Genomic DNA, 141,137 nt, shown 5'->3' with positions numbered 1-141,137 from the left:
CCAAAAGTAACATCTATTTTCGTAAAAACAAGTTCAAATTCGATGAACTACCACTGAAACAATGCAACAATTTCGGTGGTAACCCACTGAAAGTAACATCTATCTTCGTAAAACCAAGTTCAAACATACATCCACAAAGTTGAAATCAAAATTGAAATCAAACCTTGGCTTTTTGGAGGATTTTGAGGTCAGATGGGTTTTTGATGGGGGTGAGTTCGCCTGGCTACAATGGGGGTTTGCGATGGGGTGTGCGATGGCATTGTTTCTGTTTGTACCATATCTGACCCTCCACTCATTCAGTGACACATGGATTGATGAAACTCCCCAAGCGCCCAAGGCTCTGAACAATCGGTATCGGCTACCGATGATATTGCTTCAAAGCAGCGAACGGTCGATACCGCCTAGCAGAGTCCACAATTGGTACCCCCTACCGATTCTGCGGAATCAACCTCAAAGGGCTCGCCCGAAATATCTAAAGACTCATGTCAACCTCGTAGGGCCCTCCCACGAGTCCCACATCGAAATTAAGTACTAAGAGCATACCAAATGCCCTCTATAAAAAGGCCCCTTCACTACAATACAAGGGTAAGACTTTTCAGCTTGACTTTTATGCTAAATACATTGTCAGTAGCAAAAGCTCTTAGAAACAAACTTACTTGGGCATCGGAGGGTCTTAGGCTGGTTCCACACCGGTTCCATAGACCTCATGAGCCTCGACTTCCTTCTATTCAGGATCAGCATTTAAGGACAGGAAGAATCTGCGTCTAACACTCAATCGATCTCTAGATCGTCCATATCACTAGTAAGTTGCACTCATCTCTATCTATTCAGTTTTAGTGCCAATAGTTTCAAATGGGATATGGTGTGCGATTGGGGTTAGGGTTTGCGATGGAGTCTGTTGCAAATCGGATGGGGTGTGCGATGGGGTGTGTCTGCCAGAGGAGGTGGTTTGATATGGGATGAGATTTACATAGGTAAGTTAATGAATGGGGTTCATGAGGGCAATTTAGAAAGAAAATGGGGTGTAGTGAGTAATTTTAAATTTTACTAAAATTCAGTGGGTGCAAAGAGAATGTGGGATGCAAAGAGCAAATTTTGGGGTGCCAATAAAATCACAATTTATGGGAGCTTTAGTTTAACACACAATATAGTTTACTAATTAGGTAAATAGGAATTCAATTTCAGCTAATTGGATAAAGCCAAAAGCCAAATTGAACAAGCATTCACAATGACACAAAGTTTAGCATAAAATTCAGAAAAAGTTTCATTCTCATCCATCATGAGTATCTCAAATTGTAAGGTGTGCATTTGGAGCTTGGTGCCATTTACACTATTTGTTCCTTCATGAGTTACCTGCAAAATGTCCCAAGCTTCCTTAGAAGTATCACAACCAGAGATATATTCATATTGATCAGAAGAGACAGTAGTAAATAAAGCATTTAACCCCTTTCGGTTATTAGTATTGTGTGTGACTTCTACATTGATCCATTCCTCTCTATTTTTGAGGATTGTGCTTTCTTCGTCTCATTTTCCAATTTTCTTTGTAGGTTCAGAAAATCCATGAACCATTGTATCCTACTTTTACCATAATATGATTAAAGAACATCAAAATTACAAAATATGCCATTATTTTCAAATTTCAATATTTAATTTTAAACCAAAACTTACATATGTATATGGATCAGTAAAACGACATCACAACACCAGAAACTTAACGCGAAACGACATCTCCTCAAATTGAACGCTAAGCCATTCGCATGACCATTCGCTTTCACCTCGAGAACCGCATTTCCATAGTTTCTTTCACACTATTCCCAAAATACTCAGAGACGATCGTTCAACGCTAAACCATTTGCATCAACGACAACCACCAACGATCGAAGCTGATTCTCACTCTCTCGAAAAAAAAAATGTAAGAAACTCAACGCTCTAACACATTTGCCTTTGTTTTTAGGGATTAAGGATTTTAGAGATTTTAGCTACTGTTCATTCTGCATTTGGAAAAATGGATGACTCTTTGGATTAACAACTACTCTTGGTTTAGGTTTTGCCTTCGTTTATAGGGATTAAGAATTTTAAAGATTTTACCTACTGTTCATTCTTCATTTTCCAATGCAGTTTAGGTTTTGGGTTCAATTTTGGTTTCAAAACCTCTTAAAACCAAAAAATTACCAGAAAAAGAGAAAGAGCATCAAATATTTTGGTTTTCTGCAATGCAATGCAGTTTTCGTTAATGCGATGCAATTTCCCTTTTATCCAATGCAGTTGCTTTTCTGTTTTGAGTTTTGGTTTTAAATTTCTGTTGGGGTCTTTTTCTGTCGGAAGGCTCATCCGGGCTTGTTGATTCTCGGACCGCCATAAAGTGGTGGATCAAGTCTTCGTTGCCCCTTTTTCTGAGTTAGCGAGGACTAGGCCCAAAGCATCCCGAGGGAGAAGCAAGTCCCAGGGGAGTACTCTGTTCTTCTTCCAACAGCTGCGTGTTTGGTGCTGATGTTTCCGGCAGCTTGACGAAGAGTTGAAGATGACTTGCTGATGTTTCCGGTAGCTTGAAGAAGAGTTAAAGATGACTTGTTGATGTTTCCGGCAGCTTGACGAAGAGTTGAAGATGACTTGTTGATGTAGATATGAGATTATATAAGCTTGGCATGAGAGCTTGGAGTGTGGGAGCTAAAGATCCACAACTTTAGCAAATGAGAATGCATGTGCTTGGCTTGGTGTTGGATATGCTTGAGTTTGGGTGTTGATAATTTGTTGTTTGTGGCTATGGCTATGAGGATTTAAGAGTTTCAAAAGGAGGATGAGAGGAAAAGCTTGAGATTTAAAGGCTATGGTGTTTGTGGCTATGGCTATGAGGATTTAAGAGTTTCAAAAGCAGGATGAGAGGAAAAGCTTGAGATTTAAAGGCTATGGTGTTTATAGCTTGGAAGGAAGGAAAAGCTTGGAGTTATGCTTGGTGAGGCTTTATAGAGAAGATGATGGATTTCAAGGAGAGAAGGTTATGGCTGGGGTGCTTGCAAAAACTAGGAAGTAGGTGTGATGATTGAAGAAGGGGGGTTGATGGCTGCTGAGATGCTTGCAGCAGCCAAAGCAAGAAGTTGTTGTGCTACTCCCACAGTTAAAGGAAGGGCTGATGGTTGGAGAAGGGGGTTGATGGCTGATGGGATGCTTGCAGCAACCAAAGGAAGGTGAGTTCCCATGGTTGCTGGGAGGCTTGTAGCAACCAAGAGATGTTGATTTTGCTTGGGCAATGCCTCCCAATTTCTAGAAGGCGAAGACTTTCTTTGGTTTCCAATAGGTAAAAGGAAGTGTTGGAGCTAATCTATTTCCTATGGGTAAAAGGGAGCATTGAGACATTCTTATATCCAACGAGTAAAGCTAAGCATTGTAAAATGACTATTTCCAACGGGTAAAAGGAAGTGTCGGAATTGGCTTGTTTCCAATGGGTAATAGGGAGTGCTGGAAAAGGCTTATTTCCAACGGGTAAAGTTAGGCATTTGGAAAATGACTATTTCCTATGGATAAAAGGAAATGCTTGGAAAATATCTCATTTGCTTACCCATATTGGAGAACTCTAAGTAATGGGCTTGGACTTTGGTGCTCCTAAGTAGTTAGTCCAAAGTCTCCATTATCCAAGAGCTTCCATGGGCCTTATGGACCTCCGTAACCTTCCACACCACAATCCCTCGTGCAAACCCCGTAAACCACATGATTTGGGTTCATGTGAGCTTGATAGGTGATTGACATATGAAAAATGTATTATTGGCTTCGCATGGCATGGACACTATTATTTATCTAATGAATTAATACCCAAAATACAGCTTGGATTAACGAATGACTAACATTATATGTTATATTGGGCTTTAAATGTTTTTGGGCTTCTCGTGACTTTTTTGGGCCTTAACAATTTCATTATAATATCTTTATATTACAGCTTGCTCATTTTGAATACTTTTGATACTTCTTGTTTTGACTTTGCTGATCTTTCCATTTCATGTCAAGTTGATGTATATTTATGTTATGTTATGTGTTTCGGATTGCTCCTATTATATTTCTATTATGTTTTATGTTTTGTGTTTTGGATTGCTCCTTTTAAAAGAGAAAGAGCATCAAATATTTATGTTTTATGCATTGCAGAAAACGGAAACTGCAACGAAAATCAAACTTAACCTGTATTAAAAATTAATAAATTTATATTAGTACTTCAAATTATCATAATAAAAACTGAGATTCATTTAAATTATAATGTTACTAGCAAAGCCTCCCGCAGTTTTCTCTTGTCTGTCTCTGGAACTTTTTTCCATCCATCATGACATACTAGTGCATGACTCCTCACAATACAACCCACCTCAGTAGTGAACTTTCCAGATGAGTTCTTCTCTTTTGTGGTCAGTGGTGAGCAGCTTTAACACTATGCTTTCAATTTCAGAAAAAATAAGACATAGACAATATATATATACATAACTATGATATAATATCACAAAAAATTTCTTTTTAACCAAAAAGAAATGAACAAGTTATATGCAGCCAACAAATTAATAAAGCCGCATCAGTTTTAAAACTTCAAACCACATAAGATAGCATGTGGTTTCCAGATTTTGATAAACACAAAATTCAACCAATGAAATCAAGTTTTTTGAAAAATCCTAAACCATAGACAACAAATGAACAATACCAAATGCCCAACCTCAACAAATGAAGAATTTATAGTGAAACCCAACAAATTACATGTTTTAGCATACCAATGCTTCCAAAAAGACATAAACGTATAAAAAGAACAAGGCTTCTCAGTCATATTAATGATAAAAGTTTATCAAAATCAACCAATCAGTTATATTAAAACAAAAACAAAAGCTGAACAAGTTATATGCAGACAACATATTTAGTAAAGCCTTATAAACAAGGAGCATACCCATAATATTTGTAAATAAGTTAACCACATATTAGCGCAGTGACAAATATACCTTATTCAACAAATTCTTTGAAGAACCTGCAAAGAAGAAGAGACCAAAAAAAAAAAAAGGGAAATGAAACTCTGAAAAACAAAGTGAAACTAGAGAAAAAGAAAGGTTTTTTTACCCAAAGAAGTAGGAAAATTTGCAGATTAAATACCTTATCCAACAAAATTTTTTGAACGGCCTATAAATAAACAAAGACAAAAAAAAAAGGGGGCAAATGAAACCCATAAAAAAAACCAAGTGAAAACTAGGAAAAAAAGAACAATAGAGAAAAGAAAGCTTTTTTTAACCCAAAATGAGAGAGACAACGATTTAATGGTGTGGTTGGGATTACCAATTCTAGGTGATGGCCATGGTGCTGGAAAAACAGAGAATTAGTGGGTATTTGGTGTCTCTTCGTGCTACAAGAGAGAATGAGAAGTTAGGATTAGAAAAGAAATTCGAAATTAAAAATTAAACAAAAAACTGAGAAATCAAGACCATATCTTCCAGCTAACCTATGTGGGTGGAGTGGCCTTTGGTTTTTCTCTATGATTGAGAGAAAGGAAGAGGGTTAAATGGGGTTAGAAAGGAGATGAAGGAGGAGCTGGGATAAGCACAGAAGGTCTAAGTCAAGAGAAATGCTAGCAACCTTCTCTCTAACCTTCTCCTTTGGACCTTCTCCCTTTTTTGCTTGTCATGTGTCATTCTCCTTACACTTAAAAAAATGTCATTGTTTGTACCATATCTGACTCTACACTCATACCGTGACACGTGGAATGGTAAGCTCTCCCAACATTCGGCATCGGCTACCGATCAACATGTAAAAGCCTACAATCGGCATGCATCGGCGATTCTGCGGAACAAACCTCGAAGGCCCCCCCTAGATATCCACAGACTCGTGTCGACTTCAGAAGGCCCTCCCACGAGTCCCACATCGAAACTAAGCGCTAAGAGCATCCCAAATGCCCTCTATAAATAAGCCCCTTCATTATAGACAAGGGGTAAGACTTCCAGCTTGACTTTTATGATAAATACATTTTCAGTAGAGAAGCTCTTAGAAAGGAAACTTACTTCGGCATCGGAAGGTCTTAGGCTGGTAACACACCGGTGCCATAGACCTCACGAGCCTTGGCTTTTCTTGACTCAGGATCGGCATCCCAGAGACAAAGGAACCTGCGTCAAGCGCTCAATCAATCCTCAGGTTGTCCACACCACTTGTAAGTTGCACCTATCTCTATCTGTTTAGTTTTAGTGCCAACAGTCATTAATATATTATACAAGCTAACTTTTGCTTTCCAAGTTTACCCTTATTAAATGTATTCAATTTATCCAAAAAAATTTCACAACTTTCTTACCATCTTATTAATTTTTTTTAACGTCAATTATTTTTTTTAAAAGAAAATTTCTGCTTTTAAAAAAAAGAGGAAATGACTTTTTTTATTTTATTTATAAATTATATAAAAAAAATTTAACACAAAGGGTTTAGATAGAAAAAAAAAACGTCCTTAACATCCGTAAGCACCCCAATGGTAGTTAATATTGTCATATATGATTTATTTGTGTTTATTACTAATATATTTATATTAATTAAGGTGCATATCTACTATATGTAACAGGAACATTATAATTTGTGGACCTCAGACATGCATGAATATTTTGCTGGTCAAGCAACACAAGATGGTATTGTTATAAGAAGGACTTTTTTTTTTCTATCTAAACCCTTTGTGTTTTTTTTAAAAAAAAACTGACATTTCCTCTTTTTTTTTAAAAGCAGATATTTTCTTTAAAAAAAATTAATAAGATGGTAAGAAAGTTGTGAAATTTTTTTGGATAAATTGAATGCATTTAATAAGGGTAAACTTGGAAAGCAAAAGTTAGCTTGTATAATATATTAATGACATTATTTTAAGTGTAAGGTGAATGACACATGTCAAGGAAAAAAAGGAGGATGTCCAAAGGAGAAGGTTAGAGAGAAGGTTGCTAGTATTTCTCCTGAGTCAAAAAGGAGATTATAGAATTTTGAGATAGAGTTGAGTGCCTTGGAAATATCACATTTTTTTTTTTTCTCTTTAGGTTTTGTGTGTAAAAATGAATAGGCAACAATACCAATTGTTACTTATTTTAATTAGATTCCTTGGTTTTATTAAAACACAAGGAAACCAATTCCTTGCCTCATGTATGTGACATGTTGTTGCGCTTTCTCTCTAAGTCCTCTCCTAATAATTTAAGCAACGATAAACAATTGTTGCTCATAGCTATACGCAAGCACACATGTAGTCGTTGCCTATTACATTTTCATTATAGCGGCAAATTTCCCCCTCCATGAAATTGGCAACAAAATGAAATTAATAAGTGAGGATTTAGGTTTCCCGCGTTCACATATATTGGACTACGCAAGAACTTTCAAAAGTTGTTGCCTATTGTTGTTATAGGAAAGGAGATTTTAGTCGTTGTCTAATGTTTCGTTGTCGAATCCATGTTTTCTTGTAGTGTCCACTTCCTCGTTCCCCATAAGGAACAAGCCTTCATGATCAAATAATTCTAGGTCTACAAAAATCAAATGATGAAGATGAACTGCCAAAAAAGAAACAAAAAAGGCCAATTAAACAAGCACTAGGATGGGGAAAAAAGAAAGTGTGGCAGAAAATTCCAAAAGAGGACAGGGACAAAATTCAAGAATACTACTTAAGCACTCAACCTGGGTAATATCCCTAACCCAAAAGAAAAATTCTTTCATCTTTTAATTACAATTAAACTAAAACTAATCTTGTAAATTTCATGAATTCAAATCCACAGTAATAACTTTTGGGCAGGACTCTGTGATGAGAAAGTGACAAACCGTGATATCAAAGATATTGTATAGGACTTGGAACTGTCACAAAACATAAATCTAAACTACTAAAACACACACTACACTACAGTTCTTATTTGTGCCTCCTATATTAACCATTAACAATTTCATTTTTCTCCAATCAATGTGAAACAAGTTATTGAAGTCTATATACAACTCGTGACTGGACCCGACCCAAATTCCATTTTGGAATTTGAGCCGAACCCTATGCGTGTCCGACACCTGGCAGGTGCCGAACGCACTTGACCAAATTGCCCTTCTGAGTCTCAAAATTCTTTTCCAAGTTAGACTTCTGCCGGAAATTCGGCAGAGTCTCCCCTGTAAAATGCTCGTTTCCCAATAACTTTCCACTTGTAAATATACAATTAACATTGAACAACAAATCCCAATCGTTTAGCATGCAATAGACAAATAACCTGAATGGCCTCAGGCCTCCATAAATCAAATACACCATTCGCCCCTTTGAATAAGAACTCAACTCTTAGAACAATGTGAATCCTTTATCAACTTCCAATATAACCCAACTGAACAAACTTTCAGTACTTAATCTTGTGGCTGCACCTAGTAACTTTAGGTTGCCTACATATCCTTACAAAGGGATTAAGCCATATGTAGTTCTCTCTTACTTCACTCACCAAAAGCTTCAACTCTACTTAATCCTCTAAAATTGTACCAAAGATTTGATTTAAGAATAATCCTCCACCCCATCATATATGCACATTGATGGGTATAATTTATATTATATATTTAACCCTATTCTTAGTATATTTTGGTTAATATTTTGGAAGAATTTTGATACTTTGAATTATATTTCCAATATAGGACTTTTGACTTCTTCCGGAGCAAAACATAATCAAATGGACGAATTTTGGAATAATTCCAGTTGGAGGATGTTCGTGAGTCACTTAGCTTGATCGTATCAAAATTTAAGATCTTTCTACCAAAGATTTGATCTAAAATCGTACCAAAGATTTGATTTAGGACATCTATCTTTTGGCTTTTGAACGCAACTTTTGCTAGAGTTTTTGAAGAACTTCTACTTCAAAGTGTTTTTATTCTTATTCATTTGAATGATATTTTCTTTGATTTTAATTATGAACATGCGTAACTAACTTTCTTTTGCTAGGGTGAGGCCACAAGCCTTAGCAAGAATATGTAGTTTCTGTCTAATTTGCTTATGATTATATGCATGCAGGTTTTCGAATTATTCATCACTGGGTTAAACTATCTAAGTGTCTTGATGCTTGATCACCATTAGGATGTTTAGAAAAGTAATTTGATGCAATTTTGGTCGAAGGTCAGTCCCCAAAATTGACGAAGGCTTCTTGTGATTAATATGTGCAAGTTCACTTAGGATGAATACCACGTCTTAAGGGTTGCATGGTTTGTCAAAAGGTTTCACAGAACTTAATGAGTCATGTATGTTTAGATTTGATCTGAATATCACAGACGAATTGCATGTGTGATATACGCTCTATGTTGGGGGTCCAAGTAGGCATATATTAGGAATACCTAACCTTTGAAATATGCATGTATAGGTCATAGGTAATTGGGAGAACTATATAGAATTGTTAAGGTGACGGCGGATCCCTAGTGCTTTCTTAATTTGATTTCTAAAAATACAACTGTTTCTCTTGCTCTTAGCTTTAATTTTGCATATTGCCTTATTTTTATTAGTTAAATTTGTTTTAATTTAAGGTCTTCAAATCAAACATCTCAATTTTCTCTTTTACAATAATTAATTAGAATTTGGTTTGCTACCAGTTATTAAATAATCCCTACGGAGAACGACCTTGCGAGAATCATTTATACTGCAACAACCTTGTCATTCTTGCAAGTTTTATAGGAGTTTTAACCCTATTTGCGCAGGTACTAAAAAGCCTATCACACATAAACAACACCGATATGTATGAAAATGAGAAAGTTACTAAAATAACTTTTGATCACAAGAAATCTTAATATCACTGTCAACGGTTTGAATAAAACATGCTTCTACCTTCCACATATAATAACAGACTCCTCACTTAAGAGAATAAGTATAATTTGTAGAAAATCCTTAAAATTTGGAAACCTTCAATCCTTGCCTTAAAATCATAAAATAGGTATTAAACTTTTACTCCAAAAATATCAAGATAAAATCATCAATATTAGTTAAACATCTTAAAAACCCAAATGCTCTCCACTTAGGCGTACCCCCATTCATATTCCATCAATTCCGTTAGTATTCCGTCAATTCCAAGTACCCTGACTGTTACATCCTCGCAGGCCTTAGAGACACAAAGTCATCCTGAGCCGCAATCCTTGCAAGACTCAGGGGACACCTAGTCAACCTGAGCCGCATTCCTCACAGAACTCGGGGGACATGTGGTCAGCCAAAGAACGCACATCCTCGCACCACAAGGTTCAAGCGTCCTCGAAACTCGTGGGGCATTTTCATAAATGACAAAACTGTTTCAAAGGCAGCTGGGGGGTACTCCTGAGGTGGGTTTGTAAACCATATTCCAAATCTTTTCTCAACTTTCCAAAAATCAGTTCTCAACTACCTTTGAATTTACACCACATACTATTGAGAACTAGTGTCCATAATTCATCATTTTCAACTACTGAGTATATATATGGAATATAGACATGCATTTAGATATTTAATTAATTTATTAATCACGTCGAAATCCGATTAACAAACCATTCCATTCCGATACTATAATAATAATCTTAATAGTAATAGATGACTAAATAAATAAATAATAACCACTACCCCTAGAGATTTCATCACTACTAACAATGCATAATCTTCAAATATTGGAAATAACATTTAGAAATACCATAGAATACTATAATATAATCTCAATTATCAAAATAATAAAAATATTCACAATTAACGATATATATATATATATTCATTCCAAAATCATATAAATCCATAATAAATTGCATGGTAATTTAATCAATGAAAAGTAATAACCTTTAAAGAAAATCTCATAACGAATCAATTTCCAAACTAAACTCATTATGCAAGAAATTCCATAATATAAGAACTACGTACTCTTAAAAACAAATGCCCACTTATTTATTAATAATCATAGCCGAGCCCAAGGCTCGCTTCTACAACCCATCAATTCAATAGCCCAAGCTCGCCCATTCCATAACTTCAATTATCAATATAATATCCAAGAATTTCCATAAGATACTATAACACAATCTCCTAATCCCAACATAATCAGAATAACTCAGTTACCAGTCAAGACTCGTTTACATGGTCGTTCTAGTACTTCTCAAAGGGTAAAATTACTTCAGAAGACTCACGATCAACGAGGGGTCAAATTGTCCAAACTTGGTCAATCGGGCCCGTGGGGCCCACAACATCCGATTCCAGATCTGGAAGTTCCTATAGGTTCAACAAGATTTAGGATACATGTACTTCAAGTTTGGTCCGAATCGAACAGTCGGATCATTCTCGATCGCACGATCGGACGGTTATCGTTTAATGCAAACTTTAAGTTATTAAATCGGAATATCCGGGGCTTCGATTCACAATTTGCGAAATCCTATATGATCCTAGGAATACCTAGATTAACATATATTAAATTGGAGTCAATCCAATGGTCTGAACATATCAAACGGTAACCAAATTGAAATCCGAGCATACCGTCATGCTCGAGACGACATGAGGAGTATTTTAGGACCCTAAGACCGGCCAAAAAGTGGCCCACGCACTGGCAGCACGTGGGTGTCCAAATCAAATTCTGGCGATCGGAAAATCTCTAAACTGCTAGTCAAGTCTTATACCTACAAGATCACCACATAGAGTGGAGCAACTTTTGTTCTTGGACCTACCCAAAAAGTCTAGAAAATCAAAATAACAATCTCATCCAGAAAATACATACCTCAACAACAGAAAAATACAATTTCAAATCCAAAGATGAAACTGCACAACACGAAGAAGATACAAAATCACACGCCACAAAATTGAACGCTACAAAATCGCGCCACAAAACTAAGCTCGAAATAGTAGAACTAAGATTGAACCATAGCACAGAAATCGCACGCCAAAACTGACCTTGATTCTGCATGCAAAAGAAAAATTACAAAGAAAACATAAAAATCAATCTAAATAACACAAAACATAATTATAATAAAACAGAAAAATGAAGAAAATCGAGCGAAACCTGCTAGAAAATCAGAGCTCCAATGGTTGCTAAACGAACCAGAGCTCCAAAACGTCAAGTCGAACAAAAACGAAAGAGAACCAATTCAAATCGCGCGTACTTTAAACAGACAGGGGTAAAAAAGTCATTTACTTTGTAAGTTTTAAAGTTGGGCCAGACTTTTTAAGAAGAAGGGTAGCATTGTTTTTTCAGTTATTATTTTAAAATGGCCCAACGAATCTGGGCCTCCTCTTCGGCCTAATCCAAAATAACAATTCTTTCCTAGGTATTAAAACCCAAACAAAAATACTCTATGTCTCAAATACTAATTAATAAAGATAATTATATAGTAAATTAATATTTTTTTTCATATTTAAAACATAAAAATAAAATGGAACTCCTATTCCACCTAAAATATTTTACATAAAAATTCTTAATATCTATAAATTTAAATTTAAATTGTTATATAAAGGGCAATTGGCATGCTCAAGCGCATGTTAAGAAGGGAAATTATAAAATACTACAGTAGTAAAGAAAAATAAAATTTCATGCGTTCGGACATGCCAAGTGGCTAATTAAGAGGAAAATAAAGTGTCATGCATAAGATAAAGAAAACTTGCTTTAAAAGAAAATAATAACCAGCGTCAGACCCACGCAAATAGGAGCGATACGGTGAGCCGATCCGGTAAATCCCATGGCGATATCTTCCTCTAAATATCGGTTGAAACTTGAAAAATTACAATTAAAAAAAAAGTAAAAATAAATAAGAGAACATATATAAAAACCTAGTCACTCGATCGCCGACTGTCTCAGCTCTCCTCTCCGTGCCTACCGTTTCTTCTTTGTTTGCAGTAAAGTCCCCTCTCTGTTTCAGAGTCTTCTGAGTCTCTTTCGTGGGGGCGGTGATCAGGTGCGGCGGAGATGGATCCAGATTCGGTGGCCAAAGCATTCGTGGAGCATTACTATACGTTGTTCGACGCGAATCGCGGGGCCTTGGCGAATTTGTACCAGGAAGGTTCGATGTTGACCTTCGAAGGTCAGAAGATCCAAGGGTCACAAAACATCGTGGCCAAGCTCACAAGCCTCCCTTTCCAGCAGTGCCAGCACAGCATCACCACCGTCGATTGCCAGCCCTCTGGCCCTGCCGGCGGCATGCTCGTCTTCGTCAGCGGCAATCTCCAGCTCGCCGGTGAGCAGCATGCTCTCAAGTTCAGCCAGGTATATACTTGCTTTTCCGATTTCATGTCTTCTATTTATCAGCGGCGGTTTTAGGGTTTAAGTTGTGGCTGTTTGGCTGATCTGCTGCTAATCTGTTGTGCGATCGTTGGTTCTGCTGGCTAGAATTAGAATTATGAATATTTTAGGGTAAGATTGGAGGGGTTTTGGTCGAGGTTTTGGCCTCGATCTATTTAAAACTTTAGTGTGCATATACGATAGTGGAATTGCTATATTCGATTGACTGGTTTTGTAAGATTTATGAGGTGTTTTTCTGTATCGGATTTGATTTTTGTCGACCTTATGATTGGATCTATGTGTATTATTTCGCGCTTCTGTAAATTTTAGTTTCAGTCCGATTTGGCCGCGTGTGCTTATATGCAGGTTGTACTTACCGCGATACAGCATTTCTTATGCTGACAACTACCAAAGAAGGATACTTGTGTGGATTTGAATATTTCTTACTTTGTTTCTTTTAGATTTTGTTCGATTTCTGCTGCTGACATATGTCAATTGTGAATATTATGCTAATTTTCGATACTTCAATAGAAGATTGAATTGCTTTAATAATCCTGTTTGCGATTAGCGGATAATGTATGAATGTCTGCATAAAACTGCTGTTTTCTCTCTGTTGTGAAAGAATCCGCTATTGAAATCGTAGTTTTGACTAAATCATAGTTTCAATTTCCATGGGCCTAAATTATGGCAATAAGTCCACAAAATTCTGGATGTTCTAATTTCACGTTATAGAAACCTTCATTCTTGTTATATAATTTTGTTTCATTGATTGTTAATCATTGGTTGGATCGATTTATGCCCATCCGTTCTCTCTTGCCTTTAATTGATTTGTAGGTTGTATCAACGATCTTGTATTACCTTTTTCTTTATGGCCACCACCTTTTTACAGGGGTCCTTAGACATCATGTAGAAGATAACAATTCAAAACTGATTGATTTGCTATTCGTTTCAACAGTGTTTGTTGTAAATCAGCTCAAAACTTGGGATGGTTTTACTTTACCCAAGGATCCTACTCAGCTGGATTCCTTTTGTTTTCTGCTTCGGTCGTGATGTGTGATTGATTAGCTGTTCATGATTGTGTTGGTATATAAGGTTGTTTAAAGTTGAATTGGCATGTTAATTTTGGCTACTTTTACTTTCACTCATATCAGGACTGACACGCTGCAAGAGAATTCTAGCATTAAGCATCTCTCTCCAGAAAATTTCATTATTGTAAAAAAGAAAATAGCCTTCTTGCCTACGCTATTGAGGAAAAACCTTATTGCTAACCCGAAGTGAAGTGATTTAAAAAGATTCTTCGTCTTCTCTCTCTCTCCCTCCCTCCCTCCCTCCTCCTTTGGCAAATGTAGTGTGTGTATGCTTGTGCCCCAAAAGGACAAGAGCTCCATTCTTATTCTTCTTCTTGGCTTGCATGCCCTGTTTATAATTACAGCCATGGAGTTTCTATGAGTTCCATGTTTTACTAATTTAAGCTACCTGTCTCTTGAATTAACAATATAAGCTGTGCCGAGCGCATATCATTATTTCTTTGCCTCATCAGGAGCTCAACAGTTTTTCACTTTTAGAAATCAGTACATGGGTACTGGTGCATTTTTTCCAAATTTTAGCAGGCTGTATATATCTCAGATAACTAATTAAACATCCAATTACTCAAAATTGTTTTCAAATTTTTTTATGTTTAGGTGTATATAATCAACTCCTTCGTTAACTCATTCTAGATTCTGAGTGTTTACCTCTTCCTTTGTTGAATCAAATTTATTCATGATTTACCAATTATGTAGGCATTTGAGCATCATGATCTTTATTTTGTAATTTTTTGTTTCCATGTGCAGTTGCTTTTGCCTAATCATAGTTCTTTTTATGGTTTTCGTTTGCAGATGTTCCATTTGATGCCTACTCCACAGGGAAGCTTCTATGTGTTCAATGACATTTTCCGGTTGAACTATGCATGAAGACAAGATCATCACTCACATTCAACAAAGGGTGGGAATATGTGTGCTCTCTTCCCTGCCTATTACTGTTTAGTTGTAGGGATCTCAAATGGAAAGTGTGAACTTTCTTTTGGTTGGATGTTTAGTGTTCGTTGTGTTTTTTTCTGTCACCAGAATTTAGAGATTCTTATGATTGTTATTGGTTGAATTGGAAATTTACATTGCTCTGGGTAATTGTCTAAAATGAATACGGTATTGGAGGTTTGAAGATTGAAGAATGTTTCCTTGATCCAATTACTCTTTTGCCCCTTGTGTTCTGTGTGTGACGTGGCATTTAAACTAATCATATGATTTGTGTAGTGGTCGGGCTGGTAATTCCATCTGATGGAGATTTGGGATCAGAAATACATTCATAATGGATGAATCGATATGAATCGAATCGATTGGTTGTTGAGTGATAGTGGATGGAGTAAAACAATCTTTTGTGTTCGTTTCCAGAACTTTCAATCTTGCATTGAATCAAAAATCACAAGCACGGATATTCATCAGAAGAAGAGGCTTGTGCAAGTACGGCCACTCCTATTCTGCTTATTGACTATTTGCTGAATAAACTTTTAGCAAAAGTAGCAAAATTCACAGCTCTCCTCTCACGAATCCCAAGATTAAATCTGAGGGTTTCAAAAATGTCAACCCATAAAATCGAAAGTCTCTTCTTCACTCTCATTATTGAATCTTTGAACCAGAGCAGATGAAAAGCAAGCAATTTGCTCAATGCCGTTCACCAGTTAGACCCATATCTGGCAATTCCACGTGAGGGAGCTCAGGAATGTTGAGACAAGGGAGAGGAGGAACCTCTTTTTTGTGTTCTTCTGAGTCCTTGCCTGTCCCTTTCCCTGTGAGCATGTCTCCAATGCATTTAAACGGGTGGCTCAACCCATCTTTAAATTTCCAGAGAAGGGTCACCTCAGAGGCTTGCCAAGCAACAGTGAGCACAATCATGACGGAAAGAAGCCAGTGGGTGATGGTGTTCTGTCTCTTCACCTTGTTAAGTTCTTTGATTATCTCTTCTCTATCAATTTCATCGGAGCCACCGTCATCTCCATCTGCTTGGTCACCACCACTCTCGCTTTTCGGCTTCGATTGATCCCCATCTGCAGAGGAAGTTACCTCTCCCGATTTCGTTAAAGCTTCGGGTTTCTGAAGCCGCTCGTTGCCTTTTAACGACTCTACCTGTCAATAATAGCATCCAACCAGTGGGCAAAAATATTAACAAGATTCATGAATTTTATTGCCAACCCTGCACTGCAGTATATGTATATACTGCACAAGAAGTGAAGAAATATATCGAAACAAGGCAAATAGAGTAGGTCAGAGCCGATTGTAAAAGGTCCGTGTTCGAATCCCTCCTGCCTCTCTCGTTCATAAAAAGGAAAAAGAGAGAGAGAGAGAGAGAGAGAGAGAGAGTTGAGATGGGTGATTAACTAACCTGAGAGAGCAATCGGGCGAGGAGGCGGCGGTCGTCATCATCATCAGCTGAGGCATCTCTGTTTTTCCTCTCCTCTAAGAGCCTCTTGATGGCCTCGTTAATCAGCTCCACGTTTTCATCTTTCGAATTCATGGCTGAGTTGTTGTTGGGTCACTCTGAGATCTCATACAACACAAAGAGAGAATTCAAACTCAAAACAAAACTCCTCTCTCATTCCAGATTCTACTAACAAGCAAGCAAGCACCGAGTGCCAAGCTTGTCATTTCATCTTGGCATGACACGTAGCACTTGCGTCTGACGTGGCGTAAAAGTATTGGCCTTTTGGCTATATGAATGGCTAATAGTCAGTGATACGGACAGCTCTCTTTATTTTTTTATTTTATTTATCTACGATCAGAATCTGGTCGGTCGACTGTCTGTGATCAGAATCTGGTCGGTCTACTGACTGTCAGAATCTGCACGCTAAACGAGGCCAACTATAATTAAATATGGACGATTACGACAAAAATATTATTGTCGTAAGTTCATGGGTCGGCACTCGGGATGAGCCACCGCCGTCTATAATAATATCAGAGTGATATCCATGAGACCAATAGGCGATTGTAGTAGAACAAACGAAAAACGACATTGACAACAACAATAACAGGAAGCATTAACAGCAACGATATAATATATATGAAAACTCATCAATCAACATCTCTTTACATCATGAACCAAGATCATTATGTACAGACCGAAACCCATACTAACAACGTACATCTACTATGTGATTAGTGAAATTTAGGTAAACCAAAGAGCAACATAAGTTAAAAAAAATTAGATGTTTGCTTCTAGGGAAACTGATACATATCAATGTCTTCTATATTGAAGGTATCATCAAGGGAATTCGGTACGTCTGCTTCACCACTAGTGCCACCTAGTTCAGCCTGCAAGATTAAATTGAATAGACGTTTTACATGAGTTAAATCTAAGTCCATGGAATGCTGTTTCATCAAAATCTGTGACTTGCTTGCTTACCTTAGCTTGATGGTACCTCTCCAGCATGCGATGATACTGCTGGCGTGCCTCTGGAGACTCAACCATGGACAGCACCCGCGAGACAGCCTCGTCAATGGCTCCATCCACTTTCTGTTTGCGGAACACCTTGAGAATATCTTCATCTTCCCTTTCTTCACTGGACTGTGTTTCATGCCGAAAACCACGCAAACCAACTCCTTTCCTTCGCCATCTTAGAACAACTTTGTCCAGGATTCCAACAGCCCAGCAAATTACCTTGTAGTGCTTCCTGACCTGATACCCTCTCACATGCGCCTGTCAAGAAAGAAAAGTTTATAATCCATTTTAGTATATAGTATTTTACTAAGTAGAATAATTTCAACATCCTGGATTTATATCCACATGGTGCATTTGATTTAAAAAGAAAAGAAAAAAAATACAAAGATGAGGGTTCCTTTTGACTCTCAATTCATCCATTATGCAACTTGATTCAACAATCGAGTAAGCTCTGCATATGGTAAATGCTAAAGCACACAGCAAATCCTAACTTCAAAATATGTGGTGCAGGATGAATTATTCGTAAATCGATTCTGCAAAAAACTGAGGTACCTGTATCTTTACAACTTTCTGGCGCAAAGCCAGGAAATCCTTGCGACTTTTCCAGCCTCGATATTTCTTCTGAATAGATACTGCAGCTGAATTGTAATCACGTGGGTTACGAAAGGCTAGCTTTGACATCGCTGAAAGCCCTTGAATGTCATCGGAACTGATACCATAATCATCTATACTGATACCAGCTTCTTTCTGTTGTCGTTTTCTGAAAGAATGTGCTCGGAAAGCAGATTGTATGCGTGCCGCAGCCTGAGCTGCATTCCGGACAGCGGCCAAGGTGTTTTTAAGTGAGGCCTGATCCTCATTGCCCTGAAGGCTTCTATTTGAGATGCTGTTTACAGTTATTTCTGCTTCAACCTCAGCAGAGCCTTTAGAAAGCTCACTTTCTTCCAGTGTAAGGGATGACAGATGGCTAGTTAATGAGACCTCTGAAAGATAGCCTGCAAGTCCCTTATGCCCACTGATGGCTGCAATAGATGCCGGAGTTTTGCCAATTGGATCTTGGGAGTTGGGATCTGTCACTGCTCCAGCTGATGCACCGGAAGCTACAAGTACAGCAACCATCTTTTCCCTGTTAAAATAAGAAAATTTGAATGATGCACCACAAGAGCTAGCCTATATGAGATTTTTTTGTCTTGGCTATTTCCTTGCCTAATTTTGGATTGATGAAACAAGTATTGGAAATATGTAACCCTTTGTCCAAGTTTTGTTGAAATATTAACGTGTTATGCAAGTGAAATGAAACACATTCACTAAATATCCCAATAACCCATGTGTATCACTCCTTTGCTCTTTTGGACAAGGAATAACCCCAAAGAAAAAAAGGAAAGCTTTATTACCTTCCAAAACGAGCTGCCCAATGCAGAGCAGTCCATCCATTTATGTCACGGAAATTAATATTGACTCCACAACTTAGTATTGAGTTTAAGGCCCACTCAAAGCCCAAACCAGCAACCATGTGTATTATCCCTTGCTCTTTCTTGGACAAGGAACAACCTGTCTGGTCAAGTCCATGGGATCTGGAAGAAAGCCATTGCTGCAACTTGTCTTTCAAAAGCTCTTCCAAAAGCCAATATATGTTACTAGATGCACTTCCACTGCCGAGTAATAAAGCCTCAATGATACTACCCCATGAATCATCGTCGGCTTTCAATCTCCTCAGGGTCTCAGGTTCAACACCATCTCTGTTCTGCATTGATGAATCAGACAAGAGCGTTTGAACGAATCTGACAAGTAATAACAGCTCTTCAGCACTCTTGGTAGTTTCTGGTGGAGGCGAGTGATTAGTACCACTACTGCTCTTAACTCGATACTCAAACTCCCTGACTTCACTGCAGGACACCCGGTTGCTTGAAGTAATGCAGATAGTCACTTTCCCAAAAAGATGAGGAGGAGCTTCACAACGGAGTACACCGTCCTGAATGATCTGAGCAGGGACTTCAACGTCACCAAACATACAACTCCATGCAGATTCTGATGGATCACACAGAAAAGATCCAACAATGATGACCTGCATCGAGCAATGTGGGCTTTAAGTTTAATCTTAAACTACCAAAAACAAAAGCTCCACAAAGAAACAATTTCTTTTTTTGGGAAGAACAAATCCAAGGGAGAATCTATCGTATTAGGACTTTGTTATAAGGTGGACACTCAACAGTTCTCTGCATTGTCACATGTCCAAATTTTTAAATTTAAAAAAAAAAAGTAAATATCACATTAAAAAAGAAAAAGACTGCTTGGCCTAAAATGCACATAAGACAGTACCCATGAACATGACTGGTTTTAATTATTGTTTTTTATACTGATCAGATCATACGTTGATTGCAGCTTAAATCAAAATTACAGTATTAACTCATTATTTTCTTACAGACAATGTAAGATCAACATTCCAAGTTGATTTTTGTAGAGTTCATTTTGGTCTGAGGGACCAATAAAAAGTAAAGCATAGACAGGCTACCCTTACAAGACCAGGGTATTTGGTTTCTGAAACAGTTTAGATTAGACAGATTGTTGTTGCACTGGATTATTGGTAATTCTGATATCTGGTCATCGAGATCTGGACTAATAACTCAAACTTTTAGTAGCATAAGAAGCACCTGGTGGAAAATATTCGCTAGGGATAATCTGATAGTGACAAGGGCTTTATTCAGTCATTTAGTTCAGGTTAACATATCCAACTTTTCCTTGCTGGTTTGTAGTATAATGATCATATGAAAAAAGGTGAAGCAGAGAATGAACTGTTAGATAAGGACTCCATTAAGGAGCAGAGACATGAAGATTAATTCAGGAATGCTCCAGAAAATTATAAAACAAGCAAGGGGAACATTATGGGAGTACTACTTCCATTTTAGCCGAATGATTATTCTAAGGAGCACTATCAGACATAGTATGATGCAAAACATACCTTAGTAGCCTCAGTGGCATAACCCCATTCTGGAGATATTTCCCGAATTGTAAACTTTTGCTTTTGTGCAACAGTCAAACTGATATCTGAATCATGAGTTCCAGTCTGGCCTTGCTCAAACAACGATGTATAATAGTCTGAATGTGTTCCCATCGCAGAGGAATATGGAGAAAGCTTGAAACTGTCAACTTCTTCAGGCAGTGACAAAGAAACTGATAACAGTGAAACTTGTCAGAGTCTGAAAAATATTTAGTAGGTGCTAAAAGATGTGTTAAACCAATTTTCCTAATGAGAAAAGGAAATCATACAGTTTTTAACATTAGTTCCGTCTGAATTTAACCACTGACAATGCTCGTGACCTTCAGTTGGTCCACTCCTGAAAGAAGATGGCAACTTTTCCTGTTGCAATTAACATAGAGAGGTTAATGCCATCTCAGACACATGGGACCAAGCCATTCATAAAAGACATACAAAATTTAAGCAGCCAAAATCCATTAACAATCTCTAGGAATATATCTGGGTAAAAGTGTAATAAATGGAAACAAAAACAAAGAACAGTATGTAATTCTTGGTAACACTCACATTTGTGTCCAATCCGTATAAGCATTTCTCCTTGGGCTCTACAACTGATGAAGGCTTACATGAATCCAGAACCTCTTTCCAAGGTGCAGATTCTTTGTTTCTATCCGCAAATTCCTGACCAATAAATTGACTATGTTCACCACTATTGTTTGCATTACCTTGCATCTGAGCACGTCCACCATAGAACTGATCATGTACAACATATTCTGGTCCATGGAAGGCAGTAAACTGATCCTGATTGGTCATATCACTATGGTCTTCCAGGATATCCGAACCATTTGTATCATCCAAAAATTCATTGAACCTGTCCATGATATCTGAATTTGGATTATCATCGACAAATTCATCGAAGCTGTCCTCATTCAAACTTAACTGCTCCTCGAGCCGTCGCAAAGCTTGACTAACATCAAACTTAGCTGAACTATCTGACTCCCCAGTTCCATATAACTTATCTGGGTTCTCCCTTCCATTTTTCTTGATGGCTACATCTGAATTAACTTCTACAGAACCTGGACTTGATAAATTCTGATAAGGTTCACGTAAATCACTAATGATGGAGATAGAGCCCCTATTTTGAGTAGTCTTAGAGCTCGGACTATGGCTGAAGGAAGAAGAGGATACTGGTGATTGTGCAAAAGATCCAGTACTGGACTTTCCCTGAAATGCAGCATTGCAAGCAGGGATGTCAATTCAAAACTAAAGCGACAGATCACAGGCTGCTTGTGCATCTTTGCTTTAAAAAAATTCTACACACAGTGTGAGGTAGTGAGATATGCTTGTTTATAATCAGGTCCTAAAGACTCACCTCGCTAATTTCTCTATAATGCACAAGAACAATGTGCTCAGATGCCCTGCCAAAAGGATGTTAATAACTTGTCAAAAATATTTTCCATATATGTTATTCCTAACATATGCTAAAGCCTAACTGATACGAATATAAATGGAGGGAAACAGCATGGAGTCTGCGACATGTTATGACAAAAACATATTCCTACTTTTATCTCAATGGAAGTTAGATGTAAATTAAATACATGTGCATAATAATTATGTCAAAAGCATACATTTTACTAAAAACTTAATTATATAAGGAAATGAACTCGATGATAATTATAAAGGTACTCACGGATCTAGCATCCAGTAGCTACGTCTCTGAAAATTTGGGTTGTCCTCTCCATGTGCGTAATAACAATTTAAAGTTTCAGCATTTCCGACCTAATCATGCATAAGAAATGTCACTACTCAAACTGATAATAGGAATAAATTGACCTCAGTACTAACCCCTTTAGCTTAGTGCAAAAACATAAACAGAGCAAAATAAAGTAGGAACTTTTTCAGAATAGAAAAAAACTTCATCGAGCCACTGAACCATTCTAACAAATACCTTACTCATCTCATAACTACCCACAAAAAAAACAAATTACTGTTCAGTGTAATAAGGAAGGACCTTTTTCACAAAAGAAAGCATTTAGGATAACAGAATAGACTGCTTCGACAAACCTTAAGTCGTTCATGTGCTTCGCCAACGGTTCTTCCATCCTTCTTTTTACGCCAATGGTGCCCGTCTCTACGGAAGAACCGAAGGACCCTCTTGTTAAAAAGAAACAAAGATCCACCTGTTACAAAACCACAAAAAGGTAGGGCTTATGAATTTATACGCAGTGGATGTAACAACAAGGATAGGGATACCAATATGCCATCCTAATACAATACCAAAAGGAGACTTACTACTAGGCTGTTGAGGGGGCTCTGGGGTGAGCTTGAACTTTTCATGGTTCTGTAATATGGAGAGGACTTCCGCAGGCTTCAGCCAACGGGTTTGAGCTTCTTGAAACAAATCATCAATATTAAACCCTGAGATCATATGCGTAATAGTACACATGTCAGACAGTTTCCAATTGACAACTTATAATGGCCATGAACCATAGTTTACAAAGGCTGTGATTGCAATGTAGCACAGGCTTTGTATAATATCATAGAATCCGAGGAAAACAGAGCTATCAGACCTTAAGACTCAATTTAAAACAAAAATGAAATGATTTGCAGCAGGATAGACTTAAAACTGATGTTCCAAATTAGATTAACTACAAGATAAACCAAACACAGCCGAATCACATTTGAACTGTTACTTCATTTCATGCAGAGAGAAATTAACCAAGACAAAGTGCAAAGTTTGATGGTTGTAAACAATCTTTAATTAAAAAAAACCAGTCAACAGGCCCAAATGCCCTGATTATAAACATGAAAGGGGTCAGAAAATTTCCAAATCTATCTATATAAACAGTGCATTTTCAGACTCAAATTCAACCAAAAAACTAGTAAATTTGTAATTTTCTTTTCTTTTTGACCATAAGTGAACAAGCTGGCGATCCTACGTACCTGATTGCATCATATTCAGTGATTGTCGAAAAATCAAAACTTGACGACGAACTGCAGAGAAAGCGTTTGACTTGTGCTCATTTGCGTCGACGAGGACGACGCTTCACTCAAAGCTACAAGAAGCAAATTAAAGAATTGAGCTTCGGAAAGGGACGAAATCCGCGTCGGGCTGACGGTTAAATATACCTGAACCGGATCACAGGTGAGCCCGTTGTTGGCCGAGTGTAGGTCTGGAGCTTGGAGCTTCGGCTTCAAAAGGAAAATAATCGACAGAGACAAGCGCGACCAAGACCAAGTGTATTGTAAACGAAACGACCACCAGGAAGTCCGGTACAAAGGGGCGTAAGCAAAGAAGGGGCGAATTACTATCCTGTGCTACCTGCCTCCACGAAGCTTCGTGCTCCGATGACGTGGCAAAAACTAATTGGCCAGCTGAAAATCTTGCCATTGCTTCAAAGTTTGAGGCTTCGCGGTTCGCGTCATGAGTGCATATGTCTAGACCGCTGATGGTGTACTTACCTGGTATGATGGACAGACCAGAACAACAGCGGCATATACCGCGAAGCAGAGGAATAGATGGGTACCTACTGCGGAAGGGAGGGTTGTTTTCGTCATTTAACATAGTAGTACAAGGATAGGTGAAAGCAATTTCAGCTGCGTTAGATATTTTTTTATTTTTTTGGTCACGATATATTTTTTAATTGATAAAATAGAAAACGTGGAAAAGGTGCCGTGGTCGGATATTCCTCTCCTGAGTTTCGTTCGTTGAGTGAGTGCATAAAATATATCCCCCACATTTTTCAATTGTTTTGTGTGTGTGGTGGACTGAAATGTCACCCACGGCACATATTTTGACTGAGAATGAAAGAGCATAGAGAAAGCAAAGCAAGCAAGCAGCAGCTACATAATGCAGTCAAGAGACGGAGAAAGAGGTTATGGATATAAAGAGGATTGGGGTTGTAACATGTATGTTGTGGTTGGGATGAAATTGTGAGGCGGCTGCCTTGGATGGTTTTGGATATTGGTTGAGTTGGGAAAAGAGGATTGGGTCCTTGGCAAGTTGGCATACATACATTTCATTCCATTTGTTTTGTATCGATGGAGACTTGTTTTAGTGGTAGACTACTTACTTGACATGTTCGTCTTATTGATGTACAAAATATTAGCCATGTAGGTTAGAGCTCTTCCTAGTTGGAGGAAAGGGAAAAGGACTTCTTAGATCTAGGTTCAAAACAATTTGTTTACACTCAGAATAAACAGCCAATAAGGGCGAGACACGTGTAGGAAACTGGCTTGGTCAGAGGCGCCCTCGGCACTCTACCTACCGATCTCTCCATTAGGGCAACGCCCTCTCCTGGGACACGTGGCACGCTCCCAAGCGACGTCCACAGTCCCACATCGAAATTATCAACAAAATGCACACCTCCCAAGGCCTATAAAAGGAGGCCAACTATCCCAAAATGGAGGTAATCAGAACTAACGGCATACAAGCCTATTGATCTGTCAGTTAAACTTTCTATTCCCAAACTTACTTAAGCATCGGAGAGCCTTCGCCCGGTACCACACCGGTGCCCTAGGTCTTACTGTGCGTTTGCTCATATTGCAGATTGCACAGACTACCGAGGCATCAAGGATACCGAAGGCACAAAATTACTAAGTTGACCCTCAAAGTCAGAGAACCACTTTTTGGCGTCAACAGTTTAGCGCCGTCTGTGGGAAACGATTAAACAAATCGACCCTTTATCCCGAACATATGAGGACCACTGAAAAAACTACATTCGTACCGCGGGAGGGGATGCCGTTCGGCATGCCAAGCGGGGTTAGCCCTGCGCCAGCCCCCTACACACCGGCAACTAATCCCCCTGTAACCCAAGCCACCGAAAACGCGGAGCTTTTAGCCCAAGTCGTGTCCCTTCGGCAGGACATGGCTAGGATGAAAGAACACAATAATCTCATCTCGACCAGAGTGGAAGAAACACAACTGCTGCTGAACCAGCAGCAAACGCAAAACATTCAGACAGATCGATCGTCAGAAAGCCTACAGACCCCCCGCCGGCAGAAGAAAGGCAAGAGGGCAGCAAAGGCAACGCCTGCGCCTACGCCTGCGCCTACGCCTGCGCCTACGCCATCTAAACAATTGGTGGTCCCGGCCCCGAAAAATAGGCCCCATGTGCCGAAGAAGGTTTATTCCGATTGCCGCCATAGGTTGCTAGAACGGGAAGTCGAATGGCAGTTCGAACGGCAGGAATTGCGATTAGGATAAATGCCCGCCTGGACGATCCCCGACTGAGAAGCATGGGGAGGAAGTCTCCGATACGGAGGATACAAGTCCTGAAATCAACGGCAGAGTCTGACCGAGAATACGCTCCTTCCACCAACCGGTCATCGTCCTACCGTTCGGCAACCCCGACGAAGTTCTCTGAGGTCAATCCTGTTAAGTCCCAGCAGCGATCGGTACACCAGATTGCAGAGGAGATACCGAACAGGGACCCTGTCATTCGCCTTCTCCTTCAGAGGGTGCAGAAGATGGAGGACGATCGAACTCGCTCTCAGGAGCCGGACTGGGGAAGGCTTCGGCCAGGACCCTTTACCGAGCGCATAAGGCACTCACGGCAGGATAGGGACGTACAGCCCCTACGCATAACCCCTTATACAGGGGTGGAGGATCCACTGACGCACCTTCATTCTTTCCAATCGGCAGTGGAGTGCCGAGGGCTAAGCGACGAAGGCCTGTGCCTTCTGTTCCCTTCCTCGCTCACAGAGGCGGCTCTGAATTGGTTCTATCGTTTGGAACCGGGGACGGTCGATTCCTTCCACGAGCTGAAGCAAATCTTCCTGAACCACTTCATGATTCAGACGGACAGACTGTACTCTGCCGATGACCTGTATACCATCCGGCAGAGAGATGACGAACCATTGCGTGAGTATGCCGCACGATTCAGCTATGAATACTCGAGATGTCCGGATACCGATGACAGGGCAGCCTACGGCGCCTTCAAGAGTGGCCTACGGTCCTCACACTTTCGGTATCTTGTACACAGCAGCAACTGGCGTACGTATGACGAACTCATGAAGCAAGCGGCAATCCACGCCAAAGCCGAATACTTCAACTCGAGGGCCGAGCCCACGGCTCGGCAGAGCGAACCCATACAGTGTTCCTCCACGGCACAGGCATCGCCGTTCGCGCCAGCAGCACAAACTGCCGGGTACCTCGAAAGCCACAAGCGCAAAGATGCCGGAAGCTCCTAAAAGGGGCATTCCAAGAAAAACAAGAGCAGGTACGGCAGGGACAACTACCGAGCCCCACTACCTGCACATAACCAGGGGACAGAGGTGTTCACCCTGCTCAACACCTCCTACGAGGCGGTGCTGATGAACGAAAACGAGATAATCCCGAAGCCATCGTTCAGAAAGCCTAATCGGCAGGACGGCAGCGATACAGGGAAATTCTGCCGATACCATCAGCAGAATAGCCACAATACCGAGGACTGCATAAGTTTGCGAAAAATCGTTGAACGGTTAATTCGGGAAGGCAAACTGGATCAATACATAGCCAAGCCCCAACAGGCGCCAGTCCCGAACGCTAATCGGCAGATCAACATGATCAGCACGATCAGCGGAGGCCTAACCCTTGCCGGAGCATCTAACCGGTCGATAAAGCAGTATGTCAAGGCGGCACAGTACTCCCAGGTCCTCGGCATTGAAAGTAGCCGTCACACAAAGATGCCGAAGGTCAGGTGGGAACCCATCACCTTCTCCGAGGAAGAAGAGGAAGGGATCATCTACCCACATAACGACCCTATGATCATCCGAGCTGAGATTGCCGAGTTCGATGTTGGACGAATCCTAATCGACAATGGGAGTTCGGTAAACGTCATCTTCGCCGATGCATTCAAAGAACTCGGGATAGATGACAGCCAGGTCAATCGGCAACTCTCGCCTCTCCTAAGCTTTTCGGGAGACCTGGTCTAGCCAATCGGCAGTGTCAGTCTGCCAATCTCTTTCGGCACAGCCCCACGAAGGACCATGGTCTACGACCAGTTCCTTGTGGTGGACTGTTGATCGGTTCATAATTGTATATCATTTTGTACCCTTCTAGCTTATGATTTGGTTATGTTTTTGAGTTAAACTTGTGCTTTTAATCCTTTTTGTGTTTATCTTTCAGTTCATTGAGCTTTAGGTAATAATGAGGGCTTTGGATAGTAAATGATGCAATCCATGCATGTTAGGGCCTAATTTGGATGAATGGATGAAGAGCTTAAAGACAAACTCAATTTTGGCTACAGTCCCCTGCCAGCCCAGTTTCGTAGGTCATATTGCAAGCTTTGTTTCAGCAACCTACATAGCTCGGATGAGGCCACATTCTTCATGAAAGTTGTTCCAATGGGTGTATACTATAACATATCCGAAATTCAGCCTCATTGGATAATTGTGGAGTCTGTTACCTAGCAAACACAGAGCCATGCTCAGGATGGATTTTATCAGCGCGCAAAATGAGTTAGCAATTTGTTTTGGCCTTAACTTCCTCCTCCGACCTTGGATTGACCCAAATGATATATGGCTGGAAAGAAGACATTCTGAACTTCAAGTTTGAGTGCTTAAAGTCTTAATTTGCTTAAGGGAAGCCCAATTCGTAAGCCCTTGAAGTTGCTGGTCATGCTGACCTCAGGATGAGCTATTATTTCTGGTTGGAAGCTTGGTCATGGTGACATGAAGATGAGCTAGGGCTGCTGGTGGGATTTATTAGTGAAGTGCATCAACCATTTCAGATTTTATAATGGAAGTGTTGTATGCATTAGTGAAGTGCATCAACCATTTCAGATTTTATAAAACAAAGTGTTGTATGCATTAGCCATACTTAATTCAGATTTTCAGCTTCCTTAGGCCTATATATAGTGAGGTTTCCCAAGCTTGTAAACACACCCCAAGGGGGGGAGCTCTCAAACACTTCTCTAGAGCTCCATTCCCTTCTCTCCCTCAAATTCTCTTAGTTTCCTTTGTAGTTCTCAATTGTTGTAATAAGATCATTCTACTAAATTTTCTTCTCCAAATCTCTCAAACACTTCTCCCATCTCTAAAGTTCTCCAAACACTTCTCCTCCCTTCTCCAAATTTCCCAAACACATTTCCCTTCTCTTCCAAAAGTCTCCATGTCTCAAACACTTCACAAACACCTTTCTCTCCACTCCCTAAGTTCCCAAAGTCTCCAAGTTCACAAACATTCTCCATGTTCTCCAAACACTTTCTCAAACAACTCTCTACTTCTACTTTCTTCTCCAAAAAGCCTCCATGTCCTCAAACACTTTTCCCAAACACTTCTCCTTTCTTCCTCAAAGTTCTCTTAGTCTCTCTTTAATGTTTTCTTAGTTGTAATTTATTTTTCTTGTAATGTACATTCTTTCTTAAGTATTCAAGTTTGATAAGTTTCCAAGTTTCAATTATGGTTTTTGTTCTTATTCATTATGCTTATAAGTTAATATGCTAGTTTGAATGATTGATCACCATTTAGGCTTGCATGTTAGCTATCTTGGTTTGAATTAAGAGTAGACACCATGCTTTAATTCGAATTGAACTATGAATAGGAAGAGTATGTATGGACATTCGACAACAGGGATTAGATACATGCTTGGTTGTTTAAATTGTTCTTCTATGCTTAATGGGTTCCTAATGCTTAATTTTAGGTTAGACAACAAATGATCAAATTAGGGAATTAGGAACACAAGGTTATGACCACACACCATGGCTTAATCATACTTTAGCTAGAATCAATCCATTAATCTAATTGAACTTGGGAACTTATCTACTTGAGTTAGTTATTTTCTTTCTTCCTTGTTTTATTTATTTCCTTTTTTTTTTTCATTTCTGTTTTGTGTAGGGAAAATGAATTGGATCATTCAATCACCAATCCTCGTGGGATCGACCTCGCACTTACATATGCTATACTACCAAACGGCTCGTGCACTTGCGAGTATCACAAGTTGAGGATGCAACTGAATCCATTTTGGTGCAGCTGAAATCCACACAACAAGTTTTTGGCGCCGTTGCCGGGGATCGGTAACATTGTTTGATTCTATTTGGCTATCCTACTTTATTTTTTTTTCTTAACTGGACAATTTCTTGTTTTAAAGTTAATGACGTTAATGGACAAGTTGTGTTTGTAGTCCAACAGAAAAGGACAATTGCCCAACAAGCAAGAGAACTGGGTTTAAGTCCCAGCTTACACAACCCATTGGTGCTTGTTGCTTTGAAACATGGAATTGGATGTGTGTTGATTTTCCTTTTCATTTTAGTTTTTATTTCCTCATCCTTTTAATTCTATTTCAAGTTTTCTATGTTTGTTTTAGCAATTTTTTATAGCTCAATAATAAATGGAGAGAGATGGCAACCTCAATCATAAGAATGGGAAGTGTGGAGCAGTGGGAGAAGTCGCGACCTCCAAGTGCATCCATGCTCGACCTAATCGCTTCAAGGGGGAGCATTTCAATCCTTTCTCTTCTTTGAATTATGTTTATTTCCGTCATTGTTTTTACCTTTGGGTCCGCGTTGAGTTCTTTGTTTTTCTGTGCTGAATCCAACCATATAAAGAACGTGAAATTTGGACTTACGGTTGGAAAGTTATAGCCTAAAAACTGAACACAGGTCGAAGCTGAAAAACAGAGAAACGAATCTGTCCAAATGGTGATAAACGGGTGATAGAAAGTGCTGTTTGTTTTTTTTCTCTTTGGTTTCTTGGTTTGTTTCTTTTAGTACAACAATTTATGTTGTTTGTTTGAATTTGTTTAGAGTACTTAGTTCATTTTCGTTTATGGTTTGTTGTTCCATTTTATCTTAATTTGTTTTTGTTTCTTATCTTAAAAATTTTATAAAAAAAAAGATTTTTCATATGAGCCGACTTATGGTAACCCCAGTGAGCACTTCCGTTAATACAGTGTCTAGGAGTTCTTTAGGCGACACCTTCGGTGTCTAAGAAGTTTGGGTTTTAAGCGGGACCATTGTGACCCCTCCAACCTTCCCGGATCCCCTGGCTGTGTTTTCTGAGGCCCTTAACTGGTCATCTGTGAGTTGCTTGTATATTGTGTGTTTTTAAATTAAGTTTTTTTTATTTTCTTTGTTTTCTTTTCTGTTGAGTCTTTGTTTTTGTTTTGTTTCTGTTTTTGTGTTGTTATGTTAGTTTATTTATTTATTTACGTGGTATGGTTAGTTAGTTTATTTATGAGTGTTAAAACACATTTTTATTTCAAACATTGCATAAAAAACAACAAAAAAACAACAACAAAAAAAAAAAAAAAAAAAAAAAAAAAAAAAAAAAACAATTAAAAAAAAAAAAAAAAACATCATCATCATCATCTTCTTCATCTTCTTCATCTCCATCATCATCATGGCTTGCCTCTATTTTCTCGCACTTGTAGAATCTGCAGCAGCTCCACATGGTCCTCATTTTTTCTCTGCAGTGCTTCCACGTGCCGATTGGCACAGTAGAGCCGCTTCTGCAAGTCTGCCACCATAGCCTTCAAGGAAGCTATTTCCTCGCTCATCGCGGCACACTCCCTTGTCCTCGCCAGTAATCGCATGCCCAAATTGGTAGCGGAGACCGCGTGGAGCACAGTTAAATTGTGGGACTCCTCTACCGCTGCCTTATCAGACCTCTGTGCCACATGCAGATGATCTGTCGGTGTGAGCTTGCTGCCAATCATGCCTCCCAGCAGCGCTGCTCTGTTCGGCAGTGCCTCAGAAAAGTTCGGTATTGCCTCAGCAAAGTTTGAGGCCGTGCCGTGATGATATGAAGAGTTTGGAAAGACAGTGTTTGGAGGAGCCCTTGTTTGGGCATTCGGTGGTGCAAGTGAGAGCTCAAGGTTGAGATCATCAAGGTGAGTGCATGAGGATGCCATTTGTTTTGCTTCTGAATTTTTTGATGTTTTTCCTTGAGTTTGCAGGAAGAAATGCTGGGTATCATCCGCTTGCAGAGGTGTGGTTTAAATAGACATATGTTGATGAGAGAGAGCAAACACCATTTCGGATTTCCCGGGCATGCTCGACCTAATCGCTTCAAGGGGGAGCACCTTTACTTTACTTTACTTTTTTTTTTCCTCCGTGTTTTCTGGTGTTTAATGTTTTTGCCCGTTACTTTCATTTTCTAGAGCTTTGTGTTTTTGCTTTTCCCTTTCGGCTATCATCTTTATCTTATTTTAGTTAGGGAAATGTGTTTTCTTTTCCGTTTGTCGTCTTTGTTTTCTTTTTCTTTTTCTTTTTCTTTCTGCAACCTTACTCTTTTAATTCCGAAACAAAATAACGAAAATACAAAAACAACAAAATAAAATAAAAACAACAATAATGCAGTAGGAAATCATTTCTTCTCGGTGCTTGGTGTCTCGACCATTGGAGCTTTGAGTTTGGCCCTCTGGCTGTCCTCTTCCGGGGCTTCACGCACAGCTTCTTGGGGCTCATCACTTGAGCTCCCAAAGATCGCAATCTTAGCTTGAGCGTAACTACTCTCGCGATCTGCTTGTTTGCGTTTACCCGGTCGGTCTAGGTCCTCCAGCTGTTTTCGCATGTCGCGAGAGTACAACTCTACCATTTTTGATAGGTTTTTATTCTCGTCCCGCAATACTTCTAGCTGGTGTCGATTCACCTCCACTATCCTTGACCTCTCCCTTTTCAAGCTTTTTATAGCAGTCTGACACTCCTCAACCATACTTCGCTCCGCCGCCAACTGACCTTTCAGCACCTCTACCTCATGGGACTTCGCAAGTAGGCGATGACCCAAACTTGCGACTGTTGCCGTACTCTGCACGCTCAGTGCCAGGGCATCGCTCACGACCCGGTTGTCATCCCTTGTCCCCAGAACACGTATATCTTTAGGAGTCACTAAATTTCTAGCCACTCCAATGGCAACATCGTTGTCCAGGAGTATTGAGTCAGTTACTGTCACAGGCCCCCGTGCGGAAGCAAAGTAGGGCATCCATACTGGTGCCGCTGCTTGGCCTCGTGTCTGAGTCGGTGGAGCTAGGTTGAGATCCAACGAAAATGGGTAGTTAGAGGCCATTTGATTTCTCACTCTCTTTTCTTCTTTCTTTCTTTTCTCTTTTGTGTGTTTCTGAGTTTGTGTTTTTTTTACCCTTTCTTTTTACCTTTTATAGACTTAGTCTGCTAAACCCTAGCCGCTGCGGTTCTGAGTTCTGTGCGGCCCTTACCGCTTATCTCTATATGTCGCCGCACCCGTTTCCCAACCCCCTTAATTGCATTTTCACCTTTCACCACCTTCTAGTGAAAAAGTCGTCCCGCTTCACCCAAGAAGCCAATAATTCTGGCTTGGGGGATGTGACTGCTGCCTCTGCACGCCGACACGTCCCTCACCCCTTTCACCCGTGACTCCCCAGGAACCAAGGCATCAGGGACCACGCTCTTCCCTTTCAGAAATCACACTCTTTGCACTCCCAATGCACATTTTTTTTTTAAATTAAAAAAAATAAAAATAAAAAATAAAAAATAAACGTCTGGGCTTCGGATTTTATTGTGGGTCGGGTTTTCACCGTTGTTTAGGTTTCAAGGTGGGTTAACTTTCTTTTGGGTTGGGCTTTTAATTGTTTGGGTTTTGGTTTGCGTAAGACTGTCTGTTTAGGGCTTTTTGTTTCGACTGTTTTACTGTTTCATTTCTTTTTATTTGTTTGTTTGTTTTGTAATTTTTTATTTTGTAATTATTTTATTTTATTTTGTTTTTGTTTTTTGTTTTATTTATTTATTTATTTGCTTTAATACCTTCAATTGTTATGTTTGACATTGCTTGTGCCTAAATTTTAAACATTGAGGACAATGTTCATTTCTAGGTTTGGGGGTATTGGAGTTTAGCATGTAAATTTGGTTTTTCCTTAATTTATTTTTTTATTTTTTTATTTGCTTGTTTTTATTTTTATTTTATTTTGTTAAGTCTTGCTTTTATTTTGATTTTGATTTTGATTTTGATTTTATTCACTTTCCGAACACATTTGATGAGATTGTGATAAATGTTTGCATGACTTAAATGAAAATTGAATTTTATTTATTATTTATTTTGTTTTCCTTGTAAATTTTTATTGTAAAAAAAAAAATTAATTAATTAATTAATTTGGCATCGTTCTAGCATGACATGTTCGAAACCTTCTTTGCACTTGCCATTTGTTTCATAATTTTCCAATTAAAGGATTTGCATGACCCAAATAATTGTATCAAGCATAAATTAGACTTATATAACCATATAATGTGAGCTTTTGAGCCTTGTGCTTCATTTCATGAGTGTTATACACATACTCTTATTTTCTTGTCATCAAAGTTGTTGTTTGATCTCATTATTCATTGATTTGGTTGATCACTTAAAAGTCATTCATTCTTATGCAATTTGACTTCATGACATTTTAAGAAGTGATATTAAGGCCTTCTTTGGATCGTTTGTGCCTTTCAAGCTAACCTTATGCATGCTTAAGCATGATTTTCCATTGTTTACCATTTTGAGCCTATATGTAAACCTTTTCTTTCATTTTACCAATTATATTTCCTCACCTTAGCCCGAAAAACAAATATTTACCTTTCTAAGGAATTCATGAGCTCTAATTCGGATGTGTTTTTCAGGCTAAGTTTGGGAAGGGATATTACATCCAAAAAAAAAAAAAAAAAAAAAAATCACACAATTGGTGAAAGAAAAGAGAAAGTTGTGATTAAGTGGCGGTTGTTTGAAAATTCATTTTTGGGCCTTCAAAATAATTTGGTGTTTGGAAAGGAGTTTGAATCAATGTAAATGAAGGTATAAGGAGTTTTGATCATGTAAAAGAAAAAAAAATCTAATCGTGATGATTCGAAGTCTTGTAAACAATTGTTTTATGCTCTTACATTGCGAGTTCCTTGGACTTTGTATTATCCATACCTTTCATTTCTTACTCACCTTACACCCTTGGCCCCATTACAACCTATACTAAAGACCTAAATTGATCTTAAATGTCATGTGGTTGAATTGCATCCATTTTTCTACTTTTAAGTGTTTGGCATCCTTCTTGAGATCATATTAATGCAAGTTCTTCATTTTCCTATTTTGAGTTAAGTCCCTTATGATTTAACTCTAATCTCATGTTTATAATTGAGTGTTGCATTGTAGCCCTCTTCTGAGTGATTCATTTGTGAGAGGACAACTTCGGTGAGATTTGAAGTAGCATTTGTGCTTGGTATGATTTTTGAAATTGTGTGAAAACTAAGATTGGGGAATTTGTTGCATTTGGCTATCACACTAATACACTTTGAACATGTTATGTTTTGAACTTTGCCGCCTTGTAAATAATGTCTAAAATTGAGCTTTTAAACTTTTGAGTCATGTGCATGAGTCATTTATCTTCATAAAATGTTCGGAAAGATTGTTTTGAGTTTTTATTTATTTATTTTTATTTTTATTTTTGTTTTGTTTTTGTAATTATTTTTGTTTTTGTTTTTTATTTTGCTTACGGACTAACAATCTTTTAAGTTTTCTAATTACCTTGTTTTACAGAGTCAGTAAAACGTTTGTGGGTATCGTATCTGTTAAACCCTCAGGAGACACAACTCCTCCTACTAGGGATGCCTAGAGGTTTAAAGGCTTGTTGCATATGCTCAATGCAATCGAGTTACCTACGAAAGTGGTCTAGTTAACTTCTTGTTTGTTTTTATCTTTGTTTTCCTTTTGTTTTGCTCGAGGACTAGCAAAATCTAGGTTTGGGGGTATTTGATCGGTTCATAATTGTATATCATTTTGTACCCTTCTAGCTTATGATTTGGTTATGTTTTTGAGTTAAACTTGTGCTTTTAATCCTTTTTGTGTTTATCTTTCAGTTCATTGAGCTTTAGGTAATAATGAGGGCTTTGGATAGTAAATGATGCAATCCATGCATGTTAGGGCCTAATTTGGATGAATGGATGAAGAGCTTAAAGACAAACTCAATTTTGGCTACAGTCCCCTGCCAGCCCAGTTTCGTAGGTCATATTGCAAGCTTTGTTTCAGCAACCTACATAGCTCGGATGAGGCCACATTCTTCATGAAAGTTGTTCCAATGGGTGTATACTATAACATATCCGAAATTCAGCCTCATTGGATAATTGTGGAGTCTGTTACCTAGCAAACACAGAGCCATGCTCAGGATGGATTTTATCAGCGCGCAAAATGAGTTAGCAATTTGTTTTGGCCTTAACTTCCTCCTCCGACCTTGGATTGACCCAAATGATATATGGCTGGAAAGAAGACATTCTGAACTTCAAGTTTGAGTGCTTAAAGTCTTAATTTGCTTAAGGGAAGCCCAATTCGTAAGCCCTTGAAGTTGCTGGTCATGCTGACCTCAGGATGAGCTATTATTTCTGGTTGGAAGCTTGGTCATGGTGACATGAAGATGAGCTAGGGCTGCTGGTGGGATTTATTAGTGAAGTGCATCAACCATTTCAGATTTTATAATGGAAGTGTTGTATGCATTAGTGAAGTGCATCAACCATTTCAGATTTTATAAAACAAAGTGTTGTATGCATTAGCCATACTTAATTCAGATTTTCAGCTTCCTTAGGCCTATATATAGTGAGGTTTCCCAAGCTTGTAAACACACCCCAAGGGGGGGAGCTCTCAAACACTTCTCTAGAGCTCCATTCCCTTCTCTCCCTCAAATTCTCTTAGTTTCCTTTGTAGTTCTCAATTGTTGTAATAAGATCATTCTACTAAATTTTCTTCTCCAAATCTCTCAAACACTTCTCCCATCTCTAAAGTTCTCCAAACACTTCTCCTCCCTTCTCCAAATTTCCCAAACACATTTCCCTTCTCTTCCAAAAGTCTCCATGTCTCAAACACTTCACAAACACCTTTCTCTCCACTCCCTAAGTTCCCAAAGTCTCCAAGTTCACAAACATTCTCCATGTTCTCCAAACACTTTCTCAAACAACTCTCTACTTCTACTTTCTTCTCCAAAAAGCCTCCATGTCCTCAAACACTTTTCCCAAACACTTCTCCTTTCTTCCTCAAAGTTCTCTTAGTCTCTCTTTAATGTTTTCTTAGTTGTAATTTATTTTTCTTGTAATGTACATTCTTTCTTAAGTATTCAAGTTTGATAAGTTTCCAAGTTTCAATTATGGTTTTTGTTCTTATTCATTATGCTTATAAGTTAATATGCTAGTTTGAATGATTGATCACCATTTAGGCTTGCATGTTAGCTATCTTGGTTTGAATTAAGAGTAGACACCATGCTTTAATTCGAATTGAACTATGAATAGGAAGAGTATGTATGGACATTCGACAACAGGGATTAGATACATGCTTGGTTGTTTAAATTGTTCTTCTATGCTTAATGGGTTCCTAATGCTTAATTTTAGGTTAGACAACAAATGATCAAATTAGGGAATTAGGAACACAAGGTTATGACCACACACCATGGCTTAATCATACTTTAGCTAGAATCAATCCATTAATCTAATTGAACTTGGGAACTTATCTACTTGAGTTAGTTATTTTCTTTCTTCCTTGTTTTATTTATTTCCTTTTTTTTTTTCATTTCTGTTTTGTGTAGGGAAAATGAATTGGATCATTCAATCACCAATCCTCGTGGGATCGACCTCGCACTTACATATGCTATACTACCAAACGGCTCGTGCACTTGCGAGTATCACAAGTTGAGGATGCAACTGAATCCATTTTGGTGCAGCTGAAATCCACACAACAACTGTCCTACGGCATACAACGTTATTGTCGGCCGAACGGCGCTCACGGCAATAAAGGCCCACTTGTCCCCCCACATGCTACTCATGAAGTTCCCAACCTGCTACGGCACGGGGGCAATCAGGGGCGATCAATTGAGCGCTCGGAACTGCTACGCCACAGCGTTGAAATCGGCAGCTCCGCACAAGCAAAAGAAAACCTTCACGGTCGCAGACTTGCCGAACGGCAATGAACCAGTAGACGATCCAAGGGAGGAAATGCCCACCCCGGTGGCACAACTTGCCGAAGATCTCGAAACAGTGGCGCTGGACGAGCGTCAACCGGAATGGTGTGTAAGGATCGGTATCATGCTGAACGCCACCCTCCGTGCCGAATTCATCCAGTTCCTTCGGCAGAATTCGGAGGTCTTTGCCTGGTCCTACAACGACATGCCGGGCATATTGTTGTGTAGATACAGCTGCACCAAAATGGATTCAGCTGCATCCTCAACTTGTGATACTCGCAAGTGCACGAGCCGTTCGGTAGTATAGCGTATGTCAGTGCGAGGTCGATCCCACGAGGATTGGTGATTGAATGATTCAATTCATTTTCCCTACACAAAACAGAAATGAAAAAGAAGGGAAATAAATAAAACAAGGAAGAAAGAAAATAACTAACTCAAGCAGATAAGTTCCCAAGTTCAATTAGATTAACGGATTGATTCTAGCTAATGTATGATTAAGCCATGGTGTCTGGTCATAACCTTGTGTTCCTAATTCCCTAATTTGATCATTTGTTGTCTAACCTAAAATTAAGCATTAGGAACCCATTAAGCATAGAAGAACAATTTAAACAACCAAGCATGTATCTAATCCCTGTTGTCCAATGTCCATACATACTCTTCCTATTCATAGTTCAATTCGAATTAAAGTATGGTGTCTACTCTTAATTCAAACCAGGATAGCTAACATGCAAGCCTAAATGGTGATCAATCATTCAAACTAGCATATTAACTTATAAGCATAATGAATAAGAACAAAAACCATAATTGAAACTTGGAAACTAATTAAACTTGAATACTTAAGAAAGAATGTACATTACAAGAAAAATAAATTACAACTAAGAAAACATTAAAGAAAGCTAGAAATTGAGAACTAGAAAGCAAAACTAAGAGAATTTGAGGGAGAGAAGGGAAGGGAGCTCTAGAGAAGTGTTTGAGAGCTCCCCCCCTTGGGGTGTGTTTACAAGCTTAGAGAACCTCCCTATTTATAGGCCTAGGGGAAGTGAAAATCTGAATTATACAATTGAATTTTCTAAACACACTAACTTCACCTAACACACAACACTTAATTCATCAACTTAACCTAACACACAATTGCATTTGAAAACAATTCTTCTTGTCATTAAGCTTAGTGTTGCATCATCCACTTCAACATCTTTCAATTCATTTGGCTGCTGCAAAATTCCACTCAATTATAGGAATTGAATATGCTTCACCTAACTTCCCCACAATCAATAACACCTCATGCATATGTCAAGCATGACAATGCATTGCAGTCTTCTTTTGGGCTCGTTTTGGGCTTGTTTCTCCATCCATAAAATTCTGGAAAAATATGGATCTTGAAGATCTTTGAATTATCTTTCCAAGCATATGCAGCCCAACTCAAGGAAAAATCCGGAAGGCCTTCAAATGTGATTTTTGGCCCAGTAACGCAGATGCTGCCGAATTTGACCTTAAGTTGCCAAAACATGTATAACTTTCTCTAGAAGACTCGGAATCATGAACCGTAAAATTCTACAGAAAATAGACTTCCGTATCTTTCCAATGATGTATGGCTCATCATCTGGTTCTTCTTGAGCAAGTGCAGTCCAATCCGTGAAGTTGACTGATCTGCAGACACCGTTTTGAGCTAACTTGTCTCCAAAATGCAATTAGTGATTCTCAAGCTTATCACACTGAAATAAACACAAAACTTATTAAAAGCACAAATTTAACTCAAAAACATAACCAAATCATAAATTAGAAGGGTACAAAATGATATGTAAATATGTACCGATCAAATACCCCCAAACCTAGATTTTGCTAGTCCTCGAGCAAAACAAAAGGAAAACAAAGATAAAAACAAACAAGAAGTTAACTAGATCACTTTCGTAGGTAACTCGATTGCATTGAGCATATGCAACAAGCCTTTAAACCTCTAGGCATCCCTAGTAGGAGGAGTTGTGTCTCCTGAGGGTTTAACAGATACGATACCCACAAACGTTTTACTGACTCTGTAAAACAAGGTAATTAGAAAGCTTAAAAGATTGTTAGTCCTTAAGCAAAAAAAAAAACAAAAACAAAAAAAAAAAATTACATTAACAAAAACAAAACAAAAAAACAAAACAAAACAAAACAAAACAAAAAAAAATTACAAAAATAAAAAGAACTCAAAACAATCTTTCCGAACATTTTCTGAAGAGAAATGACTCATGCACATGACTCAAAAGTTTTAACAATAAAAGCTCAATTTTAAACATTATTCACAAAGCGGCAAAGTTCAAAACATAATATGCTCAAAGTGTGGTAGTGTGATAGCCAAATGCAACAAATTCCCCAATCTTAGTTTTCACACAATTTCAAAAATCATACAAAGCACAAGTTCAACTTCAAATCTCACCAAAGTTGTCCTCTCACAAATGAATCACTCGGAAGAGGGCTATAATGCAACACTCAGTTATAAACATGAGATTAGAGTTAAACCATAAAGACTTAACTCGAAATAGAAAGATGAAGAACTTGCATTAATATGATCTCAAGAAGGATGCCAAACACTTAAAAGTAGAAAAATGAATGCAATTCAACCACATGACATTTAAGATCAATTTAGGTCTTTAACATAGGTTGTAATGGGGCCAAGGGTGTAAGGTGAGTAAGAAATGAAAGGTATGGATAAAACAAAGTCCAAGGAACTCAAAATATAAGAGCATAAAACAATTGTTTACAAGACTTCGAATCATCACAATGAGAATTTATTTTTCTTTTACATGATCAAAACTCCTTATACCTTCATTTACATTGATTCACTCCTTTCCTAAACAACCACCAATTTATTTTGAAGGCCCAAAAATGAAACCCAAAAATGAAATTTCATTCAACCACCACTTAATCACAACTTTTCTCTTTTCTTTCACCAATTGTGTGATATATATATATTTTTTTTTTCTTTCGAAATGTAACACCCATTCCCTATGAGTTCCTTAGAAAGGTAAATATTTGTTTTTCGGGCTAAGGCGAGGAAATATAATTGGTAAATGAAAGAAAAGGTTTACATGTAGGCTCAAAATGGTTAACAATGGAAAATCATGCTTAAGCATGCATAAGGTTAGCTTGAAAGGCACAAACGATCCAAAGAGGGCCTTAATATCACTTCTTAAATGTCGTGAAGTCAAATTGCATAAGAATGAATGACTTTTAAGTGTTCAACCAAATCAATGAATAATGAGATCAAACAACAACTCATGAATTGAAGTGCAAGGCTCAAAAGCTCACTTTATATGGTTGGTTATATAAATCTAATTTATGCTTCATACAATTCTTTAGATCATGCAAATCCTTTAATTGGAAAATTATGAAACAAATGGCAAGTGTAAAGAAGGTTTCAAGCATATCATGCTAGAACAATGCCAATTTTTTTTTATTTTTTTATTTATTTATATGAAATCCAATTTTCATTTAAGTCATGCAAACATTTATCACAATCTCATCATATGTATTCGGAAAGTGACTAAAAAAAATAAAAATAAAATAAAAATAAAAATAAAAGCAAGACTTAATAAAAAAAAAATTAATTAAGGAAAAACCAAATTTACATGCTAAACTCCAATACCCCCAAACCTAGAAATGAACATTGTCCTCAATGTTTAAAAATTAGCCACAAACAATGTCATAACAAGAAATGAAAGGTACTAAAGTAAATATAAATCACAAAACACACTTGAATTAAAATACACAAATAAAATAAAATAAAATAAATAAAAATAAAAATTACAAAACAAACAAACAAACAAATAAATAAATAACGAAACAGTAAAACACTCAAAACAGTAAGCCCTAAACAGACAGTCTTACACAAACTAAAACCCAAACGTTTGAAAGCCCAACCCCAAAGAAAGTTAACTCACTTTGAAACCAAAACAATGGTGAAAACCCGACCCACAATGAAATCCAAAGCCCACACGTTTTAATTTTAATTTTTTCTTAAAAAGATAAAACGTGAATTATGAGCGCAAAGCGGGATTTCTAAAAAGAGGGAATGTGGTCCCTGATGTCGTCTCATGGATAGTCATGGGCAGACTGAGCGAGACACGTGTTGACAGATAGAAGCGCCGCAGATTTCACAAGCAGAAATTACGGGCTCATGGAAAGGCGCGAAGGCTTTACTAAACGCGTCCGTTCAGAAAAGACATGTCGTGATAAATGAGTTGGGTATGGTTGGAAAGCGAGAAGGTTGTGGGACTCGAGGAATGCTGGAGATTCAGAAATGCTTAGACGCTGCAATGGCTAGGGTTTGTCAAAGACTATGTATATAAGAAGGAAAAAGATGGGGATAAAAACAAAACCACAAACTCAGAAACACAAAAGAGAAAAGAAGAAAAAAAAATCAGAAATCAAATGGCCTCTTCCTACCCATTTTCGTTGGATCTCAACCTAGCTCCACCGACTCAGACATTGGGCCAAGCAGCGGCACCAGTATGGATGCCCTACTTTGGCTCATCCCGGGGGCCTGTGTCTGTCAATGACTCAATACTCCTAGACAACGATGTTGCTATTGGAGTTAGCAGAAATTTAGTGACTCCCAAAGATATACGTGTGTTCGGGACAAGGGATGACAACCGGGTCACGAGTGATGCCCTGGCACTGAGCGTGCAGAGTACAACATGTGTCGCAAGTTTGGGTCATCGCCTACTTGCGAAGTCCCATGAGGTGGAGGTGCTCAAAGCTCAGTTGGCGGCGGAGCGAAGTATGGTTGAAGATTGTCAGAGTGCTATAAAAAGCTTGAAAAGGGAAAGGTCAAGGATAGTGGAGGTGAATCGACACCAGCTAGAAGTATTGCGGGACGAGAATAAAAACCTATCAAAGATGGTAGAGTTGTATTCTCGCGATATGTGAAAGCAGCTGGAGGACCTAGACCGACCGGGTAAACGCAAGAAAGCAGATCACGAGAGTAGTTACGCTCAAGCTAAGATTGCGATATTTGGGAGCTCAAGTGATGAGCCCCAAGAGGCTGTGCGTGAAGACCCAGAAGTGGACATCCAGACGGCCAAACTAAAAGCTCCTATGGTCGAGACACCGAGCGCCAAGAAGAAATGATTTCAGTTTTTATTTATTTATTTATTTTTAAAGTTTTTTTTTTAATTTTTTTTTAAATTTATAAAAATGTTATGCTATCTCAAAGAGACGATTGACCCTAAATTTAAAGAATGACAATCAAACAAAAACACGAAAACCCAAACATGAAATTTTTATTAGTTAAGTAAACACACAAATAGCTGCTTCTTCTTTTAAGAGAAAAACTTAAGGATGACCAGTTAAGGGCCTCAGAAAACACAGCCAGGGGTTCCGGGAAGGTTGGAGGGGTCACAATGGTCCCGCTTAAAACCCGAACTTCTTAGATACCGAAGGTGCCGCCTAAAGAACTCCTAGACACTGTATAGACTGCAGTTGCTCACTGGAGTTACCAAAAATTTAGCTCCTTCAAAGAATATCCTATGAGTTTTAAATTATAAAACCTAATAAAAACAAAATAAATAAATAAATAAATAAAAACTGAAATAAACACGCAATTCAAACAAGAATTTAAAAGAAGAGATGGGATTCTTGCACCAGGTGTCCAAGACGCATCTTTAATTTTGTCTCTTCTTCCAACTAAATTCTTGAGAAACCTGACAAACAAGAAGAAAACAATTGAAAAAAAATAAAATAAAATAACAACTGAAAAAAAGCAAAAACACAAACATCAAAAAACAGGGAGGCAAAAGTAAGTGAAAGTGTAAGCATGCTCCCTTTTAAAAAAAAACGTGCTCGAAATTTGCTCCGGAAATGAAGGGATCCGAGAGAAAAGAGCACAGGATAGCACCCTCGAGATCCGAAGTGCTTTCGGCTCCCTCGTCTGTATAAGTCTATTTAAACTCATCTCGGTGAAGTAGAAGAGCACCCCGCATTTCTTCCTGCAAATTCAGAGAAAAACATCAAAAAATCCAAAAACAAAACAATGGCATCCTCATGCACTCACCTTGATGATCTTAACCTTGAATTGTCCCTTGCGCCACCGAATGCGCAGATAAGGGTTCCTCCAAACCATGTCTTCCCAAACTCCACATATCATCACGGTACGGCCTCAAACTTTGCTGAGATAATACCGAACTTTTCTGAGGCAATGCCGAACAGAGTAGCGCTGCTGGGAGGCATGATTGGTAACAAGCTCACACCGACAGATCATCTGCATGTGGCACAGAGGTCTGACAAGGCAGCGGTGGAGGAGTCCCACAATTTAACTGTACTCCACGCGGTCTCGGCTACCAATTTGGGCATGCGATTGCTGGCGAGAACACGGGAGTGTGCCGCGATGAGCGAGGAAATAGCTTCCTTGAAGGCTATGGTGGCGGACTTGCAGAAGCGGCTCTATTGTGCCAATCAGCACGTGGAAACACTGCAGAGAAAAAATGAGGACCATGTGGAGCTGCTGCAGATTCTGCAAGTAAGAGAAAACAGAGGCATGCCATGAAGATGAAGATGAAGATGAAGAAGTTGTTTTTATTTTTAATTTACTTGAATGTTTTTTTGTTTTTTTGTTTTAAACTTTTTATCTTTTTGAATGCAATGTTTGAATAAAAATGTGTTTTTAACACTCAGAAATAAACTAACTAACCACACCACGTAAATAAATAAACTAACCTAATAAAACAAAACAAAAAAAACATAAAAGAAAACCAAGAAGTTCCAAATTGAAATTTTTTTAATTTTTTTAATTTTTTTGGTTATTATTATTTACAACTAACTGACCACACAAAGAAAAAAAAACAACAAAGAAGTTCCAAATTGCAATTTACAAGGAAAAATAAAAACCCAAATTTCAATTTTCAATTTTTTTTTATTATAATTATTATTATTGTTTTTAAAACACACAAATATACAAGCAACTCACGGATGACCAGTTAAGGGCCTCAGAAAACACAGCCAGGGGATCCGGGAAGGTTGGAGGGGTCACAATGGTCCCGCTTAAAACCCAAACTTCTTAGACACCGAAGGTGTCGCCTAAAGAACTCCTAGACATTGTATTAACGGAAGTGCTCACTGGGGTTACCATAAGTCGGCTCATATGAAAAATCTTTTTTTTTTATTTTAAAATTTTTAAGATAAGAAATAAAAACAAATTAAGATAAAATGAAACAACAAACCATAAACAAAAATGAACTAAGTACTGTAAACAAATTCAAACAAACAACATAAATTGTTGTACTAAAAGAAACAAACCAAGAAACCAAAGAAAAAAAAAAGCACTTTCTATCACCCGTTTATCACCATTTGGACAGATTCGTTTCTATGTTTTTCAGCTTCGACCTCTGTTCAGTTTTTAGGCTATAACTTTCCAACCGTAAGTCCAAATTTTACGTTCTTTATATGGTTGGATTCAGCATAGAAAAACAAAGAACTCAACGCGGACCAAAAGGCAAAAACAACTACGAAAATAAACAGAATTCAAAGAAGAGAAAGGATTGAAATGCTCCCCCTTGAAGCGATTAGGTCGAGCATGGATGCACTTGGAGGTCGCGAATTCTCCCACTACTCCACACTTCCTATCTTTGAAGTTGCCATCTCTCTCCATTTTTATTGAGTTATTTACATTGCTAAAACAAACACATACAAAAACTTGAAACGGAATTAAAGGATTACGAAATATAAAAAAAAAACTAAAAATGAAAGGGAAAAATCAACACAAGTCCAATTCCATGCTTCAAAGCAACAAGCACCAATGGGTTGTGTAAGCTGGGACTTAAACCCAGTTCTCTTGCTTGTTGGGCAATTGTCATTTTCTGTTGGACTACAAACACAACTTGTCCATTAACGTCATTAACTTTAAAACTTGAAATTGTCTAGTTAAGAAAAAAAATTAAAGTAGGAAAGCCAAATAGAATCAAACAATGTTACCGATCCCCGGCAACGGCGCCAAAAACTTGTTGTGTAGATACAGCTGCACCAAAATGGATTCAGCTGCATCCTCAACTTGTGATACTCGCAAGTGCACGAGCCGTTCGGTAGTATAGCGTATGTCAGTGCGAGGTCGATCCCACGAGGATTGGTGATTGAATGATTCAATTCATTTTCCCTACACAAAACAGAAATGAAAAAGAAGGGAACAGTCATGCTGACGCCCTCGCTAGACTGGCTTCGGCAATCAACGACAAAGTGGGTCGAAAGATCCCGGTCGAGATACTGACCCTTCCGAGCACAGCCATTGCCGAGATCTGCGCCATAGAGTACAACAACACATGGATGTTGCCTATTCATGCTTACCTAACGAACGGCACCCTCCCTGCAGACAAGGCCAATGCCAGACAGCTGCGTTACCGATCGACAAGGTACATTGTCATCAACGACATTCTGTACAAACGTGGCTACTCGACCCCTACATGAAATGTATCACCGAAGAGCAGGACGAATATGTCCTTCGGGAGATCCACAGTGGTGTCTGCGGCGATCACTCCGGTTCTAAATTCCTGGCCCACAAGGCCTTCCGACAGGGATACTATTGGCCGTCAATGCATCGGGATGCAATAGCAATGGTGAAGAAGTGCGATAAATGCCAACGGTTCGGCAATATTCCCCACCTGCTTGCCGAACCCCTCACACCGATCGTAAGTCCATGGCCGTTCGCCCAATGGGGGCTCGACCTGATTGGTCCAATGCCACAGGGCAAGGGACAGGTTAAGTATGCAATTGTCGCCGTGGACTATTTCACGAAATGGATTGAGGCCAAAGTCCTAGCCACCATAACGGCGGCAAGAGTCGAAGAGTTTGTCTGGACCAATATCTATTGCCGCTTCGGCATCCCCTACGCCATCATCACTGATAACGGCAGACAGTTCGATTCGGAGCTCTTCAGGCAGTTCTGCACTCGCCTCAAAATCAACCTGTTCTTCGCCTCGCCAGCTCACCCACAATCGAACGGTTAGGTAGAAGCCATAAATAAAATCATTAAGAAACTCTTGAAACAGCAACTCAACAGTGCCAAGGGCGCCTGGCCAGAGAAGCTTCCCGAAGCTCTGTGGGCCATACGAACATCCTACCGAACCTCCACAGGGGAAACTCCCTTCAGCCTTGCATTCGGCTCAGAGGCCGTTGTCCCAGTTGAGATTGGTGAGTCTTCTTACCGAACGGAAAGCTTCGAGCCAAAGGCTAACGAGGCGGCACTCGCGTTGAGCCTGGATTTAATCGAGGAACACCGAACGGTAGCCAACCTTCGGACCGAAGCTTACAAACAGCGCGTCTCTCGGTACTACGACTCAAGGGTCAAACCGCGCTCCTTCAGAATCGGGGACTGGGTCATGCGCAAGGTTTCGCTTGCAACCAAAAACCCAACGGAAGGAACCCTCGGACCTTCCTGGGAAGGACCCTATGAAATCATCGGCATCCTTCGATCCGGCACCTACAGGCTCCGAGGCACAGATGGGAAGACCCTCGGACACCCATGGAATGTGGACCATCTCAAGAGTTATTTTAAATGAAGTCCCCTAGCCAACGGCAGGGAGGAATTTGTATTTTTGCCTACGGCACTTATATATAAAATGAGATTATTCATAGTTGCATATGTTTGAAACATTATAGCCTAAAACGGCACCTTTTTCAAAAAAAAATATTTCGGTAGGGCTCATTAGCTACGAGCCACAGCAACATTGCCTACGGCAATCAAAAGCTACGCTCTTTATTTTAACTACCGATTCAGAGATGCCTTGGCCATTTTTTACAATTTTTTGGCAACAAGCATTGGGTACGAGCCAACGGCAGTACCACGCTCTGGAATTGCCTACGGTATTCCCATCGAGCAAACTACAAAACTATTCGGTATCCTAGACTTGCCCACGGCATCTCCATGGACGAAAGGCTATTGGGACCTTGTTCCTACCGATGCGCGTGCTACTTGGGTTCTACCAAATAGGTATGAGCCAACGACAGTATCGCTACTTGGGTTTATCTACCGAAGGTTGGGACACTTCGCTAATCCAAGGCAAGTAAGCTCCTAAGTGGCCAACGGCCCAATCAGTTATTATCCTAAGCAGTTATTAGCCTACGGCAGTAACAAGCATTGAAAGAATTCAAACCAAACACAAGTGAAAACGCACTGTTTTGAAGAGAAAAATAACTTAAATTGAAAAGATGCCCTCGGCATCAATGTGTTCAGAAATTTTGCCAACGGCAATTAAAAATACATAACGAAACTACAAAAAACAAAAGTAGCTCAGGCCTCGGCAGTCCGATCTCCCTGGTTATCAGCAATCTCGACCACGGCGTCAACGGTGGCGTCAGGGGCACCCTCGGCATCAGGACCATCGGCATCTTCGGGGGCATCCTCCCCCTCATACTCCTCGATCATCTCTTCTGTAATACCTTCCGGTAGAGGAGGGGGATCGGCAGCAAAATTCAGGTTCAGCTTATGGCCTGGGTTAAACCGTTTGAAACGGTAGATGAGGTCCGCCATCTTGGCAGCCACTTCATTGTCCACCAAAGAAGTGAACTCAGTGGAGGAACGGTAGTTCCTAATCGCCTCACCAACGGCAGCCTCTATCTCCGCTGCCTTCGACCGCTCAGAAACCTCGAGTGCCGCCTGCACAGCCACCTTGGCACCCTCGGCATCCCTAACGGCCTGCTCCGCACCGTCCAGGGCCTCGCGCATCTCGGCAAGCTTCGCCTCGTGCGCCTGGATCTGCCGTTCGGCAGCATGCATATCCTCCACGAGATGGGCGTGGTCCTGGAGAGCCTTCGCAGCATCGGCAACCTTGGAGCGGCCGTCCTCATAGAGCCGTTTCGCGCGTTCGGCAGCTGTGATGGCCCTCTTCATGCACAGCCACATGTCCATCGACGCCTGAAAAAGGAAGCCACAAGTCAGTACCGAACGAAAGATAACAAAAACAAAAACACAATGGGAGTCAAAAGTTTACCGAGGCCTGGAGACGGAAGGCGCGCCCCGCCTCTTCCCGAAGAGCCCTCTTCGGCAGCTCATCGATCTCAGACAAATCCATCTGCGAACCCACGATCATATGGTTCGCAAACTGGACCGTCTTCGATGGGCAGGCAAGTGTGACCGCCTCGGTAGGCCCCTCATCGTCCTCAGCAGCGAAGACGGCCCTCGGCAGATCAGTAAGCTGCACTCTTTTGGGAGTTGAAGTAGCATCCAGGTCCACCGTCAACGGCCGCTTCCCAGAAGCTTTAGAGGTGGTCGCCTCGGCACCCCGCCTCGGACTGATTACCGGTTCTTCCACCGGCACCATTCTGCTAGCGGGCTCGGTATGGCACTGCCTGTGCCGTTCGGCAAGGGGCTGCTCCTCGGAGACTGCCTCTGAGACCCTCTCGGCAGAAGCCTCTGGCTGCCGTTTCTGCTTCTTCCCCTTCGCGAGCACCTGGAGGCGCCGCTTCGAGGTCTCTGACATTTTCTTAGCCTCGGCAGTCTTCCTGGCCTCTGACACTGCAAGAACGGAACGGTGGAGTTAGCCGAAGAAGTAAAAAATATATATATATATAAAAAAATCTCAAGTGAACTTACTCTCGGCAGGGTTCGTAAGACGGGCTCTGATGAGGTTCTCGGTGAGGAGGAACTGTGGGTATTCCCTGTCACCAGCAGGAACTTTCAGCCTCACCTTATCAATCTGCCGAAGATCTGACTGGGTTGCCGTTGGTTGCTTCAGTTTGCCTACAAAAAAACGAGACAGGTCAATCCATTGAACAAAAAAATCTTTTTTGACCTACCGATCGGCATGGTAACAACCTACCGGCAATCTGGAAAGTGGTTGGGATGTGGAAGCGAACGAGAACTCCCGAGGGCGACTCCCAATCGCCAGAAAGAAGAACCCGCCGATTCCTCCAGGACTTCTAGGAGGTTGGCACGGCCGCAAGAAAATGGCCCCTTTCGGAAGCCTTGAGACAGTTCGCCTGAACCCAGCCACCATGATCGGTACTCTTGGACTTGGTGATGCTGTACAGGTGGGAGAACTGCTCGTATGAAGGCCCCTCCTCATCGGCAAGTCCGAATGCCGTTACAACCCCCATCAGAACGGCCCAGAAGTTCGGATTGAACTGCCCTGGGGCATTGTAGGAAATTCAAAATATTTTTCCAAAGTTCATTTGAATATTAAACATGCATTTAAACAAATTAATCGCAGCGGAAGTCTATGGTGGTTGTTTAAATTCAAAAACAAAACTTCTTCCAAGTATCTTAAGCCATGAACATTGATATGTTTTTCATAAATGAAAATTCAAGAGAAAGGATAAGATCTAATTACCCTTGAAGCAATTATATGAACCAATTTGTGTTTGGTCTTCTCTTGATGATTTCCTCTTTGTTGATCTCCTCTTTGATCTCTTATCTTTGCTCCTTGATCTTTCTCCTCCATGTGAGCCACAAAAGTATATGGCCTCTAAGTCTCCACACCAATGGAACCTTGAGATGAGAATAAGTATCTTGAGAATACTTGGATGCTAGTGCAAGATTCTCAAGATTGGTTTCAATCTAAACCACTTTGAAAGATGAAAGTGTTTCACTCTTGAAAACTCTCTTTTTTCTCTCTTTGATCTCCCAAACCCATTTGGTTGATGTTGGATTGTGTTTGTGTGTTAATGAGCTTATGGAAACAATTCCCATACACATTCACTTAAGCATTTTCGGCCAAACCCCATTGGGCTTCCAAAATTGGGCCTTATGACACTTAAACCATAATATTTAGGTGTCTTAAGCCCTTGGGCTTGATACCCAACCATTTGGGCTTTCCGTTAACTATTACTTAGCCCAAATACGTTTTTACACGTAGTAAATCATCTACATCAAATCAATCAAATTGATTTCCTCATTCTCATTTGTATTACTCAAAGTTAACCATTTAAGGTGTGCGATCCATTAGGTTCTAATTAGCAAGGCAGTGGGAAAATATTAGAACTCTTTCTAACCAACTGGAATTAAAACCCCTTTTTAATTCTTCCTTTATTTGGATCGATCACAATCAATCCTAGGACTTCCACAAGCCAAGAGTGACATCTAGCAATATATCAAGGCTACCCAAGCTAACCAGAATAGATGAAGAACCTATTCAGTTGGAATTGCAATGCAATACGGTCCTTCTCTTATACAATGTTTCAAATCATATTATTAGGGTACGGATTGATTATGTCAAACCCCTAATATGATTTACAACCTCATGTGATTCGAAAGAACATGATTAAGAACAACTTTCTAAATCAAGCTCAAAATACTTTGGCCAAAGATTTACTGAATCACATCTTGAAACATTCTCCTTCTTTATCGAAAGTAGAGATTCCTTATTGTACATTCACATGCCCCTATGATGAATTAAGAGATCCCAACAACACTTAAGACAAATCTTTTACGGCTTGCCTTTAAGAGCTATCAAAGATCAATAACGCATCACATGACAACCATGATGCCTCAGGTCTAAGGACTAATTTGCATTATTGCAACTATGAGTTCTCGTTTGACATATAGATAAATACTCCATACGAGAACTACGGTTGATCGCGTTCAGTGTACTCATTTACTAATGAGCACCCACATACTTGTATTAGTATTAACTACACAAATGGTTTGAGACTAACCATCCTCCCAATTGAGCATACATAATATGCGCTAATCTTGACGGTTTATCAATGCCCATTTGATAACATATGATTAGGAACATTTTGGGATACTACAATTAGAGATTAAAGGTCTCATGAATCTAATCTTCTTTAGATTACTTTATCTCTTATTTAGCATACCTTGGACATTTGTTTCTTTACACGATGTAAAAGATAACAAAATAAATTTGCCCTTTATATATCATATACGAAATGTATTCTAAGGAGATCACATCAAATGTATTGGCTCTTAGGGCACATTTCTAACAATCTCCCACTTGCACTAGAGCCACATAGCCATGTATCTCATACCCATTATCTCTGTATGTCTATCCAGTTGTGACTGTGACATAGGCTTAGTGCGTGGATCTGTTACGTTGTTTGCAGATGCCCCATCTAATGGTAACATTTTTCTATGTGTTTGGATCTCTGATGAAACCTAGGTTCCTTGGCTTGAGCTATCGCCCCATTGTCATCACACAGTAAAGGTACTTGTGACATTATGGTTAGAACCACATTTAGTTCGGTAATGAACCTTTTATCCAAACAGATTTTATTGTAGCTTCTAAAGCGACAATGTAATCAACTTCAGTTGTTCTCTAACTAACTACGTATCCATTCAAAATGAAGACGTACCCTTAGGTGGATTTGCAATTGTTGATATTAGATACATTATCCAAATAAGTAAATGCTTCCACTTGCTACTCTGATGTTCCTCCCAAATGAGGAACATGTCCTTAGTCCTTCTTAAGTATTTAAGAACATACTTGACTGCTCCCAATTGATCTAATCATGGGCTTGATTTATATCTTCTAGTTATACTCGTATAACCAATATCATGTCTTGTACATGCTATGACATATATGAGAATCCCTATTGCATATGCATAAGAGATTTTACTCATCTGCTGTATCTCATAATGAGTTTTTGGACACATGCTCTTAGAAAAGTGAAGTCCATGTCGTACTGGAAGTAAACTTTTCTTAGACTGTTCCATATGAAATCTCCTTAGCATCTTATCAGCATACAAGGATTGAGATAATCCAATTATTCTCTTAGATTTATCAGGATAAATCTTTATCTCAAGTATGTAAGATGCTTCTTTAAAATCTTTCATTAAGAATGATTTTAATGAGTCACAGCTTCACTGAAGATATCATTCCTATATCGTTTCCGATAAGTAGTATGTCATATACATACATTACTAGGAATACTACCAAACTCCCACTGACCTTTTGTACACTCATTGGTCATCCAAGTTTTGTATGAAGTCAAACGATTTGACAACTTCATCAAATAAGATGTTTCAACTCCAAGAACCTTGCATCAACCCATAAATGGATCAATGTGGTTTGCATACCTTATGCTTATCAACTTCAGATATGAAGCCTTCAAGTTGATCTATAAATAGTTCTTCCTGAAGGTGGCCATTCAGAAAAGCCATCTTCACATCCATTTTGACAAATCTCATAATCATGGTATGCATCTATTGCAAGAAAAATCCGAATAAACTTTGTCATAGTGACAAGAGAAGGTTTCTTCATAGTCAATCCTTTCTCTCTGCTTGTAGCCCTTTGCTACTAGCCTTGCCTTGTAGGTTTCTAATTTCCCATCTAAGCCTATCTTCCTCTTAAAGATCCATTTATTCCCTATTGGTACAATACCAGGAGGAGGATCACTAGAGTCCAGACTTAGTTGGTATACATAGAATCCATTTCGGATTTCATGGCTCCAAGCCATTTCTATGAGTCAATGTCTGACATTGCCTCATTGTAGTTCGAAGGGTCTTCGATATCCTTACAATCACTTAGGAGATTCAACTTTCCTTTGTTGTCATGAAGGAAACTATAATACCTTTTAGGCATTCTCCTAACCCTACTTGAACTACGTGGAGTCTGTGTTACAACAGGTTGTGGATCTGGGACTGCATTTAGTTATCCGCATCTTGCCTTTTGACATATGCTGGACAACCCCAAATCTTAATCTAATCAAGACTTGGTTTCTTCCCAAATCACATTTCAAATGGAGTTTGGGGAACGGATTTTGGAAGGCACTCTATTTAGCAAATGAATTGCAGTTTCAAGTGCATATCCTTAAAAGGATATAGGTAAATCAGTACAGCTCATGAAACTCATTTTAGAAACTCCATTACGTTGTGGAATTCCTGGTGGAGTCCATCGTGATAAGATGCCATGTTCCTTAAGGTAATCAAGAAACTATGTGCTTAAGTATTCACATCCTCGATCGAATCTAAGGATTTTAATACTCTTGCCTGTTTGGTTTTCAACTTCATTTCTGAATTCCTGAAACTTTTCAAAATTCAGATTTATGCTTCATTAAGTATAAATACGCTAACCATGAATGATCATCGGTAAAGGTAATGAAGTATGAATAACCGCCCTCTGTGTTTGTATACAAAAAATCCACAAACATCTTAGTGAATTAATCCCAACAGTTCTGTAACTCTTTCTCCTTTACTAGTGAAAGGAGACTTGATCATTTTGCCATGTAGACAAAATTCACAAGTAGGCATAGGAACATGATCAAGTGATCCAAAAGGTTCCATCGTTTGCCATCCGGTGAATTCTATCTTGGCTAATGCCTCCAAGTTTAAGGTGTCACAATTTAGTTGATGTATCCACATCTCTAGGCCTCTCAGGTCTAGTTGCATCTTTATCCATATACAGTTAATGCTACCATTCATTTCTAAAATGAAAAGAGACCATCAATCAAAATTGCATAAGCAACGATTTGATTGATATGTGAAATAGAACAAAGCATTTTTTCAAACAAAACATCAAATCCATCTCTTAAATAATAGAGACGGATATTAAGTTCTTTACACATCCAGAAATGAAATAACAATTATTTCAAATTCAGGTCTTCTTCGGATGGTAGTTTGAGATGTTAGGTGCCTATTGCATTGGCAACTACATTAGTGCTATTTCCCACGGTTAGCACCATTTCTCATTTTCCAAGTCTTCTACTCCCACTAGTCCATGCACACAATTGCATATATGTTGACTAGCTCCTGAATCAACTATTCAGTTTAGAAGCTTTAACTGTAATAACTAATTTTAGAACAAGAGAGTGACCTTCTAAAGGTTTTTCTCTTGAGGCTTGCAAGACATCTCTTGCAATTTCTCTTCCAATGTCCATTCTTGCCACAGTGAAAAACAAATATCTTTCAGTTACTTGTCTTTCTTTTGTATTCTTTCTTCCTTGGGTTTTTGGAAAACCTTTCTTCTTCTTTCCTTTATCCTTACCTTTTGTTTGGATTTGGAAGAAGAAGAACCCTTCTAAAAATTGCAACTATCCTCTTAACCCTTTATCTTTTGAGATATTCATTTAAGCTACTATAGCTATGTTGAGTAGCTCATATAGGGTATCATTCATCTTTCCCATATTATAGTTCATAACATACTGGGATTAACTGATGATATGGATGAAAGAAAGAATCTTGTTGAACTTCAACATCAAAGAAAAATCCATATTTTCCAATATCTTATGTAATGATATTACATTGAGATCATGTTGATTAACCGGGAACCCACTTACCATTCTTGTCATAACAAGTTCACATATGGTAATGTAAGCTATGAGTAGCTTCACCTTTTCATGGATGCCAACATGTAACTTTTACCTCGGTTGTCATCCGACACATGCTTCTTATAAGCCTTTGTCTTCTCCTCAATGGCATATGGACCAAGAGGGGTATATGGTGGGGTTTTTCTTATACACAACTAATCTTATCCAATTATAGGACAACTTGGTGTTTGTGCATCAAACCGGATAGTTCGTGTCATCTTGGACGTTTGAGTCAAGTATCTTTGAGATCGGGTTTGTGATGGTTAATTTGAAATTCTGCAAAACGTAAATAGATTTTAATTTAGATTAATCTTCTACCAAGGACTTAGGGTCTTTAAGTCATGATGGTAGCTCCCACTATTTTTGGCAAATTTCATATCCCTCCTGAAATCCGAGAGTTTCCGTTGAAACTCTTAGTGGGGATGGGAGTCTCACTTTCACATAGTTTTCCTCAACCTAACAGTTTGTTGGATTGCTATGATACTAATGAGAGGATACTCTTATCCAATCACATCATTAATGTGAATACCCATCACTATGGCCTCTAGAGAACTAGACCTCAACCTAACAGTTTGTTGGTTTCGTTCGTCTTAGTTAAGTTATTCCCACCATGCTTGTGGGTATAGGGTTTCAAGTATAACCTCAACCTAACAGTTTGTTGGCCACACTCGTTATCTATCCGCACTACATCAAGTATGTGTAATAGGCTTCCCTTGGATGGTTACAAGTACTGGATGTTGCCTCACTGAGGTACAACAAGGTGTAAATGTGCCACCCAATAAGAGACTACCACGGTGGAAGGCCACAAAATAGCATTCAAAGTGCCATTTCGCTTATCAACTTAATATTGCTTTGAGGGTAGTTAAATTGGTCTCATTTTAATCCAATTTTAATCCTGTTAAAATTACCTATCTAATCTCATTAAATGGTTCCCATTGCAATATATTAGTAGCACATAATACTCACACTAAATGTTTTAGAAATCATTTGCTTGAGATAGTGGAAATACATGATACTACTAATTGATTAATTATCATCATTACCGAACATTCCAATTGCATTGGGCTTGTAGGATGATTATGGACTTTCTTGTTGATCCAACACGAGCCACCATGTTGGATCATGGTCTTGGATGGTGATTCATTTTAATTACGCGCGCATAAAAATAAATTAGGCATGAAAGCCATTTCATTATTACATAGCCAATCAAAATCGAATACATATCCAATAAGCGGCCAATCACATAGCTCAATTGTTTGGTCTAAGTCCATAACCATCCTTTAATTATTTAAACGCTTTAAACAATTAAACTAGCAATGTAAAAACATGCTCTTGGGTTGCATACATATATATGGGTTTAATTCAAGTGGTAACCATATTCAAATAAAATAAATTTACCATGGAGTGAAAACATTTTACTACAATAGTAAATGTAATTGTGGAAACCTTTTAGGCATAGTTACATTTATCATATATTGCAACTATGTCTAAAACTATTCAACAATTAATAATGGATCCAAAGTTGATCCACTAGGGTGTGGGGTTAAAGCATGCATTTGTAAAATACAAAGTGGTGATCATGATTTTTCCAACAAGTGAATAATCATGAATGTGACTAGGTAGGCCAACCACACTCACCAAAGTAATCAAAATTAATTTTAGTGTGATAGGTAAATAATTAGTGATAGGAATAATTTGATCAACTTTTGCATTTTATATCAAATCACCATCATTTACATCTAGATAGTCCCCACACACTCACCAAAGTAATCTTATTAATTTTAGTGTGGTGGGTAAATGTTTATTGAGTGGAAACATTTTTGAAAAACTTTTAATTTTATAATAAAACATCATCATCATCTTTTGACCTATTTTGGTGGAAAATTCCACTAAACACAATCATCAAAATTAGTCACATAACTTATGGATCAAAAAGATCCCATAACAAGAACATCAAGAACACCAAGAACATGCATATGAACTAATATGAATGTTCATGCTATTTCCGGAAAAATCCATATTCCATTTTAACCATCTCATGCTCTTAATATCATATATTTCATGAAGTTAAAATCATGGGGTTTTAATGCAACTATGCTCTAATATTCATACATACAATTATGAATACAAAGAGAGCATAAATCATCAAAACATAAATCCGGAAATTCAAAATCCCAAACAACCCATTTCACTCCATTTGATTTTTATTCAATCATATCAAAATAAATCAAGTATAACTATTATACTTTTAAATGAATTCACAACCCATATATGCATCTCTAAACCCCAAAAACATATCAAGTTCATGACCTATGGCTCTGATACCAATTGTAGAAAATTCAAAATATTTTTCCAAAGTTCATTTGAATATTAAACATGCATTTAAACAAATTAATCGCAGCGGAAGTCTATGGTGGTTGTTTAAATTCAAAAACAAAACTTCTTCCAAGTATCTTAAGCCATGAACATTGATATGTTTTTCATAAATGAAAATTCAAGAGAAAGGATAAGATCTAATTACCCTTGAAGCAATTATATGAACCAATTTGTGTTTGGTCTTCTCTTGATGATTTCCTCTTTGTTGATCTCCTCTTTGATCTCTTATCTTTGCTCCTTGATCTTTCTCCTCCATGTGAGCCACAAAAGTATATGGCCTCTAAGTCTCCACACCAATGGAACCTTGAGATGAGAATAAGTATCTTGAGAATACTTGGATGCTAGTGCAAGATTCTCAAGATTGGTTTCAATCTAAACCACTTTGAAAGATGAAAGTGTTTCACTCTTGAAAACTCTCTTTTTTCTCTCTTTGATCTCCCAAACCCATTTGGTTGATGTTGGATTGTGTTTGTGTGTTAATGAGCTTATGGAAACAATTCCCATACACATTCACTTAAGCATTTTCGGCCAAACCCCATTGGGCTTCCAAAATTGGGCCTTATGACACTTAAACCATAATATTTAGGTGTCTTAAGCCCTTGGGCTTGATACCCAACCATTTGGGCTTTCCGTTAACTATTACTTAGCCCAAATACGTTTTTACACGTAGTAAATCATCTACATCAAATCAATCAAATTGATTTCCTCATTCTCATTTGTATTACTCAAAGTTAACCATTTAAGGTGTGCGATCCATTAGGTTCTAATTAGCAAGGCAGTGGGAAAATATTAGAACTCTTTCTAACCAACTGGAATTAAAACCCCTTTTTAATTCTTCCTTTATTTGGATCGATCACAATCAATCCTAGGACTTCCACAAGCCAAGAGTGACATCTAGCAATATATCAAGGCTACCCAAGCTAACCAGAATAGATGAAGAACCTATTCAGTTGGAATTGCAATGCAATACGGTCCTTCTCTTATACAATGTTTCAAATCATATTATTAGGGTACGGATTGATTATGTCAAACCCCTAATATGATTTACAACCTCATGTGATTCGAAAGAACATGATTAAGAACAACTTTCTAAATCAAGCTCAAAATACTTTGGCCAAAGATTTACTGAATCACATCTTGAAACATTCTCCTTCTTTATCGAAAGTAGAGATTCCTTATTGTACATTCACATGCCCCTATGATGAATTAAGAGATCCCAACAACACTTAAGACAAATCTTTTACGGCTTGCCTTTAAGAGCTATCAAAGATCAATAACGCATCACATGACAACCATGATGCCTCAGGTCTAAGGACTAATTTGCATTATTGCAACTATGAGTTCTCGTTTGACATATAGATAAATACTCCATACGAGAACTACGGTTGATCGCGTTCAGTGTACTCATTTACTAATGAGCACCCACATACTTGTATTAGTGTCAACTACACAAATGGTTTGAGACTAACCATCCTCCCAATTGAGCATACATAATATGCGCTAATCTTGACGGTTTATCAATGCCCATTTGATAACATATGATTAGGAACATTTTGGGATACTACAATTAGAGATTAAAGGTCTCATGAATCTAATCTTCTTTAGATTACTTTATCTCTTATTTAGCATACCTTGGACATTTGTTTCTTTACACGATGTAAAAGATAACAAAATAAATTTGCCCTTTATATATCATATACGAAATGTATTCTAAGGAGATCACATCAAATGTATTGGCTCTTAGGGCACATTTCTAACAGGCATACCCAATCTAAGCCAGGATCCGTTGAACTGGAGGCTGCAACGGCAGCCTAACGCCCTGCTGAAGGACATCGGTGAAGAACGCAACCTCGCCGTCCTTAGGGCTGCTCAGGGATTCGGTAGGGCTCGGGATCCTCATCCCTACCGAATTGGGGATCATGTACTCTGCCCTAATCCTCGCCAACTCACGGTATGTCAGCTTATTGGGCGGTAGGTAATCTACATCGAAGAGCTGCTCCCTCGCTACCCCCATCGAAATCCTTTGATTCCCGATGTTCACTATTGTTACCCTCGGTAGGGTAACTGGCTCGGAAGACTCTTCACGGCCAGAGGTGGAAGCCTCCTCACAGTGACTAGAAAATGCCTCTGGCATCCGAGCGTCTTCCACCTGTGGTTCGGGATGCGGGCCCAACCCAGCTTGACGACCGTCGCTAAACACGACCGCCAACGGTAGGGGCTGCCCCTTACCGATCCCATGAGTGGGCGCAGGTCTGAACCTCTCGCCAACGACCTCAACCTCAGAGTCACTATCACTCTCGGTATCTTGGCCAATCTCCTCACTTTCGGTATCCCTTCGCCTATCTGGAGACTCCTCCTCAAATGCGTTGGGCTCACTCTCGAACCCCGACTCGCTATCAGACATCTACAAAAACAACGGAAGGAAACTAAGGGCCATACAAGGAGCTATCTTACCGATGCCTACGTCTCTACCTATGGCAACTAGACTACCGAACCACACCCCACTTGCATAAAGTTCTAAGTCTAGTTCAAACCATGGAATGACGTATGCACAATGAAAGAAAAAATAGCAAAGTTACCGAACGGTACCTTGTGTGAATTAGAATGTAAGGGCAAGAATCGCTCTGTCTTCCGTTTGCTTTCACCGGAAATCGTCTCTGGTACCGAATCAAGTCGCCGAAAATCGCCTCTGTTACCGTTTGCTCTAGCCGGAAATCGCCTGGACAGAGCTCTCGCCTCACTCACAAATGCAAAGTGAGTTTTGCCTCAGAGACTCCCTCTATTTATAGGGCAAAAGTTGCAACGGTACGCCTCGAGATACCAAACGGCGCATTAATGGCGCCGCTCCGCGTGATAAGACACACCACGTGTCGTGCGCTGAGTGGAACCTCTGACAGCACGCTGGGTGCAGAAGACGAAGCGTCATTCTGTCCCATCACTACCCCTCACTGTGCACGAAGTCGCATGAGAAAAGATCAAACTCGCCCAAGTTAACAAGAAATCGGCACCAAGATTGCCGAACGGTAACCCTCGAAGTGGCGACTCTTGGGTTTCCCGGCAAGTTTTTTGAACGAATCGGCACCAAGACAGAACCCCAGTGTGCCTCCTTGATAACCTACCGAACGGTAGGACAACTTAGCGGCTACCGAAGAACAAACAAGTCCCCGACCGAGAAATCTCGCTCGAGAACTTGGGGGACTCCTGTTTACACTCAGAATAAACAGCCAATAAGGGCGAGACACGTGGAGGAAACTGGGCTTGGTCAGAGGCGCCCTCGGCACTCTACCTACCGATCTCTCCATTAGGGCAACGCCCTCTCCTGGGACACGTGGCACGCTCCCAAGCGACGTCCACAGTCCCACATCGAAATTATCAACAAAATGCACACCTCCCAAGGCCTATAAAAGGAGGCCAACTATCCCAAAATGGAGGTAATCAGAACTAACGGCATACAAGCCTATTGATCTGTCAGTTAAACTTTCTATTCCCGAACTTACTTAAGCATCGGAGAGCCTTCGCCCGGTACCACACCGGTGCCCTAGGTCTTACTGTGCGTTTGCTCATATTGCAGATTGCACAGACTACCGAGGCATCAAGGATACCGAAGGCACAAAATTACTAAGTTGACCCTCAATATGAAATAGGACAATATGCTAAAATATGAAACTTAATATGAGAATATTTGTTTGGGGGAATTTTCTGCATATACTTCTCCTTGTAGGAGGTCATAATTATAATACAACATAGCCTTATTGCCCAAGTAAATAATAAATTTCTATTTCTATTTATAGTAAGAAATAAGGAATTAAAGTAAATCAAATATATTTATAATGGGAATCCTTGGTGTGTAAAGAAAGAAAGTTAATGGTCCACAAGTCACGCCAACACAATATACCTACAACATATGATAATATATCTACAAGAGTATATCATATACCTCTACCATAGGATGAAAAAAAATAAAAATTATTATTTTGTTGTATCTCCAAAATAATAAATTGTCCTAAAATTATGGGATTTATTAACCTATGTATATCCCTATATTAAAATAATAATAAAATCTCATAATAATGGTCCTATGAATTAATTTTCTACGTGGTTTAGTTTGCTGCGATTTTGACATTTGCAAAATGACTTATGTCACATACCGACAACAAAGTAGTGGTCCAATTGAATCATGCTACAAAACTTTTACCCAAAAGAAGAAGAAGAAAAAGAAAAGACATGATAACAAAATATTATTATAAGGTAGCATTATCATGGAGAGTCTTGAAACTCAGAAGAGGTCAATTTGTTGACTGGTCACAAATTGACTTTCTATGATTGTGGAAATGAAAACCGTTGACTTTGGGACTTGGTAGCATTCCCATAGTACTTATTAAAAGGAAGAAGAAAAAATAAAATAAAATCCCATAATTATGACCAAAATCTGGTGTCCACTCCGTACAGAAACTATTGGTACACCATAGTATATGATGTATTAGTTGGTGTTCAAAGTGGCTAGCTGGTAAACCTAGGAGCTTACCATTCTGGACCCCAGTTATTGAGAGGGTGGAACGAAGGCTAGAAGGATGGAGCAAGGCTTTGTTATCTAGAGGGGGAAAACTGACATTAATTCAAGCAGTGCTGAGCAGCTTACCAATCTATTATTTATCTTTATTCCGAATTCCTGTTAGTGTGGCAAAGAGTTTGGAGAAGATAATGAGGAATTTCCTATGGGAGGGTGTGGAGGAAGGTAAGAAAGATCATTTGGTGAAGTGGGAGGTAGTGTCCTTACCAAAGGAAAAAGGAGGTCTTGGGATAGGAAATCTAAGGAAACGTAATGAGGCCTTACTGGGGAAATGGCTTTGGAGATTTCAAACGGAAACCAACACCCTCTGGTACGATGTGATCAAGAGTAAATACGGTTTGCAGCTGAACGGTTGGGATGCTAAAATAAAATCAAACGGATCCAGCCGCTGCCCTTGGACAGAAATAATTAAAGGGTTGGGACCTTTTGCTGCGTGTTGCTGCATCAAATTGGGCAACGGTACGAGAGTAAGGTTTTGGGAAGATGTATGGCTGGGAGATACAGCTCTGGGGGAGAGGTTTCCACGCCTGTTTCGAATATCTCGCAAAAAGAATGCCAAAGTTGCAGACATCTGCACAGACACGATTTCCCGTCCGATGAATTGGGATTTTGGGTTTCGTAGGAATCTAAGGGATGAGGAAGATGAAGAATTGCCTGAGCTGCTATTAAGTTTGGATCCTGTTGTGCTGGACCCAAGCAGAAGTGATACCAGAACATGGAACCTGGATTCTTCAGGAGCATTCTCTTGCAAATCTTTCTTTAGACAATTGATGGTTAGACCCCAACCATCCTTCTTTTCTTCTGCCTCTGCAATTATTTGGAAGGCTAAAGTCCCCCCCAAGGTAAGAATACTAGTTTGGCTAATTGCTCATGGAAGAATTAATACCTGTGATTGGCTTCAAAGGAAAAGGCCCGGTTGGTATTTCTCCCCTAACTGGTGCGTGTTGTGCAAAAAAGACAGCGAAACTGTGGACCATCTGTTTGTGCGTTGTCCTTTTGCCTCATCCTTATGGGCTAAACTTTTTAAGGCAGCAGGACTAACGTGGGGCAGTTTCGCATCATGTAACGCAGTGCTCGAAGCTAGATCGATTTTTTTTGGTGGTAAGAGAAAGGGTTTAGTGTTGGGAAATTGTGCCATGATGGCAACCTTTTGGGTAATTTGGGGGGAAAGGAATAGGAGAATTTTTGAGGATGTGGTTGGAGACGAGATACAGCAGCTATGGGATCGTATACGATTATGGACCTCACTTTGGGCTTCTGTTTCAACTGAGTTTAGGGACATTAGTTTCCAGCTCATCCACCTAGATTGGAAAGCAGCAGTTCTGTAGTGTAGAGACTTAATTCTATGCTTTTGGTGGCCTACTCGGCCATCTCGTGTTTGTTTTATCTTTCTCTTTATGGAATATATTGTTTCTTTTCAAAAAAAAAAAAAAAAAAAAGTGGCTAGCTGCTAGCTAGCAATCTAATAATAAGCTCCTCTCTTTTTTTTTTGGCTTTTTGGTTAAGATAGAATTAAGAAGATTGATCAGATGGAATTCATCTATTTTTGTCTGCTCTTTCAATCTTTCCTGAAAAGTTCTTGTCACAAAGTGATTAAGTAAGTTAACTTGATTAACCAAACATTGTAAATTGTTTCAGCTTGTTCCTGAGTGTAACGAGGGGTTATAATGAGGGGGACTTTAATAGTCGTCAGATTAATTATAGAGCCATTGTTGAGAAACCAGATTGAACCCTTCAACACACTCCCTTGAACCCTTCTGCATTTCCTCAGTGTGAGCCCAACCCAATGAAAAAAGATAATAATAAACAAAAAATAGAAAGAAAAAAAACTGGAGAAGGAGGAGCCCTTGTATAATTGTATTAGTGATGGCCCAGCAGCATTAAATGGGAAAGAAGCCTAACAAGCAAGCAATACTTGACTCAGTGGCTCTTATTCCTCGTCACATGGCGAAAACAGAGAGACTAGAAAGAAACACACAAACACAAATGGGACGGCGGAGAGTGAATCCAAGTGACTTGTTTTCCCAAGCCTCCCCCCCACACACTCTCTTCTCTCTTTATCTCATTTCCAATTCACTTCCAGTCTGCCAGTCAATGTTTGTTTTCTTCCAATCAAAGTCTTCTTCTCTTCTCCATATATAACTTACAACCCCCAAATCCAAACCTACCATTTCTCATTGCAGCATTTTTGGTACCAACTTAACTTTCTTTGTTCCAGCAGAACACAGAGAGAGAGAGAGAGTTTTAAGGATGTCTGATTGGGGCCCGGTGTTCGTGGCAGTGATTCTGTTTGTGCTGTTGTCTCCAGGTCTGCTTTTCCAGTTGCCTGGGCGCCATGGCTGCGTGGAGTTTGGGAACTTTCAAACAAGTGGTGCAGCCATCATGGTTCACTCCCTCCTCTACTTTGCTCTCATTTGCGTCTTCTTGTTGGCCATCAAGGTCCATTTTTACCTTGGTTAACTATTTACCAGCTCCGCTGTTTTTGTGGTGAAAATGGGACACCAAGGAAACAAGAAGAAGATGTGACCAACTTTGTTTTGTACCAACAGAGTCCGGGGAATAATTAGTCTGTTGGTCTTCCATTGTAACTTATTAGTTACAGTTAATGTTGTGTCTGTGAACTAAATATTGTTTAGTAATAATATCTAAGTGAGGGGGCTTTGATTGATTGAAAATTGTGTGTTCTTTGTGCCATGTTTTCATTGGCTTGTGGTTACTGCTTAAGACCTATAAACTTGTTGACCACCAAGTTCTGTTCTTGCTGAATGAAATTAGTTTTACTTGTTTTGGGTTGTGAAATTAAACTAGTGGTAAAATCTTGGATGATTGTAGTTTCGATTTGGATCACTGGATATGCCTATTTCATTGCTGATTGGCTTAGCTCACTCACGGATAAAGCAGCAGCCTCCAATGACAGTGGAGGTGTGGTCCATGTATTATTGTAAACCTTAACATTTCCAAAAAACACACACACATATAATATATATATTATTGGATGAAGTTCATCTTACTTAGGGTAAAAGCAACACTGTGATAAAAGAGTAAATTACCAGTTTGAGCCTTCAAAGAGGGTAAATTACTTGCACCACAATCAATTGCAGACAATCTAGAAATGTTAACAATGATCCATAACCAACATATCTGTTGGAAGTTTGAATGAAATTCAAGAACTTTTATCCCACATTGGTAAAAGAAAGAAAAATGAGGTCTTTATAAGTGTGTTAGTCTCACACTTAATAAATGGAAGTTGAGCCAAGTGGAAGCTAATTGGGCTTTAAATTTGATTTGAGTTTTGAATATTATATAAAGTCCGAGAAGGGGTGAAATTACTTTATTTAGGATATTGCATTAAATTTGCAAGCCTCTATCTCGAATTCAAGTCAGTTTCACTTATTTATTGTTTATTGTATTACAAATTACATATTCTTACAAATACAATTTCGTTGGTACATATATATGTAGTTCATACAACTCATCAAATTTATTAGATTTATCGGAATTTGGCAACACTGTGTCTACATATATATGTAGTTACTCATACTGAGATTGATATTATTATGTTGGAGACATCAGATCAGACATGCAAATTCAGAAAAAAGTAGGGGTCAATGTTGTTTCAATAAAAACCAGAGGATCCAATTGCAACTCTGCAGGAATTTTGAGGGCTATAATTGGTTCTTTATTTGTTCAGTGAACACTGAAGAAGAAGAGCCTTTTGAGTGAAGAACAAGGAATTAATTAAAGTAAAGAATATGAATAACTTGTATATGATATTAGGGTGTCATAATCAAAAGGATTAAGGAGGAGGATCATTGAGCACACCTGTTAAAAGGGTTTTGTTCGTGACGTTGCTCCATTGCCATGTGTCTAATTAGCATCCTCCACAAGGCACCGACCTCAATCAATCTTTAAGAAATAAACAAAAGTTAGAAGAAAAAGTTGAGGTCTTATATTAAGCATTTTGGTTTACATATATATATATATATATATATAAGCTGGCAGAAGATTTCTTCTTCCACACTGATTCTCCTTCTTTTGAACATTCCTTTCTTCAGTTGCTCAATTACTCTTTGATTCTTTTCTTCCTTCCCTTTTAAAAGAAGGGCGCACAGAAAATCTTGGTGACAGTCAAAACACAAACAAAGAGAAGTAAACGAAAGAAGTAAGAAGAAGAAGATAACAATGGCGGATTGGGGGCCGGTGGTGATAGCAGTGGTGCTGTTCGTGCTGCTAAGTCCAGGGCTGTTGTTCCAGCTGCCTGGGAGGGGAAGAGTGGTGGAGTTCGGGAGCATGCATACAAGTGGGATTTCCATCCTCGTCCACACCATCATCTTCTTTGGCCTCCTCACCATCTTCCTCATCGCTGTTGGCGTTCACATCTACACTGGATGAGACCATATGCCTATTTATCTACCGATTTGGTTTTAGGATTTCCGGTTTTCATTTTTTAATGCTTGTTTGACAGGATTTTACTACTGCTTTGACTTATTCAGATTGTTGGTTTGTTTTCAACATTGTGTGGAATTCTAGTTTTTTAGAAGATGAAGCAATGAAACAAATAATGGTTAATCAATGGGATCATATTTTATGTTTATTAAAATAGAAATTGCCTTTTGTAATTTATTGCTAATTCGTAAATATTTATGTATTAGAAAGCACTTTTGTTCATAAGCGCCCGTGTATATATCTATTAAGCAAGGGGTTGAAAAACAAAACACTTGTTTGGACCAAAATTAGCACAACCCAATTTCTGCCATCAATCAATGGTTGATTTTGTGGTGAGTAGATTAAAGCCCAGTTGTCAAAACCAACAAAAAAAATGGCCAAAACTTAACAAATTCATGTCCAAAGGCCCAAAAGCCCATCGGATAGCGCTGGATGTTAAAGAAGCATTGACCAACGATTAGTCAACCAGAAAAGACAAGGATTCATCGGATGATAAAGTACGTCCAATGAAGATTATAGAAATCAATTAATGTTTATAAAGCCAAATTAAATGGCTGTTAAAAACAGATAATGGTTGAATCCCCCAAAATAACAAGTTTATTTCTAGCCAAATTAAATGGCTGTTAAAAACAGATAATAATTGAATCCCCCAAAATAACAAGTTTATTTCTTTTCTTAAAACTCATAAATTAACAGAAAATGTTAATTTGTGAATTAAAAGGAAAATCAAGGTTTCTACCAACACGTGGTGTTTCATTATTGGTTCCGAAAAAGAAATTATTGAGTTAAATAAACAAAGATTAGAGGATTTGTTTATTTAAAGGTTTTTAGTTAATCCCAGAAGACCGTTGCTTTTATTTGGTTAAAGGTGCGAACATCCAATTTTGAACTCAAAGTTGACCTCGACAACTAATGGAAAGTCAGACGGTAGAAGGAAGGCAAGACAACTACATTAAATATGATTTGAACTGTGAAGATCAACCGCACCAACTTGCTTAAACTAGCTAAATCACAAGAACTAAGAAAAAATCATAGGTCCGCCAAACTCACTTGTAGGGAAAAAATTGGTACTTAGTGAGAACACTCCTTTGCCAAGTGTACAAAACCAAGGAACCAAAAAGGCTATAAACAACCGAAAGAGATTTGATTCAAGGGACAACCAATCTTTCCCAAGAATAAACAACTTATTTGAACAAACTTCAAATACACTCGACTCAAACAACTTTTCAAATGCGTCTCATAGTAGACCAAAGGCAAAGACTTGAATCAAATCCTCTCATAATTTGGAGTTCATAGTTGACAACCCCTCATTGGAATTCTCTTCTTTTCCCAAACACATACTCTATCTAATTCCCAGTTGACAACGCCTGATTGGAATTACGGTGCTATTGTTTATTACCTTAATGCTCTGCCAACATAAGTGCTTGGTATGATTTTATAAGTTAGCTACTTGTTCTAGCTTATCTAAGACCAAATTAGTATCTGCAAGCCTTTCTGAAGCTTTGCAGATAGTGCTGACAACCCTCATCAGACTCATTGTATTGTCTCAAATAGATTACAGTGGTGTCCAAGGAGTGTTGTTTATGTCCGATAAGGTTCCCTTAGGCTCTGTTAGACTACTTTTTGTGTTAATTAAGTGTATTTAGGTCCATACGGACTTGCGTTTACCTTCTTGTAACAATATTATGTCTTTCGGACACTTTTATCTATGAACTTGTATTGTACTTTCTGTTCGATATCAGTTTAAAGTTGTTATTTCTTCCGAGTTCTATTCCATAGCAAGTGAAATGTTGAAGTCCTCTTAATCGAGGCATAGAAAAGAACCTATCCAAGCCAGATTCCCCATTTGGAGCACAATGGATTTGGTTAGAGGTTAAGATCAACGAGTGCAACACCATCTTCACATTACCTAATCATTCATCTTCTCTTTCTACTAGAAGAGTAAAACACTAGTAGCGGCACGCCTAACGCATATAGAGAAAACGTCAGCATTGAGCCCAACCTAAGGGCCCAACCTAGCCTGTCTTAACCAACAAGCAACACATCGCAGCTAAAAATACAGCCTGCAAAAAACCTGGAGCAACGCAATGTTCTCCAAAAGCCCACAAAAACTTTTGTCACATACAACACTATTTGCCTCTTTCCCTCGAACATAAGCTCAATTGACCCAATGGCCAATGAGATGTTCCAACTATTGTAATGTAAAGAAGCCAAATCAAATATAATTCAGTCAGACATGCTTGATATATGTAGACAGAGACCGCTCCGAATATCGTTAAAACACCTAGCATGGTTTGATCTCATCTAATTATTTTTTGACAATTTCCTACGCAAGTTTATCCTCCATTTGGTACTCCACTCCACTGACTTTTTCATATAGTTGACCATCGCTGCACGCTTTTGCTTTCAACTTGCCAAACAATCAATTTTTCTTAAGTTACATCATCATCTTGAATTATTTAGGATGGTATGCAAAGTGTTCACGCTGGTGATTTACCTCTCATTCTAATGCCCCCTCCCCTAAAACGACATGACTTGTTTAGGGTTGTACTATTGCCTCTCTCTCTCTCTCTCCCTCGCCTTCATAAAAAAACGACATCTGACCAAAATAATTGGTTATGGGGACGACGATTTCTAGAGAATCAATCCCATGCCTCTTCATCCCCACCTGAATGGGTTGCTTTGCTGGCCCTGAAAGTGAAGCCATATCCATATCCATTCGTTTGAAATTAGAAAAAAAAAGAGGAAGAGCACGATGAGATCAGGACACTCAACAATTCCCATCCCTACCCCAAAAGTCACTTACCAACCTATTCGTTCAAAAACCTAAAAACAAAACCTGTCCCACAGTGTTTCTTTCGTTAGGGGAAAGGAAATGAACAATAACTGGGACATTCAGAAAGATGATTAAGAGCATTTACAATGAACTCCATAAATCACCTTTTTTGATAAAATTTAGGGAAGAAGTGAGAAAACCCACCTCTAACCATGCTCTCTATCCAACTCCTAAAATAGAAAGATCTCTAGAAACTCCTAAATATAAGGAGAGAAAAAGGACTCTGAATGTCTCCCTATAATTAAATATTGCTTTACTTTAATGCTATTTTAAATATTTATTGAATGCTAAATATTTTTCATTATTATTTCATATGAAGAGGGAGCATTTATACCAAACTTAAAAAATAAATAAATAATTTATAATTCCCTAAACTAGGGAGTATGGTTGGAGTTGAAATTTTATAAGGAGCATATAAAATAGCTTTCTAATGTTTTTAGATAAATTTTAACAAGAAAATAAAGAGCATGATTGTGAATGCCCTAAGAAAAAGCACGACATAAAAAATTGTGCTTTCTCATTGATCACTTTTTTCTATCTCGTCATAAAAATTAGCCCCAACGAAAGATAAAATAACAGTGTGACATAGATCTTACTCCATTTCTTATTTTGCTTAAGAAAAGCACAAATGAATAACGTAACCAGCTGAGCTATATAACTTTTACAAATTTGAGGACAAGAGATATGATATGTACGGAACAACGGCAGAATAGAATTAAACGAGGCTTAGCAAGCAACATCTCCTCCATCTCCTCAATAGTAGGAATTCATTGGATGGAAGTACTTTAACATCATCCTTCAACAATTCACTATTAGAAGCCACTTCCACATATTCAGTAGAACATTAATAAACATTTTATCTACTGTTCATGCATCAATACTTCAAGAAGTCCTCTCGACTAATTTCGGCTAATTTCGGCCTTGCCCTATACATCGTGCTATATGCAGCACACCACTCACCAGGACATTTGTGCTGCTCCATCCTCCTTCAATGAACATCTCCACCCTCTTGAACCACCCTCCTCTTCTTCACAATAATTTCCATGCTGCAGCAATAGAAAATTTATACAGATGGTTATTAAACAATCTTCCCAGCATGATTACTTTACATTTTAAATGAAATTTCCAACTAGAAGTACCAACCAAGACAGCAAACAATACTTCCAGTGAATAAGGAACGGAAGGACAGATACCCCAAGTACACTATTAACCTTGTGGCAGGGGAAAATGCATCTGATTGACTAAGAGAAAGATCAGGGATGATGGCCCAGAAAACAAATATATGTCAAATATATGTCAAACATGTGACTATAGGCCTTACCTTCCAAGCATCTTTCCTGGATTGACTTGATCAAAGAATATATCCCCAACTAATTATCCGCCATATATCACTTTCAATACCTAAGCATCGCATCAACAAGCCAGAACTCTTAATGCTCAGCTAATTGGGGCTACTTTCGATCCAAGCAGAGTTCTAACTTAATCTAATCTAAGAATTTGTTCTCTCAATCCACTCAAATGTCAAACCAGCTCTTTTGGCATATATCCTAGTAGCATATTGAACAGAAAAAGTGTTTATCTTCCTAAGCAGCCTCACACAGTAAAACAAAACCTTCCACTTTGTTTCTGTTCTAGGAACTTCAAGATTGTAGGACCACCCAAATTAACAGATCAGAAATATAAACGAAAAACTATTCCTAGTTACACACAACGGACAAGGAACCCCACATCATGATATATAAGAAATTTGACAAATATTCAATCAAACATAAAACAAACATGCCCAACTCATTTTTCTTCACTTTCAAGAGGAAAAACAAAATTTTGAAGTTGTTCGACAATGAGATTTTGCATATAAGATAACATAATATGTGGAGGCAATCAAAGGCTGGAAACTTGACGCAATTGTGGAGGCAATCAAAGTGGAAATAAGGAAGAATAAAGAGGTGGCAAATTAAATATGTGCAAATCATGGTACTTTGGCCAAGCATGATAATGATTGAATTTAGGGAAAGAAACAATTATAGAAAGTAATTGCAATTTCAAAATTCATTACATTGCAATTGCTTTATTTCTAATTTTGAGTCTGCTTCATGGCTACAACCATACACAGATGAGAACTCCAAAGAGTTTTATTTGGTGAGTCATATGCAACACATGGATCTGTGCTCTCAAAAATGAAAGGCTAAAGTTCTAGTTGGTGTTACTTCCCTCTCAGATACAAGATGGCAAATATATTTGTTTAGTTCTTCTCAATCACGAGCTATTCTAATTCTGTCAAATTTAGTTGTTCGATACCAAATAAATGTTAACTAACTGATTTGATTATAATTCCAAACATTACCACTTTCTGTTCTGACTAAAAAATTTAATCTTAAATACATGTTTTCCTGGTTCTTTTCAAGAAGCAAATGGAAACAAATGATATAATAAATAAGAAAAACAGACAAACCATTTAATACCAAGATTCCAGACAGCAAAGAAAATCCATAAACCATGGAACCAGACACAGATTACTCCAGGTCCAGGGAAAGGACAAAACAAACATTAATTACTATCAATAAACAGATAATTAAAAGCAAAAGCTATAATCTTTACCAGGAATCTCCTTTCGCGGTGATGACGGAGCCGACGCGTAACAAAGAATCGACTTTCCAAAAACAGAGAGGCTGGAGACGATGCCAGCCACGTAGAAGACCATAACCAATCCGAGAACCCAAGGCATCAATATGAAACCAATAAAGAAAGTCACCGATCCACAGAGCATCAGAGCCATCGAAATCCCCAGCATAAGCGAGGCGAACCCCGCCGGCGAAATCTGCGTCGCGGCGGGCGGCGGCCGCCTAGACGAAGACGGCGACGAGGAGGGCACCACCGGTGAGTGATCGGAGAACTGAATCGGCGTGGGAGGAGATCGGAGGAGGTTGAGAACCAGCGCCGATAGCTCGTAGAAAACCCTCGATTGCTGGTCTTGCTGGTCTTGCCTTCGCATCATCTTTTTTTTCCCGAGAAAATTAGGGTATTGAGGTCAACAATGTTTAAAACCTACAATTCTTTGAAAGAAGATCGAAATTCCAGAATTTTGCTAGAAACGAGGCAAATGGATAAAAGAAATCGGAGAAGTCTATCTACAACAGCGTTGGTATAATTGGATTGGGCTCTTTTCTTCTTGACCTTCGTAATAATTAAAATACAAGTGGTGAGTTTTGAGAGGCAGAGGTTTGTTTGTTTATCAAGATCTCTGAGAGCCGATTTTCTTTTCTTTTCTCTTCTCTCTCTCAAAAATCTTCTGTTTGGTTCGTAGGAAAATAAAAACAAACAACGGGAAAAAGAAAAGTCGGCTATAAATGGAAGCTCTTTGCGCGGTTTATCCGGAAATAAAATATACATACACAAAAAAACGAGATCAAAAGGAAGTTTGGATAGGAAGACACGTAAGCTGTGCGCATGTGGCACACGCGATGTGGATTGGAGTGGAAGTGCAGTCAGTGATGAGTGGGCGGGACGCAGATGACGTGGGACCTTATCTTCTCCCACAAACAACCGCCTCCAAATATTATTAATATTCTTTTTTGGAAAAAAGAAAAAAAGGATTTTTTATCACAAATAGTTCCTAAGGTTTGCCAAATTATCACATTTAGTCATTTATGTTTTTTTATATATAAATATTATTGGTCATTTATATTACACCTCATACATCAATTTGGTCCCGCCGTCAAGTTCCATCAAAATTTTCCATTAGATTGTTGACGTGGAGATTAAACAATGTTTTAAATATTTTGGGTTTTATCACAAATGGTCCCTGAGGTTTGCGAAATTATCACATTTGGTCCTTTATTTTTTGTTTTGACATTATTGGTCCTTATGTTACACTTCACAAATCAATTTGATCCCACCGTGAGATTTCGTTAAATTTTTTTATTAAATTGCTAACATGACACATATGTGGTGCACACATAGCCAATGAGAAAATGTCAAGTGGATCTAAATGAAGAACTGTTTCTTTTTTAAATAGTTTAACATTTAAAATCTTCTTTAAATTTTTTTTTAAAAAGAGCGAAAATTTTCAAAACAAATTTTTTTATATTCAAATCTACTTGGCATATTATTAATGGACATGTATGTACATGTATGCTCCACATACATGTCGCGTCAAATTAGTTAGGTTTTGTTGAAAAATCCTAAACCCTTTAAAAAATAGTTTAACATTTAAAATATATATTTTTAATTTAAAAAAGAGAGAAAATTTTCAAAACATAATATTTTTTTTTAATTCAAATCCACTTGGCATGTTATTATTGGACATGTAGGCTCCACGTACATGTCACATCAAATTTATTAGGTTCTGTTGAAATTTTCATCAATTTAATAGAAATTTCAATAAAACCTAACGGATTTGACGTGACATGCATATGGAGCCTACATGTCCAATAATAACATGCCAAGTGGATTTGAATAAAAAACAAATTATGTTTTGAAATTTTTTCTAAAAGATTTTAAATGTTGAACTATTTTAAAAATATATAAAGGACTAATAATGTTTTAAAAAAAACATAAAGGACCAAAGGTGATAATTTTGCCAACCTCAAGGACCATTTGTGATAAAACCCAAAATATTTAAAACATTGTTTAATCCATGTTAGCAATCTAACGGAAAATTTTGACGGAACGTGACTGCGGAATCAAATTGATGTGTGAGGTGTAACATAAGGGACCAAAAATGTCAAAAAAAACATAAAGGACCATAGGTGATAATTTGGCAAATCTCAGGGATCATTTGTGATAAAAAGTCACAAAAAAAAAATATTATTCTTTACTTCTTCCATTTAAAAAAAAGAAAATTTATATTCGGAAAAAAAGTAAACTACTTTTTATAATTAATTTACAGGAAAAACCCTAAAAATTGATACAATTTGTGAAAATGCGTAAGGTCAAATTGTTTTTAGCTGGATGATGATTAATTAGGAGACAGTTATAATTATATACTAATTAATATATAAATAGTCTTGTAAAATTGTGACGAACAAATAATCTGTTTTTATGAGGTGTGAGTTTGCTGAAATTATCGAGAAATTAATTGTTTTACTCATTATTAGGCAAGCTAATGAAATTAGGATTATGACCATTCACCAATAGTTTGAGAAATCTTTTAATCAAATCGTGTTAGATTTGGTTGAATGCAAGGTGGTTGGAGACAAATATAATTGAGTTGATCCAGATACGTGGCATTTGCAGGGCCTGGAAATATTGAATATTTAACAGCTGGTGGTCGCCGACGGTGCCTTGTCGTGATTCATTATTTTAGCTTATCCCAAGAGAAGGTAGCATAGTGGAAGAATCAAACAAATAATTAGACTTGTCATGTTTGAATAGGTTAAAAAATAAAACACATGTTCTTGAAAATCTTCTGATGGGAAGATTGTTTCATTTATTATTCATTTCGATCATGTCTAGAATGAAGGCGATCGCAATTTAATAGTTTTTATGAGCCCAGAAGGACTCTTTTTCAGTCCAAGAAACTTTACCTTGGACTAATTACGTTCTACATCAATTCTGAGTTGATAAACACGTGATCAACTACTTTTAGATTTCTTGGAAAAACATTCATATCACTAGCTTTCCTTTTCTTCATACCATAGCTAAAAGAATTACTTCCATTACATTTTGTCATGGAGTTCCTATGAGAAAATCAGTCAAAGGCTTTTATTGTCATGAAATAGAGAAAACTATTATAATAATTTTACTTGTATGAATAATGAATTATCAATAAGTGAGATTTAATGAATTAATTAATTGCTGACATGTTGTCTTGTATATATTATTTAATAGGTTATACTTTTATAATGTCGGGTCAACATAACAAACCTAAGAGATCAAATATTCTTTGGAAATCTTTTGTTATCAACGAAATTCACTCGTATCGTCAAGTTTTCTATCTTCTTAGTAAGTTTGTACATCAGATAAATTTAGCCCACCTCATTTTGAAATCCTGGATTCGTCCCTAGCAGAGGTAGACCTACAAAGGCACAAGAAGGTGCAACTGCATCTCCCCTTGTCGGAGTAGGAGTTGCAGGTGCAGGAATGTTCCCCCTTGGCTTAGGCGCAAGCTACCTGTTTCACAAAAGTCCTCTTTGAACCCTCATTTGCTATGCTGCTCTATGTTATTCGTTGTGCGCAACGCGAGCTTTTTTATTTTTTTTATTTATAATTTTTAAAAATCCCTCGCCAAAATGACGTCTAAGGAAAAATAATAATAATAATTAACCGTACTATAGACGGAAAAGGAATTCCTTTAGCAATAGGGACATTTTGCTTGTTTTTTGTTCAAATGAGGAGACTTTTTTTAAAAAATAAAATAAAATATTTAAAGAAAGAGTTCCTTACGTCACAACCACCAATTCCTGATAAAAGATCAGAAAATTCATAACTTGTTTTACATCCTCATCACCATGTCTGTGTTTTTCCTTGTTTTTATAAAGCTTTTAGTCTTTCGAAATTGCACTTCCGCTAAAAAATTCACGGGTCCACAAATGTTCCTACCACGATACCACCTACCTACCAACTACCACCAACTACTTAATTTATTAATCTCTAATTCAACAATTCATTAAAACTAATTGACTAATTAAACTCTAAAACCTAGCTAGGAAGAATTAATGTCATCGTTGGTGTCGTCGTTGCTAGTCGCCGTTGATGCGAATGATCGTCTGAGATTTTGGGGAATAGTGTGGAACTGTTGAAGCGGTTTCTGTAGTTGAAGATGAAACGTCGCGCGAAAGGGTTATAGATTCAATTTCAGTATATGTTGTTTTTGGTTCTGTTTTGGATCTTCTGATGTCGTTTTGACAGCTGTTGGTTTTGGGTGAAAACTAAATATTGAAATTTGACAATAAAGGCATAATGGCATATGTTGTAATTTTGATATTTTTTAATGATATTTTTGTAAAATTAGGTACTACATTTTGGCCTTTGGCCTTATGCTAATTAGATGAAATTGTATTCCTATCTTCCAAATTAGTAAACTATATTGTGTTTTAAAACTAAAGCTCCCTTTTAGTTATATGCCCATTCTTAACACTGGTGATATAGATAAACCATACACCATTTAATTTCTATAAACAAACCCAAAAAAAAAAACCCAAAAAATGATAGCTGGTCCATTTGAATTTAATTTTGATTATTAAATTATTTTGATGCACTATTGAGTGTTTTGGGTTTTTTTTTTAATGAGGTTTTGGGGTTAGGCTTGTTTTAAGAAAAACAGTTTTGTAATTTATAAAGTTCGAAGCCTTTTTGTTATGTTGAGTTTTGGGTGTGTTTCTAAAATCCATTTTATGTATAGTTTTTTATTTATTTATAATTTAGGCCCCTATATTGGATATAATAGTGAATATCCCTTAATATAATCCCTATAAAGTTTTAACTTGAATGATGAATAATTAATTTGTAATTTCAAATGAGAAGTTTGGTTATATTCCCGACATGATCCCCCTACAACGATTTTAGTTTGAAAAACTTTTTCTTGTTTAGAAGAAGATATTAATTATAATTAAACATTGATGATTAATTAAGATGATTTCACGCTCAGGTTGGGCCCGCATAGATTGTAGATTGACAAGTTTGTTCCCTTGTCTTCTTCAAGGCACTGAAAAATTATAGCTTTGATGTGAAACGTTTTTGTTGTGTCTCACGTGCTAATATTTAAACAATAATGGATTTTCATGCATCTTCTTCCAAGTGTTTTATATTTGCCTGCATTTTCTTTGGATATGAATATATGCCACCTGTAAATGTATGCAATATTATGACATTGCAAGCATTGATATTATAACTCGTGTGGCTACAAGCTCGTCGTCTTGTAGCGGAGCTAGAATCCATGACATGAGACTATTTAGAGTTTTGAAGATTGAAGCAAAACCCAAACCACATTCTTGACTCACATATATTCCTTTCCTTGTTGTCTATATACATAGAGAGAGAGAGAGAGAGAGAGAGAGACAATCCCTCTACACCTAATACATCACCATGTTTTTCCTGTAAGTCCAAGGAAATAAATATCAATTGGTGGTTCAAAGTCTTGTTTCTTTATTTAAATCTCACAAGCAACAAATGCAACCAACTGTCCCTTTCTCTTTTGCTTTCGAAATTAGACAACCCTCATGATCTTCAAGATTGAGGGAATGGGCCTCATGGGCCTCCACAACTAGAATTATTGAGCTTCTTGGGCCGTTGGCCCGTGTTGTTTATAGCATAACTAATCTTGTTTAGCAAAATTCAGGGAGGCTAGAATGAGGGATTATAATGAGGGGGTTCTTAATAGCTATCAAATCTAATGTAGAGTTATTGTTGAATTGTTGGGTTGAACCCGTCAACATAACCCCTCATTATAGAAGCTGGTTATTTGGCCATGCACAGGGCAACTTACTAAAATGCCTACCTTACAATATTGTAGATAAGATGGCCAAAGGGCCGCAAGGCATATATTACACACACCAAAATCATACGCAGTCTAATCTTGGAAAGATATTATTAATTCCAAAGCAAAGCTTGCGAAGCTAAAAGAAAGAAAGCACAGTTGCTTGAAAGCATGCACCCACAACTCTTCAGGTCCAGAGTTATGGCATAAGTCCATACAATTACAATATGGTCCTTTTTTTGGTCAAATTAAAAAAAAGAAAAGAAAGAAGAAGAAACATAAAGGAACATACTGTATCTTCTTATCAAAAGAAAATATGCATCATCATTCATGGCTGGCTGCTCTCCATACACACTTTTTATTATCATGGCAACCATCCTGCCATGTAATTACTCACGCTTGGACCTGCTGTGACCACTGATATTGGATCGTTCTGGTATCTGCAAAATTATTAACAAATACATTCGATGAGAAAGATGACTCAATGAAAAGATTCATCCATGCGCTTTGAAATTTCAGGTCTTGTTTAACATCAAGAAACCTTCCTAATTCCCCCACCAATTCAACTGTCATTATTTTGAAAGTAGGTTTTCTCTAATCAGCAGGTTTTGGTTTCTATATCTACTAGGCCAGATGAATGGCTTCCTCATGTAATTTAGAGAGCTTATCAAAAATCCATAAGTGGTACATACCCAATCTGTAACGTCGGCTCGCAGTCTAAGGGATGGAAGAAGCCATCGCCGTGAGCTTGAGCTTGTTGCCGGCCGTACTCGTCAGCATTTGGATTCATTTGGAGTGAATTTACATGGTATCCCTCAAACAACTGCAAACCATAATAAAGTCACGTAGTCAACTATTTGAAATTTTTGCTATGCATATATATTCTAAAATATCTTAATTAATCAGCAAAAACAAGTATTATGAAATATAAAATCCAGTTACTGTGTGTTGCACTTGGGAATTATAGTTTTCTATTCATGATCATTTAAATCTAGAATGGCTGGAAACATTGCCTACCCTTTGTTTCAGGGTCTTATTTGCTTCATTTAGCATGTGCTCCTGTGCGCCAATAAAAACCATTGAATAAATATACCGGAAAAGTATACATTTTTCTTTTTTGGTTGAAATGGAAGCAGAATAAACTCAACACGAAATACATAAAGATAGATGTGTCCTCGTACGTACCTTTCGCTGAAGATCTGTGAGCTGATCCAGCATGCATTGGGTCTGTAAAGTAAGAATATACTAAGTTACAGATATATTGTTTTAAGTCATGCAGGTTTTACTTGGAGGAAATTTGGAAAATCAGATCAGTTTTTGATTCGCAGTCAGCTGAGAAGTATACTTGGAAAATCCAACCATGAGCATAAAATGCTAAAAATCCTTAAGCATGCAGTCAAGTATGCAGGGAATTGTTGAGAATTACACACTAGATGTACAGTATACAAATGGTAAGGTGGTCAGGTTGGGTACCCGTGTCGATCTGATCTGCTTCAGTGACATATCCAGCTGCCTTTCAAGTGATTCAAGCTCTTTGCTGCTTAAAGGGCCAAGATCTTCTCCAAGAAGATTCCTAAGGTAGTAACAAGAAATGTCATATTTGGTAAAACCTAATTTTTAGCCTTTCAAACAATTTTGTATAACTGCAGATAGGAAGGACAATAACCTTTGGTTTCGTTGTAGGGCTTCATAACGTGCCTTGAGCTTCAAATACTCCTGCTGGCTACTCAATTCCTACGATCAGAGAGCAGTGAGATAAGATGTATTCAGCTCAAAGATAAATTGGGTGAAAGATTCGAATTCAAAATATTTCCCCATGAGACACAATAATATAAGATTTCTTGGTTGGATTAAGATTAAGAATTGTTTGACATTTGAAGGAATAAAACTGAGAGGGAGTCATACCTTCAACAAATTCTCTCCATAAGTTTAATTAAAACCCATTGTCATAATATTTTTCAGTTGTTTATTTTTGTTTCCCATCAATATTCTTTATTATGTACAGTACTAAGCATAATTCCATCGCGACTAATTAAATAATAACAATGTGTTACCAAGGCCTCCCTTGCAGATACATTTGTCTCTGGTGCTCCATAGTTGCACTTCTGGTACCTCTCAAGAGTTTTGAGCATGCTGTATAACACAAAGAAACATGTAAAATCTTCCTTTGAAACTTAATTAATTACAAGGGCATACAAAATACCAAGTGTGAATGATGGATTAGGGAATAAACTATAGAGATATCACAAGCCTGGGAGAGTGAGATATGCATTAAACAAAACATATATAAAAGCAAACAAGTACGAAATACCTTATCATTTTTATTTATTGTTAGCTGAATGAGATGAATATTTATGAGAGCCTATATCTTCATTATAAAACCTTTAAACCTTATATAATAAATAAAATATATAAAAAAACTCTCAGCTTAATTTTCATTTAATTTCATATCTCATTACTTTAAACATAAATCTATAAATAAATTTGAACAAATATTATAATTCAGCTGGTACGTACAGGATCTAAGATGAATTTACTTCACCATTATCTTAGATACAGTTGTGAAACCAAAAAACAAAACAAAAGCCTGTTAGCTTTTGCAATTTATATGAGAAACAGAATACAACAAAAGCAAAGATATATAATTTGGTAAATAGAGATAGATTTTACTGAGATTAGATAGATCACGGGCAAAAAGCTCTTAAATTAAAAGTACTATATACTTGAAAGCAAGTCATTCTTGACAAGAAGTCAGATCACAAAGAGTGAACAAGAAAACCCTAAAGCCATCTGAAGCAGATAGTACTAAATGTGATTGATAAACATCTGCGTCTGTCTTTCAGAGAGAGAGGGAGGGATTTAATCCAATGGAAAATGAAGGAAAACTTGTATATTTAAAGGACCAAAATGAGGAACTGAAGAAACCGGGTAATTTAATCATTTGCTTTTTTGGCAAATTTAAAAATTGCTCGCCTCAAATATCGAGTCGAACAACAAAAGATTTGCAGGAGCAGAAGAGAATAAGAAGGAGAATAATCATGGTAAATTTTTGTAACAAAAAAAAAGAAGAGAGAAAATAGGGTAAAACAAAACCCTAGCTAATCAATTGAGCTAGGCTTTTAGAGAGAGAGAGAGAGAGAGAGAAGGAGCGATCCTGTGAATCGCAGAGTTGTTGGATCAAATTGCAGGTTAGTTCATCTGAAAGTACGAGCTTTGACTCCTCCGGGAAGAAAGTGAAGTGAGAGCTGAAAATCGAAAAAGAGCTTAAAAAGAAACAAAATTCCACCATGATGAAGAAGAAAAGGAAACCGAAAACCTGAGTATAATTAAGCTTGAAATGCTTTGGATCGATCAGATCGCTTTCATGATGGCAAAAATTGAGAGTAATTGAATGAAAGGAAGGGAGAGCAAATTAAGAGAGAAAAAGGCTTTGAGAAAACCAAAACGCACTTTCACAGAGAGAGAGAGAGAGAGAGAGAGAGAGAAGCTAGCAATTAAGTGTGTTAAGAAATGAAACAGTAGATGAGAGAGAGATCTATCTCTCTATATCTATGTATCTTATTTTGATGGCGTTTTCATTTTTTCCAGTTGCAGATCTAACAGCAATGCCAACGCAGAAACACTCAACCTGCTAAAAACACCGAGACATTCACCAAAACGGCAATACAAATTAAAAAAGAAAAAAAACACCACGAAAATTCAACAAAGCAAAACACAAAAAAATCTTCACGAGCGAGCTTTGGCCAAAACGCTAGCTAGCAGATGACCACGACGAGAACTGAAAACAGCAAAAAAGGGCCACGCAAGGCAACGCGTTGGAGATCTAAAAGAGCAGACAGCTAAACAGAAACAGATGATATATAGAAGAAAGAAACGAATTGATTAATTAATGAATTAATGAATTTATCAATTCGTTTTATAAGAGAAGCAAAGAGAGAAACAAAAGTGCGGGTGAAGAGATAGATTGCCTGATTTGTATAAAATTGGAGCGTGGAAAAAAGCGGGTTTAGTTGTTTTGGTGAAAACAAAATAAATTTATAAAAAATAAAAATACCTTGAGCTACTGCAAAACTCGTACAGCTTTCCTCTATTGGAGAAGATGATGAGAGCAACCTCAGCCTCGCAAAGAACGGAAAGCTCGTAGGCTTTCTTCAAAAGCCCGTTCCTTCTCTTCGCAAAGGTCACCTGCCTGTTGATCTTGTTCTCAATCCTTTTCAGCTCCACTCTCCCCCTCCCCATCTCTCTCTCCCCAAAACTATTTATTTTTCTTCTTATTATTTATTTCCCTCCCTCACTACACCACAGCAAACAAGAACAAGAACAATAGAGGAAACAAAGCTAAGCTGCCTGCCTCTTTTATATATATATATATATATATATATATTTAATTTTTTTCTATTTTTCTATTTTTCTGTTTCTATTGCCTCAAGCCCTCTCTGATATTATTATTTCCAGGTCCTTAAAACCATTACCAGGTTCTCTGGTTTTGCTTAGGGTTAAGAGAGTGGCTAATTAAGCTAACAATGATAAAGACGGTCTAAGCAGAAGGAATCAAATTAAATAATAAATAGTACCAAGTGACAGGGAAAGATCTGGTGTGTGGATCCGACGGTGCAGTTGGGCACGTGAGGCGCAGGTGACTTAGACCAATAGGGGAAAAGCGAGCGAAATGGGAGAAAACCTTAAAATGGGAGGAGGAGGAGGAGGAGGAGGAGTTGATGATGGCTTTGGCTTGGCTGGCAACTGGCAATCAATGCAAAGGTCCCAAGGGATGCTACGTGTCGAAAGATGAACCCAACAACGTCTGATATCCACCTGACCATTTTCGGCCTCGGGCAATCATGTGACCTAACCTTAAGAAGGTGAGCCTCGTATGTCCCCTCCTTTTACCTAAATACCCCTCCCTTTTGTCTCTGCCCCCATTGGCTCATTCACTTTATTTGCCATTTTAATTATTTAATTAATAATAATAATAATTAAGTTGTGCCAACTTGAATCTAGCCGAGTGAAAAAAGGCATTAACTTGATCTTTTGTACTAAAAGTAAACGACCGCGGTAGTCTAGTGTGTGTATTGACATGATTAAAAACGGTTCGAATAATATAAAGTTCCTTTTTATTTATATATAAAGAGGTAAACCCTAAGTAAAGTGTATGTACTTAATAATGTTATGTAGCTTATATGATTTTGGTATGTACTTGTCTAAATTTTTCAGTTGCTAAAATTACTCCATTAATTTTATACATTTCCTTTAAGGCTGCTGGTTTTTACTGGATTAATATTTCTAACCTCAGGTTGAACATGTTTTGATATGCTATAGTTTTTTTTGTTTGCCTGTGTGTTTATATAAGTTGAAACCAATTAGTTCAAATTTACATATGTTGTTTTCTTTTCAGCTTAGAAAGTGAAATTATTATTTTAAGAAATAAAACATGTTTACCCAAACTGCCTAGACATGAATAGAGTCGAAACATTGCTCCAAATAAAACGATGGTTCTACTTCGATTAGACCTTAATATCTGGGTTTTCGAGTGTGTTGCGTGCTAATTAAACATGGTTTAGTGATTTGAGGTTCGCCACTTACCAAATACAATCATGTCCTAAGTATATATAAAGACAAAGTAAACAACGAAACGTTTAATTATTAATTATGGGGTGGACAAATTAATCCCTGCAAGGACATTTCCATGTGAAAAATCTTGTACGATTTATAGAAACAGAAGTGAGAGGAAATTTTATACATAAAAGAAGGGATTTAAGGAGAGGACTTGTGGATCAAAGAAAGAAGGTGGCTCAAGCAAGGTTTTGCGTAAGGAGTGAGGCAAAGTACACAATCATTTACAAGTTAAAGCAAAACCAGATATTTAGTGTCTACCCATATTCAACCCAACCAACTTTTTTCCCCATTAGTTAGTTTTTGTTTTCTTTTCAGTTTTCACTCAATTATTAAATCGGCATCACGGGAATATACCAATTCATGTTTTATGACCTCAATGCATAAGTATTGTCACCAACTTAATCACCGTGTGAGCATTCAGTTGTTTGAGTTTTTGTTTATTTATTTATAAAGTGGTAGTTTAAGTTAATCTAGAAATTAAGTCTAAGAGAGCAAGTATATGTTGATAATGGAAAGTATATATCACTAGTAAAAAAAAGTGGCAACAATCACCATTATTTGGTGATATTTGTGGCCATGACAAAAGGTATTAGTCACCTTTTTTGACTTTTTTGGTGACTACAAAGACTTTTAGTCACCTTTTTGGCCTTTTTAGTGACTAAAGCCTTTAGTAACCCCACAACAGTCACCAAATGTCACCAAATAATGGTGATTGTTGCTACTTTTTTTTTTTTTTGCTAGTGTATTGGTAAGTTATTAGTGAAGAATTTGTTCAAAATAGGGAGGGAAGGCCAAACCAACCAATGTTGCATCATTCACATCCTTGTCCGGTGCCGAAAAATTGTTAGATTTAGGTTTTTTTTTTCTTCTTAATTAATTACAAGAATTTTGTACATTTTAGTTACCTTAGCACAAGCTATACAATATATCCATCACTGAAAAATATATAGAGATAAAGCATTAATTTAATTTTGCAATTCGTTAAAGAATAATTAAAAGGCAGTGAAACATTTTTAGAGTAATTACTTTCCTAGGCAAGGTCCTGGGTTCGAGTGCTAGCATTTGTGTTGTGTGTGTGAGTTTAGTATGATATCACCCATCTCAATAGAAAAGGTCCTCAAAAAACAAAAAAAAGGCAGTGAAACATTTTTGGATAAAGAAAAGTGCAAATTCACATGGCCCTAATTAATTAGTGGTCCATGGCATAAGTTTAAGTTGGTGTCCTACTAATTAATGGTGATCGACCCGACACAAATCCAACTTTTTATTTCTATCTTTTTCCAAAGCTCACAAAATAAAGAGTTTTATGATTTTGCAAAGCTATGGTGTTTTCATAATTATATTTGGTATTCTAATAGTCATCTCTTTTTGATAGTACTAAGAATTCGAGTCAGTCCACTATTTAATTTGGTGGCGGATTGCAAAGTAGGTTAGAATATGTATTGGTCCAGGTTTTCAGAAAAATTAAGTTTCAAAGAAATTCCCAATTGGTGGTTGAAAGTGCCACTCATAGAATTGACTAATAAGAATAAAGTTTTAACGTAAAACTCACGTAATTTTAACATTTTTATGTGTTAGTAAACACAGAAGAAGCTAACAATCAGAATAATTCAAATTCTCGTTTCAAATAACTAAACATGCCATAAATTTGAAACAAATTTCAAATTGGTTATTGAAAGTGTTACTGATAAAATTGAATAATAAGTTGATATGTCCTAATGACTCGAAATTATTGTATGAAACGAGTTGAGATGTGTAACCTATTGGGGGGCTAGGGTTTGAACCTTGTCTTGGCTAATTGAGTTGTGAATTTCTCCTATGAGAACAAACCAATATTAGAAACTAAGATTAAAAACCAAAAAGGAAAATTCGTGTTTGGTCAGACAGCAAAAAAGTAAAAAAAAAAAGAAAAAAAGAAGAAGTAAACAATATGAAACTAAGTTTGTTCTTATCTTACAAATTTTAAGGTTGGAGCACAAAGCGTCTTTGTGCTTCCACTTTTTTCAGGTCAAACTCCATTAGATAACTGTACCCTTTTCGTGAACATGGCCATCATGCATGAACTGAAAAAGTCGACTTGTAAATATGTGAAATTTAGTCTACTTTATATCTTTACATATATTTGCAATACACATCTACTCTAAAGTGAACTCCAAGAAGTCACATCAAACAAGCATATGATCAGGGGCGGAGCTAGAATTATAAGATTGGGAACCGAAATAGAAAACACAAATATATATTATTTTTAAAGGGGTCATTTATTTAAATTACAAGTTGTATATTAGTAAGTTGTATATATTACATTATATCACTACAAAAAACAAGTGGCAACAGTTACCAATAATGGTGACTGTTGCCACTTTTTTGTTTTTGTTTTTTTTGTTTTTTGTAGTGTATAATATAGGAGAGAGGTCAAAAAAATAGGGGGGCCCGGACCACTCTTAACCTAGGAGAGGCTCCGCCACCGCATGTGACATTTAAATTGATATATGTCTTAATCTAAAATAGATATCTTAATAATCTGAAATCTTACTTGAAATAAAAGAATATATACATCAAACCTGAAGTGGATGTGGAGTCGGCCAGTTCTATGATTAAACATATCTCAACTCAGGAATTTTTTGTTATTCTAGGTGATGAAATTGAGAAAGATTAATTAAACAAGGTAGCATTAATTGGACATATGCCTAGCATATGAGAACGAAAAATTATAGAATCATACTGGAGTATGGCCACGTAGTATAATTTGTACACTTGTTATAATATGAAGGTGGAGACAGGGGTGGTACAATGCATACAAAATCAATTTTTAGCTCATATTTGAGTTAGATTTTTAGCATGAACATTTCTTATGCTTCATATAAAACAGCTATGATGTGATTGAATTAGGGTTTAAATTTTGATGCATTTGAGGCAAAGATATAAAAGAAGATAAGTAGCTAGAATCCAACTCAGAAACATTGGTGTGGTGGGGGCCGATAATATATCAAGCAGTGAGTTGAGACAAAATGAAGACCAACTGAACTACCCCAAATTCTAAACGATTCGTTTTAAACACTGTGGAGTGGTCCAATGCTACAGGACTTGGAAGGTAGGGTAAAGTTTTGAATTTAGCCAATCAACCGGGTTTCTGGCTATCACCTATGTCCTCTATCTCCATACACCATGATGGAAAGTGTTAAAAAAAATCTAAGAATTCTACTCTTTTACAGCATATTTAAATTACCGTCTCCAGTTATAAAACATGGAAACGCAGCTGAGGATAAAAAATGGAACACAAAGTGACAGAGGCATTTAAATTGGATCACAACTATTTGATTGTGACCACCGACCACCACCACCACCATCGTGCCTTCATATTCACCTCTCCCATCATCAATCCTAGTGGACCACTAAAAACAGATGCCTACCGAGCTAGCTATAGCTTTTCTGTTTCTTTTCTTTTTCTTCGGCCCAAAAAAAAAAAAAAACGCAGATGGCTTTTGTCAACCTGTCAAACTTGTACGTGAGAAAAAGAAAACAGAAATCAAGATCTGTAGCTGCTAGCAGTTGTTCATCAGCAGCCCACGGGGGGCCTCTTTGTGTTGTCAATTTTGGAATAATTTCCATTTCATAACCCTCATTGGATAATTTTTTATATATAACCAAATTGGTTGCTCTCCAGTTTGTGATGCGGTACATTTGTAATGGGCTTGGTTTGATGAAATCATGAAAAAAGGGTTTTTAAGAATATGGTGATGGTCGAAAAGTATGCTTTCCGATGTTACTCCTCGTGTATGCTTTGCTTCTTTGGTGAAAATCATGAATTATACTCACAGTTTTGTGTTTTGCTTGCACTAGGGCTTTCAGGCTCATGCCTAATAATCTAAACACGTCGTTTCCAGCCTTAATTCGAACTGTTCAATTATAGTCGCAGAATACTTAACACTAACTCGTTTTATATTCTAATCGGCTTTAACACTATGCTCTTATCCACACTCTTGAAAATGAGGGAGCAAAGCACAGAAAAATTGTCAGATAAAGGAATTTGATGTCACAGCCAGCTTAGCTTGTATTGTATGTGTGTAAGATTGTAAATCTTGTCACTTTCAATTATAATTCACAATCTAGGGTTTTATGAAGCTCTGAATGCGGTGGAGGGTGGGGACCAGCAAGCACATTTGATAAAAAGGAGGAGGAGGAAATCCAATGGCCACGGTTGAACAGAGAGTGGGCCCTCACCTGTCAGATTTATTTCCATTTTAGGGCGAACACCATCAACGTCAACCAGAATGATACGTGGACCTCTTTCCCATTTGGGCACATGTCTTTAAGGAAGTCACGTCTCAAGTGGGTTCCTCTTCATTTTCAAAAACACTGATCCAGTTTCTATGCTGGCCCGTTTCTCTTTTACTCTCCTTTCAAAGACGTCACTATTCTTTTTTTTGTCTCTCAGTGCACCCATTAATAATTCAAAGTCTCTTTATCTTTGAGTCTTTCTTTGCTCTTGTGATCAACAAGCTTTGGTAAAAGCAACAAGGAAGAAATAAAGAACGAACTATATGCTTGGCTTTTGCATCTGTTTAAGAATTTTATCATATCATCACATCAAAAAGAAAAAGAAGAAAAATGAGCGTGTTAGAACCAGTCGCCCACTCATAAGTTGGTCAGAATTGACAAACTAATGTGCTCGACTAACTATAACATATGGCTGACTATAAAAATGAGCGTGTTAAATTTGGAGAATTTATTGGCAATCCAATATTCAAACTAAGCCTAACAAGACATTCCAATAACAATAACTTGTCTTGTGTGTGATTAGTCAAATCCATGTTAGGTAATTGGCTAAGGACACGAGCTATTGTACTCGAAGATGGGTTAATTAGGCATAATCATTTTCTTAATTAACCTAGTAGCTTGATCTTAAAAGGCATAACCATCTCAAAAACTACTCAATGTAGTGGAGACACTAACAACTTATAATGTATGCACATGGCTTGCAACCCTAATCTTATCTATAAAAAAAAAACACAACACAAAGATACATATATGAAACCCAAACTCTCACTTTTGCTTTGAGGCAACTCGTGTGTGATTAACCAATCTTGGAAAATTAGTGATTTTTCAACATCAAAAACCCTAATTTCCAAAAAGACTTTCCCTTTTTCCTCCACAAATTTGATGGTTCATAAGCAAGACAAAACTGTGGCTACTAGAGAAGGCAGCAAGACTAGCTAGTATCTATTTTAGAAGTGCATGCTGCCCAAACAAAGCTGTAAATTAACATATGAACTAACCTACTTATAATTATAAATCCAAAAAATAAACATCATGTTTGATCGTCTCATCATGATTCATGTGGTTGTTAATTTGGAGATTAATTTAGAACCACAATTAGGTTAATTTGATACCTCCATCATAATTATATTATAATAATTGTGAAGAAAGCAATGTTGTGTGTGGGGAGCATGTGCGGTAATGGGCCTCTGCAGAGGAGGGGCCATTGCAGTTTAGGGTTAACGAACTGGAGGTCTTCACTTATGATAAGGAAAGTAACTTAATTTGGTTTGCTTTTTGTCTACTTTAGGTCATCTTCAACCACTACAAATGGACAAAGCAGAGCAGTAAGCCAACAGCGACCCAAATATCCCCCCATTAAATTATGTCAATTATTTGGGAAAGCAAAACGTGTTATGTTCTTACACAGATAATCAAAATGCCCATTAGATAATCATTTCAATTTTAGTTTTTATTTTTTAGTTTTTAGTTTTTAATTTTTTGCGCTAGAGTATAGAGGAAAAATAGGGAGAATGGAAGTGAGAATGAGAATAGAGATGAGATTGAGAGGGAGGATGGGAGGGAGGAGTAACAAAAGTGAAACTAAAACTAAAAACTGAAATCTATTTGAAATTGTTTTCACTTTCAAGTTTTTACGTTTCACTTTTGTTTCTCCTCCCTCCCATCCTCCTCTCTCATCATCTCTCTCTCAATCTCATCCTCACTTTATTCTCACTCTCATTTTCCTCCATACTCTAGGCTCTAGCACAAAAAATTAAAAATAAAATTGAAATGGTTATCAAACGGCCCCAAAGGTTAAAACACACTTTTAAGAAATTTCTATTAGTTGGTTTAATTAAGTGCATTTTGTTTTCATAATTACTATCTAACTCTTAGTCTACTGGGACTTCCCTTTCCAAAGGTCCTAAGTTCGAACTCTCATTTCCATTAATTTTTTTTTTATTATAAAAAAATGGACTAAGAAAATGAAAACAAAGGAGAATATGAGGTTAATAAAATAGGTAGTTAACCCTCACAATAAATGTGAGGCTCAAACAGAGGAGAAGCTTCAGACCCAAAATGATAAAAAAAACAGAGGAGAAGGTAAGATTTCAAATTGGGCTGGAGTTTAGAATCAACTGGGCTAACTGAATAAACTTTGAAAAAGGAAACTTGGGCTCCACTAGAGGCTAGAGCCCCATGCAGGCCCTTCAACCACTGGGATCAAATATGAGGCATGTCCACACCAAAAAATAAAAAACTGAGAACTCAAAGCATGTTTAGGGTCATACCATGGTGAAGAAGTATGGTTGGCTTAAGATTAGTGGTCTCAAATTTGAAACCCCTAAGCACCAATGCGTGCAAGTAAATTCCTCTCTCCCTTCCAAACCTTGACCAAAAAAACCAATAAACAAATTTTTTGTTTTGCTTATTTAGTTTCACAAAACTCAAAGAAAATTGCATATGATGCTATTTGGTAAATCATTTCATGTATTGTGTTGAAATAGAAAAAGTCTCATCAGCTCAGACAAATATGATTCAGACTCTCAGAGTGAACTTATAAAATGGTTACATCGTGGAAATAGACAATACTTTTATATAGCAGCATGATTATTTCTCTCCAGGGGTACGAGAAAAATACAAACTAGAGACATTTTGATCTCTCTCAATTTTACATGGGCAGTCAAATGCTTAATCCCTAGATCTTTGCAGATTAAATTACCCCCACCAGCTGTATAGGGTTTCTAGTGAGGGGCACCAGCAGTTGAGCCATCAGATATAATCTGAAACATGCCCTGGAAATGCATATTATTGGCATTGCTGCTGCCATCAGCAACCGAATTGGAAATGGCAGCCTCGTCCACCATTCCCAAAACATTGTAGCGCAGTCTAGGGATCAGGGGCTGAGCTGGCCAGATTGAACTGGACTGCCCTGTGTGGCTCAAACCAATCTCCCCCCGGGATGCTGGTGTCGATGACAGAAGAGAGAGAGCACGATTGGATTCAACGTCGCGGTATAATCCTTTGGCGAACATCTTGTGGCTGTTGCCTGAATTTCCCAATGCAAAGTCGGTACCAACAAGTTGTTGGCAGGCAGAAGCTTGAGAGAGCATGGACTCAATGCTCTGTTGACACGCCAAAGATCCTGGAAATAAGTTTCTTCTCGTCTCACTTAACTGCGAGTGGCTATGAAGAAGCACATCATCATTCTCTGCTTTCATTGCCCCACCCCATGCAGAGTTCATTACAGCATTTGTTGGACACACTTGCGGACTACCAAATTGTAAGAATCTTGTGTCTGTATATGAACACATTGTACTTCAAGTTATGCTAATGAAAACAATTGTAGATATCTCATCACGACTATGGAAAATGTGAAAAATACTGTCCATGAACACAACCTCCCCAATTAAAAATCCAAACCTTGGTAACTGGAAAGGAATCTTCCCAAATTTGTGGACATGGGTTCTAATTGAGGCTTCCTTCGGCGTTTGTTGTGTCCAGCAAGACGTCTTCTGCAGCTTCTTTTTCCTTCATCAAACTCCTCCAATGAATGGAACCTTGGTAATGTGATGAAGAATGTCAATATATATACATATAAAGAAGGCAACCAGGATATGTGGAAAGAAGAGTCTTAATTAATCCACAAGTAAAACTTGCCATGTGGTAGCCATCGTTTTTCAATGACTGAGCATCATGCCTATACATAAAAACTAAGACATCAAATCGGGTTTTGAGGTCACCAATTCCATGTAAGACTAGTTTGTAACAGAATGCATGCTTGTAAGAGAATGTGTCCAACTCTCATATGCTAGTTCAAGATGCTCTATTTTTTGAATGCACGACAGTGGGATTATACATGGCACAAAACCAAAAAATACATTTTATTAGGCAGAGAAACTTATGAATATAAATAAGTTGAATTATACTTCTGGTCCTTTAGTTCTAATTTCAACAACTTGACCTTATAGCTTGCGCAAGTTTTCGTTGTGATCAGATATACATTTTCGTCACAGTAGTTAACATAAGATTATTTCTTCCCCCCTTACCTGCTGCATTGCTGGCAGAACCGCTGTTCCTGGCCCTTGATTGTAACTTTTGAGGTCTTTGAATGGAGCTCACATACTTTATGGCGTCGATGATAATCCCTGCATTCGCTAAGGTCTGAATTGCACCCATCAACCAAGCATGAAGCAATTTGGGCTCCATTATTGGTTCTTCGTGGTCTTTTCAAAGATGCAGCACTCGAAGATGACTTCATTATAGAGACCCCTGGATCCTTCAACTTGCCCTTTGATCCTTTCTCCATATTGCCCAAGTTCACAAGTTTCAAACTTTATCAAGAGATATCCTCTAATTTTATGTATGCAGTCCTAAGCCAGAAGAAGCATGAAATTGGAACAATCTTTAATATGCCTTCTCTCCAGGGCAACCAGTTTCCAAAATGTCATCAGTAATAGCAAAAAGAAAAAGACTCTTTGGAATGAACACTTTCTTTTCCCCTAAAATACATTTGTTCTTTTACGCATCACCAAAATCCGAAAGTACTGCTGCATAGAGCATTGGGTTCCCTGTCTTCCTTTGTTCAACATAAATTCTGCCTACCGACTGGGAAGAGAGAGAGAGAGAGAACTTTAAATGAGAAGTTGTTATCCACTTAATGGAAAATACTTCCCTCCTTACGTAAGTAGGAGCTCCTACATTCCTGCCAATAGCAATGTGACGTGTGCAAAATTTTTTCCTTTTGTGTTTTTGATGAATTATTTTTGCATATGTGTTAAACTGTGATTTGGAGTATCTCCTTACCGGTAAGAAGGCGAGTAGTATCCTTATTTAATTTTCATTTTCCCAACACTTTGAAATTTCCAATCGGATGAAAAATATTTCCTCCAAGTTACACATAATTTTGTAAGAAACTATCAGCCTGGAGATGCATTTTGAAAAACAACTTTTTTGCTTATTCAAAAGCTAATTATATAAGTGTCAGCATGCCACATGAGCTAGCTAGCACTATCATCTGGATCACAAACAGTCTTGAATCCTTTAATTATTTCTTCAAAAGTGTTCCTTAAAATTTTTCTTCCCTAAACTCTCTCTGGATCACCTTGAAGGCATTAAAAGCAAATCTAGTAGCTAGCCCACCAATATTGACTAATGAGAACCACATGTAGACTACAGTTTTTACTGTTTTAAACCATTTTTTGAAAGGAAATAATTTTTCAAGTACAATTCCCTAAAATCACAACAAGAACATGATGAGGAAAAGGAGAACAATAAAAGATAGAATGATGGGTACCTCAGCCTCTGAGGGATGCCCGGAAATCAGGCAAAAGTGAAGCACAAAACTTGTTTTAGTTTGATCCCCGCCGTCCAAATTATAGAGAAACCCTGAAAAGAGGAAGTAAAACAGGGAAAAAAACAACTGTAAGTGTATTTAAGCATGAAAACTGAAAAAATAAATCGATGTGGAAAAACTTGTGGACATTCTGCAAAAGGTAAACAAATAATAGGAAGCCTGGTTTGGAGTTTGAGGCATCAGTTGTCTGACAGAAAATTGGAGTAAAAGTTAATGAAAAGAGAGATGCCTACTAGTACCTAGCAAGCAGGACAGAGCAGGAAACAGAGAGAGGCAGCTTGTTGTATGGATAACTCCAGAGAGGAAAGAGAGAGAGTTATAAAGGGAAAGAAAGAGACCGGCAATAACTCGAAGGCTCATCTTTTGGTAAGTCTACCCATTACCATTTTAGGCTGCAGGTGCAGCCATTTTTTAACAAGGTTGACAATAAAATAAATAAACTGCACAAAGATTAATAAAGAGTGAAAACTTAAAAAAATAAATAAATGCAAAAAAACGTGTGGAAGGGAAAGGGACAGAGTGTAGTTGCTTTCAACTTTGCAAGTGAGAGAAAGTGAAGTACCAAAAGTGGAAAATAGTGGAAAGGTCAGAGGGACTTTAAAAAAATGAATTAATCTTGTGTTCCATAGCTCACGTTCCATGATGCTCCCTCTTGGGTTCTGAGCTCTATTTGACTTGGAGTTTTGACCCATATCCACTAACCAAAATCAAAACCAGAAAAGCAGGAGCACAGAAGGAGGAGGATAATGGCATGTGCACAAAAGTTGAAACCAGTATTGTGAAGGATCGGCCATCGGGTTAGAAGAGGAAATGGATCAAGTTCATGTAATTTCCAATGGGGTGTTAGTTGGTCTTTTTGGCGCTTTAAGTTGTTTTGGATTCAAACCTTTATAATACCGGTGTGTGAGCTTTCCCCTCGTTCCTAACTTTGGTTATAAAAAAAAAAATTCATGCAATTAAGAAATATGAATATATATATATATATATATCATTTTTATGTTTTGTTTAAGTTTGAGCACTAAATTGTAATGATAGTTTACGTGAGCTAAAGAGAGGAACCATATTATGACTCAAAGTTTAAAATATGAATTTGCATACGGAAATGGAAACACAATAATGGTGGCGAATAGCAAGCAAAGCAAAGCCACTGTGCACTCCCACTAGGTCATAAAAAGAAGGGTACTTCTTTCTTCTTCTTCTATTATTCTCACTTGTAAACTTGCAGGGTAGGAGGAGCTCTGCTCAAATTTGACGACCTGAAAACCTTGGGGTTTGGAAGGCAAAGCCCTTTTGTTCAAATTAAAACAAGTAAAATAGAAAACAGATCTTTGCACGCTTGTGCAAACCCCAACTCTCTAAAGAGAGAGACTCCTTCTTCCCCTCTAAAAGGTGATGGTCCCCCCCGCTACTCCGCTAGGTTTATTTTTCTCAACGTTCACATGTTGCCCATTATGATGTTCATATGTTTTCTTAAGGATACTTTACCAACAATATTATAGTCTTCCTCACCAAAAAGAAGAAAAAGCAATGTTAGAGTCTCACCTTCGGTTTAGGTTCCCTTCTTTTTCTTATTCTTTTTCTTATTAATGGGAGTAGGAAATTCGAATTTGAGACTTATTCTAACATAGGAAATGAAATACCACTAAATTAAAAGTTTGTTGATAATTTAATGTAATATATACATTTATATAGTATAACTTGAATAAAGTGGTGATTGATGTTTAACGAGTCTAATCCAATGAAAAGAGGTATTGATTTACAGACTAATTGTCTCAAGTTCAAACCCCTATGACACCTTAGTAGTATGTGAGAAACCCTTCACTCTACGTCTCCTAGCGGGAAGTACCTTGCCTTTAGATTTAACGATAATTCTCGACAAACAGGACCTATTCTCTTAAGGTAAGGTGGCAAATCTTAATAGGAAAGAGGTCGAGCTGAATAATGAGCGCCTTTTTAGCCTTTAGGCCTCATATCTCCTACCCAATTTGAAGGTGGGTCAATGGACTTTAGATGCATGATAATACATCCCCTTATAATTTAAACCATCAATTGTATTTAAAAAAAATAAAAGATTTGCTCTTGGCAAACGAATAAGAAGTAATGAAAGCCATTGACAATATACTTTGTTCACTCAAATGCACTGTCATATCTAAGAACTATACTATTGTTTGTACATCAAATATTACACACAAAAATTGACGTAGAATATTACATAATTCGAATTGGAAATTACGAGAGCAATATTCAAATTATAAACGAAAATCTTTCATAAAACATAGATAGCATTTCACCCTATATCCTCAAAAGGAACATTTAACATAATATTTTATCATGTGCTTCGTGATTAGTCAGTCTGATCAATCAAACCTATACACCAAATTTGTGCTGGAGCCATGTTTGCAACACTTGCTAGAATAGAACCAACCCCTTTCTCGTCAACAAGATTACGTTCAATCTGATCCAGGTGATGCTATTTCCTCATTGAGCACCCAAAATCAGACGAACGAAAACAGAGAATATGCCACACCATGCACTATTCTTATCCAGAGGTCCGAATTTTCACATGAAGATGCGATTCTAAATAATACTAAATTACATATTTTTCAGTGTAAAGCAAAACCCAGCCTTTATGCCGGGAAAGGAAAGGTGGGGCCACCAGCTCTGCCATTTCTATGTGTAGAAAAACCATAATGCATGGCCTACTTTAGGGCAGAAGAGCGACTTTAAAGGCTTTACTTGAGTGGAAAGATATGGATAGAACAATCAAAATTTTGGGTCCACTTTGGCTCGATGCTCTGTTATTTGCATTTGGGTTGGGTGTGTCCTTCACTTGCACAAACAGCACTAACTTAAGTAGACTATTTAGAGCGAGGTACCTCTGTCTGGAATGACAATGCCCAAAAGCTCTCCTCAAGCTGCAGACTGGTTCTGCAAGAGAATAATTTGGATCAGCGCATAGTACAACTTCAGCCTTTTTAAGGCCTCAAACAAACAGATCAAGGTTTTGGGAACCTTAGGCAAGCTTTCAAAACGTAACTTCAGCATCTTTTTTACTGCATGCTTATATGCATCAATTAGGCACACTGCCGAAAAACCGAATTTCGCTGAGTTTTCAGTGAAAAAATTTATTCTTTTATTTTTTTTGGTCTTTGATAGTACAATAAAAACATAATTTACCTTGGACTGCATAATCTTTTGGCTGTCAGAAAAGTATTGATTTGGATGGTTAATCCCAGCATCGCATGATGACCCATGAACAGCTTCAAACGTCAAGGTGCATGCCAGCTGATGCATACATTACCAAGTAGTCCATATGTATTAACTTCGTGTTAGAACAAAAAAAGATGAGCCTGGAACAATTTTTTATGCATCTAGTAAAATTTTCACCTGATAATGTCTGTTTCGCACTTTGTCCATGACATCTCCAACTGCACGGCCAGTAACTCCCATTTTATTGAGAGCTGCTCTCAAATTCTCTTCACTGTCACAGAAAAATAAGAGCCAATGAGTATAATTTGCTCAAGTTATCGAACAAGTGTTTCCCAAAAAATAAAATAAAGAAGCCATGATGAGCAAGTACTGTTTTCCAGGGCGAGGAGATGCGATTAAAGTGTGAGGACTAAAAGAAAACGGTTGAAGTTGACAAGGTATGCTGAGGTCATTTGGCACTAAACTATAACTTCCCTGTTCGATGGTGTTGATCAACAATGTATACTTTAGCTAAAAACACCATTGAATTATTCCCATGAGGCACTAATATATATATATATATATATATATATATATATATATATATATAGCTGTGGCAGTTCTATCCAGTACAACGCATCCAGTAATGTCACACAGGCCAAGTTCAGAGGTTAAATCTCTTTATGCCAAGTATCATCCAGATGCATAATGAAATTTTTTATAATAGTAATTACCTGAAATTTCGATACGGGCATCCATGATGATCTCCTACACCAGGAGTAGAAGAGATGATTTTTTGACAGGAATAAGGTGTGTAATCCTGCAATGTCCAAAAGTAAACATATTTGATTGTGATCATAATGCACAGCATCATATTAAGTATTCCTTTACAAGTACATCCAAGTATCTGCTTCTGAGTTTGATGTCTTACCGTTCTTTTCCCTTCTCTTCCGTAATTGTGGCGTATGCTATATGAATATTCTTTGTCAAACCTTTCGGCACCAACCTATGACAAAGATCAAGCACAAAGCATCGAATCAAGGCAAGTCAGAAGCACCAGGGAAGAAAAGCATCTTACTGACATTTTGCAATAAAAATACACCTCATCCTTCTACCATATGTGGACAAATAAGCTGGATTGCTATCTTGATAGCACATAACATGTGCCATGAAATGTTAGACGAAAACTTTGTGCCTTTACGATGATGAAGATTTGGTAGATGAAAGACTTCAAAAACACCACTCACCTTTCGTGAGAACTCAGCTTTCCAAAACGCAAGGGCATCATCCAGCTTCAAGCCAACACCCTACACATAGAGGTTAATCAACAAAATTCGTGAAAAAATAACCAATGGGAAAAGAAGGTGCTAGAAAGACAGATTCATGATTCTTTTGACAAATTATGCAATTTCTCATATCAAGGTGGTATTTATAAACGTCAACTGACACTTTTCATGCATCAGAATGTGCAGCAAAACTTGAAGATTTAATAATATATCCGAATTCTCCAAAATAAACCTCAACTAATGCAAATCTTTACATTTCCTATAAACAGGTAATGCAACTTTTTACAGGACATACACGAAAAGGGTGAATGACTTTCAATAATTTTGATCACTCTTGTCACTAACATACATATCAAGACCTTAAAAAAGCACCACTTCAACCCAAGCGGTGGTATATGTCAGTGATCAGTATCTGATGTCTATGTAACTATGCATGATGTGTATGAATAAAAAAGAGAAACTGAGAAGTATGTGTTTGGAAAGGACGTGGAAAAGTTAAATTGAACCAAATAGCACATATGGCAATAGTATGTATAATCATGGAATAACATGTTATCAAGGAGTTTTCCACCACATGTGTCTCGCCTCATTGAAATGCTAATCTATCCCACATAAAACAGGACAGAAACCAGACTGATGCGGCTCATTGAAATGCTAACCTTGAGGAAGAGACCTAGTTGCATTCTACCTCCATGCTTTAAATGATGATCCTCTCTCAACTGCAAATAAATAGAATGAATGAAACAAGAGAACAGTGAAATATAAAAACTTCAAAAGAACCTGAGAAGAAAAATTAGCAAATAAAATAGACAGATGTGAATAACAAAGCCAGAAAAATAAAGAAGCGCCACTCTTTATCCAATTTTTATACCTTTTCAAATAGGTGACGCATGCACAGAGGAAAGGAGCTCTTAGCTACATCATCAATGTCTTTTAAGGAAATCTGAGCAAATTCTTTTGGCTACAAAGGCAGACAACATAGACTAATCAACTTCAACTTACAATTGATACGTATGGGTAATAGATGTGTTAATACAAGTAATGACCTACCTGAGAATAGTCAGGTCCCAGGTAACTTGAGGATAGGGCTTCAACAATCTGAATGGAAATTAAAGGGGAAAAATTGTCAATAAGCTAACTTGAAAACATATGCCTATTTCAACATATAAGGTTCACGATCCGATACTCACGGGAGTCAACCGATCCTTCTCTTGTTCTGCTATAGTTGTAGTCCATTTTCTGCAAGAAGAAAATGCAACTTCAGATATTTAGAAAAACCCAAAACCTCTTAGATTTTCAAGACAATACAGAGGAAAGAAATAATACCAAGTAATATCAAGTATAATCAATGAGTTTTAAACTACTGACACTTTTTGAATTACAAATAGCCAACAATAACCTGTTTGTCAAAATAAGTGCCTTTGACAGATGACTGCGGAATTGTGTGGCAACAAGGGAAACCACCTATTGTTTGGAGAGAAAGAGAGAGAGAGAGAGAGAGAGGAGTAAATAAACACAAAATGATATCAATGATAATCGTCACTTTATGGATATGTGCAAGAACTAATAGAAAACATCAAATTTAACCTGACTCATAGCTATATATGCATGCCCCTTACTGATGAACACTCTACGACCAGCTACAAGTTCTGGAACTTCTTCAAATGGTACCTTCATGAAGGAGTGGGATAATAAGAAATAAAACAGAAGGAAAACAAAGAGAAAAATACAAATGTTACTGAGATAAGGTGATTTATTAATTTGAAGACTACAAGATCAGGAAGCTCCTTCTTCCCAAAATTTGCAAACAATGCATTAACATATTTCCAACCATCAGAATACAAACCCACATACTCACATGTTTCTTTTTAACCTTTTTTTTTTTACAAAATAAGATTCATGGTGGAAAATCTAGCAAGGGCTGGAGAGCTTATAGCAAGTTAGAATTTAGATGCGTTCAATAATTTACTTTTCTTAATAATTGATTTCATCCATAAAGCAACACATGCAATAAATAGAACCAGCAGAGTATGTCAGTTTTGTTCCATAGGACCACATTGGACCAAAAAGAACATCAGACATTGTTTTTGTCCATACTTCCACATAAACAGAAGTTGGGAGACTCATACCTATACTCCAATAACTAGATAAACCGTCTTAAACAAATAATAAGGTAAAGAATATACAGTTGAAGAGTCGCATGAAGCAAAGATAAACACACCTTGAAGAAGATGTCATCAGCTGCAAAAGAAAGAAAGCAATAAAAGGAGCAAATTAGAATATAGATAACTATAAAGGAAAATGTAGATAATCACTTTTTTTTTTGGGACGTGAGCAACAAATTGCAATTCCTTTTAAAAAGGTAAATGAACATGCCGAATGCAAGACCTAACAACATAGGCTGACACCACACCATTGAACATACCTAGAAATTAGGATATCTTAACAGTGCATCTGAGTGGAATTAACAAAACCCAAAATTATAAAAGTGATGCAAAATTTACTGACTTAAGTATTCAGATACAATAACCAATAAAATCGATACTCTGTACTACCAGTTGGTGAAGATTGACCGAGGGAACGTGAAACCAGGACCAATTTCTCTTTTACACTCTGTACAGAAAGATAAAATAATATAGTGATTGCAACATATACCAAGACATTAAAGGCTTGAAAAAGTATGAGACTGATACAAAATGCTGAAATAGTCTTAGTTTCAGATACACATTCGTATATATTGAGCTCATGATATCATAAGTATGAGGCATATAATTACCTCGAATTCTGAACTACTAACTGCCTTGTATGGAAGATCAAATTCTGCCATGAGTGCCCTCTGAATTCCCAAAAGCAGAATATTCACATCATCAGAAACTGACTAACAAAATGGACCAATCACTATGCATATTACCTGAGCTTCTTGCTTTTCCCGTTTAAACCGGTAACGAAATAGGGCCGTCTCCATGGAAAGAAACCATTTCCTCAGGTCCTCCCTAAGACATGGATTAAAAGGTAACAATAATAGAATAAGATAAAATGAGGTGGCACAAACATTTATAACAAAAAGCATTGAGTTCTTACGTTCTGCAATAAACTAGACGCAGAACAAAGTGTGATATTATGTCCTTGTTGATGACCTCAGAAGACTGAGGATGCCTAATATTTGTCTTCCATAGATCAATTGCCTGTAAAAGGCCTAAACATTAACTTGCAAAAAGCATGTAATAAGCGAAATTGAAAGATATTCAACTGGAACTATGGTTTTACCAATTTGTCCATTTCTTCAGGTTTCCTTCCTCGTGATAATGCATCAGAAATCCCTTTAAGCACTGCATAAAAAGCAGTAATTGCCATCAATTACTATTTCAGAAAGCATTTCTATTTCTCAGCTCCCAAACAGTCACACTCTAGCAGGCAAATAACAAATCTTTCCATGCATTTACTTCCAAACCAACAACAGCGACAGTAAAATATTGAATTTTAACTATGCTCAAAACTCTACGCTTTCAGTATTTTCTACCTTACTAAGAAGTTTATGAAAGAACAAATCCGGAAAATACAATACAACATACAAGACCGTCTACCACTACGATCTCATTGAGTCCCAGCCCCATACTTGTTAGCTCTTTCTTTTAGGTTAATTTTGGAGCCCTAAACGGTGAAAGATCTGGTATAATATATTTAACTTAGCACCAGAAAATGCGTTCACCTTTCCGACATTTTCTGAGGAACCAAACAAAAATTAAAGCAAAAACTGCCCCGAATTTTTGGACCAAAAATACTCTTGCTCGGAAACGAAATTTGCAAAAGTTATCGAGAAGGTAGGAATTACCTCGGAGGCGATCGAGGGCGAAAAGCTCGAACTCTTCGAGACGAACTTCAAGGGCCGGAGCAGAACGGTAGAGAGGGAGGGTCGAGACGACGTCGTTGACGATCAATTTCCTCTGAGACCGAACGGGTTCCATTTTGGCTCCTCTCTTTTCTCAGTCCGATGAGCGAGCTCAGAAGAGAAAGTATCTCTAGTCTAGTGGGCCACAGTTGCGTCTGTTCATCGTTTTATACTTGCGCGCCAAAGAAGCCGAACACAGAAAAATGGCGGGAAATAAATGGACTCCGGTTGGGCTTTCTCGTAAAGGTGTATGAAAACAAATGAATTGGGCCTGAGCTGCCTAAGGATCCGTACGATTTTTATTTATTATTTTTTAAAAGAGAAATTTGCATAAATACCACCTGAACTTTTAAGCTTGTGTGTGAATTAAAAGATACGACCCATGGTCTAAACTAAATTAATATAATCGTAGTCTGACTTAATTGGAAGGTTTTGTAATTTTTCTAAATCGTAACTCAATCACTGGTGACGCTATTATTAGCAGAAGTTAAATAAACACACATGACGCCTTTGCCCGTGAATTGCATTTAAATTTTGTTTTCATTTTGGTGAGAATAACTCTCGTAGACCATATATTATGAGTTAGTTGGAATCCAAAACATCTTCTCTGATTCTCTTCCCCTTTCCCACCTGCGATATTTTATAATATACAAACATAAATACTAAAAATCGTTATTGCATATATTATGTCATACTACAATGGGTCTTCTCCTTGCTTGGCACCTAGGATCGAAACACCGGGGTTTATTTCCTCCCAATGTAACAAAAAAAAAATGTCATCTTAGATAACCATTTTATATTATGACAAAACAACTGCTCTACAAAATTCAATACCGGTCCCGGTCCAATGGAAATTGAATAGGGGACTAGGCACCAACTACATTTGAGGTTGGCTCTCTAAAACTAACCAGTCTAAACCGCTGAAGGCTTTCGCCCACAAGAGAGTCGTCCAAATGATTTATCACATAAATACATTCTAAATGGCAGATCTATACAGAGATCCTCATAATTGCTGACTAGTTGATCGTTTCTGTTGCACCATCCCACTTGTAGCACTTCGCGTCCTTAGGATTGTCGAAGTATTAGAGGTTGGAAACCCAAACCCAAACCACCGAGAACTGGAAGCCGCTTTGTTTGTGCCCTCCAGAGCACGAAACCCATTAGAAACCTCACCGCGATTTGACGCCTCAGCTGCTTCCAAGATGCCTCTGTTCTCCTGAAACAACTGGAGATGAATAAGTCTATGGATGCAATGCAACCACTAAAAATAGCCCATAAGTATAGTAATGGCCCAGAAAGCAGAAAGGGAATGGTGATACAATTATTCTTTAGATAAAACATATTTTGTTGATCTAGCTATTCTGCCTTTGGAATCCGGGCATCATGATGATACATATCCAGAAGTCTGTAACATATATGCACGATATCAAACTTCTTCAAAGCAATAAGACCCACAGGTATTTGATTTAAACCCTCAACCAAATCAGTTTACTATCTTATTAAGATTGATCAACAGTACACTCTACTTCAAAGATAAAACTTACCCTTGAGGATGAAGATGGGGGTAGCTCGAGTGCTGGCCTCAAGGGCTGCAGTGGTGTCACCTACAAAAACCCGTGAATCAGATATTTGGCCGAACTGAGGCAATCTTTCCGGATTCGCTCCATTTTGTTTGTGCACATGCATATTAAACCCTTACACTAGTTATTAAAAAAATAATAATTTTTTTTTTTTAAATGGGAGACAATTGTTAGAACGAAGTGGACATAATTTGGTTTTAATAATTAAAACTGACATGCATAATTTTTTTTTTATTGGAACTGTTAGCGTAAATCTATTTACTGGAACTGATGATAATTTTTACCGAAGATGAGGGGGAGGTGGGTGGTAGTTCACGAACTGGCCCGGAAAAACTGGATGGTGATGCCTGAAGACCATGGAAATTAGAGTCAGTAGATACCAAAGGAATAACATCAATTGAAACTCATGCCTGATAACATAAAGGTACAAAACCAGAGATGTGAAAATTTGGACTGAGAAGTAACATTACAAATATAAAATTTAAGGCTAGGCATGGTCGAATTTGTTAGAAAAAGCAGCACAACTGATCAATAGTCAAAAGAAAGTAACAGAAGATGACCGTAGAATCAGACATGAAAAACCATCTGACATGTATGCAGGTAATAGTCTGTACATGCCTGAATACGTTCTACAGTTCTACCCTTTTCAATGTTCAGGGCATAGTCGCATAACTTCCAGACTCCATTAGCAGTCACATCCTAAGAATATGTCAAAGGCCAGACAATCAGATTAAAACAGTATTCTGCAGGAGAAAATAATTCCTCATAAATCACAAGTGTAAAAATTGCCACAAGTCTTATGGCGTAATGCTATAATACCTGATTCCCTTCTATTACATTAATTTTTGTTCCCTGAGACAAAAAAATTATCAGTATTTGATTTCCTGTCCATGCATACTAGTAGGAGAGAAATGAAAAGAAATGAATATATAAACAATGAGTTACCAGAGTCTGCACTGCATGTTGAAATTCTCTAATATTCTCACAAACAGCATTCGCTCGTTCTCGTACTTCAATAGCCTATAAATGGCTCAAAATATTTTTTTGTCAATGAACGTGAAACATAAAAATACAAAAAACTAAATTACTCTTTAATATCTAACATGGTGGCCCACCTCTTGTTGTGTCCTAGTATTAAATTCTATAGATTCCTCCAAAGAACGTTCCGCACCATCCATTTGTGAAGATAATGCCCGTTTAGTGGCCTGAAAATGAGAAGAAATATCTACAAAGTAAGAAATCTTCTTATGTTGTTATTTTTCATTTCTCAAAATAAAAAATCAATCCACGAGGAAGACAAGCACACCAGGTTCAGAAAATTTCCTTGAGAAAAGTGCAGAGATTTATTGATCAATCAGAAGCAACGACCAAAAGGTTTTGTAAATTTTATAAATATTTAGTAAAGGAGAAAAAAGGGGCAGTTTCTTCCCATTTTTCGTATTTTTCTGAATTAAAAAAATGTAAGATAAAATACCAGCCAACCACAAGTGCCCACATGGGGACTCCGACCTCAAAATCCAAACATGTAGAGGAAGGTTGCAACCATCCAATAACTCCAATAACTTGTTTTGATATGAAAGCCAGTGGTTTGAAAATTTATTACATCGAAAATAGATGACTTCAACTAAACCGCAAATCCTTTCAACCACAGCCAATGCCTTTTGGGAATAAATCAAGTACCTCATAACAACAACATTTGAAAGAGATAGAAAAGGTAATACTTGACTCAGACCAGAGTATTCATGGCTCTGTCATACAGAGCCCACGTGAAACCCTAATTGAATGGCATCAAAGAGGAAAGGAAAAAGATAGAGCTCCCCTCATTCTCTCGAGAGAACTTAACGCATCACGAAACAACATGATGACCTACATAGTGCATAGTTTCCTATCTCTATTCTACCATGGATCCAAGAGACAAGTTCTCACATGATAAAAAAAAACAGTAACAACAACATAAAAAACAAGACAATGTCACAACTTTAACACAGAATAATAAAGAACGATATAAAACACGTCCTTCAGGAGGGTTGTTTATAAAGGCATTGTTTTATCTAAAATTTAATGCAGAAGACCAATTCATCTCCTAGTTTGAAGCAAAAAAGAAAAAGAAATAACACAGATATATATATATATATATATATATATAGAGAGAGAGAGAGAGAGAGAGAGAGAGAGAGAGAGAGAGAGAGAGACTTGCCGCAACTGATGAATAAACACTTTCAAGCTGACTACCAACAGAACCGCAAGCATCGGATAAGCTACGTCTTGTTGCAAACATCATATCAGGAAGCTTCCACCCCTGAAAACATACACAAGATGCACATATAGAATGACAACCTTGTCAAGAGAGAAGTACTTTAAGCCTATTTTATTATCTTGTATAAAATAAAACCTTTTACCTTCCACCAAATGTAGCCAGCTCCTACCACCACTACAACAATAATTATACCATATCTAGTACCTGCAGTAAACAAAGACAGGTCACAGAATACTCAAGAAGAGACCTTATTGCAAATCATACCAAGAAATTATGAAAAATCGAACTAATTTAAAAACACCATATTCATCTCTATAAATCTGTGCCATAGATGTTTTCACATTGGATGGAAATATAAGATACAAACACTGCATAGAATTAAGGTTTCGTTGACTTGTGCGGTTACTAATAAATAATCAATACACATAAAAATATCTTTAAAGTGCAAGAAAAGGTAGGCGAAACCTGTTCGACTTGTAGTAACAATTGTAACAGGTCGACTTGATGCCATTATTTGCAGCTCCTGCCGTAGGTTGTTCATCTGTAAAATTTAATTACGTAATCACATTATCCATCCTCGGGAATATGAAGCTCCAATAAGAATCCACACAGATGCTGGCTTAGAACAATTGAATCATGATGACTCGATGTGCTTCTCCAAGCACCCCTATTATAATACCCAACCACTTTAAATGCAATTATGAGTAATAAAACTCTATAAGACAATATGAAACCTGGGCCATCAAAGAGTCGTTGTGTGGTTTCTTAACCGATGGAGTCTGATCATTTCGAATAATTTGCTTCCAGGCCATCTGTGGTAAAAGGCCAAAAATTAGCAAAATCTTATAGTCGTACTGATACGCATTAGAATTTATAGAATTTAAACAAAACCCTGAAGGACAATAACATGTTTAAAAACACAAACAAAACAATAGCAGTCACTGAAAATATATTTTCTAAAATATACTTTAAAGAATACATCCAAGGCCAGCTAAATATGCATATTGTATAAGATCGCAGAATGCCGTCTCAAAAGCCATCCAGGACATTGAACCTTTACCCTCATTTCCTAATTAATATAAAATACCCATTCCTACGATACAACATCACCAACTGGCAGCAAGATCAGTATGTAACTTTGGATGCCACACATACATACGTTAAAACAGCAAATTTGAAGTGTAATTTTACACATATAGAAGATAAAACAAATAACATGAGGAACTACCTTGAATGCACCAGAGACAAGATCAGATACGCGTCCTTCTTTTGCAAGAACTGAACCAAGAATGCCTAAAAACGAATAGGATAAACGGATTGATTATGAAAACATGTTCTTTCATTAACACAATAGAAATTAATAATTTTATAGCCAACCCACAATTGCAATATGTAGGTGCACAGACCATGATAAACTAACAGATAGGCGACCAACGCAGATTGATAAGAACCCTTTATATGAGGTCAGAAGCTACTAAGCAGATGGGGCTGTACAGGTGACAAAGGGAGACATGAAAACTGAGAACGAAAGCAAGTGACTAACACAAGAGCAACCACTTTCCACCCAATTTTTAATGACCTTCGTTTCAAGTTGAGAAGCATACAATCAGATTCACTCACTTGAACCATATGATAAAAAACAGGCTTGGACAGTTGAAGCAGAACTTAAACTAGTTAAGAAACACCAAATAGTGCACATTTTAAATCAATGCAGAAACCAACAGAAGGTATTTTCTCCTGACAATAATTTCGCATCCATTTAGTGTTTCCATATATTAGGATCTACGGTTTGTCCGAAACCCTAACTTTTCTCCACCAGTACTATGCCCGAAATAAGAATTAAAAATCAAACGCCAATTTGGGGACAAAATTGTGAGGGATTTGGAGAAGATGCCATAATAGATTACTATGAGGTTTGAGTTTTATAGAAATTAAAGGAGCGAATAGAAGTGGAAGGATTGTACGGACCTGCACCGACCAGAATGGTGAGCTTGCCCGCAGTGAGAGCCATCGACTCTGAAAATTTGTATCTATAGGTATCTGCTCGTGGAGACTAATCTGCGCAGCGACGAGGCATTGAAGCCCCTTTGGCGATCACAGAATTTGTAATGGCCTTTCTCTCTCTTCTCTGGACGTTTTCTCTCTCTCTCTCTCTCTCTCTCTCTCGTTGCTACTGAGAAAACTGGGAATCGACTATTTCTGTAGCTACCGCGACAACCCTATTTCCGACTGTGCAAGCAAAATTACCTTGGGCTTGGGTAGTTTTAAGTTACGTAAATGCCCTTTTAAATACGTTCTATTGTTATTTATTTATAGTTAAATTGCGGCCCAAACCTTTGGTCATTGAGGTCAATTATGTTACAAAGTCACATGATTTCCAAAAATTCAACCTTTATCGGCTATCTTGGAAGAAAAAAAAAAACCAATCAAAATTTTCCATCCACGTAATTTCTAATAAAATGCAATAATTTTATATTATAATATTAGAACAAACGCATCAAATACTTTAGACTTCTTAAAATTTTACGAAGCCAAAACTGACAACGTTGCAATCTTAACAATTTCAAGCACATATAAAGACCAAAATTACATACACAAATTCTAATTTAAATGGCTAACTTCCTAAAAAGATATATCAAATATTTCTTATTTCTTATGATCTTAGAGCACTTCCATTGTTGCAGTTTGGCTTGGGTAGGAGGGGGCCCAAGCCCCATGTCGCGCTTTCAGCGGGCTTCAGCAGTTCGGGGAAGAAGTGGGTCTCAGCAAACCGGGCAAGTCCAAAGGCAAAATGAGCCTAAGCTCGTGCCCGAGGGCTGCTGACGTCAACAACAACAACAAAAAAAAAAAAAAACCTAAATTTTCAAATTTTAAAAAATAAATAAATATCTAGCCATATTCTTCACTTCCCAAAACTCTATACAAATTCCTCTCATCGTATCTCATGTGAATAGTAGTTGTCCTTGGGTTGCCATGGCAATGGATAGAAACATAAGAAGCCTTTTGCAATAGTTGCCACTATTCACATGAATAGTAACAGCCCTTACCCTTTGCCATGGCAAATGGGTGGAAGTGCTCTTAGGAAGTCAAAACTGGCAACCTAACAATCGTAATGATTTCAAGCACATGTAAAAGCCAACATTACATACCCAATTCTAATTTCTAAATCGCTAACTTCCTAAAAATATAATATAATCTAATTCAAAGGATAATCTGAGCACAGTACTAATGCCTCCCAATGACGCCAATTTTTTGGATTAATTAAGGAAAACGTGATACTCAATTTTTTTGGATTAATTATGGAAAAATGATGCTCAACACCATGTATTATATTATTTAAGAAAAAAATTACAACTTGATCTAGTGATAATTACCTTTTCAAGTAGATTTCCCGACTTCGTATCCCTTCCTCAATAATAGAGCATATGACATAATAATATCACACAAATTATTCAAATGCAACATCATCCATAATCCATATCCCTATATATGAATTAGAAGAAAAGAAAAAAAGAGGAAAAAATCGACCCAATTTTGTTTTTGTTTTTTTGTGTATAAAAAAATTGACATTTTTATTTTATAAAAAAACCGATAGTATTTTATTGATAAAATAAATAAAAATAATTATAAAACAACTTAGATGCTAAAAAAATCACAATCATACGCATTAATCACAATCATATCCCACGATACTCTTTTGTGGTAAGGAAATGGATGACTGTGCATTTAGTAAGAGAAAACATGATACGTTTAGCATTCAAGAAGCATATTCTCCTTTCAAGTATGGCCACTGAGAGTGGTCCCCTAGCAAAAATTGAATACTTTTTCTAGTCAATTTCTCCCCCAAATGTGAAGTGGATTATAATTTAAAATGAGGAAAGAAAATAAGAGCTTATATTTGCACTTGCTGAGAGTACGTAATAATCCAAAAGCCCCTTAATAATGTCACACGTACTCTATGTCAAGTTCTAGGGGGGTTCATTGTTTTGAAATTTCAAACCGTTAAGTTTGGCAAAATATTAATTGTTTTGTTAGATTTTGCAATCCAATTCAATCCGATATAGGATTGGGATTTACTTTAATCCAACATTTAAGGGATGATCGAATTTTAAAGAAGTAAAAAGTATCGAAATATAAAAGAACTGTCACTAAGTTAAATCCAACAACAAATTATAGATAAGATGAAGGTTTTTTTGTTGTTGAGAAATTCTAGGATTGCATTCGTAATTCAGCCAAAAAAAGCCACTAGCCATAAAGGGCCAATACAAAGTAATCACAAAGGACTATTACAATAATGGAGCGGTCTAACATCAAAATTAAGACAATCTGGTGCGTGTGGGGACCAAAAATCATATCCTACGAAGCAAAGCCCAACTAATATATCACGACTGCAAGCAAGTGAAGACGTGGGTTAGTTGGACCTCCCTCACACTAGAGAAGTGCGGAATAAGGAAGCCGTAACTCGATCAAACTCCCCAAGATTATGGAATGGAGGACAAGAAGCACAAACCTAGGGGGTGGAGCCTTGAAGCGCTATAAAAGCCCAACGAAGCCTCAACCAAAGGTATGAGAAATTCAATCGAGCACTAAAGGATCGCTGCACAAATACTAACTTGAGCGTCAGAGTATCTTTTGCAGGTACTCCCGCCACTTACATCGTTCACTTTTGGAGAAGCGATCTGGAGTCCTTTCCAATTAAGGAAATGTACGGATTTTAGTCTAGAACCTGTGGAGGCATTTATTCTTGAAAGAAATCGTGCTCCAACACTTGGCTTCGTCTATGGGAATCTCGCAAAATCAATCATAAAGACCCGCACAAGGAACTACAAATACATCCATCCTTGAAAATGCAATGTCCACCCTTCGGCTCGGAAGCATAAGGTCTAGTGCTCAAGATGGAGAACCAAACCTTTCTCTTACCTAGTTGAAGAAAATCATGAAAGAATTGAACGAGACTAGAAAGGTGGCCGAGAAAGCTCTGGAGAAGGGCGAAAGGCAGAGCGTGGCTTGCCACGAAGGCTCACGAAGGCTCAAAAGAAGGTAAGAGGAAGTAGAGACGTGAGGTCTTTGAGGGAGACTCCTCTAGCAGCACGCATTCAAGTGGCCACTACAAGGCCACGACAAAATATCAAGATAGAGATCTCGACCTACAGAAAATAGCGAATAGGGCGATGGACACTTATTTGTGCGATCAGATTGAGAAGATTGTCAAAAGGTACAAACCGCAAACACCCGCGAAACTCTCTTTAGAAGCGGTGAAGGGAATCTGCAAGTCACCATTCATAGAGGACATCTTGAAAACCAAAAGGTTGGCCAAGTTCACTCAGCCTAAATTTAAGCTGTTCGAGGGCACGACCGATCCCATTGAGTATATCTATCGTTTTCAACAGAAAATGGTGCTCGAAGAAGATGATGAGGCTTTGTTGTAAGTTGTTCCAGTCAAGCTTGTTGAGATCGACCCTAATATGGTTTAGACTGTTGAAACCAAGGTATATCGGTAGTTTCACCTAACTCTGTGAAATGTTCTTATCTCAGTACATCTGCAATAAGAAGAGGAGGAAGGATGTCATGATCTTATTCCGCACGAAGCAAAGTATTGAAGAAAGCCTTAAAGACTATTTGATGCGTTTCACGGAGGAAATGTCTACCCTTGAGGAATGTGATTCTCATACCGCTTCGCTGACATTTCGTGAGGGGGTAATAACCGGGACAAAGATGCATAGATCTTTAGTCAAGACCCCACTAGTGGACATGAGGGAAGCGATGGCTCGGGCAGATAGAATCATCAGACTAGAGGAAGAAGAGCTCACTAGTCAAAATGCGCCACGTCAACCATTGCGGTCCCAAAGCCTCCACCGGAACAAAAACCATAGGCAAAGCGATATTTTTCAAGATAAGAAGCTAGTACTTGATATAAACAAAACCAACCCTTCACCAAACTCATGGCGAGTCTGGCCTTTTCACGAGATATAAACAAGACGTGCGCCCATCATTTTGGGCACACTACCAATGAGTGCCGAAGTCTCAGATATCAGGTGGAGGCAATACTGAGAAAGGGAATGTTATCCTAATACTGCGCTAAACTTGAGAACAAGGCGAGTAAAAAAGATGGATCGAAAACAATGACCGGGAATATTGTGAATAAAAAACTATTGGATATCAACACCATCCACGGTTGACCAAATCCCACAGAGGGAGAAGAGGCCCGATCTTGGTCTAAAAAAAGACAAGCAGAAAAGGTGAGACGCATAAATGGGATCACGTCAGCTTCCGAATTCGCCAAAGCCTTGGAAATAGTTAGGGTCATCTCATTCATGCAAAAAGACATGGAAGGAATTGAATTCCCTCACAACGATGCATTAGTGATGACCTTCTATGTTGCCAATTCAAGAGTAAAAAAGGTGATGATCCACAAGGGGAGTAGCGCAGAAGTGTTATTTTGGAGCACTTTAAAAAAAATGAAGTTGGATGACAAGGAGATCCAACCAAATCTAACATCGATCTATGCGTTTGAGGGAACAAAAGCATAACCAATCAGAGAGTGACTCTACCCATCATTGCCGCATGTAAGATCCTATTTGTTATTTTCGTATTGTGGATGCGCCGATGGCGCATAATGCTATAATAGGAAGAAATTGGATTCACCAAATGGATGGAGAAGCATTGACATGTTGCCAACTGATGAAGAGCTTATTTGAGGATGAGAAAACCACCTTTGATATCAAAAGGGAACAAGTGGAGGCCAGAAGATGCTACAACATAGTAACAAGTCGTAAGGCTGCAACTCCGTAGCAAAGTGAGGGTTTATAAAAATTAATGAAGAACCTACTATTGCAAGAAGATGAGGATTATTCAGAACTTCCAATGATCGAAATGCTTAAGGAGGAAGTTCTTGATCTTTCTTATCTCGATAGAAAAGTATTGGTAGGCTACCTTCTACTTGAAGATGAAGTAAAAGAACTGATGAAGTTATTAAGAGAGAATACGAACGTATTTGCATGGTCACATTTAGACATGCCAAGGATTAAACCAGAGGTGGCATGTCATCAGCTAAACGTTAATCCAAACTACTCGCCTTACCAGTAGAAGCAGAGGAGATTTGCACCTCAGTGGAACCAAATTATTAGCGATGAAGTGGGCCGACTGCTTGCAGTAGGATTCATTCGAGAAGTGTGGTGTCCGACCTAGGTCTCGAATGTGGTCATGGTAAATAAAAAGGATAGGAAATGGCGTACGAACTTCGCATCAACTTCGTACAAACTCCAAGTGTGCAATTTCTTTGACCAATTGATTCCGGAACCGTTCCAAAACTTACGCCCCCTCATAATATGGTGGGGGGACTCACGTGGTAAGTTTTTATTGAAATCCACCCACTAAAACCATGCAATGTTCTAACCACGGTACGAACTTCACATCAACTTCGTACAAACTCTAAGTGCCCAATTTCCTTTCCCAATTCATTTCGGATCGGTTCCAAAACTTATGCACCACCATAATATGGTGGGAGGACTCATGTGGAAAGTTTTTAATGAAATCCACCCACTAAAACTACGCAATGTTCCACAAACTTGTCACGAACTCTAAGTGTACAATTTCTTTGACCAATTGATTTCGGATCGGTTCCAAAACTTACGTACCATCATAATATGGTCGGTGGACTCACGTGGAAAGTTTTTATTGAAGTCCACCCACTAAAACTATGCAATGTTCCAACCATGATACGAACTTGTCATGAACTTTGTACAAACTCCAAGTGTCCAAGTTCTTTGACCAATTGATTTCGGATCGGTTCCAAAACTTACACACCATCATAATATGGTGGGAGGACTCACATGGTAAGTTTTTATTAAAATCCACCCACTAAAACTATTCAATGTTACAGCCACGGTACCAACTTGGCATAAACATTGTACGAACTTTAAGTGTCCAATTTTTTTGACCACTTGATTTGGGCCCGGTCCCAAAACTTGTGCACCAAAGTAACATTGTGGGAGGACACACGTGGTAAGTTATTATTGGAATCCATCAACTAAAACTACGCATTGTTCCAACCACGGTACGAACTTGTCACGAACTTCGTACGAACTCTAAGTGTAAAATTTCTTTACCAATTGATTTTGGATCAGTTTCAAAACCTACGTACCATCAGAATATGGTGGGAGGACTCACGTGGTAAGTTTTTATTGAAATCCACCCACTAAACCTATGCAATGTTACAACCACGGCACGAACTTCGCATCAACTTCGTACAAACTCTAAGTGTGCAATTTCTTTGACCAATTGATTTCGGAACGGTTTCAAAACTTACACCCCCTCATATTATTTTTGGAGGACTCACGTGGTAAGTTTTTATTCAAATCAACCCACTAAAATCATGCAATGTTCCAACCACGGTACGAACTTCATGTCAACTTCGTACAAACTCTGAGTGTCCAATTTATTTTACCAATTCATTTCGGATCGGTTCCAAAACTTACACCATCATAACATGGTGGGTGGACTCACGTGGAAAGTTTTTATTGAAATCCACCAACTAAAACTGCGCAATGTTCCAACCACGGTACGAACTTGGCACAAACATCGTACGAACTTTATGTGTCCAATTTTTTTGACCACTTGGTTTGGGCCCGATCCCAAAACTTATGCACCATCATAACATGGTGGGAGGACACACGTGGTAAGTTTTTATTCAAATCCACCCACTAAAACTATGTAGTGTTCCAACCACGGTATGAACTTGTCACGAACTTCGTACGAACTCTAAGTGTCAAATTTCTTTGACCAATTGATTTTGGATCGTGTCCAAAATCTATGTACCATCAGAATATGGTGGGAGGACTCACGTGGTAAGTTTTTATTGTACGAACTCTAAGTGTCCAATTTCTTTGACCAATTGATTTTGGATCGGTTCAAAAACTTACACACCACCATAATATGGTGGGAGGACTCAAGTGGTAAGTTTTTATTGAAATCCACTCAGTAAAACTATGCAATGTTCCAACCACGGTACGAACTTATCATGATCTTTGTACGAACTCTAAGTGTCCAATATCTTTGACCAATTGATTTCGAATCGGTTCAAAATCTTTGACCATCATAATATGGTGGGTGGAGTCGCATGGTATGTTTTTATTGAAATCCACCAACTAAAACCTCATTAAATGAAGCGTGGTACCTCAATGACACGTGGCAACGCCCTTTGATTTTTTCACTCTGGCCGTGTATTTGAGGGGTTATTATTTTCTTCGTTCAGGCTCGTCGTGGCCGTGGCTGTGATAATTTCGCCTTCGTAGATCTCCCTTATTTTACGAGGGAAAGTGAACGACAATCTTTTGGGCAGACACCTTGGCCGAGAGATTGTTCTTTCGGTCGGTCTTGTAGGCCGAGATTTTTAGACACAAACAGCTCTTTGAGGTGAACCACATGGACTTCCATTTGTATGGAAATGATGGCTTGCCCTCTTGGCCATGCAAATCATGTAAAGTAATATCTTTGGTTGGTATCTTCCCAATTGAAATTCTTCAAGGTGACCCAACGGTAGGCTACTTTTGCAAATATGTCTTTGGTATGTTGGTGCCTTCAAACTCCAAGGTGTCTTCAGCACAAATGGTGCTAAATGGTAAGCTAAAATGTGATGATGGAAAGGGTGCTGAAGGGCACTAAAGGAATGGAAGAACGACAGAAGCTTCTTGTGTCGATTCCCACAGACAGCGCCAAACTGTTGATGCTCTTTTTGGGAGGTCAACTTAGATAGAGATGGAATGGTGGATGATGTGTGAAGACATGGGTCTTCAGTAGGTGTATATGCCTTCGGCAGATTGTTGCCTTCGGTAGTTAATGTAAATAAAGTAAATAAGCATGCAGAAGACAAGATATACGTGGTTCACCCGAATGATGGGCTACGTCCATGGAGAAGATGTTCTCATTATGATAATGTTTGTTTACATTTGTATAAGGAGATATAGACCTTAAATCTAGGAGGTCATCAACTGGAGTTTGCGCTGGAAGTAGAACAGCTCCCTCGTCCATTTGCAGGGTTCACAGCAGTTCCAAGCATCTATGTTGCGACAGTATTCGCCCATGCTGTGCCATAATCGAAAATACTCCCGATTGCCCTCACAGTTAATGCAGTCTTGAAAAAAACGTTCGTCTGCTGTAAACTTTGCAAGTGTTGGAGGAGTCACGATGCCACACATTGTATACCTCAGCAGTCGATACATTATTGAATCCCTGCAAGCTTGCCTGTTCATTTTCTTGGTTTTGCTGAGATGGCACAAAAACTCCATCGCATCCTCCTTGCCCTCGCTAGGGTTCACCAGCCTAGCAAGCCAACAACGTAGGAGGCTTCCATATGCCCTGCCATAGCCGCCAGCCGCATGTTCTTCAACGCCTCATCATCTTTCAATAGGAAGAAGTCATGAATAGCTTCTCTGTAAATGATTTCTGGATTGTTATGTTGTTTGCGCTTTTGCAAGAACTCAACAATTTTTCCTTCATCAAACCCATACCTAGGGATGGCAACGGGCCGGTTAGGGGCCGGGTATGGCAATACCATCCCCGTCCCCGCTCCCCATCCCCGTCCCCGTCCCCGACCCAATCCCCGGTTTAGGCTTTTCGGGGAATCCCCGTCCCTGTCCCCGTCGGGGAAGTGCCTCCCATACCCGCCCCGATCCCCGGTTTTTAATAAGACATTTCTTGTTAAAATAATTTTCTAAAGCACAATCACAAAATTGTGAAATTTTAAAAAGAGCCACACAAGATATTTCTTGTTAAAATAATTTCTCAACTCAAATCTTTAGAAACTTTTTCAGTAAGCACAACAAATCTATCTAGTCTTAAATTAGAAAACCAATACCAAAGAAATATTATGTCATAAAATAAAACTTCACAATTTCAATGAACTCTCCTATGCTTCATCATTCATAGCTTTAATCAAAAAACAAAGAGATGTTCTCTGTTTCAATGGTAGACTCCTACAAAAAAAATAAAAATAATAATAAGATAAATACATTACAATTATTTAAAAGAAAATGAGAAACTGGCCAATATAAGAAAAATCCATTTAAAAAAAATAAAGAGAGCTATTAAATATAAGAATGTTACCTCCTCCTCATCATTATCAACTTCCTCATCTTGAACGGTGACTCTTCTAGCTTCCTTCTCATTAGAGCTTGAAGCTAACAGTAGAAAAAAAAAGATTCAGAAAACAGTAATAAATATGAAAAATATAACTACAAAAATATTTCAATACCTCTTATCTCACTCCATAACCAATCACGAGCGCACATCAATGCCTCTACTGTTTTTGAATGAAGCCGGCTACGATGAGGGCTTATAATCCTTCCACTAGTACTAAAGCAAGACTCTGAAGCAACTGTGGATACAGGAATGGCCAAAATATCTCTAGCAATATCATGCAAAGTAGGATATTTGATCCCATTGGGTTTCCACCAACATAATATATCAAAATCATCATCATCATTCCTAGGTAAAAGAGACTCTTCTAGATAATGATCCAACTCAGATTTAACATGTCCATGGGTAGTGGAATGAGAAACAAACACATCCAATTGCTTTACCAAATCAAGTTTAGGCATATATGGCCTAGATGAAGAAGTAGGAATCAAAGATTCAAATTGCACCTGCTGACTTTGTTGAGATTTTGACTGATACTCCTTGACCAAGTCATAGAGAATATCTTTATATTTCTTAATCTCTTGAGCTGCATTGTTTGGATATATTAGAGGGCATAAAAATTCAATTTGTTTCATCTAACCTTGGATCCAAAATACTTGCAACTCCCATCAAACCATGCATTGTATCCCAATACTTCTCAAACTTTGTTTGCATATGTAATGCCATTGCTTGCACCTCTTCTTGTTCAGAACTAAGCCAATCATAAATTGCTAATCTGATAGCACAAATATTCTTGAAGTAAAGATTGGCAGTAGGATACTTGGTCCCTGAAAAAAGAACAGCCACATCATAAAACATGGCCAACTTATCAACAAGCTCCTTCGTCTTTGCCCAATCACTTTCACTAGGCACTTCTTTGTACAAAGGCTCACGGTGCTTCAAACGAGGAAAAACATCTTTGTATATCATTGCAGTCTTAAGCATGGAATATGTAGAGTTCCATCTAGTCTTACAATCAAATTCTAACATTTTAGAGGTTGGAACTCTCAACTGCTTGGCCGCTTCAAGAAATTTCTCCTCTCTTTTTTGGGTTCCTAGCCAAAATGCAACACTGTACCTAATTTTCTCAATACTCTTTTTAATCACCTCTAAGCCATCTCTCACTACCAAATTCAGAATATGAGCACAACACCGCATGTGGAATAAACGTCCATCTAACATAAGTGAACTGGAGCAAATCTTATCTAACACTATCGCAATCATGGAATCATTTGTAGAACAATTATCTACAGTTAAGGTAGACAACTTACGATCAAGATTCCATTCGAACATGCATTCCAATAAAGCATCAGCAAGTACATCCGCCGTGTGTGGACATGGAACATATATAAACCTACAATAAAAACCAAATAAGTCACAATCTAATTATTATTATTTTTTTAAAAAGAGTATTAATAATTCAAATAAGAATATTATAATAAATTTACCTTATTAGTCGGCTTTGTAAGTTCCATGCATCATCAATGAAAATGTGATGTGATAGTCATGAATCCTCTCTTTTGATTATTCGATGTCCACATATCCGTTGTAATGGCAATTCTACTTCTGTTGGTGTCCAACAACTTCATTGTTTTCTCCCTCTCAACTTCAAAAACCTTAAATATATCCTTCTTGATTGTGTTTCGAGAACACACTTTAAATAATGGTTGCAAAGCATTGGAATACATCTTGAATCCAATATGATCAACCATGGATAATGGATATTCATGAAGAATAATCATATTTGCAAGTGTCCTCCTAGCATGGTCATGATCAAAATTATAAGTACCAAGCTTGACGGTCCCATCATTCGACTTTGTAGGATTCAACATTGATTGATCTATGGTTCTTTGTCTTTTATAAAGACAAGACTTTACATGATCAAGTAAATGTCTAGTTCCATTCTTGCTATTTGCGCCTAAGGTATTCTTACAATGAATGCACACAACTTTAATTTGACCACAAATTTCCTTCTTTTCAAAATGTTCCCAAGCAAGAGATCTACCTTTCCTTTTATTCACAGCATCTTGAGTTGAATTGGTGGCTTCTGTGTTGTTATTTTCAGTTACTGTAGGATTGCTATGATTTTCAGTTGGTGTAGGATTATTATCCTCCTCAATTTGGGTTTCAGGAACTTAAGTCTCTTCATTGTTGTCACCCATCTAAGAAAAAAAAACATATACATTAAAAATATAAAGATTGATACAACAATTGGAAGGTACAATATTTTTTTACAATAGAAAATTATCAAAGAGAGAACATTGCTGACCTTTTGCACGTGAACTTGATTTGAAAGAAATCTTAAACAGAGAATCTTGATGCGCAGTCACTCAAAGAATTCGAGAGGATAGCATCTTTTTTGAATATGAACAAAACTCAGAACCCAAATTCATATATGACCTACTTGATGATGGCGTAGAAAAACTTAGCTTTTTTGTAAAGTTTGGTCAAGGGGATAGCATCTTTTTTAAGCAGCACGTGGCCAACTCATCTTTTGATTCATGGTCTGTTCATGAGACCAATCCACCATGCTCTGTTGCCAAGTTTGGTTAAGAGGAAATATCCTATTGTTATCTATAGATGAGACATTCCTAGTTGTCTGTGCTGCTGTGCGTGCTAACCCTATGCAATGTATTAGGAATAAGGAGCGATGCCGACGCTAGGGTAACTTCATTTATTATATTATATTAATATATTTTTTTATATATGAATTATAAATAAATATATTACTTATCGGGCCGGGTTCGGGGACGGGGATAACAATACCATCCCCGGCCCATACCCGACCGGGGATTTTGCAAATTCAGGGATCCCCGTACCCGGCCCCGATTTACCCCCGAAAACTCCCCCCGTTAGGGCCGGGGACCCGACCCGACGGGTATTATTGTCATCCCTACCAATACCAGTCCTCATGCCATGCATGATCCAAGGACACCTAGGGATATGCAGGCTTTAACTAGACGAATAACAGCCCTTAGCCGATTCATTTTGAGATTGTCTGATCGGTGCAAGCCATTATTCTTCCAGGCAATCCAAAACAAGAAAGGATCTTATGGGAATTGGAACAAAGAGAAAAATTGAGCAGTTGAATACCTAGTCTCTTAACCCTAACTATTTCAAAGCAAGGTGAATCCTTATACCTCTATATGGTTGTGATCGAAATCACCCTAAGTGTTGCACTACTAAGGGAGGAAAATACAATCCCACAACCCATATTCTATGTGAGCAAGAGTCTAATTGAGGCTGAGAGAAGATACTCATCAGTTGAGATGCTCATGTTAGCTTTAGTGATGGCCAAACGGAAACTTCAACAATACTTTGAGGCATACACAATCATCGTATTGATAACTTAGCCAATCAAGGCAATCATGTCCAAGCTAGATCTTTCGGGAAGAGTTACAAAATGGGTCATCGACATTAGATTCTAGCCCCAAACAGCCCAGAAGGGTTAGGTAATTGCCAAGTTCCTAGTAAAGTGCTATCCGTATAGCAAACTGCAGGGAAACCATGACGAAATCGAGGAAGCTCCAAATCTTGACGAGGCTCAATGGGAGTTGTATGTAGATGGATCGTCTAATCAGGCAGGGGATGGAGTAGGAGTTGTCTTCTCGTCGCATGAAGGAGTGGACATGGAGTACTCGACTCGATTTGGATTTCTCAACTTTAAACAACGTAGCATAATACGAAGCCCTAGTGCTAGGACTCTGACTTGACGAGATACTGGAGGCGAGATGTTTAGTAATTCATAGTGACTCTCACCTCATAGTCAATCAGACAACAGAGGAATACGCAACCAAGAATGAATAAATAGAGGCGTATCATTAACTAGTAAAGGATTTAACCAACAAATTCGAAAAGATATAGTTGGAACGAATACCAAAAGAGATGAACAGTGGGGCAGATCACTTGGCCTACGCCGCGTCGACATCGATGGAGGACATGAGGGTCACCTCGGTGGAACTTTTATCAAATCCCAGCATACCAATCAAACCTGGAGTTATACAGATTGGTATCGAAGAAGAAACATGGATGACTCCGATTACGAACTATCTCATGAAGGGAATCCAACCCAACGACCCGATCAAGGAATGAAAATTGCGAATAAAGGCCGCAAGGTATGCCATTATAGATGACACTCTTTCGTAAATCTTTTTTAGGATTGTATCTTAAATGCCTTGATCCACGCAAAGCTGAATGGGTGCTAAAAGAAATACAACAAGGGACATGTTGGAACCACACGGGTGGGAGGAGCTTAGCCCACAAAGCACTGACCCAAAGATATTTTTGGCCTCACATGGCCTGCGATGCAAAACAAATTTCACTAAAATGCTACAAATGTCAAAGGCATGCACCCCTTATCAGACAACTAGCTGAGTAGCTGAACCCTGTTGTGTGACCCTGACCATTCGCCCGCTGGGGGATGAACATTATGGGACCATTGCCCACTACAGTAGGGGGCAAGAAGTTCGTCCTTTTGGTCATGAACAACAAGATGTAGATAATCAAATACCAAGACATATATGAAAATCAATCTTTAGTCTTGCTTTCATAGGGAATAAGTTTACCAGAACAAGGAAAGAGGTCATGGAGGTCGGGAGGGAGCTTGAATGGCATTCATTTTGCTCTGCAACACCTGTGTTGATTTGTTAAGCTCCTTAGTGACCTATTTCCCAACAAGTGTTTGTGCCAAATAAATCACGGCCATGAGCTGGCCGAAGGAGCCCCTTTTCTCGGCCCTGGCACTTGCTCGTAAAACTGAAACGCAGCGTTTCAATAGGGTGCTTTGCCTTCCTGAAGACAAAAGAAAAATGCTAAGGCATGATCATCTCGGCCTCGAGTGCAGGCCGAGGCCAAGGCCGAGCAAAATCACGGCCAAAGGCATTAAAAGGCGAATCATCACGTGACAACAGGGTCCCAGGCTTCATTTAATGAAGTAGTGCCTCTGTTTATTGCAGCAAACCCACTGACCACGAATAAGCATTTAATGCACGAGGGAAGGTGGGAAGTGATTGAAGTTAGGATTTGGTGATGAGGATCAGAGTGATTAGACGTAGACATTCTCACAAGAATTCTGGCAGCTTGAGATATTAGGTCACCAACTATCAAGGCCATAAATGCGTCTCCACGGCTAGAAGCGCAGAGTCCATGATCGGGGCAGCGGCCGAGATTCACCAGGATTTATGGGGTCACACCACCATACTTCACGATCCCAAATGTCGATTAGACTACCCACTTGCTCTAATCAGGCTCCACCATGCAGATTTTTAGCCTCGATTACTCCTCCAGGAACTCTTCCTATAAATACAAGGCTCAAGCTACATTCAAATGGTTCAAACACCAAACCAAAGCCTCCCACGGAGCAACTTATTTTTTCCTGTAATGCACTTTCAATATCTTTACTTGCTTTCCTAGGAGTAGTGTTAGACTGTAAGGAAAATTCATTCATCAATATATCATACGACCTTTGATTTTCAAGGTGCCGGAGCACCATCCCTGTTGTTCGTTCACTCACCCCATATATCATACGACCGTCGCTCCCTGAGCAACGCGCCGGAGCACCGCTGTAAGAATAGGGACTAGCCCTTTTATATTGATAACAAAACCCTAACTTTCCTATTATATTTTAGGGATTGCTAATCTTATGCCATAATTCATGAATATCTTACAATATAAGAAGGCCCATATAGCTTTATACATATTGGACTCCAATACATACGGTCCAACAAGCTATGTGAAATATATGTATTATAATTAATACTCAATTTTCTTCCAACACTAGGGCTCGTTTGGTACGTCGGACTGTACTGACTAATTTTTTTCGGATAGTATTAATCTGTTCCGGAGAGTACTGACTATTTATCCATAATATTATAAGGCGTTTGGTGATGTTCCGGATAAATAGTCTGACTAAGTTATACTGTGTTTGGCGATGTTCCGGATAACATGAGATCAGACTATTTTAAAAATAAATAAAAAAATCTTTGATAATTTTAATGGAAATTGAGATTCAAATGACACGAATTTTTTTTTGGTAAGATTCATATGACAAGATTTGTTTTTCAATTATTTTTGCCAAGATTTTTTTTTCATATAACCCATTATCATAATTTTAGTATCTCATAAAAATTCCAACATACTCGCATACGTTAATAAAAACAGTACCAAAGAATGTATAATTCAAAGTGATCACATACTAAGGTGATAAAAGCAAAATGGAAAGTTGTTCATAAACAAAACTACATCAAAGAGTGAATCACAGCTCCCTTGCCCCAAGTAAGAGAAGAACAAATGCTTTTCTCATAGCACCATCCAATGTCAGGAATGTTCTCTCATCACTTGCTTTCTCCAAAATTAGCCGTAGTGTCTTAATTTGGTCATTAATAGACAAGTCCATCTTTGCCAATTCACCAGCAATGTCAAGTCTTGGTTCTAATCCTTTCACCAAACTATTAGTTATAGTTTTCAATTGGTCAACAGACTCAGAAATCATCTCACCAAATGGCCTTGTCAACTGAACTGTACATCACACAAACTTCAAATGAAATTTGACGCCTCAAATTACAAGCAACAAACTGAGGTAGATTGATCAACCAGAAGTGAAAAATGTACAGTTTTGATATTACCTTGATTCTATGTCTTTTGATATTTCTCCACAAGAAAGTATGTTTCTTAAGATTTCCAGCAGACCATCAATGCCAAGCCCGGGGCGAACATGAGCATCTTTGACAGGCAAGTAGCTTTTCACTAATGTCTTTATCCCATATATCTACAGTTCAAAAAAAGAAAGAACAATCCAATGTATGAGGAATTTGGCGAAAAGGTAATACATCAAAACAGTATCACTAGATTACACAATTAAATCCTGGGAAATTTGCATAAACATTCTTTTAAATTCCTTGGGGAGGATCGAAACTGAAAAATAAAATAAAATAAACCCAGATTCCATATGGTAAACAAAAACAAACATCTCTCCAAATTGACCAACCTTTAGCAAACAAAGCTCGCTTTTGTCATCCCACGACGCATTTTTACTATCACCTGATTTCTGAAAAGTATATGCACGAAAACAAATTGTCATCCTGTCATAAAATCAAAAATATATCACAAAGTGCAGTTGCAGTGAGTTTGAAAGGCATACATTATCACATTTTAGAATCTTTTCTATTATAAACTCTTCAATTTCTCTCTCTTGTTTCAAAAACTGGCATTGCAGTCTGAGCTATACACCCCAGAGATTGTAGCACAGCAGGCAAATGTGTCTTCTCCTTCGGCATATCCACAAGCCTCTGCAAATTGAGAAACATCAACTTCCCAACTCCAAAAACTATCATGAAATTGTACAAATTAAGGGGATCGAATCACTATATCACATACAAAGAAAACATTCATTTAAAAAAAATGTCAAAAAAGAAAAATTCATAACCTAATTTCCACAAAAATGTAATAAAAAATTGAAATATATAAAGAATAGAGAATAAGCATATTGAAGAAAGTATGAAAAAGAGAGAGAGTGGGAGATGGATACCTGGAGAAGAGTGAAGAAAATAACCTATGGAGAAGATAGCAGAGAAGAACCCTAGGGAGAAGAAGATGAAAAGAGCGTCTAATTTTTTTCGTAGAATGCGTGTTCTTTTTTCCTAACCGTATAATTAAGCGTGTATTATCTAAACCGGGGTGTGTGGGTTGTATTAGTTAGTCAAGTAAGGAGAGTATTAAAAGCCCAACCCGTATAAAATAGTCGGGTAATTAAATAATACAAGTTGACACCAAACACCTGACATAGACTATTTACTCCTATCCAGAGTCTAATACGGTGTACCAAACGAGAGCATACCATACACTCTTTATAAGTAGGGTCTCCCTTGCACTAGACAAATGTAAGACTTTCAACTTGACTTTTAGACTTACACATTGTCAATAGCAAAGCTCTTGAACTTACTTTGGCATTGGAGGGTCTTCGGCTGGTACCACATCGGTGCTCTAGACCTCACCTGTCATCTCTCTCCCTGATTCAGATTCGGCATCTCAAGGAAGAACGCGCTCGTACCTAAGGCCCATACCCGACCGGGGATTTTGCAAATTCAGGGATCCCCGTACCCGGCCCCGATTTACCCCCGAAAACTCCCCCCGTTAGGGCCGGGGACCCGACCCGACGGGTATTATTGTCATCCCTACCAATACCAGTCCTCATGCCATGCATGATCCAAGGACACCTAGGGATATGCAGGCTTTAACTAGACGAATAACAGCCCTTAGCCGATTCATTTTGAGATTGTCTGATCGGTGCAAGCCATTATTCTTCCAGGCAATCCAAAACAAGAAAGGATCTTATGGGAATTGGAACAAAGAGAAAAATTGAGCAGTTGAATACCTAGTCTCTTAACCCTAACTATTTCAAAGCAAGGTGAATCCTTATACCTCTATATGGTTGTGATCGAAATCACCCTAAGTGTTGCACTACTAAGGGAGGAAAATACAATCCCACAACCCATATTCTATGTGAGCAAGAGTCTAATTGAGGCTGAGAGAAGATACTCATCAGTTGAGATGCTCATGTTAGCTTTAGTGATGGCCAAACGGAAACTTCAACAATACTTTGAGGCATACACAATCATCGTATTGATAACTTAGCCAATCAAGGCAATCATGTCCAAGCTAGATCTTTCGGGAAGAGTTACAAAATGGGTCATCGACATTAGATTCTAGCCCCAAACAGCCCAGAAGGGTTAGGTAATTGCCAAGTTCCTAGTAAAGTGCTATCCGTATAGCAAACTGCAGGGAAACCATGACGAAATCGAGGAAGCTCCAAATCTTGACGAGGCTCAATGGGAGTTGTATGTAGATGGATCGTCTAATCAGGCAGGGGATGGAGTAGGAGTTGTCTTCTCGTCGCATGAAGGAGTGGACATGGAGTACTCGACTCGATTTGGATTTCTCAACTTTAAACAACGTAGCATAATACGAAGCCCTAGTGCTAGGACTCTGACTTGACGAGATACTGGAGGCGAGATGTTTAGTAATTCATAGTGACTCTCACCTCATAGTCAATCAGACAACAGAGGAATACGCAACCAAGAATGAATAAATAGAGGCGTATCATTAACTAGTAAAGGATTTAACCAACAAATTCGAAAAGATATAGTTGGAACGAATACCAAAAGAGATGAACAGTGGGGCAGATCACTTGGCCTACGCCGCGTCGACATCGATGGAGGACATGAGGGTCACCTCGGTGGAACTTTTATCAAATCCCAGCATACCAATCAAACCTGGAGTTATACAGATTGGTATCGAAGAAGAAACATGGATGACTCCGATTACGAACTATCTCATGAAGGGAATCCAACCCAACGACCCGATCAAGGAATGAAAATTGCGAATAAAGGCCGCAAGGTATGCCATTATAGATGACACTCTTTCGTAAATCTTTTTTAGGATTGTATCTTAAATGCCTTGATCCACGCAAAGCTGAATGGGTGCTAAAAGAAATACAACAAGGGACATGTTGGAACCACACGGGTGGGAGGAGCTTAGCCCACAAAGCACTGACCCAAAGATATTTTTGGCCTCACATGGCCTGCGATGCAAAACAAATTTCACTAAAATGCTACAAATGTCAAAGGCATGCACCCCTTATCAGACAACTAGCTGAGTAGCTGAACCCTGTTGTGTGACCCTGACCATTCGCCCGCTGGGGGATGAACATTATGGGACCATTGCCCACTACAGTAGGGGGCAAGAAGTTCGTCCTTTTGGTCATGAACAACAAGATGTAGATAATCAAATACCAAGACATATATGAAAATCAATCTTTAGTCTTGCTTTCATAGGGAATAAGTTTACCAGAACAAGGAAAGAGGTCATGGAGGTCGGGAGGGAGCTTGAATGGCATTCATTTTGCTCTGCAACACCTGTGTTGATTTGTTAAGCTCCTTAGTGACCTATTTCCCAACAAGTGTTTGTGCCAAATAAATCACGGCCATGAGCTGGCCGAAGGAGCCCCTTTTCTCGGCCCTGGCACTTGCTCGTAAAACTGAAACGCAGCGTTTCAATAGGGTGCTTTGCCTTCCTGAAGACAAAAGAAAAATGCTAAGGCATGATCATCTCGGCCTCGAGTGCAGGCCGAGGCCAAGGCCGAGCAAAATCACGGCCAAAGGCATTAAAAGGCGAATCATCACGTGACAACAGGGTCCCAGGCTTCATTTAATGAAGTAGTGCCTCTGTTTATTGCAGCAAACCCACTGACCACGAATAAGCATTTAATGCACGAGGGAAGGTGGGAAGTGATTGAAGTTAGGATTTGGTGATGAGGATCAGAGTGATTAGACGTAGACATTCTCACAAGAATTCTGGCAGCTTGAGATATTAGGTCACCAACTATCAAGGCCATAAATGCGTCTCCACGGCTAGAAGCGCAGAGTCCATGATCGGGGCAGCGGCCGAGATTCACCAGGATTTATGGGGTCACACCACCATACTTCACGATCCCAAATGTCGATTAGACTACCCACTTGCTCTAATCAGGCTCCACCATGCAGATTTTTAGCCTCGATTACTCCTCCAGGAACTCTTCCTATAAATACAAGGCTCAAGCTACATTCAAATGGTTCAAACACCAAACCAAAGCCTCCCACGGAGCAACTTATTTTTTCCTGTAATGCACTTTCAATATCTTTACTTGCTTTCCTAGGAGTAGTGTTAGACTGTAAGGAAAATTCATTCATCAATATATCATACGACCTTTGATTTTCAAGGTGCCGGAGCACCATCCCTGTTGTTCGTTCACTCACCCCATATATCATACGACCGTCGCTCCCTGAGCAACGCGCCGGAGCACCGCTGTAAGAATAGGGACTAGCCCTTTTATATTGATAACAAAACCCTAACTTTCCTATTATATTTTAGGGATTGCTAATCTTATGCCATAATTCATGAATATCTTACAATATAAGAAGGCCCATATAGCTTTATACATATTGGACTCCAATACATACGGTCCAACAAGCTATGTGAAATATATGTATTATAATTAATACTCAATTTTCTTCCAACACTAGGGCTCGTTTGGTACGTCGGACTGTACTGACTAATTTTTTTCGGATAGTATTAATCTGTTCCGGAGAGTACTGACTATTTATCCATAATATTATAAGGCGTTTGGTGATGTTCCGGATAAATAGTCTGACTAAGTTATACTGTGTTTGGCGATGTTCCGGATAACATGAGATCAGACTATTTTAAAAATAAATAAAAAAATCTTTGATAATTTTAATGGAAATTGAGATTCAAATGACACGAAATTTTTTTTGGTAAGATTCATATGACAAGATTTGTTTTTCAATTATTTTTGCCAAGATTTTTTTTTCATATAACCCATTATCATAATTTTAGTATCTCATAAAAATTCCAACATACTCGCATACGTTAATAAAAACAGTACCAAAGAATGTATAATTCAAAGTGATCACATACTAAGGTGATAAAAGCAAAATGGAAAGTTGTTCATAAACAAAACTACATCAAAGAGTGAATCACAGCTCCCTTGCCCCAAGTAAGAGAAGAACAAATGCTTTTCTCATAGCACCATCCAATGTCAGGAATGTTCTCTCATCACTTGCTTTCTCCAAAATTAGCCGTAGTGTCTTAATTTGGTCATTAATAGACAAGTCCATCTTTGCCAATTCACCAGCAATGTCAAGTCTTGGTTCTAATCCTTTCACCAAACTATTAGTTATAGTTTTCAATTGGTCAACAGACTCAGAAATCATCTCACCAAATGGCCTTGTCAACTGAACTGTACATCACACAAACTTCAAATGAAATTTGACGCCTCAAATTACAAGCAACAAACTGAGGTAGATTGATCAACCAGAAGTGAAAAATGTACAGTTTTGATATTACCTTGATTCTATGTCTTTTGATATTTCTCCACAAGAAAGTATGTTTCTTAAGATTTCCAGCAGACCATCAATGCCAAGCCCGGGGCGAACATGAGCATCTTTGACAGGCAAGTAGCTTTTCACTAATGTCTTTATCCCATATATCTACAGTTCAAAAAAAGAAAGAACAATCCAATGTATGAGGAATTTGGCGAAAAGGTAATACATCAAAACAGTATCACTAGATTACACAATTAAATCCTGGGAAATTTGCATAAACATTCTTTTAAATTCCTTGGGGAGGATCGAAACTGAAAAATAAAATAAAATAAACCCAGATTCCATATGGTAAACAAAAACAAACATCTCTCCAAATTGACCAACCTTTAGCAAACAAAGCTCGCTTTTGTCATCCCACGACGCATTTTTACTATCACCTGATTTCTGAAAAGTATATGCACGAAAACAAATTGTCATCCTGTCATAAAATCAAAAATATATCACAAAGTGCAGTTGCAGTGAGTTTGAAAGGCATACATTATCACATTTTAGAATCTTTTCTATTATAAACTCTTCAATTTCTCTCTCTTGTTTCAAAAACTGGCATTGCAGTCTGAGCTATACACCCCAGAGATTGTAGCACAGCAGGCAAATGTGTCTTCTCCTTCGGCATATCCACAAGCCTCTGCAAATTGAGAAACATCAACTTCCCAACTCCAAAAACTATCATGAAATTGTACAAATTAAGGGGATCGAATCACTATATCACATACAAAGAAAACATTCATTTAAAAAAAATGTCAAAAAAGAAAAATTCATAACCTAATTTCCACAAAAATGTAATAAAAAATTGAAATATATAAAGAATAGAGAATAAGCATATTGAAGAAAGTATGAAAAAGAGAGAGAGTGGGAGATGGATACCTGGAGAAGAGTGAAGAAAATAACCTATGGAGAAGATAGCAGAGAAGAACCCTAGGGAGAAGAAGATGAAAAGAGCGTCTAATTTTTTTCGTAGAATGCGTGTTCTTTTTTCCTAACCGTATAATTAAGCGTGTATTATCTAAACCGGGGTGTGTGGGTTGTATTAGTTAGTCAAGTAAGGAGAGTATTAAAAGCCCAACCCGTATAAAATAGTCGGGTAATTAAATAATACAAGTTGACACCAAACACCTGACATAGACTATTTACTCCTATCCAGAGTCTAATACGGTGTACCAAACGAGAGCATACCATACACTCTTTATAAGTAGGGTCTCCCTTGCACTAGACAAATGTAAGACTTTCAACTTGACTTTTAGACTTACACATTGTCAATAGCAAAGCTCTTGAACTTACTTTGGCATTGGAGGGTCTTCGGCTGGTACCACATCGGTGCTCTAGACCTCACCTGTCATCTCTCTCCCTGATTCAGATTCGGCATCTCAAGGAAGAACGCGCTCGTACCTAAGGCCCAATCATTCCTTAGTCCACATCACTTGTAAGTTGCTTCTATTTCTATCTGTTTAGTTTTAGCGTCAACAGATTCGGCCATGGTCAAAGGGTTTTACCATGGGTCCCCATGTGGGTTTAATTTGAAGCCGTAACGCAGGTGGAGATACGACTCTGAGACGTAACCACCTGTGATGGTTGGAGGAAAATTATAACAAAATAAAGACAAATAGGGAAAACCTTTTGTCTTTAAAAATGAGAGGAGAAGAGAGTGAAGAAGAGAAGAGGGGAGATGGGAGGAAGAACAGTGGCTTCCTCCCCCCCTCAAAGTGAAACTGGCTCTAGGGGGGTTTTTCGGAGAGAGGGGTCTAGGGTTTCTTTCTACTGTTCCTTCAAGATTAAAATTTAATTTAGTGATTTTTTAGTACAAGGGATAGTTTAAACTATAGAGGAGGGGGTTTCTCACACATACAACTAAAATGTCATGGAGGTAACCTGAGACCTCTAGTTTGCAAGTCAAGACCCTTTCCATCAGACTAGACCCGTTGACAAATTAATTAGTGTTTTGGCTATATAATATAGCAACATATATATAATATTACTATGAAAGGCTTTAGATTATTTCAAATTTGTACAGTTTCACAAGAGAGAGAAACAAATTCCCTACTGCATTCTAGCTTTTAACTTGTGGCAAAAGAAGCCATTTTATTTACTTTACACCATAATCAAGTCTTGGTCAAACCCCCCATGAAAAAATTATATATATATATACATTGACGGACCTACATAGATCCTAGTGTGGGCAGCTGCCTACATTTAATTTCTTCTTCAATCATGTAGGCTACAATAAATAAGACATTTGGCCAACAAATAAATAAAACCTTCAAGATTTTAACCCAAATTTCCCATATTCAGAATATCAAGGCCCCAAAATTGACAAAATATCAAGGCCCAGTTCAAGAAATGACTTAGTTTGTCCTCTATCGCACATGCATTTTGTGTTCATAAAATAAATAGTTACATAAATCTATAATATTGCTACATAAATAAATATTATTATATTATTATATAATATTTATGCCCACACTTTGATAAGATGCTGGGTTCGCCACTGTATATATACACACATAATATCGTCACCATGCTGCATATTACATACACATAATCACATGGTGTGAAATATAGATAAATTAAATCTTAAATATAAAATAATAAAACAATTCAACAGATAGACTAGAATCTCAATCCCTGCCGCAGTACATTTTATTTTTGTTAATTAATTCTGAAAACTACACAATAATTTACAAAGTAGAGGTTTTACATGTAAAATATTGTCTCTGAGGGGCATAATTAAATTGAAGTGTAGATTTGCATCTGGCTCAAAATATGCTCAAAGTTATCGGTAGATTTCTCGATGGGATGAGAGTGCATGCCTTCATAAGTTGTCACAACAATGCCTTCATCTTTGGTTAACCTCTGAACTTGCTTCTTCACATTGCACCCCTGATGCGTGCACCGGTAGTAGCTTCTGTATATAATAAACAAACTCACAAGTTAACTCAATATGCATGGTCGTACGTCACCATAGATAATTAACTTAAATTATTATTATTTTTTTTTCTATGTAGTGCACTAGAAAAGGGTTTAGTGAAAAAAAGTTCTTAATTTGCTGACCCGTGATTTGAATCCCCACACAATGACGGAGCCAGGAATTTAAGTAAGAGAAGGCACATTTAAAAATTGAAACTCTTTTCACTTTCTCACTTTTTGTATAAATAATCTAATATTGCTATAACTAAATATTCAGACAACAATATTTGAGGAGGGGCACATGCCCGCATGCATTGGCTCCGCCACTGTCCCTACGGCACCTTTGTAATTTAGACTATCGTTTATATTCAAAAAATTATATTTTTTTTCTATGCATGTTTGAATTAATGTACTAACTACTAATATATTTAATCTAATTAACTTGCACTAGTTCTAAAGCAGTTGAAGAATCAGTATTCTGTCAACGATTAATCTTCCCATGCTGCTGGAATATTAATAATTGTACACATTGAGAATCCAATATCCCATTTCGCCGCATGTATATTGTTGAACTTCATAATTAATATATCAGAAACATGTGAACTAGAATATTATAAAATGGAGCAGATATACAAGGACAGACCAGTTCTTTCCCCTGATAAATATCTCAATTTGTTAATTATACTTCTTTTGAATTACAACAAATATCAAATTAATATGTTGCTCGGCAACCTCATGACCAATATGTCCTGCTTGACTATGAAAACTCCATATTAATAAGCTGCTTAATTAACTTTCATTACTTGAGCGATTGTTCTAAATTTTTTAGGTTTTCAAGTGTGAGATTGATGTCTCAGTAAAGAAGAGTAACTGGTTTGCATTTTCAGCCACCACAGAAAAATATAATCAGATTTGCAACCATGATTAGTTCAACATGAAATAATAAGCCTAATTTTTACATTTTTTTTTATACGTGCGATATTCTAATCTAAACTACGGAAATGGAGATTTGAATTTGGGTGCAGAGTGGGGAGCATATCTGCTCACAGATGTATTTTTTACATATTTTTCAGAAAAGCATAACTTAATTTTTACATATTTTGTAAGTAGAGGTCGAATAAGCCTAGAATGCTTGGTGTAACGCATTTATATGAAATAATTGATAACGGTCGACTTATAGATCGGTGCTATAGAACTAACTATAAGGAGCTACACATACCTTGGAAACTTGTTGTTCTTCACTGCTTTTTGACCATACTTCCTCCATCGATATCCATCATCAAGGATATCAACTTGGCTCCTCGTTTGAAAAGCATATCTGGGTTTTCTTATCTTCTTCTCCCCCTTCTTCGTCCCTGACCTCACAGCACCTTCAGGCCCCCCAAAGCTTTTGCTCTGGGAAGAATTAATATTGTTTGAAACCTCCATATCTGACATCAGCCCCAAGAATCCATTTGCTGGTGGTGACTTGTTATTTTGGAATTGAAGATGATCAGTAGTACTGTAAGCGCCATGAGGGTTCCCCATGTTCAATGACAAGGAAGAAGAAGTTGGTGGTATTGCTGGCGAGGAAAAAAATGTTTGGTAATTTTCCATCAGAGAGAGAGAGAGAGAGAGAGAGAGAGAGAGAGATGGGTTAGTGATAAGATTGATTAATTTATATGGACTGGTTTAAGTTATGTGTGGTTTATAAAAGGTGGGGTTTCTACTTTTCTTTTCTGATTGGAATTATTAAAGGCATTGAGGCGGCTCATCGATGGCTAAGCTTTGGAGCTTCTTAATAATTTGTCCTATGTTTGATGTCGTAAACGGCACGCAAGTATCAATAATATATACTTGTAAAGAAATGGTCATTTCCACAAAAGTAATTCATGATTAAGGGTGGAAATGTAAGCCCAATTCGCATAATATCATTCGTTTTAATAATGTAATTTCATCAGTTGGTTGGTTTTGACCAAATTTAACCCAGATTTCGTACGGGTATACTTTTCTTTGAAATTTGAACTATGTGTGTGTGTGTAATCCTATATATATATTTTTAACAAATAATACTTTATAAATAAATTAAGCTTATTCACATGTATAAATGTATATATCCATGGGTTAAATAATTGAAGTAGGCGCCCCCCCGAGTTGAGGGCCAAGCAATTCTGTGTCTGGTAGCGGAGGCGCAGTTTCTTGTCAGAACATGTGTGTTCCGATTATTCTTGAATCTGTTGTTTCCTTCTGAGTTCTTTTTCTGGTGACTAAAATATCCTTTTTCTCCTTTCAAGTATCCTTTTGGTATCAATATTGTGCTTTGCCTAGTGGTATCATGGCCGCCATATATATATATGGATGCATCTGAAAATTATATCCACATGTTCTATGCATTGCATGCAATGAAAAAGTATACAGAAGTTGGTGGTGAGTGCAAAATAGATTTGATCAAATCATCTAGACTTCCTAAGATATTTTTTTTGGTGGTCAAAATCTAGACTTCCTTCCTAAGATACGTGCTCTCTATTTTATACTATTTTATACATACACTAAGATGGAAATTAAAGCCATGTAATTAGAAAATTCTTTACTGTTCAAATAAGATGGACAGTGTAGAAGAGAAGATGTATGCATGCTGATGCTCAAACTTTAAAACATATTCTCTCGATATCAAAACAACATGATGATCTTCATCTTAATGTATACAGGACGTTGAAAACTGCCCAATAGCATTAGTTCAAGAAAAGGTATGCATGTCCTGTGTACACATTGAACCAACAACACTTAGCGGGAGATTATTCAATGGATGTGGAAAGTGTGAAAAAAAAAAGGGGCCTACTATTCATCGTCCACTCGTTTTGACCAAACGCAGCAGATAGAAAATGATAGCTTCATATCAGTTTGAAAAACTGATGAGAATTAGTGCAGATAAACATAAATTTGTTTTCATCTGATTGAATTGACAAATAATGTGTGGTTTGTGAGATCACTTATATGCTCTCAAATTGTGGTCTTCCTAACATTATTATTGTTTTACTTTTCATACAAAACAAGACTACAAGAGAAAGAAAAATATGAGAGCGAAACCTCAATGGACACGTGGGTTTGAATCAATATATTCTTTCTCTGGCAGCGAAAGGAAAGTCACAAGCTAACGATGGCGGGCTGAGTTTTTATTTAAGGTTATCTATATTATGGTTGGTGGTGGTCACCACATCACCACAGCCTCTCCTGTGCAAGAAAGTAACTGAATTAGTTGATCAAAAGCTTTTAGCAAAGTTGATAAACTTAGGCCAATTAATCAAACACACTAGCTAGCTAACTTTCCACGTACCAACTAGAGGGATGAATGCAAATATATATAAGTTAGGCCAGTTGGTTAAGGTAGTGTGTCGTTTCTTTTACACGGGAATTCCAACAATCTCTCGTATGTTAATTGTGAATATTACTTTGTTTAAAATTTTTTTAAAAAAAACACTAGAGTTAATGAACAACACTTAAAAAAAAAGCCTTAATTCCACTCTTCTCTCACATATTTACATATATATATATATATATATATATTTATTTGGTTTTTATTTGTTAGATTAAAAAATGAACACTATAATTAAACAGAAAAAGTTGACCTTTCAAGCATTTTGGCCGTGTGACCATTGATTAAATGGTGGTCACTCAATCCTTCCTTTCCCTTACTTTTCACGTAGGATGTGGAAAATCTGGGTTATAGCAATTTTTCCACCAATACACGTAGTTATGGGTTTTGATTCTTTCAAGGCAACGAGCATCGACAAATGACAACGAAAATCGTACTATTTAGCTAATTGGCGCAATTAATCAAAGTATAAAACATATATATATATATATATATATATATATATATATATATATATATATATATATATATAGCTTCAATTAAGGGATCCCTCAAATTATTTGAGGGATACCCTTATAGGGCCCACTTCGTATTGTATTTCAATAATCCAAACTGTCTATTTTGTAGATAGGCTAAATTATTGAAATGCCCCATGTAACTCAATTTCAGTCTCACTTCCCCTCCTGAAACTCTAAGTGTCTCACTTTCCCCCTTGAAACTTCATATATTGTCTCACTTTGACTAGATTTCATCCAGCCCTAACAGAAGTCGTCAAATCTTAACTCGCCAAAAAGTCCCCATCACTGTTTCCCCAATTTTTGATGATGGGTCATTAATAATTTTCGGAATTGACAGGTTCTTGGAATGCGCTGAGGTCGAAAGGGTGCTTCGTTATGGCTTTGCTTCTTGAAATTGCAATTTCATGGGTTTTTCTTCAAGTACCAGACCATGATGACTGTTTTTGCTCCATTTGACCAAGTCTTGATGAACCGAGTTGGGAACTTGAGTGAGCAATCCTCCATCTTTCATCGCCATGTGGTGCCCTGCGGGCTTTTGTGGAGCAATTTGGTGAGTTTCAATGATGGGACGGTGTTGAGGACTAATCTGATGGGGTTTACAAACAATATCACTCGATCCCAAGACGTGTTGATGCTCAATGGTGTGTTGGTCATTTTTCCGGATGGAATTTAGGCAAAGTGAGAAAATATATGGAGTTTTAGGGGGGAAAGTGAGACTAAACTTGAGTTTCAGGGGGCATTTCAATAATTTAGCCTTGTAGATATTCTTTCAAAGACCATCTATACGAAACGGTTTTCGATTTTGTCTAATTTTTTGCAAGGATGATCTATGAATGTAGACTTAAAAAATAGATGGTTATGATTGTTGAAAAAAAAATTATAGGAGACCCTAAAGGGTGTCCCTCAAATAAATTTGAGGGATCCCTCAATAGAAGGGGACTATATATATAGAGCTTTCATTAAAGGATCCCTTATTTGAGGGACACTCTTGTAGGGCTTACTCTGCATTGTATTTTACTAATTCAAACCGTCTATTTTGTAGATATTCATTCAAAAATCATCTCTACAAAAAAAAAAAAAATTCACTTGAATCCGATATCATTTGACTATTCAATTAAATTATTGAAATTTTAGTACTTTCTTTAAGCATTGTGTTTATTGATTTTGTAGGACATAATTAGATGTCTAAAAGGTTTCCGATTTGTCTATTTTTTTTTTTTTTTTTGTTTTGCAAGAATGATCTATGAATGCACACCTAAAATATAGATGGTTTGGATTGTTGAAAAAAAATTCGTACGGTACCCTAAATGGCATCCCCCTCAAGTAAAATTATTTGAGAGATTCCTCAATAAAAAAAAAACCGTATATATAATTTATATATCACATATATGATATACATAGGTGTTTGGCATGAATAATACGAGATTAGGTCTGCTTTTATAGAAACTATAGATCTATGATTCTATATATCATCCAACTCTCAACAGATCATAATTAGCCTACTAGAATGTGATACCCACTTCTATAATTAAGCTTAATGTCCAACCCATTTCTAACTGATATACTGTACTTCCATGACCCCAGAGCATGCCCAACTTCTTTTCACGGGTGTTAAAAAATAATGATGCTAATAAAGGTGACGTGTCAAATTATATGCTGCAAACCTACCAATCAAGTAAGCAACCAAGCGAAAGTGATGACCTACAATCGGCCTCATGCTTAAGGGGGTCATTAATGTAATCCTTAATTACAATAGAGAGTAGTATAGGCTTTAGGATAGTTAATTAAGCGTGTTTATTATTCGTTGATGTTAGGTTAGGGTTAATTAGGTTACCTCCTCTCTATAGAAGTCCTTTAAAATATATATATATATATATATATATATATATATATATATATATATATATATATATATATGCGATATTCTACTTTAATCTAATCTAAACGATAGGAAGATGAATTCGAACTCGGATTCAAAGTGGGGAGCACATCTATTTTAACCAACTTGGCTAAGCCCATATATGCTCCTATAGAAGTCCTTAAACAAACTTCCCTAAATGATGCATAAAACTGCTTACCATACCAATGCAAGTTGCATCATCGGTGTCCGTACATCTTCATGTATTTATAATATTTGCTTAACATAAAATATGATATGTGTGTGTATAGAGTAGTTTTCTCCTTTGAATTGACGAGTTCCTAAAATTCTAGATAAGTCATTTTCTACCATATCTGGCGAATGCTGTATTATTTAGAGGTTATATATCAACATCAATGAACAAATTGGATTCAAACGTTCTCATTTTTTTCTTTGTAGTCCCTTTACACATCTCCACTGCACGTGAGTTCCATTTTATTTACTTATTTATTTATTATTTTCTATAATTAAAAAAAATAAAGATTATGCACAAATTTTATTTGAAGCTTGCTTTCTTCTTAATTTCTGTATTTTTTTTTCTTCAAATAACTGAGTTAATTGTTGCACCTAGCCTGATTAAGATGATGTATATATATATATACCACGTAAGTACCTACTTAGTTTTCAAATTGAATACAAGGGCAAATTAAGCAAAGACGTAATGTTATATCATCTGGTCAACAAATTACATCTATATATATTCTTATGGCATTATCAACGGACGTCATGGCCTACGCATCAAATGATGCTATCCGATGTTTAATTACTTGACCCTAACCATAATATCTAGGCTGCTAATTAAGCTAACCATTCTTGTAAATTAATTGGTGCTTCCTTAATTTTGATTACTTTTTTCTAATCAAAGTCATGAACCATATATTTGAAGTTAAATCCTGCAAGTAGCACGCGTACTTCGGAGGTTAATTTCATTTTAATTAATCTTGAAGTTAAACTAGGGTGACATGAATTGCATGCATGTCTCTCTCTGCACATTCACGTCCAAAATGAAATTCATACTGCGCAGCCCTAGTCACTTATACATCCTGTTAACAAAATGATTTTACTTTATTTCATTGGGTCGAATGTAAACAAATATATTTATTTAGGACATTTGAAAATTGGGTGGCTTCATTTTTTGTTCAAGTCTATGTAAGTCTACATGTACATTATTTTAAGTTTTTAATCTGTTTTTTTTTTATAAAAAAATTTAAAGGATCATCCTTAGCACTTTTCAGTGCCCAGATCACGAAATTTGAGTCAGTGCATATGTGATTTGCTTTTAAAAAAATAAATGAGATTGAGACTCTGAGCTAAATTTAAATGAAAACCGAATCATTTGGTGAGCAAAATTTATATGAACAATGGTCAAGTACTTTTATTACTTTGCAAGCTAATTTGTCATTATAACTAGAGAAGCTTCCGCATAAGGCTTATGACTAGTTCCAGTCAAGCTTTCAGAACCTTCAGAGAAATAGCAGTTTCAAATTTCAACTTTTTTTCCTTGTTGGAAAATATGTTGTATTGAACAAATTTCATAAAATGTGTATAATGTTGATGGATAAGTCAATAGTAGCGATCAAGAATAAGTGCAGAATCTTAATTCGTGGCTTGAATACAATTACAGAAAATACAAAATTACAGAAACAGATGCATAGCAATACACGACCTGCTCTCAGTTTCAAATTTGAACTTTAAAGTTATTGGGTTAGAACACAAAAAATCATGCATATCGAGAGCCCAAGGTATTTGTTAAGGTAGTATTCTATAATTTATCCTAAACAACCCAAAAAGGGCGAAGATTTTTAATTTATAATTTAATCTGAAATATATATTTATTTTTATTTTTGCATATATTGAAACTTTTGCCACAAAATGGTATAAAATTGTGGTAAGCCTAGCATTACCCCTTTTATATTATTCAAATCTGAACCTGATGGAGGCCCAACTCGGTCTCATCCCACCACACTTTTGACTGAGGCCTAAAAACTTTTCAAGGCTTTCACACGTTTGAAGAGTCATTCCTTCACTCTTGTAGAAAACAAATACCCGAGCTCGAACAAGGGCACTTGACAAGAAATCTATAGTGAGGGTCTTATATATGACCTTTAGGTGATGTCATATCTCTTAATCATTGGATCAAATTAATTAAATTGGTCAAACGATTTAGATATAAAACCTCACCTAAAAACCATATATAAGACTCTCATTACAGAACGACTCGTTTGATTCCAACTTTAATCTAAAGGCCCAAAACATGAGTTTGTTGATCAACGACTCATAGTTGTCGAAAGCCCCAAAACTTGAGTTTGGTAGAAATTGAGGTTTGAGTAGTTCATATAAATTGAGGTTGATGGCAGATATGGAATTGGTCTTATTTTATTTTATTTTTTCTGTTTGATTTTAGATTGGAAGAATTAATAAATTAACATAATAAGTCCTCGTAATTCAAGTATAAGATTACTTTTTTTTTTTTTTTTTTTTTTTTTACTTATTCTTTAGGGAAATTTGCATAAATACCACCTCAATTTTTAGGCATGTGCGCCATTACCACCTGAACTTTTATTTTTTATTTTTAACCACCTGAACTTTGTAGAGTGTTGCAATCCACCACCTACATCTAATTCCGTTAAAATTTCCGTTAAGTGGAAGGTCATTTTCGTCAGTTCACTAAAAAACTAAGTTTTAAAAACATAGTTTTAAAAATAAAAAAGAAGGGATATAGAAGCAGAGACATAATGGAGACTATGGCAGTGTTTGGTGGAGCAAGTCCATGTGTTTCCTCACCCTTCAACGCTTAGCAGTTGAGAGAATCTGCAGCTTATCTTACTACCACCACAAGAATAACCGTTTTCTCATATTTCCCATCTCGTCCTCATGCTAAAACCCTCCCCAAACCTCGCAACTTTCTTCCCCACTTGGCTGCTTCATTGGAACAAGTTGATGAGACATACAAAATGGTGAAACCTGATGGAGTTTAGCGTGGCCTTTTGGGAGAAATAATCTCAAGGTTTGAGAAGAAGGGGTTTGATAATCCAAGAGACAAAAGCAGAGTGTTTGTGGTCGGGTGTGGTGGGGGAAAGGGTTTAGGGTTTAGGGTAATGCGTATAATTAGGTTAATTTTATTTTTTAAATTCTGTTTCTTTATAATTCTTTTTAGTTACAGTTAATTGAAGGAAATACCCTTAAATTTAATGGATTTTTTAATGGAGTTAGACATAAGTGTTGGATTACAACACTTTACAAAGTTCAGGTGGTTAAAAATAAAAATTAAAAGTTTAGGTGGTAATGACGTACATGCCTAAAAGTTCATGTGGTATTTATGCAAATTTCCCTATTCTTTAATCCACAGCCCACTCATCTGATAGTATACCATATATAACTATAATCATCTCAAATTGTATCACATTTGACCAATATCATATGAAGTTTATCTTTATTATTTAGCTAATCTAAATTTCTTCTTTTTTTAGTACAAATGATAGTCTAAAATTAGAGAGAAGGATTTCTCACACAAAAAAAAAAAAAAAAAATGATGCCATGAGGGTTCGAGCATGAGATCTCTGATTTGCAAATCAAGGTCCTTTTACACTGAACGTTGGCAGCTAATCCAAACCTAATTTGCCACTAACATGATTGTTTTTCTTTATTCGAAGTTTTAAACTTAGGAGATTTTATTGGCATCCCATTATTTGCTCTTTGCACCTCATATTAATTTTAAACATGAATAACATATTTAATTCTTGTACATAATTACCATTAAGGAAAAAAAAACATTTAAAATAAAAATTAAATTTGCTCACTACACCCCACATATATTCCTACAACCCTAGTTAGACTTTTTTTTTTCAAACCATCATGTTCCAACAACGCTAACGAGGTTTATATGCTTATATTGGTGAAAAAATATCTTGTATTTATTCATGAAGGGTGGGACTGAAGTTAGAGAGGCTTCGAATGAGGTCTGAGTTTATTTTTTGGCGTTTTTCAAGTTTAGGATTTCATGATGGTCGCTGGTTGTGTTCAGCACACTAGTACTGAAGGCGATAGGTAAATTCGGTGGGATGCCACCGAAACATTTCACCTGCTTGATCGGCTGTTAACTTAAGATGCGGTGGAGATCTACTGTAACATGGAACGGTGTTTAGTGGTGTATTACTGAATTTTTACCTACAATTCAATGGCAACAAACCGAAATATATTTATTTTTTCAGTAACTTATTGTCGACTACAAATTTAATGCAAGCTATTTTGACCTTACTCTGATTGAAGGAACAAAAACAAGATGACGCCCCTACTGAAGGCAACAATGTTGGAACATAATGTGTAATGGACTATAGTGATCAATTCACAACTTATTCGGTAATTATTTTGAGTTTTTTTTTTTTTTGGTCTGAAATCCTTTTTAATATCATTAATGTGACATTAATGTTTCAAATTTTAACTTTAAATAACAAAACTTCATAAAAGCATATAAGTTTATTAAAAGACGGCGAAACAAAAAAGGAACTGAAATTCAAGGCGTCTACTATTATGTCTGGATGGAAGGTTGGATGAAGGGTGTGGATAAAGTTCCTT

The 141,137-nt window shown here is 37.7% G+C and overlaps 12 protein-coding genes and 2 long non-coding RNA genes across 18 annotated transcripts; 4 read left to right on the top strand and 10 right to left on the bottom strand.

Annotated features, from left to right (window-relative positions):
• Window positions 1-12,727: 12,727 nt before the first annotated feature.
• On the top strand, window positions 12,728-15,391 carry LOC110769542 (nuclear transport factor 2B). The gene is made up of 2 exons (XM_021973547.2): window positions 12,728-13,151; window positions 15,044-15,391. The coding sequence occupies exons 1-2, from the start codon at window positions 12,855-12,857 to the stop codon at window positions 15,116-15,118; spliced, it is 372 nt and encodes a 123-aa protein (XP_021829239.1). The 5' UTR covers window positions 12,728-12,854; the 3' UTR covers window positions 15,119-15,391.
• Window positions 15,392-15,567: 176 nt separating this feature from the next.
• On the bottom strand, window positions 15,568-16,823 carry LOC110769531 (uncharacterized). Its single transcript, XM_021973537.2, has 2 exons — window positions 16,584-16,823; window positions 15,568-16,327 (listed from the first exon to the last, which is right to left on the bottom strand). The coding sequence occupies exons 1-2, from the start codon at window positions 16,713-16,715 to the stop codon at window positions 15,866-15,868; spliced, it is 594 nt and encodes a 197-aa protein (XP_021829229.1). The 5' UTR covers window positions 16,716-16,823; the 3' UTR covers window positions 15,568-15,865.
• Window positions 16,824-17,223: 400 nt separating this feature from the next.
• On the bottom strand, window positions 17,224-24,057 carry LOC110769678 (Calmodulin-binding transcription activator protein with CG-1 and Ankyrin domain). The gene is made up of 13 exons (XM_021973709.2): window positions 23,740-24,057; window positions 23,554-23,666; window positions 22,903-23,028; window positions 22,675-22,790; window positions 22,301-22,389; window positions 21,983-22,028; window positions 21,178-21,834; window positions 20,904-20,994; window positions 20,596-20,807; window positions 19,031-19,701; window positions 18,189-18,762; window positions 17,601-17,894; window positions 17,224-17,509 (listed from the first exon to the last, which is right to left on the bottom strand). Exons 2-13 carry the CDS (start codon window positions 23,564-23,566, stop codon window positions 17,414-17,416), a joined length of 2,985 nt encoding a protein of 994 aa, XP_021829401.1. The 5' UTR covers window positions 23,567-23,666; window positions 23,740-24,057; the 3' UTR covers window positions 17,224-17,413.
• A 1,722-nt stretch (window positions 24,058-25,779) lies between these two features.
• Window positions 25,780-27,525, top strand: LOC110760788 (uncharacterized). Its single transcript, XM_088248135.1, has 2 exons — window positions 25,780-26,564; window positions 26,832-27,525. Exons 1-2 carry the CDS (start codon window positions 25,780-25,782, stop codon window positions 27,523-27,525), a joined length of 1,479 nt encoding a protein of 492 aa, XP_088104261.1.
• Window positions 27,526-63,525: 36,000 nt separating this feature from the next.
• On the top strand, window positions 63,526-64,435 carry LOC110769512 (DUF3339-domain containing protein). The gene has a single exon (XM_021973504.2). The coding sequence runs from the start codon at window positions 63,882-63,884 to the stop codon at window positions 64,089-64,091; it is 210 nt and encodes a 69-aa protein (XP_021829196.1). The 5' UTR covers window positions 63,526-63,881; the 3' UTR covers window positions 64,092-64,435.
• Window positions 64,436-65,636: 1,201 nt separating this feature from the next.
• LOC110769502 (uncharacterized) lies at window positions 65,637-66,204 on the top strand. The gene has a single exon (XM_021973491.2). The coding sequence runs from the start codon at window positions 65,814-65,816 to the stop codon at window positions 66,021-66,023; it is 210 nt and encodes a 69-aa protein (XP_021829183.1). The 5' UTR covers window positions 65,637-65,813; the 3' UTR covers window positions 66,024-66,204.
• Window positions 66,205-69,481: 3,277 nt separating this feature from the next.
• On the bottom strand, window positions 69,482-72,284 carry LOC110769721 (uncharacterized). The gene is made up of 2 exons (XM_021973752.2): window positions 71,512-72,284; window positions 69,482-69,959 (listed from the first exon to the last, which is right to left on the bottom strand). Exons 1-2 carry the CDS (start codon window positions 71,906-71,908, stop codon window positions 69,943-69,945), a joined length of 414 nt encoding a protein of 137 aa, XP_021829444.1. The 5' UTR covers window positions 71,909-72,284; the 3' UTR covers window positions 69,482-69,942.
• Window positions 72,285-77,414: 5,130 nt separating this feature from the next.
• On the bottom strand, window positions 77,415-82,042 carry LOC110769593 (agamous-like MADS-box protein MADS4). 2 transcript variants are annotated; one of them, XM_021973608.2, is made up of 8 exons: window positions 81,384-82,033; window positions 79,384-79,462; window positions 78,996-79,063; window positions 78,803-78,902; window positions 78,515-78,556; window positions 78,347-78,388; window positions 78,022-78,152; window positions 77,415-77,769 (listed from the first exon to the last, which is right to left on the bottom strand). In XM_021973608.2, exons 1-8 carry the CDS (start codon window positions 81,566-81,568, stop codon window positions 77,694-77,696), a joined length of 723 nt encoding a protein of 240 aa, XP_021829300.2. In that variant the 5' UTR covers window positions 81,569-82,033; the 3' UTR covers window positions 77,415-77,693. The 2 variants fall into 2 exon arrangements, with proteins under 2 accessions (XP_021829300.2, XP_021829306.2); XM_021973614.2 differs by lacking the exon at window positions 78,347-78,388 and having other exon boundaries at window positions 81,384-82,042.
• A 7,728-nt stretch (window positions 82,043-89,770) lies between these two features.
• LOC110769291 (squamosa promoter-binding-like protein 16) lies at window positions 89,771-92,946 on the bottom strand. Of its 3 annotated transcripts, none has more exons than XM_021973247.2 (5): window positions 92,798-92,946; window positions 92,499-92,590; window positions 91,252-91,810; window positions 90,626-90,762; window positions 89,771-90,500 (listed from the first exon to the last, which is right to left on the bottom strand). In XM_021973247.2, exons 3-5 carry the CDS (start codon window positions 91,509-91,511, stop codon window positions 89,947-89,949), a joined length of 951 nt encoding a protein of 316 aa, XP_021828939.1. In that variant the 5' UTR covers window positions 91,512-91,810; window positions 92,499-92,590; window positions 92,798-92,946; the 3' UTR covers window positions 89,771-89,946. The 3 variants fall into 3 exon arrangements, with proteins under 3 accessions (XP_021828939.1, XP_021828931.1, XP_021828946.1); XM_021973239.2 differs by having other exon boundaries at window positions 91,252-91,575; XM_021973254.2 differs by having other exon boundaries at window positions 91,252-91,501.
• Window positions 92,947-94,646: 1,700 nt separating this feature from the next.
• Window positions 94,647-101,084, bottom strand: EMB2813 (DNA primase, large subunit family). The gene is made up of 19 exons (XM_021973216.2): window positions 100,866-101,084; window positions 100,301-100,362; window positions 100,115-100,218; window positions 99,945-100,026; window positions 99,810-99,869; window positions 99,589-99,646; window positions 99,255-99,274; window positions 98,621-98,704; window positions 98,433-98,497; window positions 98,224-98,272; window positions 98,084-98,131; window positions 97,905-97,994; window positions 97,693-97,752; window positions 96,995-97,054; window positions 96,679-96,753; window positions 96,482-96,567; window positions 95,946-96,039; window positions 95,736-95,843; window positions 94,647-95,486 (listed from the first exon to the last, which is right to left on the bottom strand). The coding sequence occupies exons 1-19, from the start codon at window positions 100,996-100,998 to the stop codon at window positions 95,469-95,471; spliced, it is 1,356 nt and encodes a 451-aa protein (XP_021828908.1). The 5' UTR covers window positions 100,999-101,084; the 3' UTR covers window positions 94,647-95,468.
• Window positions 101,085-101,682: 598 nt separating this feature from the next.
• On the bottom strand, window positions 101,683-106,986 carry LOC110769867 (bZIP transcription factor, putative (DUF1664)). Of its 2 annotated transcripts, none has more exons than XM_021973904.2 (13): window positions 106,728-106,986; window positions 105,988-106,052; window positions 105,494-105,571; window positions 105,225-105,300; window positions 104,902-104,963; window positions 104,700-104,801; window positions 103,618-103,707; window positions 103,448-103,522; window positions 103,322-103,354; window positions 103,121-103,201; window positions 102,787-102,849; window positions 102,467-102,526; window positions 101,683-102,147 (listed from the first exon to the last, which is right to left on the bottom strand). In XM_021973904.2, the coding sequence occupies exons 1-13, from the start codon at window positions 106,768-106,770 to the stop codon at window positions 101,926-101,928; spliced, it is 1,050 nt and encodes a 349-aa protein (XP_021829596.1). In that variant the 5' UTR covers window positions 106,771-106,986; the 3' UTR covers window positions 101,683-101,925. The 2 variants fall into 2 exon arrangements, with proteins under 2 accessions (XP_021829596.1, XP_021829605.1); XM_021973913.2 differs by having other exon boundaries at window positions 101,683-102,138; window positions 106,728-106,984.
• A 15,612-nt stretch (window positions 106,987-122,598) lies between these two features.
• Window positions 122,599-123,189, bottom strand: LOC148297755 (uncharacterized). The gene is made up of 3 exons (XR_015825871.1): window positions 123,073-123,189; window positions 122,920-122,979; window positions 122,599-122,700 (listed from the first exon to the last, which is right to left on the bottom strand). It is a non-coding gene; the product is annotated as an uncharacterized LOC148297755 (long non-coding RNA).
• A 4,667-nt stretch (window positions 123,190-127,856) lies between these two features.
• LOC110769891 (uncharacterized) lies at window positions 127,857-128,488 on the bottom strand. The gene is made up of 3 exons (XR_002528651.2): window positions 128,351-128,488; window positions 128,198-128,257; window positions 127,857-127,978 (listed from the first exon to the last, which is right to left on the bottom strand). It is a non-coding gene; the product is annotated as an uncharacterized LOC110769891 (long non-coding RNA).
• Window positions 128,489-130,426: 1,938 nt separating this feature from the next.
• Window positions 130,427-132,438, bottom strand: LOC110769338 (putative WRKY transcription factor 75). The gene is made up of 2 exons (XM_021973290.2): window positions 131,994-132,438; window positions 130,427-130,772 (listed from the first exon to the last, which is right to left on the bottom strand). The coding sequence occupies exons 1-2, from the start codon at window positions 132,368-132,370 to the stop codon at window positions 130,595-130,597; spliced, it is 555 nt and encodes a 184-aa protein (XP_021828982.1). The 5' UTR covers window positions 132,371-132,438; the 3' UTR covers window positions 130,427-130,594.
• Window positions 132,439-141,137: the final 8,699 nt, after the last annotated feature.

The sequence above is a fragment of the Prunus avium genome, chromosome 1, assembly GCF_965620075.1.
Source record: "Prunus avium chromosome 1, drPruAviu1.hap1.1, whole genome shotgun sequence".
NCBI classification, from domain to species: Eukaryota; Viridiplantae; Streptophyta; class Magnoliopsida; order Rosales; family Rosaceae; genus Prunus; species Prunus avium.
Note: the sequence above shows the minus strand (reverse complement) of the source record. Positions and strands in the feature narration are given on the sequence as shown.

What these genes read in the sequence shown, in the direction of transcription:
- LOC110769542 (XM_021973547.2), top strand. Translation starts at nt 12,855, where the DNA reads ATGGATCCAGATTCGGTGGCCAAAGCATTCGTGGAGCATTACTATACG. An exon ending in ATGCTCTCAAGTTCAGCCAG is followed by an intron (nt 13,152 to 15,043) that starts GTATATACTTGC and finishes TTTCGTTTGCAG; the next exon opens with ATGTTCCATTTGATGCCTAC.
- LOC110769531 (XM_021973537.2), bottom strand. Translation starts at nt 16,715, where the DNA reads ATGAATTCGAAAGATGAAAACGTGGAGCTGATTAACGAGGCCATCAAG. An exon ending in TCGCCCGATTGCTCTCTCAG is followed by an intron (nt 16,328 to 16,583) that starts GTTAGTTAATCA and finishes TATTATTGACAG; the next exon opens with GTAGAGTCGTTAAAAGGCAA.
- LOC110769678 (XM_021973709.2), bottom strand. An exon ending in AAGCACATGAACGACTTAAG is followed by an intron (nt 22,390 to 22,674) that starts GTTTGTCGAAGC and finishes ATGCATGATTAG; the next exon opens with GTCGGAAATGCTGAAACTTT. An exon ending in ATGCCACTGAGGCTACTAAG is followed by an intron (nt 19,702 to 20,595) that starts GTATGTTTTGCA and finishes TGCTCGATGCAG; the next exon opens with GTCATCATTGTTGGATCTTT.
- LOC110760788 (XM_088248135.1), top strand. Translation starts at nt 25,780, where the DNA reads ATGGCAGTTCGAACGGCAGGAATTGCGATTAGGATAAATGCCCGCCTG. An exon ending in GCCTTCAAGAGTGGCCTACG is followed by an intron (nt 26,565 to 26,831) that starts GTCCTCACACTT and finishes AAACAAGAGCAG; the next exon opens with GTACGGCAGGGACAACTACC.
- LOC110769512 (XM_021973504.2), top strand. Translation starts at nt 63,882, where the DNA reads ATGTCTGATTGGGGCCCGGTGTTCGTGGCAGTGATTCTGTTTGTGCTG.
- LOC110769502 (XM_021973491.2), top strand. Translation starts at nt 65,814, where the DNA reads ATGGCGGATTGGGGGCCGGTGGTGATAGCAGTGGTGCTGTTCGTGCTG.
- LOC110769721 (XM_021973752.2), bottom strand. Translation starts at nt 71,908, where the DNA reads ATGATGCGAAGGCAAGACCAGCAAGACCAGCAATCGAGGGTTTTCTAC.
- LOC110769593 (XM_021973608.2), bottom strand. Translation starts at nt 81,568, where the DNA reads ATGGGGAGGGGGAGAGTGGAGCTGAAAAGGATTGAGAACAAGATCAAC. An exon ending in GAGTTTTGCAGTAGCTCAAG is followed by an intron (nt 79,463 to 81,383) that starts GTATTTTTATTT and finishes TGTGTTATACAG; the next exon opens with CATGCTCAAAACTCTTGAGA. An exon ending in TCACAGATCTTCAGCGAAAG is followed by an intron (nt 78,389 to 78,514) that starts GTACGTACGAGG and finishes ATTGGCGCACAG; the next exon opens with GAGCACATGCTAAATGAAGC.
- LOC110769291 (XM_021973247.2), bottom strand. Translation starts at nt 91,511, where the DNA reads ATGGAGAAAGGATCAAAGGGCAAGTTGAAGGATCCAGGGGTCTCTATA. An exon ending in TTCTGCCAGCAATGCAGCAG is followed by an intron (nt 90,763 to 91,251) that starts GTAAGGGGGGAA and finishes CACATTACCAAG; the next exon opens with GTTCCATTCATTGGAGGAGT. An exon ending in ATTCCTTTCCAGTTACCAAG is followed by an intron (nt 90,501 to 90,625) that starts GTTTGGATTTTT and finishes GTTCATATACAG; the next exon opens with ACACAAGATTCTTACAATTT.
- EMB2813 (XM_021973216.2), bottom strand. Translation starts at nt 100,998, where the DNA reads ATGGAACCCGTTCGGTCTCAGAGGAAATTGATCGTCAACGACGTCGTC. An exon ending in CTGATGACATCTTCTTCAAG is followed by an intron (nt 98,705 to 99,254) that starts GTGTGTTTATCT and finishes TCCTTCATGAAG; the next exon opens with GTACCATTTGAAGAAGTTCC. An exon ending in TGCGAAACAGACATTATCAG is followed by an intron (nt 95,844 to 95,945) that starts GTGAAAATTTTA and finishes TGTATGCATCAG; the next exon opens with CTGGCATGCACCTTGACGTT.
- LOC110769867 (XM_021973904.2), bottom strand. Translation starts at nt 106,770, where the DNA reads ATGGCTCTCACTGCGGGCAAGCTCACCATTCTGGTCGGTGCAG. An exon ending in TTGTCTCTGGTGCATTCAAG is followed by an intron (nt 105,572 to 105,987) that starts GTAGTTCCTCAT and finishes CTTTTACCACAG; the next exon opens with ATGGCCTGGAAGCAAATTAT. An exon ending in AACATGCAGTGCAGACTCTG is followed by an intron (nt 103,355 to 103,447) that starts GTAACTCATTGT and finishes TTTTTGTCTCAG; the next exon opens with GGAACAAAAATTAATGTAAT.
- LOC110769338 (XM_021973290.2), bottom strand. Translation starts at nt 132,370, where the DNA reads ATGGAAAATTACCAAACATTTTTTTCCTCGCCAGCAATACCACCAACT. An exon ending in AAGAACAACAAGTTTCCAAG is followed by an intron (nt 130,773 to 131,993) that starts GTATGTGTAGCT and finishes TATTATATACAG; the next exon opens with AAGCTACTACCGGTGCACGC.